The 109,053-nt window shown below is 42.8% G+C and overlaps 2 protein-coding genes across 2 annotated transcripts; one reads left to right on the top strand and one right to left on the bottom strand.

The window, feature by feature from the left end:
• The first annotated feature begins 18,701 nt into the window (after positions 1-18,701).
• LOC113423870 (TNF receptor-associated factor 1-like) lies at positions 18,702-34,996 on the top strand. The gene is made up of 6 exons (XM_026685437.2): positions 18,702-18,805; positions 26,433-26,502; positions 28,131-28,409; positions 29,716-29,893; positions 32,009-32,157; positions 34,305-34,996. The coding sequence occupies exons 1-6, from the start codon at positions 18,801-18,803 to the stop codon at positions 34,521-34,523; spliced, it is 900 nt and encodes a 299-aa protein (XP_026541222.1). The 5' UTR covers positions 18,702-18,800; the 3' UTR covers positions 34,524-34,996.
• A 4,121-nt stretch (positions 34,997-39,117) lies between these two features.
• DDAH2 (DDAH family member 2, ADMA-independent) lies at positions 39,118-89,935 on the bottom strand. The gene is made up of 7 exons (XM_026685438.2): positions 89,604-89,935; positions 65,903-66,211; positions 55,084-55,183; positions 53,737-53,810; positions 50,505-50,624; positions 45,886-46,029; positions 39,118-40,894 (listed from the first exon to the last, which is right to left on the bottom strand). The coding sequence occupies exons 2-7, from the start codon at positions 66,206-66,208 to the stop codon at positions 40,778-40,780; spliced, it is 861 nt and encodes a 286-aa protein (XP_026541223.1). The 5' UTR covers positions 66,209-66,211; positions 89,604-89,935; the 3' UTR covers positions 39,118-40,777.
• Between the last annotated feature and the right edge of the window lie 19,118 nt (positions 89,936-109,053).

The following is a 109,053-nucleotide window of genomic DNA, read 5'->3' as shown; positions in this document are numbered from 1 at the left end:
AGAGTAGTAGAGTAGAGTAGAGTAGAGTAGAGTAGAGTAGAGTAGAATAGAATAGAATAGAATAGAATAGAATAGAATAGAATAGAATAGAATAGAATAAATAGAATAGAATTCTTTATTGGCCAAGTGTGATTGGACACACAAGGAATTTGTCTTGGTGCAAATGCTCTCAGTGCACATAAAAGAAGAGAAGAATCAAGAATCATAAGATAGAATAGAATAGAACAGAACAGAATAGAATTTAGAATAGAATAGAATAGAATAGAATAGAATAGAATAGAATAGAATAGAATAGAATAGAATAGAATAGAATAGAATAGAATAGAATAGAATAGAATAGAATAGAATTCTTTGTTGGCCAAGTGTGATTGGACACACAAGGAATTTGTCTTTGGTGCATATGCTCTCAGTGTACATAAACAAAAAATAAAATACATTCATCAAGAATCATAAGATACAACACTTAGTGACAGTAATAGGTTACTCATAAGTTCAAAATCATGCTAGGAAATAAATAAAACAACATGAATTCTAAAGATACAAGCACCACAGATATAATCATAAGTGGGAAGAGATAGGTAATAGGAAGTATGAGAAGAATAATAGTAATACAATCTTACTAAATAGTTTGACTATTGTGGGAATTAGTTGTTTAGCAGAGTGATGGCTTTCGGGGGAAAAACTGTCCTTGTGTCTGGTTGTTCTGGTGTGCAGTGCTCTATAGGGTCAGATTTGACTATCATCCCCCCCTTGTCCTTTATAGCCCCCCCAAAATAGGAAGTCTCCCTTTTAAAGCCCCGTTTGAGCTTTTTGACTCACCAACTATGCAGCTGCAGGCTATGCAGTCTGTTATCTAACTGTACCCTAGGCCAGTGGTCGCCAACCAGTGGGCCAGGGACCACTGGTGGTCCGCGAGAAAATTTTGGTGGTCCACAGAGAAATGTCACCCCCAAAGCACCCCCCCCAAAGCAATTAATCCAGGCTGCATGGGAACACAAGGCTGCGCTGCCCACATGGCCCGTTCCGAACTAAGCAACTCGTTAGTTTGCAATTCTAATAGTTTTCCTTCCACGACAGGCTCGTAAACCTGCACTTCTGATTGGCCCGCTAATGGCGGATCGTGATTGGTCATTTTTGGCTGATCTGATTGGCTGTTGGCGGGTCGCCACTGATTGGACGCTCCCAGTGCGGCAAACTCAAATCATTGGGTGTTTTGACAGCAGCCAGCTCTATAAAAGGAGCTGCTGCTGCCCAAGTATTCCGCTCTGTTCTGAAGTCACTAATAAAGAGTTGGAGTCACTATTCGATGCCTCGTCTCCGTTCTTCGCGCCCACTCTCCCAGAAATAACACGTGGGAACACAAGGCTTGCATTGCTTGCATTGTGAACAACACAAGGTAGTGAGGGGAGGGGGGGAAGGGGGGGAACTTGCCCCACTTGCCTCATGTGCCTCGCCTGGCCACCACTTCTTTCTGCTTCTTTCTTCTGCTTTTGGCTGCATGCAAGGAAAGCAGCAAAAGTCTTTCTTTCTCTCCCCCAAACTCCACCAGAAATGAATCTTTGGGACCCTGCAAGGCATCCTGCTCCAAGAGGCTGTGCCGGCATGAGAAGTCTCACAAAGACTCATTTCTGGCGGAGTTTGGGGGAGAGAAAGAAAGACTTCTGCTGCTTCTGCTGCTTTCCTTGCATGAAGCCAAAAGTGTCTCTCTCTCTCTCTCTCTCCCTCTCCCTCTCCTTCTCCCCCCCTCTCTCTCCCTCCCTCCCTCTCCTTGTGAATAAAATACCTGAATTTCTCCTCTTACTAAATATGGCTAAATTCGACATTATATTTGTCTGTGAAACATGGCTCAATGCCTCTCTCCCTGACTCCATTACCACAGTAAGAGACTATCATGTTTACCTATCAGATTGTGAAATCCGTAGAGGAGGTGGTGTTGCTATCTTCTATAAAAAGTCCTTATATCTAAAAAAACATCCAAATTACCCAAGAGCTTGCTCTTCCTGAGACCATCATCTGTGAACTGTCCTTAAATATCACACTTCGATTCTTACTACATTACAGAGCACCTGATTATGACATCGAACATGTAAACAAGCTAAATTCACTACTAACATGGGCAAAATCCTGCCCGCACGCTTTTATCTTTCTTGGTGACTTCAATCTACCTCATATTGACTGGACCCTAAATGAATGTACAACTGAACCCATACACGCAACCTTCTACAATGCTGTTACAAATCTGGGACTGGAACAACTAGTAACCAACAATACTAGACTAAACAACTGCCTCGATCTCATTTTCTGCAATAGTTTGAATTTAATTTATGGAAGACAAACTAAAGAACCCTTTTCCAACAGTGACCACAATATGATTGACTTTTGTCTCAACATACGCCCACACAAAAATCATCACAATGATGTAATCCCCAATTATAGCTTCAAAAAAGGCAACTATGATCTTATAAACAACGATCTCTCATCCCTTGATTGGCAATCTCTATTCACTGGATGCAATACTGTTAAAGACCATTACAACATATTTTTATTTGAAGTCAAAAGAGTCATCAAACTATATGTACCAACAACAACTCCCAAAACAAAGAAAAAAAAACAGATTACCCATAACAATAAGGAAACTTCAATCCAAAAAGAGATCACTCTGGCGGAAAAACAAATCTGGTCATGTTGCCAATTTCAAAAGCTGATACCAAAATTTATGCCACCAGATAAAGACTGAATGCACCAATTATCACATTAAACAAGAGGAAAACCTTCTACGCACCAATACCACCCGCACTTTTTACAATTTTGTAAACAACAAACTAAAAGACTCAAGGTCCATCCCACCCCTGATAGGACCTAATGGTAAAGACTGCAATGACGACACCATTAAAGCCAATCTCTTTAGCACAATCTTTGGCTCAGTATTTGTAAACAGCAATGGATCATGTCCAGTATTTCCTAGCCGAACCACAGAAAACTACAATGATCTAATACATATCAATTTTACAGAAGACAATGTTGAAAAAGCACTGCGTAATCTAAAACCATCTCTATCTATTGGACCGGACAGAATATGTGCCTACTTCTTAAAAAAGCTATCCACTGCCATAGCCAAACCTCTAAGCATAATCTTTGAAAAATCTTTCAGGACCAGCTCCTTGCCTAACCTATGGTCACAAGCCACGGTCATCCCCATCTTCAAAAAGGGAGACCCCAGCCTACTTGAAAATTACAGACCAATCTCCTTATGCTGCGTCACCTGTAAAGTCATGGAATCAATTATTAACCAATCCATTATCCTCCACTTAGAGACAAACAACCTACTCTCCAACAGCAATTTGGTTTCAGAAAAAAACTATCCTGTAATCTGCAACTCTTACACTGCAAAAACATATGGACTACACAACTTGATCAGGGCAAAGCAATAGACGCAATCTACATAGACTTCTGTAAAGCCTTTGATTCAGTGGTACACAACAAACTACTCCTAAAACTAAAATCTTACGGTATCTCTGGACAACTGCATAACTGTATAGAAGCATTCCTGTCAAACAAATGGTCAAAACTGGGAGTGTCCTATCAAATTCTGTACCTGTCAATAGTGGTGTCCTCCAAGGCAGTGTTCTAGGACCAACTCTCTTCATACTCTACATAAATGACCTCTGTGATCATATTAAGAGCAACTGCATTCTCTTCGCTGATGATGTAAAGTTGTTCAATACCACAGACAATACTGCTACCCTTCAAATAGATCTTGATTATGTATCAGAATGGTCAAACAAATGGCAACTTCAAATCTCAAAAAATAAAAGCTTTGTCTTACATATTGGCAAAAAAAAAACCAGAAAATAAAATACAAGCTGAATAGTCAAGACCTTGTTGATGATCCAAGCTCTGTCAAGGACCTTGGAATACTCATCTCTAATGATCTAAGTGCTTAGAGCCCACTGTAACTCCATAGCCAAAAAGGCATTAAGAGTTGTTAACCTAATCCTACGTAGCTTTTTCTCTGATAATATCACACTACTAACTAGAGCATACAAAACATTTGCTAGACCAATACTCAAATACAGCTCATCAGTCTGGAACCCACATTACGTATCTGATATTAGCACAGTTGAGAAAGTCCCAAAATATTTCACAAGAAGAGTTCTCCACTCCTCTACTCGTTGGAGAATACCTTATGCCACCAGACTTGAAATTCTAGACCTAGAAAACCTTGAATTACGCCGTCTTCAGTCTGATCTAAGTATGGTATATTAAATCATACATTGCAATGACTTACCTGTCAATGAATACTTCAGCTTCAACCATAACAACACAAGAGCACACAATAGATACAAACTCAAGGTTAACCGCACCAAACTTGATTGCAGGAAACACGACTTCAGCAACAGAGTGGTCAATGTCTGGAATACTCTACCTGACTCTGTGGTTTCTTCCCCAAACCCCATAAACTTTAACCTTAGACTGTCTAATATTGACTTCACCCCTTTCCTAAGAGGTCTGTAGGGGGCGTGCATAAGCGCACCAATCGTGCCTACCGTCCCTGCCCTGTTGTTTCTTTTATTTTTCTTATATGTACCCATTTCATGCATTCATAACTATGTATATACTTATACCTATTATCTTGTAAGCGATTGACAAATAAAATAAAATAAAAAATAAAATAGAATAGAATGGAGCTGGAGACGGTATCCTGCGATCCCAAATAAAGAATGATCAATTGGTAGGAAAACGGGGTGGAGAATTTTCCTGCAGACTTTTTTTGGGATTTTCTCAGGGTCTCTGGTCCGCGGGATTTAAAATTATGAGTTTGGCCATCCCTGAGGTCCAAAAGGTTGGCAACCCCTGTCTTAGGCAACATCTCTTCATCCTGACTCCCAAGGCCTTTCGCACATACCATTTCAGGATCAGGATATCTCTCTCCTTGCCAGATTGAATCTCCCAGCCTGGAAATCTAGTACAGAGGGTTCATTGGTGACCCCAAATTTAAAGGAATGTCATCTTCAGGATCCCTCTGCTGAAACCCTTTCAGTGATGGTCTCTACCTCCAGGACAACTTACCTTCAGAATTTGTCCACCCTTCCCTATTACAATATTTTCCATGTACTGTAATATTACAAATCTTGCTATATTGAATCATATCATATATAATCCTATGCATTTGGGGGAGTTATTTAAAATTCACTTGAAATGTTATTTAGAACTGAATCCCAGGCATTGCCCAACTTCATCATTTATTGCAGCATTGAAGGCCATGTGCTTTTCAAAACTCAACTTCCCAGAGAGCATCTGATTTCTGAAAACTCTAAAGATCAGTGTTTCTCAGACTCAACAATCTTTAAGATGTGTGGACTTCAATTCAGCATGGCCGGCTGGGGGATTCTGGGAGTTGAAGTCCACCAAGTTGCTGAGTTTGAGAATCACTAATCTAGATATTATAGTTTCAACACCTCTGGAGAATCCATGTTGCAAACGGGTTTTAAAATGAAAAGATACTAAGAGTCGTAATCATGATGCAACTTTACATGGTAGTGGGGAGAAGGAAAGTTCCTTTTTGAATACCTCAGGGTTTTACTAATATTATGAAACAGTTTTTAAAAGAACATACACAATAAAAACTCAACTTAAACTTTTACTTTAGCATGATAGATTTGAGTCAGCTGCCAGCATCCTCCATCTCTCTGATTAAGGACTGGTTTGGTCAAGTCAGGCATTTCTGTCCTCAAGTATTTCATAAATATAGTTTTTATTTCAATAGTAATCACCACTGACTGGTAATACTGCTATAACACTCTATCAGGGTTCCTCAGAAGTTTTTTTAAAACTCTTTCCCACTTTTAAAAATTATGGGCCCCAAAAGAGCTTTTTGCTTGTATGGATTATATTTATCAATATTGTCATATTAAACATTAAAACTGATACATTTGTAGAATATTTATTGAATTATGTAAAAATCAATATTAAATCCATTAGATATTAACATAAATAAAATACTTTGGGAAGAAAACCTTGTATTGATAGTAATGAATTACATTGGTTTAATTTTTTGCAAATATCTTCCATACCTGACAAATAATTTTGATTTTGTGGACCTCTGAGAGAGTCTTATGGGATCTCCAGGGATTCTTAGACCCTACTTTAAAAAACACTTGTCTAGATGAAAAAAATGTGTAGATTATAAACATCTTGCTTTTTTTTTCAGTAGAGCATTCTGCAACTTCATATCTCAGTATTCTCTTAGCCTTCTGCTTATGTTCAGGAGCTAACCTACTCACAAAGGTTCCTGTTCAGTTCAAACCTGCAACAATATTATGCACCAGAGACAAATTCCTTGTGTGTCCAATCACACTTGGCCAATAAAGAATTTGCTATTCTATTCTATTCTATTCTATTCTATTCTATTCTATTCTATTCTATTCTATTCTATTCTATTCCATTCTATTCCATTCTATTCCATTCCATTCTATTTTCTTTTGCCACAGATAGAACTAAGTATGTGTGTGTTTATTTTGACAAATCCGGGGAATTTGTGAATAGTGGGGAATTCCATTGGTCAACAAACAACTAGTGTAATGTCAAAGCTAGTAAGACACACCAGACATCCGCACATTTTTCTTGCTTCCTTTTTCTGCATCTGCCTCTTGTACTGACTCTCTTGCTTCCTTTTAACCCCTTAAATTATTGGAAAGTGAAAACGAAGGACAGCTGCAGCTCTCCTTACAACATCTTTGAGCTTCCCAAAGACCCTTGACTGGCTGTGTGGTGTGGTGGAGAATGCTGGATTAGACAGGCCTCAGACCAGATCCAGTGGGGCTTCTGAAGTTCTGGTGATTGTTTAGTTTTAGACCTTAAATGCAGCAGTTTTTGCAAATCCAGCCACAAAATAAGTTTAATATCAATAGCCATTCCATTGTTTTAATGTAGCAGACACTGTCCATGTTCTTTTGGAGTGGTGTAAGAGGTGGGCCTTTAACGATCCCTCAGAAACTTTCCCTGGTTCAAAATACAGCTGCATGAATTGCCACTGGCACAGGCCTTAGGACATCCCTCCTTCAACCTTCCTGGCCTTGGAAGACTGGAAGAAAGAGCTGCTAACAAGGCAGTGATCAGAAAATAGGGGTCTGAGTCCTGGGTAAGAATGTAATGTGAGTAAACTTTTCATAGAAGCCCCTTCTTTAGTTCTGATAAAGGAGCCCCAGTGGCACAGTGGTTCGAATACAGTATTGCAGGCTAACTCTGCCCACAGCCAGGAGTTCAATCCTGACCAGCTCAAGGTTGACTCAGCTTTCCATCCTTCTGAAGTTGGTAAAATAAGGACTCTGATTGTTAGGGGCAATAGGCTGACTCTGTAAACCACTTAGGGAGTGCTGTAAAGCATCATGGAGTGGTATATAACCCTTAAGTGCTATTGCTATTGCTATTGCTAAAAGGAAGGGATGGGAGAAGCGTACTTAGAGTTATAAGATTCTGTCACTATAGAAACTGTGAGTTCTAATCCCACCTTAGCTATGAAAGCCAGTTGGGTAACTTTGATCCAGTCACTCTCTTTCAATCCACAGAGTGGTTGTTGTGGGGAAAATAGTAGGAAGAAGGATTATTAGATATGGTCACCGCCTTAAGTGGTTTATTAAAAATAAAAATAAAAGCGGGATCTAAACATAAACGATAGCTTTAAAATCAAACTAGTACTGACCTAAAGGATATGGATTTCCTAGACTGATTTACTTTGAAGAACTGACACAACCTGCATTGCTTCCCTGCCTGCCCTATAAAATCTGGCAGGGCAAAATGTCTGTAGAGATTCTCAGTCATCCAGGTCATAATTGTCCCAAAGGTGCTTTTTTTTTTTTTTTCAGGAGCCAACTGGACGTTCTTGTTTTTTCTTTTGAAGATGTTTCGCTTCTCATCCAAGAAGCTTCTTCAGCTCTGACAGGACAATGGAGAATGGAAAGATTTGTATTTCCCCACTGTCCTGCCAGAGCTGAAGAAGCTTCTTGGATGAGAAGCGAAACATCTTCAAAAGAAAAAAACAAGAAAATCCAGTTTGCCTCCTGAAAAACACCCTTGGGGCATCTGGCAGGGCAAGCCTGTGATGTCCTATCAGCTACACAGTGCCCTCTTGTGGCAATTGACTGATGTGCCTTCCTTACTGCTGCCCTGCAATCCTATCCTACTTCATTTGACCTCAGTCTAGCTCAGTGGTGGCTAACGTTTTGGGGATCCTGTGCCAAATATTGTGTGAGCGCCAGCGCACACACACTCTCATGCCAGCACCCAGAATGCAATGCGTCCTCCATGCCCCGCGCATGAACGTGCAATCCCCCCGGCACCCACTTACCTGCACTGTGCCTCACAGCTAATTTTTCGATTGGTTTCAGGCCTGTTTCAGCCTCCCAGAGGCATGGAAAAAGCCTCTGCAAGGCTTTTCAGGACGAATTATAGGCCCATTTCATCACTTCCGGTATGACAGGAAGTGACGAAACAGGCCTATAATTCATCCTAAAAAGCCTTGCAGAGGCTTTTTCCATGCCTCTGGGAGGCTGAAAAAAAGGCCTCAAACTAACCGAAAAAAATAGGCTGTGAGGTGTGTGCATGCGCAGTGAGGTAAGTTTGCCTGCGGCTCGTGTGCCAGCACAAATGGTTCTGTGTGCCACTTGTGGCACGTGTGCCATAGGTTTGCCATCATGGGTCTAGCTTTCCAAACAAACTAATGAGTGCTCTTGACTGACGATGAGTGGTTTCCATACGGTATTTCCCTCAATGTCCTAGTTTTTCTGTACTGAGTATTTCTTAAAGAGTTTTTAAAAACTCCATACAATTCCTTGAGTCTTTTGATTTGTTGGCTATTAAATCTAAATAACCTTAACCACAGTATTTCAGAAGAAGGCCTTACTGTAATAAGAAACTTGCCTCCTCCTTCTTGTAATTTACTTACTTTTCTATTTTTATCCAGGCCTTTCTCAATGTTGCGTTGTTGTCTAGGTTGCTGTCTAGGATTTGATTGGAGGGTTAGATTTTATTACAGGTAATCCTCGACTGATAACCTTTCTGTCAACTCATAAAACATTTTCTATGCCCGTTTTCTAGTTGCCAACAGAAAGGGTGGGGGGAGAAGGAGTTTGAAAGATCAGTGCAGCAGTTTGGAATCGAAAGTGCATTCCCTTCATACCTTGCAAAGATTATACTAACCGACTGGAGTGTTTCTGCCGTGCAAACCTCTAACTGGAGGACATGATTGATGACTCCTGACTATGGACGTGTTTAGTTGGAGAATATGAATTATGACACATCCAGAGTGGTAGGGGAAACCCAGGGTCAAGGGTGACAGTGAATTACGTGTCTCAGAGTCAGCTACACACAGGTCATGATGTCATTTTAGCTCCTAATAAATCTCTTATAAGTTTTGAAGCTTGGCTCGAAGCTCATGATTGAATTAGGGTACTGCAGGAATCCTGATGCTTTCATTTAGTGACTCTTCAAAGTTACAACGCTACAGACAAAAGTGACTTATTGCCGCTTTTTACATGACCATTGCAGCATCCCTGTGGTCATGTGATCGAAGTTCAGATGCTTGGTAACTGGCATGCAGTGTCCTGGGGTCACGTGATCTGTTTTTTTATTTTATTTATTTATTTTATTTTGTCAAGTGCATTGCATTTTGGGGGTGTGCATGCTTGCGCTTTGGGCACTCGATGCCACAAAGATTAGCTATCACTGACCTGGACTGCAACTGACATGCTTCTGATGGATTAGATGCCATCAAGTCAATGTTGACTTTTATCAACCACATGGATAGATTTTTTCTCCATAATTATTTCCCCTGGTGTTTTAGCTCTTCCAAGGGTGCCCCCATCGCCACTGTAGCTGAGGCCATCCATCTTGCTGTGGTTGACCTTTTCTTCTCTGGTCCTTCCATCATCTACAGCATCAGTGCCTTCTCCAGAGAGCTAGTCTTTGCAAATTTTTAAGAATGTCACCTCGAACACCATGTCTTGCACGATTCTGATCGCTGGAGGGAATATGCTGAAACTAATTTGCAGGAATTAGCCATTTATAGCTTTTCAAGGCTCGGATGTATACATTTAGCAGCTGCTAGTGGAGAAAAATCTATGCGGTTGCCAAGAACCGAACAATGATTTGATGGCAAGTAATCCATCAAGTAAAAACTAGCAAGCAAATTGGCTATCCAAGATATATAGGCAGGATAGGTCCCCAGAGCTGGTCCTTACTGAATGTGGAAAGCAAAACATTTCAGTAACCTTTGTTCACAGGGATAATTGTATTTGCTCTACTTCATGTTCATTCCAATTTGAATTTCTAGCTTTTCTGCTTAATAGTTAATATTAATAGCTTAATAGCTCAACAGTAATAACTGTGGGAGGGATCTCAGAGTCCTAGTGGACAACCATTTAACTATGAGCCAGCAGTGTGCAGCAGCTGCCAAAAAGCCAACACAGTTCTAGGCCACATAAACAGAAGGATAGAATCAAGATCACGTGAAGTATTAATAATACCACTTTATAAGGCCTTGGTAAGGCCATACTTGAATACGGCATCCAGTTTTTGTTGCCACGATGTAAAACAGATGTTGAGACTCTAGAAAGAGTGCAGAGAAGACCAACAAAGATGATTAGGGGACAGGAGGCTAAAACATATGAAGAACGGTTGCAGGAACTGGGTATGTCTAGTCTGATGAAAAGAAGGACTAGGGGAGACAGGATAGCAGTCTTCCAATATCTCAGGGGCTTCCACAAAGAAGAGGGAGTCAAGCTATTCTCAAAGCCCCTGAGGGCAGGACAAGAAGCAATCGGTGGAAACCAATCAAGGAGAGAAGCAACTTAGAATTAAGGAGAAATTTCCTGACAATCAGAGCAATTAATCCATGGAACAACTTGCTTTCAAAAGTTACAGGTGCTCCATCACTTGAAGTTTTTAAAGAAGATATTGGATAACCATTTGTCTGAAGCGGTGTAGGGTTTCCTGCCTAGGCAGGGGGTTGGACTAGAAGACCTCCAAGGTCCCTTCCAACTCTGTTATTCTATTCTAAATATGTAGCCTTTCTTTTTTTATATCACTTTTATTAAAACTTCTGTGAATAGGGAATTCCTTTATTACAGAATTTGTTTAATTTCTGAATTAAAAGAAATATAAGAAAAAGATAGAAACTAGAATGGTTATTGAGTAGCTGCAATTTTATTCTTTCCCCTCCCTCTTTTTTTTAATTCCCGAAATCCATAAATTAACAATTCAAGTCTTTTCTTCTTTAAACCAAAGTCCATGTAAGATTTTCAGTCTTTCAAAAAAAAACAAAGTTTCTTTTTTTTTTTCCCTTGGCCACCTTTCTGATGGTCCATTCTGCTCCATCTTATGGCCAGAAACTGTATATGACAGGAATTGCCAAAGCATTGCTTTAAGGATTACCTGTATTCCATTTATACACTGCCCAACTCCCAAAGGAAACAGTGTGTCTAAATTCATGGATTCATAGGCAGGTGTATTAGAATGAGGATTCATTTCTTATTTTCCTTTCAAAATTTAACTTCTGGGCCACTGCAGCCGTGACAGGAAATGACTTTAATGCTGATATGGGGGATGCTTTACATAAAATGAATTTTAAACCGTTCCAAAATAGCAAAGGAAGAGCAAGCACTGTTGTTACTTAGACAGAACAGCCATTAATTCAGGCAGATGCAGGAATCGATAGGATGCCAAGCAGAATTGTGGACGGTGTCACAAGCTCGTATCTACCACACTACATCATGGTATTTTATGCCCTGGAACTCTCTATTACTCCTGAGGAATGGCCAGCCATATTTCCCCGCTCACAATAATCACCTTGATGCGGTTGTGGATAAAAGGAGTGAGCTTCTGATTGCGTCCCGGATAGTTCAGCATCTATGAATAATCTCTGGTCAATCGAAGTCTTGATTTGGTCAAAACTATGTATAAGCAGGGGGGTGGGCTGCTGGGGGTTCGGGAGAACCCCAAGCTAAGATTCTGTGCAGTTTGGAGAACCCCCAAATCCCACTCCTGGGTGGCCCCGCCCACCCCTCTCCTCCCAGGAGTCCCCACACGGCCCCTTTTGGATGCAGATAAGTGCAGGGTGTGACAGAGGCTCAGGGAGGGGGCCTCCAGGAAGTTCAGAAAGGCTGGAAATGGGCCCGTTTTCCGGCTTCCAGAGAGATCTCCGAAGCCTGGGGAGGCCATTTTCCTCCTCCCAGAGGCTCGATGAAAGCCTGTGGAGCCCGGGGCGGGTAAAACCAGCCCCCTCAAAGCCGTGGTGCAGGAGGCCAAGTAGGCCATGCCCATCATGGCCACGCCCACTCAGCAACCGGGCCGTTGCTACAATTTTTGAAGCCCACCCCTGTGTATAAGCCAGCCTTTTTCAAGTTGCTCCTCATTAGAAGTGGTGAACTTAAAATTCTCACTGTGTATAAGATATAAAGCAGCCATATTCAAAATACAAACAGTAAAACACAAAGGGTTGGGAGAAAAAAAAAATCACAAGCCAAGCGAATACATCTAATGCTGCAACATACATTGCTGTGTATTACAATCAAGTAACAACTTATGTGCACATTAACAGCGAATTTCAAGTGTGAATTTCAGTGAACAGTGAATTTCAGAATACCAAATCATCATCATCTCCTTCTCCTCCTCCTCCTCCTCCTCCTCCTCCTTTTTGTAACCTTTAATCTACCACCCACTCCAGTGAGTGTTAGATCGGGTATGAAAGAGATGCGAGACCAGTGAACTTCAAGCTCTTTATTTCCATGTATAGATCTGTAGAAGATCTTGGAGCCGCGGCAGCCCTTCATATAGGGATTGCTCGCGGCTTGCCGGCCAATGACAGGGCTTTGAATCTCCCGCGATCGGCTCGGCCAATCGTGGTTGATTCTTAGCGGACCAATCACAGCCGTTCAGTGGGTCAATCACAATGTAGTTTGTGTGGACCAATCAGAAGTTAGCATTTGGAGTATGTTAATACAGAACAGTGAGTATATTAGAATGACTATAGTGGCATGTTTTCTCTTGACTATGGTAATATGCCTTGATGGATTCCCCAGGTCAAAATTCATTTGTATAATTATTCCATTGGGGGGAACCCCATCTTATCTTCATCCTGTGAGGGAGGTCCCCCAAATCAGATTCAATAGGAATTGAATCTGGATCTCCATGATCCAATCCAATAGTCCAGCTGCTAGCCTAATGCAGTCTATGCGTGTGTTGGAAGTTAAAACCCACCCCTCGCCTAGAGAAATGAAATATTTTGGGATATACTAAAAAGGTAGAATATTTCCCCTAAAAGAGAAGTAAAAACTCAGAGAGGCAGAAACTCAGCATCCCCCACACCTTTGTCAATGGGCCATTAAAGGCCTCAGGCAGTCTATTCTACATAACAAAGTTCTACCTCCTCCAGGCAGACCGATAATAGGAATTTCCCAAAGCCCTTTTCAATGCAGCATCATCCAGCAAGGCTCCACCAAGCCTGGAACTCAGGACAGCCTACAGAGTTGCCCCTGCATGGCCCCATGGGAGTCTGACAACCAATCAGAACACAAGCTCAAATTCAAATCCCAACAGAGGGCATAAAACCCAGGGACTCCCTGCATCTCTCTTCCCTTTTCTTTGCCCAAGAGCTCTAAGGCATGTGGTCCTGTCCACCATTAAACCATCTTTCCAAACAGCCTCCATGTTTCCGGTGTCTTTTCCCCCCACTTGGAACTGAACCCAGAAGGATATTTATTTCCAACACCACTATTGTCAATAGTAGTGGATAGGATAAGGAGACAACAAATCTCCTCAGATTTGTTAGATTTCCTCAGCAAATCTAACATCTGAAGGCTTTGTATGACCTTCAAGTAACCTTTGGCTGACTCATGGTGAATGTGATGATAGCAGTGTTCCAATATCTGAGGGGTTGCCACATAGAAGAAGGAGTCAATCTATTCTCCAAAGCCCCTGAGGGCAGGACAAGAAGCAGAGGATGGAAACTGATCAAGGAGAGAAGCAACTTAGAACTCAGGAGAAATTTCCTGACAGTTGGAACAATTGATCAGTGGAACAATTTGCCTCCAGAAGTTGTGGATGCTCCAACACTGGAAGTTTTTAAGAAGATATTGGACAACCATTTGTCTGAAGTGGTGTAGGGTTTCCTGCCTAGGCAGGGGGTTGGACTAGAAGACCTCCAAGCTCCTTTCCAACTGTATTATTCTGTTCTGTTCTGATGAGTGTGGATCCCTGATCATCTCAGGGCTGAGAAAAGCCCAAAAGATCTACCACATCTATTTTTTCTTCTTTTACCTGTGCAATTTTTCAAAAGAATGCACTCCCAATATCGGGGAACTTGCAATTCTACCTATTGGAAGAAGCAGCTAGAAGTTCTAAGTCAATAAGAACTGGCAGGTTACAAATTCTCCACTCTTGCTTTCTGTAATGATTAGACATTCTCTTCCTTCTAATAGACGAAGTCACAAATCCTGCAGATGAAGTCACAAATTCTGCAGCTCAGCGTCTCCTTTCACTCACAGCTCTGCTCATTGGAAAATACCTCGGAGAGCACATTCCCCAGCATGCTTATTCAGAACTTAAATCCCAGTGTTCCCAGAGCAAACAATTCCCATTGTTCTTGTAACGCTAGGAGCAGCAAAAATCCCCTTTCTTCCATGCTGGACAGAAAGGAAATGAAGTAAGTGCTTGGGGGCCCCATCTCTGCCCAAATTTTCAATGTACTGATTATGCTGGTCTATATAAATAAATATATGATAAATTTAGGATAGATAAACAGAGCATTCCCCCTAGGGAGATAAAAAGACAGGCAAACAATTATATTGTCTACCTGCCTGCCTATCATCTATCTCTATTTATGTACGAATGTATGTACCTACTTACCTACCTACCTACCTACCTATTACAGCAGCAGTAGTTAACATGCACTTATAACTAATTGCAGGACATAGATTCAGGGGTGGGTTTCTACCGGTTCTGTCCACCTCTGTAGAACCGGTAGCTCTGAAGAGCAGCAGACATAGAACCGGTTCTATGTCTGCTGATGATTTTGCCCATCCGCCTGCCCAGGCTCTTACCTGATCTTTATTTCCTGATTTTTCAACTTCAGCTGCCGAACAAGGCACAGCTGCAGTTAGAAAAGCAAGAAAAGAGGGCTGTTTCAAAGGCTGCTTCTCTGCAGGCAGCTGCTGATGATGATTTACAGGTGCGTGGCTCGCAGCCTGCAGGGAGGCTCGTAAATCCCGAACCGGTAGTTAACTGTGGGAATAAAACTTTGGATTGGGTTTGGGTAATGATTAATCTAATACTTTGTACATACATGCTTGTTTAAAGGTCACTGAGATAGTGCAAGGAAATTAAAAACAAACACTAGAAACAATCAAGCAGCTCAGACAACTGTAAACAAGTCTGTACTATATCTAATTATTGTAATCCACAATGTGATTATGCTTGCTATGTTTACCATGTACTAAAATCTCAATAAAAGGGAGCACTGGAATTTGCTCTGGGCTCTCATCCCGAGAACACTTACCTGTGTCTCATTTTTCCATGAGAGACCACCACAGTTAACCCTGTCGCATCCCACCCCTGCATAGATTAGAACAACATGTTACAATAAATCAGAGAGCAACCCTAACTCTAACCACTGTACTCAGTTCTAAACGGTTCTAAACATCCGGGGGTGGGTGGGGGTGGGGATGTGTCTGCCTACCGAGATGAGGTGGACCGGTTGCTTTAATGGTGTGGAGACAATAACTTGGTCCTCAACAACAATAAGACCAAGGAGGTTATAGTGGACTATAGTAGGAACAGATCAGACAACCCAGCCCTTACTTATCAATAGAGACCAAGTGGAGCAAGTGACCAGTTTTAAGTTTTTGGGTGTTACCCTAAAAGAGGACCTGACCTGGGGGTGCTCACATTGCAGCTCTAGTCAAAAGGGCCCAGCAGAGATTATACTACCTGAGACTTCCCAGAAAATAACAACTGAATGAAAAACTGCTGGTGACCTTCTACCGCTGCACCATAGAGAGTATCTTAACTTACTGCACCTCTGTATGGTTTGCCAATTGCACAGGGGCAGATAGGAAAGCATTCCAGCGGGTTAATGTCATTGCCCAGAAGATCATTGGTTGCCCTCTCCCCTCTTTGGAAGAGCTTTATAGCTCCCGCTGCCTTAAGAAAGCTCAAAACAATCTCAAAGATCCATCTCATCCTGGGAACCCTTTTTTTGAACTATTACCATCTGGCAGACGGTACAGGATAATAAAAACAAGGACAAATAGGCTGAAAAACAGCTTCTATCCCAGGGCAGTAGCACTTTTGAATTCTATTGTATAGTGCAGTGTTGGTGTGGTGTTGGGGGTTTTCGGTTCAATGTGTAGAGGGTGAAGGATGTGTGTTTGTGTTTATTTTCATGCTCATGATGTGCACTGAGGATGGTGTTTGATTTCGTTGTATGAGGTGCAATAACAATAAAGTAAAGTAAAGTAAAGTAAAGTAAAGTAAAGTAAAGTAAAGTAAAGTAAAGTAAAGTAAAGTAAAGTAAAGTAAAGTAAAGTAAAGTAAAGTAAGTAAAGTAAAGTAGAGTAAAGTAAAGTAAAGTAAACCAAAGGCATACTTTTTAAAAGCTAGTATTCTTTGATAAAGAGAAAAGGACAGGATTTTTTTTAAAAAAATCCAGGCACTTCCTGCTTTGCTCCAGGGTTTCTGCTCCTCTTCTAAAGGGAAATTCTTGTCAGTTTCACCAATGCTAGATCAAGCCACCTTTTCCCCCTTTAAAGGATGTGCCGGACTAGTGTTTTTCAAGCTTGATGACTTAAAGCTGGGTGACAAAAGCTGGGAAATATACATGTCCCAGGATAATGTTGCAGGATCCCATTTGAATTGGTCGCTGGGACCAGAAGTTTTGGTCTTCCGAGCTTTCAGACTCATGCTGGAACTCATCCTCTCTCACAGAACAGTTTTCTCTCCCTCACCAGAATGGTGAGAGAGAAATTCCCTGAAGATGGGCTCCAGCACGAGTCCCAAAACTTGGAAGGCTAAACGTCCTGGTCCCGGTAACCAACCCAGACTGAATTCTACAGATGTGTGAACTTCAACTCCCAGAATTCCCCAGACAGCATGTCAAGAGCCCCCCCCCACCCCAAAGAAAAACCTGAGGGAATGGGGAAACAGGCTGATCCCACACAAAGCAGGCTATGTAGATCTCTCTTTTCTTCTTCTTTCTTTTTCCACTCTCTAGTTTTCTCTCTTCCTCCTCTTCTTTCCTTCCTTCCTTCCCTCCCTCTCTCCCTTGTCCCTTGCTCCATTTTCTGCTTCTCTTGCTTTGTCTTTCTCTCTCTCCCTCCTTCGCTCCCCCCCCCAACTCTGTCTCTGTCTCTGTCTTTTCCCACACCCTTTCTGGCTTTAGATTGCAGAGTTAAACTGTAAAGTAAGTCAACACCAAATTCAGCCAACATCATGAGATCACAGGAGTCACAACGGCTTTTGAACTCAAAGAGTTCTTATGCAGCAATGCCCCCAAATTCCTCGTTATTTCCAGCCCTATCTTTCCTCTGTTGTTTTCTTCTTATGCCACTTCAGGCCAGGGAATCTCTGTTCTCTGGAAGGCTGGAAAGCACCTTCCTTTTAGAGCTCATGACCCTTGGTGACAGACCAGACATTTTAAAAAAAAGAAGTATAAGGGTTGGATTAAATCCCAAAGTTAAAGAATAAATCTGAAAATGTATTTTAACAATCACATGTGTTGGAAGAAAATATCCTTCTGGGTCCTGTACCAAGTGGGGAAAAAGACACTGGAAACATGGAGGCTGTTTGGAAAGATGGTTTAATGGGGGACAGGATGACCAGCCTGGAGCTCTTGGGTGAAGAAAAAGGCGAAGAGATGCTGAGAGTCCCTGGGTTTTATGCCCTCTGTTGAGATTTGAATTTGAGCTTGTATTCTGATTGGTTGTCAGACTCCCATGGGGCCATGCAGGGGCAACTCTGTAGGCTGTGCTGAGTCTCAGGCTTGGTGGAGTCTTGCTGGATGATGATGTAATGAAAGGGCTTTGGACAATTCCTATTATGGGTCTGCCTGGAAGAGGTAGATCTTTGTTATGTAGAATAGACTGGCCCAGGCCTGACTAATAACCCATTGACAAAGGTGGCGGGGAGGCTGAGTTTCTGCCTCTCTGAGTTTCTCCTTCTCTTTTGAGGGAAATATTCTGCCTTTTTAGTATATCCCAAAATATTTCATTTTTCTAGGAAAGGGGTGGGTTTTAACTTCCAACACACGCATAGACTGCATTAGGCTAGCAGCTGGACTATTGGATTGGATCATGGAGATCCAGATTCAATTCTTATTGAATCTGATTTGGGGGACCTCCCTCACAGGATGAAGAACCAGAAATATTTTTAAAAATAAAATAAAATTGGGACAATAGAGAGGCTTCCTGTATGTCACTATTATTCCTGTCCATATTAGGAAAGTGTGACCTCCAACATGAAAGCTATGTGGTCTGGCAATAGCTGAACAAATGTTCCACCTGAATGAGCTTTTATTTTCAGTTTTGAGTTTAAAGAGTTTTATCATTTGGAAACTGACTTCCTCTGCCCCGCAGTTGGGATTCCCCCACCCATTGAAGCTTCCACTGGCAGGCAGTCTTATCCTCCCACTTTTTTTTATTCTGACTGCATCTTTTTTTAAGAGAGGAAAAGGTTAGTCTTGACTTTGCCTGGAAACTTATAAAACTTCAGAAAGAGAGATGTGGAACAATTGAAGGCCTGAGCAGCCAAAAATGAGGTATGTATCTGGGATGGTCAAAATGATTTTTTGGAATGTGATGGGGGGGGGGAGTAGAATAAGATTTATATTAAAGATGTAACAAAAGGAACAGAGTGGATATCAGCGGTTCTAGGAACAGGAATATTTAGTCCCAGAATCTGTTACATTACTGGGACTCGGTCTAGAAGAGGAGTCTCCAAATTTGGCAACTTTAAGATGTATGGACTTCAACTCCTAGAATTCTGGGTGGTGAAGTACAGAAGTTTTAAAGTTGCCAAACCTTGGCTGAGATAAATGATATCTGTGCACCTGCAGAATCCTTTCCTTCTTTCTCTCTGTTCTACTCACAAGTGATGAGCATATTTTTGAGACTAGAGAAGGTACTGAACCAGAATGAATTGAAAGTGGTGCCTCGTAGTAATGCATTTTGAGCTGCAGATTTTTTTTCTTAAAAAATGTGAGCAAATATTATAATTAGGTACCTTCACTGAAACACAAGTGTGCTTTTACTTCCTAAGAAAAAGGAGACAGTAAAAGTCATTGTGGCACATTAAACACTAACAAGACGGTTTTTATGTTGTTTTAATTCTTGATTGGAAGCAGCCCAGAGCTTGGGATGGGTGGTTATATAGATGATGATAGATGATGATAGATAGATAGATAGATAGATAGATAGATAGATAGATAGATATAGATAGATAGATAGATAGATAGATAGATAGATAGATAGATAGATAGATAGATAGATAGATAGATAGATAGATAGATAGATAGATAGATAGATAGATAGATAGATAGATAGATAGATAGATAGATAGATAGATAGATAGATAGATAGATAGATAGATGAGAGGGAGACAAACAAACAGACAGACAGACAGACAGAGACAGACAGAGACTGATAGACAGACAGACAGAGACAGACAGACAGAGACAGAGACAGACAGACAGATAGAAGATAAATAGATATAGAATTAGTAGATGGAGCTTTTATTTTAGAGATGTTCTCTAATTTATTGCATGTAATATGTGGTTTTAATCTATGTCCTGTTATAAGTGCATATTAACTACTGCTGTTGTAATTACATCTATATATAAATTATACATGTGGGGTTATAGATAGTAAAGAAACCAGGAAATAGAATAAAATAAAAACAAAAAATGAAAATTGCCTTGACAATAGTAGCCATTCACAAAAGAATTGTTTGTTTCTCGTGACCCAGATGTTCCTGCAGTGGTGAACTAATTGAAGCACAGGGTAGAATGAAAAGCTTTTGTTTCCTGCTCAAGCCACAGGAGATGCAGACAGATTGAATTAAAATCTCTTTAGGATGGGGTTTTTTGTTTTTTGTTTTGCTTTCGTATATGTAAATAATTTGAAACTCTTGCCATTTTTGTTTGCAAAGATCAGAGATCAGTAAATTAGAGTCTTCTACTGTTAAAAAAAAAAAAAAAAAAGCTAACTGCATGCAGCATGTTAATCTGGAACATCTCCGTGAATATTATATCTCAGAGGCCTTGAGGCACGTTACCATAGTTTATGCATATTAAAAGGGTTTCCAGTTTACATTAAGTTTGGGAAATTTTACTGAAACTAATTCAGCTTCAGGATGAACTCAACTTGGATGGTTTTTGTGCTTTGTTTATTTAGATTTAGATCATTCATATCCTGCCTATATTACTTTTACAAATAACTCAAGATGGCAAACCTATCCAATGCACCTTCCTCTGGCTGTTTTCCCCATCACCCTGGACTGAAAAAGAGGAACTGGCCTAAGGTTACCCAGCTGGTTTTCATGTCAAAGTGGGACCGTCTTTTGCTTTCCAGCCAGGTGCCTTAACCTAATTACCCTGCTGGTGTGTGTGTGAGGGGGTGTAAGTGTCTGTATCTGTGAGTGAGTGAGTGAAAGTGAGTGAGTGAATGAGAGTAAGATAGAACAACAGAGTTGGAGGGACCTTGGAGATCTTTTAGTCCAGGGGTCACCAACCTTTTGGACCTCAGGGACCCCCAAACTCATAATTTTAACTCCCGTGAACCAGAGACCCTGGGGAAATCCCCAAAAAACTGCAGGAAAATTCCCCACCCCGGTTTCCTACCGATCAATCATTCTTTATTTGGGATCGCAGGAAAGCATCTCCAGCTCCATTCTCAGGGGGAGAGAGAAAGAGAGAGACTTTTGGCTTCATGCAAGAAAAGCAGCAGAAGCAGCAGAAGTCTTTCTTTCTCTCCTACAAACTCCACTAGAAATGAGTCTTTGCCTGCGCAGCCTCTTGGAGCAGGATGCCTTGCAGGGTCCCAAAGACTCATTTCTGGCAGAGTTTGGGGGAGAGAAAGAAAGACTTTCACTGTTTTCCTTCTGTGCAGCCAAAAGCAGAAGAAGAAAGAAGCAGAAAGAAGCAGCCCAGTGGCCAGGCAAGGCATGTTGGGGTGAGTGGGGCAAGTTCGCCCCCTCCGCCCTTTCCCCCCTCCCCTCACTACCTCGTGTTGTTTGCAATGCAAGCGATGCAAGCCTTGTGTTCCCATGAGCCATGTGGGCGGTGCAGCCTTGTGTTCCTGCGCAGCCTGGATTAATTGCTTTGGGGGTGACATTTCTCTGTGGACCACCAAAAATTTCTCGCGGACCACCAGTGGTCCTCAGCCCACTGGTTGGCAACCACTGTTCTACTCCAACTCCCTGCTTAGGCAGGAAACCCTATACCATTCCCGACAAATGATTATCCAATCTCTTCTTAAAAATTTCCAGTGTTGGAGCATTCACAACTTCTGGAGGAAAGTGGTTCCACTGATTAATTGTTCTAACTATCAGGAAATGTCTCCTTAGTTCTAAGTTGCTTCTCTCCTTGATTAGTTTCCACCCATGGCTTCTTGTTCTGACCTCAGGTGCTTTGGAGAGAATAGCTTGACTCCCTCTTCTTTGTGGCAGCCCCTGAGATATTGGAACACTGCTATCATGTCTCCCCTAATCCTTCTTTTCATCGAACTAGACATACCCAATTCCAGCAAACATTCTGAGTGAGTGAGTGAGTTGGCAAGAATGCAGAAATGGTCTGCCACATCATTCTCCTTCTGTGATGGTTTTCTGGAATGAGCCTCAAGTTCTGGGATTTCCTGAATTCTTCCACCTCAAATACCAAGCAGATACAACACAACTCTAATTCAATCTCCTCCAAACCTGTCTAATGTCTTGAGACCAGAGCCCTCAAAATGTCCTGCCACTTTTCATCCACTTCCCCACTACCAAGTGGAGGATGCTCAACTCAGGCTGGGATTTAGGGACAATCAGCTCTATCCTCTTAACATCTTCTAGCAGAACAAAGAAAACTGGAGGACAAAGTCAAAAGTGGAAGTGAATAATTCCCCCCTTTCCCCCCCCTAAACTGAACCCTCCAGGAACCTCAAAAATGCAGCATAATTGTTCTTAGGCAGGCTTCAGCCCAAATGGAGGGATGTTGTGTGGATTGGGGAGATGTTACAATTGGTTTTGTGAAGTCTTCAGTTGCTCCTAAAACCTCTAGAAATGATTCACTTTTGCCCTGGCCTCTGAGAAGAGACCCTGTGGATCACCTTGTCCCAAATGTGCTTTTTTTTTTTCCAAAAGGCAACTGGAGTTTCTTGGGTTTTTTTCTTTGAAAACATTTCACTTCTCATTCAAGAAGTTTCTTCACTTTAGAAGTGAAACATTTTCAAGGGGAAAAAAAAATCAAAAAATTCCAGTTGCCCTTTGAAAAAAAAAAAAGCACTGGGACAACCATGACCTGAAGGGTTGAGAATCTCCATAAAGCCCTGGGCCACCTTGTGTATCAGATAATTCTTCCTTCCAAAATCCAGAAACACTCCACTAATATCATTTTAAGAGCTCACCACACATTTCACCCCTGGGGTTTCCCTCAGAAGTCTTGTTCTGACTGCTGAAAAATTTCCCCTCACCCCGAAATGTGATATCATCTGGTGATCTAACCGAGTGGAAAAAAAAATGTCTGAGAGTCATCAGGGGAGGGAGAAGAAAAGGCCCTGTGATTGTGTGATAGGCAGAAACCTGGGGAAAATCCAGAGGGCTGGGGCTGTTATCTTAATAAATAAAAGAAAATTTATCTCATTCAAGGAGAGAGTCAGAGCTGTGGAGTACTGCTGAGGTGACCCTTTTAAAGGTATTAATGAAATTATTGGGTCTGTATGGGTAGTCCCAATACTTGAGATCCCAACTGGGGCCAGAACGTCTGTTGCTAAGCACGGTGGTTGTTTTATTTATTTTTATTTATTTATTAAATTCATATTGCCCAATTTGCAGTTGAGAATTAGTAGAAAAAGGCTGTTGCAGGGAGGGAGGGAGGGAGGGAGGGAAGAAGAAAGAAAGAAAGAAAGAAAGAAAGAAAGAAAGAAAGAAAGAAAGAAAGAAAGAAAGAAAGAAAGAAAGAAAGAAAGAAAGAAAGAAAGAAAGAAGAAAGAAAGAGGCAGGCAGGAAAAAAGAAAGGAAGACAGATGAAAGAAAAAAGAAAAAGAAAGGGAGGGAGGGAGGGGGAGGGAAGAAGGAAGAAAGGAAGGAAATTATTTCATAAAATTTAGGTACTTCCCATGTCACTTTTGTGATGACTTGGAAATTTAAGAAAAAATTTATGGGGAATGTTCGGAGCATGTTTTCACAGAAAACGCAATTACCAATTAATGAGCGAGGATTCAGGTTATATCCTCAAACTTAAAGATAAAGGTTCCCCTCGCACATACTTGCTAGCTGTTACCTTCCCACCAAAGGTGGTCCCTATTTTTCTACTTGCATTTTTACATGCTTTCGAACTGCTAGGTTGGCAGAAGTTGGGACAAGCAACGGGGGCTCCCTCCATTATGAGGTGCTAGGGATTCGAACTGCCAAACTGCCAAACAGCCGACCTTTCTGATCGACAAAGCTCAGCGTCTTAGCCACTGAGGCACCGCATCTCTACATCATCAAACTTAGCTGTTGTCTATTATTAAATATTGTTATTCCACATTTGATATTAATTTTCCGATTTAGGCAACTTTAGTATATCCATAAATAGCACCTTTGGCTAAATGGACAGTATTAAGACCTAAATACAATAGAACTGTAGTATCTCTGGAAACAATTATATCAGTTACAAAACTATGGAATGGAACGTCTAATAAAAACCGATGCAATCCATTTTCCTATGCTAAATTGGCTTTATGGAGAAATCCAGCATTGAAACTTGGGGGAAAAAATGTGATATAGAAAAAATGGATGAAAGCAATGTCTACCACATACATGGATTCTGTCCTTAATCTGGTCTTTCAGTGATTGCCCCCATTGGCACTGTAACTCACTCCTTCCCCCTTATGGTTGGTTATCCTTTTCTTCACTTTCCTTCCATTGTTTGCAGCAACAGAGACTTCTCCAAAAAAATTGGGTCTTTGTATCATGAGTCCAAAATAGAATCATTTGAGCCTGGTCATTTTTGCTTTAAGAGAAAACTCTGAGTTGATTTGTTTAATGATCCACTGGTTTCTTTGTTCATTTAGGCTGTCCATAGTTATTTATTTATTTATTTGTTTGTTTGTTTATGTTGTCCAAGGTGTGTGTGTATTTATCATCTATCTATCTATCTATCTATCTATCTATCTATCTATCTATTTATTTATTTTATTTATTTATTTATTTGATTTGCCAATTGTTTACAAGATCATAAGTATAAGCGTATACATAGTTGTGAATACATGAAATGGGTACATATAAGAAAAATAAAAGAAGAATAAGAGAAACAATAGGACAGGGACGGTAGGCACGTTGGTGCGCTTATGCACGCCCCTACAGGCCTCTTAGGAAAGGGGTGAGGTCAATAGTAGACAGTCTAAGGTTAAAGTTTTTGGGGTTTGGGGAAGAAACTACAGAGTCGGGTAGAGTATTCCAGACATTGACCACTCTATTGCTGAAGTCGTATTTCCTGCAATCAAGTTTGGTGCGGTTTACTTTGAGTTTGTATCTATTGTGTGCTCTTGTGTTGTTATGGTTGAAGCTGAAGTATTCATTGACAGGTAGGACATTGCAATGTATGATTTTATATACCATGCTTAAGTCAGACCGAAGACGGCGTAATTCAAGGTTTTCAAGTTCTAGAATTTCAAGTCTGGTGGCATAAGGTATTCTACAACGAGTAGAGGAGTGGAGAACTCTTCTTGTGAAATATTTCTGGACTTTCTCAATTGTGCTAATATCAGATACGTAATGTGGGTTCCAGACTGATGAACTGTATTCGAGTATTGGTCTAGCAAATGTTTTGTATGCTCTAGTTAGTAGTGTGATATTACCAGAGAAAAAGCTACGTAGGATTAGGTTAACAACTCTTAATGCCTTTTTGGCTATGTAGTTGCAGTGGGCTCTAGCACTTAGATCATTAGAGGTGAGTATTCCAAGGTCCTTTACAGAGCTTGGGTCATCAACAAGATCTTGACTATTCAGCTTGTATTTTATTTTCTGATTTTTTTTTGCCAATATGTAAGACAGAGCATTTATTTGTTGAGATTTGAAGTTGCCATTTGTTTGACCATTCTGATACATAGTCAAGATCTTTTTGTAGGGTAGCAGTATTGTCTGTGGTATTGAACAGCTTTACATCATCAGCGAAGAGAACGCAATTGCTCTTAATATGATCACAGAGGTCGTTTATGTAGAGTATGAAGAGAGTTGGTCCTAGAACACTGCCTACCTACCTACCTACCTACCTACCTATCTACCTACCTATCTACCTACCTATCTATCTACCTACCTACCTACCTATCTATCTACCTATCTATCATCTATCCTGTCCAAGGTATGTATGTATGTGTGTGTATGTGTATTTATTTATTTATTTATTTATTTATTTATTTAGCCGTCTTCTCCAGTGCAGGTAGTCCTCAATTTACAACAGTTCACTTACTGACCATTAGAAGCTACAACGGCACTGAAAAAAGCGACTTATGACTTTTTTTTCACACTAATGACTGTCATGGCATCCCCAGGGTCACCTGATTTACATTTGGATGATTGACAACTGACTCCCATTTATGATGGTTGCAGTGTCGTGGAGTCACGTGATCTCTTTTTGCGACCTTCTGCCCAAGCAAAGTCAATGGGAAAACCAGATTCACTTAGCAACTGGGTTACTAATTTAAGAACTGCAGTGATTCGGTTAACAAATGGGCTGAGAAAGCTCGTAAAACGAGGCAAAATTCACTTACCAAATTTCTCACATAGCAATATAAATTTGGAGCTCAATTAGCAATAGCGCTTAGACTTATATATCGCTTTACAGTGCTTTACAGCCCTCTCTAAGCGGTTTACAGATTCAGCCTATTGCCCCCAACAGTCTGGGTCCTCATTTTACCCACCTCAGAAGGGATGGAAGGCTGAGTCAACCTTGAGCCTGGTGAGATTTGAACTGCCAAAATGCAGGCAGTTGGCAGTCAGCAGAAGTAGCCTGCAGTACTGCATTCTAACCACTGCGCCACCATCAATTGTGGTCGTAAGTTAAGGACTACCTGTACCAAAGTTCAGAGCAGTCCATATTCTTCCCATCCTGCTTCTTTCACTTTTAGGGAGTGTCCCAGAGAATACCATGACTTGGATGTTTGGATCTTGGTAGGTTATCTGACACAATTTGTTTTGCTTCCCAGCTGTAGCAGAAACACCTCTTTTGAATATCTGAAAGAGGAGGAAATTGAGCCACTCATCCATTTTGACAAGGTGGGTTGTACGTTTTCATGGTTTATAATTATTGTGGTGCATGTGAGTATATGTGTGTGTCAGAGTGTGTGTGTGTGTGTATGTGTAAGTCCTTGACTTACAACAATTCATTTAGTGACTGTTCAAAGTTACAACAGCACTGAAAAATGTTACTTATGACCATGGTCAACCATCAAGGTTGACACAGACTTCCATCTTTCCAAGATGGGTAAAATGAGGACCTAGATTGTTTGGGGGCAAATATGCTGACTCTGTAAACCACTTAGAGAGGGCTATAAAGCACTGTGAAGAGGTATACAAGTCTAAGTGCTATTTGCTAAGTGTCAAGTGGTCATGTGATTTACATTCGGATGCTTGACAACTGGTTCATACTTATGACGGTTGCAGTGTCCTGGGGTCATGTGATCCCTTTTTTTGCAGCTTTGTGACATGCAAATTCTAGGGGGAAGCCAGATTCACTTAACAACGGTGTTACTAATTTAACAACTGCAGAGCTTCGCTTAACAACTGTTGCAAGAAAAGTTGTAAAATGGGACAAAACTCGCTTAACAAATTTCTCACTTGGCAACATAGATTTTGGGCTCAACTGTGGTTGTAAGTCAAGTACTACCTGTATGAGTGTATGGATGCATGTATGTATATGTATGTGTTTCTGTGTCTGTGTCTGTGTGTATTTAAAAGACTACCAAAAACACAGCAAGGAAGAGAAAATAAGCAATAAAATAGAGTAGAATAGAACAGAGTAGAGTAGAAAATAGAAAATAGAATAGAAGCAAAGCTATAAATAACAGTATGCTGAAAGAATATTGTAAACATTATGTAGATTCTATGTTAAATTAAAATATAAACCCAAGAGACAAAATTTGCAATTCCATGTATAAAACTATAGTCCAGAAATGGTTTCCAAGTAAGACTGAATTCTAGATTAGATTTAGTTGGCAAAGTGAGATTCACTTAACAAACATGTTGAGAAAAGTCACAAAATGGGGCAAAACTCACTTAACAAATTTCTCACTTAGTTGCAACATAAATGTTGGGCTCAGTTGTGGTTGTAAGTTGAAGGCCACCTGTATCTCACTTAGCAGCAGAGGTTTTGGGCTCAATTGCGGTCATAAGTCAAGGGTTACCTGTACTAACTTATTAAGGGGGCATGAACAGGCTGGTACCCAAGGGCTGGGCCAACTCTAGATGCAGGGGTGGGCTGCTGGGGGTTCGGGAGCCCCTTTAGCTAAAATTCTGCATCCCAAATCCCGCTCCTGGCTGGCCCCACCCACCCTGCCCGACTCTCCCAGGAGTCCCCACCTGGTCCATTTTGGATGCAGGTAAGTGCAGGGTGTGCTCAGAGGCTCAGGGGAGGTGAAAAATAGGCCTCCCGTAAGTTCAGGAAGGCCGGAAATGGGCCCGTTTCTGAGTTCCAGAGAGCCTCCGGAGCCCGGGGGGGCTGTTTTTGCCTTCCTGGGGGCTCAAAAACGCCCCTCCCCAAGCCGTGGTGCAAGGGGACAACTAGGCCACACCCACCATGGCCACGTCCACCCAGCACCCGGGCAGAGAACCCGTTGCTAAAAATTTTTGAAGCCCACCCCTGTCTAGATGATTCATGCCTGTTGGTTGACTTCCATTTTTAACAGATGCCCGGTGGACAAGTGGAAGGAATCGTGCCATCCCAGCATCCTCTGCTTCCTAACACCCTGCACCAGTTTGTGGGCCTGGACTTCCCCCTGGACCATCTCCTGGAGCAGCTGAGGCCTGGCCTGAAAATCAGGCAGCAGGTGGCTGAGCTGGAAACCCGCCAGAAGACCTTGGAGAACATTGTCTCGGTTCTGAGCCGGGAGCTGGGCAGAAAAGAAGAGGCCCCTGACGTCAGGGTTGGAGAAGCTCTGGCCAGGATCCTCTACCTGGAGGAGAGAGTAAGAGGCGCCTTTTGGAATGATTGATGCCTTTGAAATCAAAGGTCTCCAATGAGAACTTATACTGTAGATCGGAAGTGGGGAAGGATGGGCCCTTTATAACTTGTGGACTTCAACTCCCAGAATTCCTGAGCCAGCCGTGCCTATCTCAGGAATTCTGGGAGTTGAAGTCCACAACTTATAAAAGGGCCCATCCTTCCTCACCCCTGTTATAGATTGACCGCAACTTACAACTCAATTTACTTAGTGACCGTTTGAAGTTAAAATGCCACTGGAAAAGTTGGTTATAACTGATCATCACTATTTCAGCATCGCTGTAGTCACGATGACAATATGGACATTTTGCAAGGAGCCTGTATTTATGATATTTGCAGCATCTCTAGATCAAAGTCGTGGGATTGCCGCTTGTGACCTTCCCAGCCAGCTTCTAACAAGCAGGATAACTTGGTTAACATTGAAGCTGGTTTCATTCTTTCTTTGTGCTAAGGCAGGAGTGGGCAACTGTGGCCCCTTTCAAGTTTGAACCATTGGTGGCTCAGTGGTTAGAATCCAGTATTGCAAGCTAACTCACTACTCACAGCCAGGCGTTCTGACTGGCTCAAGGTTGATTCAAGCCTTCCACCCTTCTGAGGTCAGCAAAGTTGCCTAGATTGTTGGGGGCCATAGGCTGACTCTGTAAACTGCTCAGAGAGAGGGCTGTAAAGCACTGTGAAGCAGTATATAATTCTAAGTGGCATTGTGACTAAATGGAGACTAAAACACATGAAGAACGGTTACAGGAAATGGGCATGGCTAGTCTAGTGAAGAGAAGGACCAGGGGATACAGGGTAGCAGTCTTCCAATATTTGAGGGGTTGCCACACAGACAGGAAGGGGTCAAGCTATTTTCCAAAGCACCTGCAGGCCAGACAAGGAACAGTGGATGGAAACTGAACAAGGAGAGATTTAACCTGGAAATAAGGAGAAACTTTCTGACAGTGAGAACAATCAACCAATGGAACAGAAGTTGCCTTCGGAAGTTGTGGGAGCTTCATCACTGGAAGCTTTCAAGAAGAGACTGGACTGCCATTTGTCAGAAATGGTGTAGGTCTCCTGCTTGGGTGGGGTGGGGGGTTGGACTAGATGATCTACAAGATCCCTTTTAACTCTGTTAATCTGTATCTGCTATTGGTATTATGCTTTATAGGTTTTCTCTCCCATAGCTATTATAGTTCACTTGTCTCTGTGAAGTAATTCAATGTCAGTTTACTGAATTTAATTGAAGGTATCAGTATTTCTCTTTCATGTATTCCATGTATTCCTTCCAGATAGAACAGCAAGATTCACTCTTGGCTCTGAAAGATGTGATGATCAGCGGCTTGGTGTCCCGGATCCAGGCCCTGGAACATACCAGCTATGATGGCTGTTTGCTCTGGAAGGTCCGCAGAGTGGGGCTTCAAATGCGGGAAGCTCAAACCGGCAAACGGACTGCTCTTTATTCCCCCCGTGAGTGACCAAATCGGGACATGAACCAAAAGGGGGAAATTGGTTTGGTAGAACAAAAGTCCCTGCTTGGTGGCCGTGGAGATTCTCAGTCATCCAGGTCGTAGATGTCTCAAAGGTGCTTTTTTTTTTTCTTGAAAAGTCAGCTGGGTTGGGGTTTTTTTTCCCCTTGTGGAAAAAGAAGAAGACGTCATCCAAGAAGCTTCATCAGTTCTGAGGGAAGGGGGATGGAAGGATAGGTACCAACCCTTGAGACTGGATCGCAGAGGGACAGAAGGATAATTCTGATAGGATTGTGGAGTGGAGGGAAATGGAAAGATTGTCTTTTCTTTGCAATACTATTCCTTCCACCACCCCTTCATCCTATCAGAAGCAGAGGGCAAGACAAGAAACCATGGATGGAAACTAGTCAAGGAGAGAAGCAACCTGGAATTAAGGACAAACTTCCTAAAGTGGAAAACATTTCACCAATGGATCAGCTTGCCTTCAGAAGTTGTGGGTGCTTCATCACTGGAGGTTTTTAACAAGAGCAGAGGTCTCCAAACCGGGCAACTTTAAGACTTGTGGACTTCAACTCCCAGAATTCCTCAGCCAGCCATGCTGGCTGGGGAATTCTGACAACTGACGTCCACAAGTCTCAAAGTTGCCAAGTTTGGAGAGCCCTGAACAAGACTGAACAGTCCCTTGTCTGAAATAGTATAGGATCTCCTGCTTGAGCAGGGGTCTGGAGTAGGATAGAATAGAATAGGATAGGATAGCATAGCATAGCATAGCATAGCAAAGCATAGCATAGCATAGCATAGCATAGCATAGCATAGCATAGAATAGAATAGAATAGAATAGAATAGAATAGAATAGAATAGAATAGAATAGAATAGAATAGAATAGAATTCTTCATTGTGATTGGACACACAATTGGTGCATATGCTCTCCGTGTACATAAAGAAAAAATAAAATACATTCATCAAGAATCATAAGATACAACACTTAGTGATAGTCATAGGTTACTCACAAGCAATCGAATCATACTAGGAAACAAATAAAACAAGCAACACGGTTATGGTCATAAGTGGGAACATATAGGTAATAGGAAGGATGAGAAGAGTAATAGTAATACAGTCTTAGTAAATAATATGACAGTGTTGTGGGAATTAGTTGTTTAGCAGAGTGATGGTATTCAGGGGGAAATTGTCCTTGTGTCTAGTTTTTCTGGAAACCAGGCCAAATGAGTCAATTGATGATAGTAGCCTGCATACCCCAGGATTTCAGATACAAAGAGCAGACAAAACCTCTGAGATCCCTTCCAGCTCTATTTTATTCTATCCTTCCATCTCCCCACCATCCAGTCTCCACTGTCAGTACCTATCCTTCCATCTGCCCCACCATCAGAACTGATGAAGCTTTTTGGATGAGAAGCAAAACGTTTTCTTCTTTCTCCTCAAGGAAAAAAAATAGTCCAGTTGCCTTTCAAAGAAAAAAGCCACCTTTGAGATGCCAGCTTGGTGTTTGACTTTCTGACTACAGTATGGTTTCTGTGGGCTTGCACTATGGGGAAACACAGGAAGATCCAGCATGTGCCTCCTGCAGGGACTATAAAAGTTGCAAATGCATGGCCCCATTCAGAAATAGGCATTAAGGGGTGCTCTCAGACACTTTGTGGGTGCCTCCAGGCTTGAAGCGCCTAGGGGAGAAAGAAGGAAGGAAAAGAAAAGATGGAGAAGGGAAGGAAGGTGCCTCCAGGAAGGACTAGGAAGGAAGGGAGGAAGGGCGGGAGAAGGAAGAAGAAGAAAGAAAGAAAAGATGAGAGAAGGGAAGGGAAAGGTGCCTCCAGGCTCGAAGAGACTAGGAAGGAAGGGAGGAAGGGTGGGAGAAGGAAGGAAGAAGGAAGGAAGAGAATGGAGAAGGGAGGAAGGGCCTGGGGACTAGGAAGGAAGGAGGAAGGAAGGAAGGAAAGAAGGAAGGAAGAGAAAAGATGGAGAAGGGAGAATTAGATTCCAATTTCCTTCAGAAAGTTTGTCTGGTTCATCCTGCAATAGAGTTTATCGACGAGACACAAGTCAGTATTATTGTTCTTGCTGCTCTTAGCATCTTGTCTTTTTCTCTTTCATGCTCCTCCAGCATTTTATACCACCCGTTATGGCTACAAGCTTTGCCTGAAGCTTTTCCTGAACGGAGATGGAACCGGTACTGGAACTCACCTTTCACTCTTCCTGGTTGTGATGAAAGGAGAATACGATTTCCAGCTGAAGTGGCCTTTCCAACATAAGGTATGATAAGAGCTTCTGAACTGGTGGTAAGGAGACATGACGTAGGAAGCTCCCTCCCTCAATTCTCCTGGCTGTGGCCGCCACTTGTTCGCCAAACAGCAGCTATAAGTTCAAGAGGATTCCCAAATTGTGTTGTGGCCCGACAGTGGCCAGAGGAGCTGGCGGCAGACTCAGACAGTGAGGAGGTTGGGCGGGAAACATGGGCCAGTCCTGGAGTCTGAGGAAGGCTCTGATGAAAGCCTTGCATCAGAGGCAGAGATGGGGACAGGACCGTCTGACAGTTATCAGCTGCCTTCGGAGTCAGACATCAGTGAGGCAGAAGAACAGCTAGAGCCTGTTCCCAGTGTGCACATGCACAGAGCTGCCAGAAGAAGGGAACAGCTGAGGAACAAGGGTTGACTTGAGAGTAAAACCACAGGTGGATGGTGAATGGGGCTTTGTAGGAGACAATTAGTTCATTCTGGCATGCTTGCCAAGTATTGCGGCATCTGAAAGATATCAGCCACTCTCCAAGCCCGATAAAGGTCTGTAACTGGGAACTATTTTGAAAGACTGTTGGGCGGGACTTTATTGGAAAGGAAATGCCAGGATTCCAGCACTTAACCCCATTTAAATCATGAGTTCTCGGGCCAAACTTCCAAAACTTCAAAAGGATTTATTGGGAATTAAAAGGTCTGGCACTGCCTGAGTGTAGCTGACTCTGAGACACATCATTCATTGTCACCCTTCACCCTGGTTTTCCCGCACTCCCTGGGTGTATCATAATTCATATTCTCCAATGGGACACATCCATAGCCAAGAGTCACCAGTCATGCTCTCCAGTTAGAATTTTGAGAGGCAGAAACTTCAGTCACCTAGTTACTATCTTTGAAAACATTTATGGAATGCAGTTTCGGTTTTGCAGGCTGCCACGCCGCTCCCCGCTCCCTTTCTGTTGGCAACTATAAAAAGACCATAGAAATATTTTATGAGTTGACAGGAAATTCACTGTAAATTAAATGAAAGGGGTTTATCAGGATGAGGATCGACTTCGTGCTGTGGGGAAGCCTATATCAGAATAAATTGCATGCCAACTCTTTTCGAGAGAGTGCCATCCCAGTCAGATGCTAAAGTCCACAGCCGCCCTGCCTTGCTAGAATTAGATTTACATCCAGACCTCCACAGCTCTAAGCACTGGGAACAAATCCTGATAGCATCACTGAAGGAGCCAAGGGAGAGATCTACACTTGTTGTGAGCATATAGGTAATCCTTGACTTTTACAATAGTTCATTGAGGGACCGTTCAAAGTTACAACGGCACTGAAAAAAGTGACTTAGGATCATTTTTCACACTTACAACCATCACAGCATCCTCCGTGGTCCCGAGATTAAAATTCAGACACTTGGCAACTGACTCGTATTTATGACGGTTGCAGTGTCCCAGGGTCATGTGATCCCCTTTGGCGACCTTCAGATAAGCAAAATCAATGGGGAAACCGGATTCACTTAACAATTATGTTAGTAGCTTTTAACTGCAGTGATTCAAGAACTGTGGCAAGAAAAGTTGAGGCCTATCTGTAGTGGTTATGCTTAAGCCCAGGCCAATGGATGGCCTCAGCTGGTAGAAGCTGGTAGAGATTCTCAGTCATCCAGGTCATGGTTTTCCCAAAGGTGCTTTTTCAGGAGGCAACTGGACTTCTTTTGAAGACGTTTCGCTTCTCATCCAAGAAGCTTCTTCAGTCCTGACAGGATATCCTGTCAGAGCTGAAGAAGCTTCTTGGATGAGAAGCGAAACGTCTTCAAAAGAAAAACAACAACGAAGTCCAGTTGCCTCCTGAAAAAGCACATTTGGGACCTCAGCTGGTAGCTTTATGTACCCTAATAAGTGTTACGTGGAAGTAGGAAAAGAGTTGAGCCCTCAGGCACACTGAAATGCTGGGTTCTAGAGCTGACCTCCTCCCCTAAAATCATGCCCCACATTCTTTACCCCCTAACCTAGTCCAGGTTACAATTCATGGTCTTGAAAGACCCAGAAAGTAATCTGGCCTAGAGACAAGGAAATACATGGCTCCAGACCAATGCTATCTCGTTTAGTGCATGTAAATTGGTGCACATAATATAATGTGCAAAATATAGTGCATATAATTTCTCCCTTCTTTAAAATGTAGGTGACCTTCACTTTGTTGGATCAAGTCAACAATCGTCACGTTTCCACCTCCTTCCTTTCCTTGGAGTCCTCGTCTTCATTCCAGCGGCCCATCAGCGAAACCAACCTGGCCAGCGGCCTCCCAGAATTCCACCCCTTGAACTCACTACACGAACCAGGGACTGGCTACATCCATAATGACACATTAGCCATTCAAGCTGTGATCCACACAAAGGCTTAAAACTATTGGGCAACCTTTATCTCAGATGAGGAGACCAAACTAACCACAGTTGCTCCGACATGATGGAAGGCTCCAGAATATCTGTCAAAAGACAGTGCACACAGCTGCATTTATTTTTCCAATCTCTACTCAATAAGGCTGCAATTGAAGAAACTCTTGTGGAGCTTACTCAACCCTTTCCCTATCACCCATACAACAGCCCAGAGGTTGAAGGACTCCCTAAAGTCTGGGTTCCTGATGCAAATTTGAATCCATTAACTTATTCTAAGATCTGCATACCACAACGGGATGGTTATGCAGAATCCAAAATATTCTGTCGAGTGAAAAGGAGATATAAACCTAAGGTTTTCTACTACAAACCCATTTCTAGTGTTTGGAAAGGTAAAACTATTATCTCTTCACATCCTTGCCAGAAGAGTTGGACCTATTGCTATTTTATTGACCGTTAAATATATTTGTCTTATTTCTTATTACGTATTGGTCTTGTTTTTATTTTTATTTTGTTATTACAGGTAGTCCTCAACTTATAACCACTACTGAGCCCAAAATTGATGTTGTTAAGTAAGACATTTGTTATGTGAGCTTTGTTGTCAGGGTTCCAACGGATGCCCTAATTAATTCATGAGCCTCGAGCCAAGTTTCAAAAGAAATCCAATTATTTATTAGGAGCAAATGCCGGCACTTTTCCCAAGTGCAATTGGCTCTGCCCCATGTAATTTACTGCCCACCGACTGTATGGCCCTGTTTCCCCCCCCCTCCTCCCAGGGTGTGTCATAAATCACATTCTCCAACAGAGTGGGCTACAGAAAACACACCTCTCCGGCTTGCTCTAGTAACCTGGGATACAACCTGGAGAAAGATATGCGTGGAATGTGCTTCTGGTCATAGCAACCGAGCTTCTCCCTCCTGCCTATGGCAACTCAAGAGCAGTCCAGGAATGCTTTACGAGTTGACATTTGTCCCGTTTTACGACCTTTCTTGCCACCGTTGTTAAGTGAATCGCTGCAGGTGTTAAGTCAGTAACACGGTGTTAAGTGAATCTGGCTTCCCCATTGATTTTGCTTGTCAGAAAAAGGGACCACCTGACCCCGAAACACTGCAACTGTCATAAATATGAGTCGATTGCCAAGCGTCTGACTTTTAATCACATGACCACGGGGATACTGCAATGGTTGTAAGTGTGGAAAACGGTCTTAAGCCACGTTTTTCACTGCCGTTGTAACCTCAAATAGTCACTAAATGAACATTTGTAAAGTTGAGGACTACCTATGTTTATTATATTATTTTTCTTATTGGTTATTTTCTGATCGCTTTCTTCATGTGCCAACCAGAGCAGAGTCTTGATGCAACCATTAAAATGATTGCTTCCGCTTTTGAAAGCCAATGAAGTCAGATTTTTCTCTTCAAGGGAAACCATGTTCTGAAGACCTGGGGTGGCTTTGGAAACACCTGAACCCATGCTGTTGTGAGACAGATCAATGGTGAAGGGACAATAAGGCAGATCTTGAAGATTCGGACACAAGTTGTGGTGATGTAATGGTTAAAAATCTGTTCGCTTTACCGTATTTCATGTGGAAATACTATAAATATAAGTGTGCAAATGCAAGTACCATATTTTTCAGAGTATAAGATGCTCCAAAGTATAAGACACACCTAGCTTTTGGGGGGGGGAAAATCTGCCCCTGCCTCCTAGCAATTTGCCTCCTTGCAGCAAACAGCAAACAACCTGTTTCAGCTTCAGCACAGCCTGATTAGCACAAGCAGCTGATTGTTGGTTGGATCGGCTTCAGGCTGCAGAGATTGCCACAGCCTATTGCCATAGCCTTGCGCCACATTTTCAGCCTCCACATACGGTTTTCAGCCTCCACGCCCCGTTTTCGTCCTCCCTGTGCCCCATTTTTGGCCCATTCCGGGCAGCGGGGATCGGAACAGGCAGAAAATGGGGTGTGTGGAGGCTGAAAATGGGGCGCACGGAGGCAACGATAGGCAATGGCAATCCTTGCAGCCTGAAACAGCTGATCGTCGGGAGGCCGATCCAACTGATCATCAGCTGTTTGTGCTAATCAGGCTGCGCTGAAGCTGAAACAGGCTGTTTGCTGTTTGCTGCAAGGAGTCAGATTGCTGGGAGGCAAAGGGCAAAGGGTGGGGGCGGCGGGTGGGTGGAACTTCGACAACATTCGTTCCATAAGACACAGACATTTCCACCCACTTTGGAGGTGGAAAAATGTGTGTCTTATACTCTGAAAAATACGGTAGATTAATAGGTACTACTTTGGTGGGAAGGTAAGAGAGTTCCGTGTGTCTTTGGTACATAGCCATTCTGACCACATGACCCTCGGCCAAGAAATGAAGATGAGCACCATTTCATGGAGATGGATATGACCGGACAGGGAAACCTTTACCTTTTTACAGGTAGTCCTCGACCACAATTGGGCCCAAAATTTATGGTGCTGAGCGAGACAGTTGTTATGTGAATGTTGTCCCATTTAACGAACCCGTCTTGCCACAGTTGTGAAACACAGCAGTTGTTAAGTTACTGTTCTGACCAAGGCTTCCTAGACCGTAATTATGCACATGCTTATTTTAAAAACAAGTCTTATTTTATTGCAACGCTGGGAATTGTTTTCATTCCCAGCCGGTAATTAATCTCAAACAGTCTCTCCTGTTTAGCACCCACCTTTCTTTTCTGTGAAGTGCTGCCAATAACAGAAATATCAAATGAACTAGAAAAAAAAACCAACTGAAGTATGAAGAGCTTCAAGAATGACTCTGAACCAATCGAACGACTTTGCTTCCTGCAAAGGTTTCATCATCTTTGCCTGTCCGTTATCCCTTATGGGAGGGGCAATCACCTCCCAGCCTTACTCCTGAGTCACCCCTTTTGTCTCAGCTGCTCTCACCTTCTAGCAGCTCTGGGCACATGCACACTGGGAACAGGCTCCCCGGGGTCCTCTGCCACGCTGCTGCCAGACTCCAAAGGCTCCAGAGGCAGCACCCCACTCCCAGATGGTCCTGGCCCCATCTCTGCACCGGACGCAGGACCATTGTCCGAGTCCTCCTCAGACTCCCGGACTGATCCCCTTTCTTCCCCACTGTCCGATTCCGCTGCTGTCTGCACAGGCCGCTGGTGAACCACAAAAGTTACTGACAAAGTTGTTAACTGAATCTGGCTTTCACACTGACTTTGTCAGAAGGTCGCAAAAGTTGATCACATGATCCTGGGGCACGGCAAGCGTCATAAATATGAATCAATTGCCAAAGCATCTGAATTTTTTATTGTGTGTCCATGGGGATGCTGCAATGGTCATAAGTCAGTTTTTTCCAGTACTGTTGTAACTTCCAATGGTCACTAAAGGAACTGTTGTAAGTTGAGGTCTACTTGTACTTGGAAATGAACTGATGGTTGGCGGAAGGAGTTTTCTTTCCCTTTGTAAAAGAAAGTGGCTGTAGCAATGGAGATATTCCAAGGAAAAACACCAATTCGATTAAACATTTTGATAGTATTGGATCACTGACTCCCATCCAGGGATCCTACAGATGGAAATTTTGATTTCATTACCTACTTGAAATTTTCCTCTAATGTTTACAAAGTGAGTGTCAGGATTCCGGCAGTTACTCCAATTAAATCATGAGCCTCAAGCCACACTCCCAAAGTTAACATTGAAGTTAACATTCTACGTCTGGCACTAACCTGGGCATAGCCAACTCTGAGATACGTAATTTACTGTCACCCTTGATCCTGCTTTTCCCCCCGCCCACCCCTCTGAGTGTATCATCCAATGAAAAACGTCCATAGCCAAGAGTCATCAATCATGCTCTCCAATTAGATTTTTTTCCCCGCAGAAGCTTCAGTCATCTAATCAGTCTTTGAAGAAAACATGAATGGAACGTACTTTTGATTCCACACTGCTGCCTGCTCTTTGAAACTCCTCCCCCCTTCTTTCTGCTGTCAACTATAAACGTGTATACAAAATGTTTAATGAGTTGATAGTGAGAACTTTGTTCTTCCTTCCTACCGAGTACACACAAAAAAGTAGTAGTAGTACATGAAAAGCCAAGTTTGGCAATAAATATTTGATATCATATATCCATGATGGTGAACCTATGGCACAGGTGGCACACAGAGCCATTTGTGTGGGCATGCGAACCCCAGCCAAACTTACCTGCACTGTGCATGCGCGCGCCTCCCACCTGATTTTTGGCCCGTTTGAGGCTATTTTCACCCTCCCGGAGGCTAAGGAAAGCCTCTGCAGCCTCGGGAGGCCGAAAATTGGGCCTTCTGGAAATACCAGAAGTGCCGAAATGGGCCCGTTTTCAACCTCCCAAGGCTCCAGAGGCTACCCTCGAGCCTCCAGGAGGGCAAAAACGGCCTCCCCTGGGCTCCAGAGGCTGAAAACAGGCATTTCCACTTAACCAATGTCTTGCTTAGCAACTGAAATGTTGGGCTCATTTGTGGACACAAGTCAAGGACTACCTGTATAACGAAAAAAAAAAAAAAAAAGAATCCTGTTAAAATGGAAGCTCTTCAGTTGGACGACGGTAGGCTGAACCAAAATCCAAGCATGAGACCAAAGAAGAGAGACCCTTTAAGAAATTGAGTTGTTGGCAGTTTTTTTTATTTATTACTTTTTTTTTAAATGGATTCCACAGAGGGTTAAAAGAGGCAGTGAGTGAATTGTCTAGACTTCTAGAACTGGTCATCAGCAGAATTGTTCTCACGAACATTGTTACAAGTTCTCCTTCATCCACATTACACAAATACATAACGTGGTGCTGCTGAAGGAAAAGTGTCCTCGGTGATGACTTTAGTCTTGTGAGTTTGCAGAGAAGTGGCATTGAGGAAACTGTTGTGAGCTGGGAAAACAGTGGAGAATAACTCTACACTCTCAGAAACCCGAAATTAAAGCACCGTGGTATACAGTATGCTAAGCAGAGATATAAGATACCATTTACAAAGTTGAGGAGTTCTTGCTGCTCTCTGAGCTTGGTTGTTTGCTTGCAGAGGTTTCATTACCCATCTGATGACATAACCTAGTCAGGTAATGAAATGTCTGCAAGAAACAACCAAGCTCAGAGAACACCAAGGATTCCTCAGTTCAACCCTGAGCTGCAGATATTCTCCTCTACTGCTACTTTTGAGAACATTTCAGAGGCATTGAAGGTCATGTGAACCTTCATTACCACTGAGACTTCTGCCAGGACATATAAAGTATTAGATTTCCACCATTACTGGTTATAGAGATGCCTCCTAATCCACAATACCAATGGTATTAGAATTATCCAGTTCTCTAACAATGGAAGATGATCTGTCTGCCAAGCCAGTCAAAGATCATTTGCAATAACAATCGCAAGCCGACCTTGGCTACAAAATACCTCTATTCTCCAAAACTAATATAACGATATAGAAAGAGAGAAAAACAAAGGTCCTATATTGGCCACCATTTTGGATGGTGAAAGCTCCACAATGAGCTTTCACAATGAAAGCTCCTAAGGATCTTTCCAAAAAAAAAAAAGGCTGCCCACAACTATATCTCAGTATCTATTGCAATAATCTTGTCCCAGAAAATCCTCTCTTTGAGGAGGAGGAGGAGGAGGAGGAGGAGGAGGAGGAGGAGGAGGAGGAGGAGGAGGAGGAGGAGGAGGAGGAGGAGGAGGAGGAGAAGAAGAAGAAGAAGAAGAAGAAGAAGAAGAAGAAGAAGAAGAAGAAGAAGAAGAAGAAGAAGAAGAAGAAGAAGAAGAAGAAGAAGAAGAAGAAGAAGAAGAAGAAGAAGAAGAAGAAGAAGAAGAAGAAGAAGAAGAAGAAGAAGAAGAAGAAGAAGAAGAAGAAGTGGTGTTAATCTTAATTCATCCAAGTAGGCTTTAAATTTGGGAACCTTATTAAAATAGAAGTTACTGATGAATTGTTGAAAGGCCAAGCTTCCTGGTGTAGCTTTTATTAAGTTTTGGGAGCAAGAGATATAAACCCTTTTCTATGCCAGAGTAAAAATCTTTCTAAAGGGTAACATAAAAAAAAAAAGGTAAAGAGAGAAAGTAAAGAGAGGTATGACTTGGTGGGAGAGAAGGTCCAATGTAAATTAAAAAAGAAACAGATGCCAAATTTAAATGTGACCTAATCAGCAGGCATGGGAATTAGAGTGGCCCTCTGCTTCATAGGGAAGTGGAGAAAAGAAGAGCTACATTGCTCTGCACGAAGAAAACAAGGAAAGGGCTCCAGGAACTGGGGGAACCTGTATTTTTGTGTGGATCCATAGGCACTAGATCTCCAGCTTCTTGTTGATGAGAAGAGAGCAGGAACTGAGAGTACCACCAAGTTTGGCTACTTCTGTGCACGCCGCAGGGATCAGGGTGTAATCTGGAAGCTTCTGAAAAGGCTAAGAACACAAGCAAACAGAAACATGTTATTTCTCTTTACAAATGCAGCCCCTCCTAACTCGGTTCTTTAAAGCGGGGATAGATCGTGTTTTCAGAACTGGAGCCACACCTGGCATTTTGAGATGTGGCAACCTTAAAACTTTCTCACAACGCACTCACAACGCAATTGATTTCAGAGACCTGCTCGCTCAGAAAATGGCCGCCACCACAGACCCATTAGTCACAAAACATTCAATTATCAAAAAGGTAAATGAGTTTCTGAGATGCTCTTTGCCATCCCAGAAGGATCTTTGGGGGTACAGAGTACAGAATAATAGAGTTGGAAGGGACCTCGGAGGTCTTCTATATATATGGAGGAGACTCTATACCAGGGGTGTCACACTCAACACCCGTGGGCCAGATGTGGCTCACAAGGGAGCTTAGATCTAGCCTGCGGGGCCACCCTGGAAACAGCAAAGGACCAGTCCGTGGTGCCTCTGTCAGCAGAGGGCTAGCAAAACAAACTTTTTTTTAAAAAAAAAACAGAAGGAGAAATATTTCCTCTTTTGCATTTGAGCCTCCAAGAAGGGACAAGAAAGGAGAAAGGGAATAAGGAAAGAAAAAAAAGAAAAGATGGGACAAGAGCAAGGAAGAAAAAATAAGGAAAGGGGAAGGAAGAAGAAAGGAGAATGAAGAGGGAAGGAGAAAGAAGAAAAGGGAGGAAGGGAAGGGAAGAGGAAGGAAGGAAGGAAGGAAGGAAGGAAGGAAGGAAGGAAGGAAGATTATAATGAGAGTGAGGAAGGGTCTGAGGGAAGCCCTGCCTCAGCGCTTGGCCACCACAGGTGCCCCCGACACGAGTGGCATCAAACTGCCCCCGTCCCAGTCCTCCCGAGGTCAAACACAACCCTGATGTGGCCCTCAATGAAATCGAGTTTGACACCCCTGCTCTAAACCATTTCAGATATATGATTGTCCAGTCTCTTCTTAAAAGCCTCCAGTGATGGAGCACCCACAATTTCTGAAGGCAAAGCTGTTCCACTGGTTAATTGTCCTCACTATTAGGAAATTTCTCCTCAGTTCTCAGTTGCTTCTCTCCTTGATTAGTTTCCATCCATTGTGGTAGACAGGCTAATAAAGGAATGGAAGAGTATATATATATGTATATATACATACGATGTTACTTAGTTTGGGTCATGAAACGACTGCAAGAAAACAACCAAGCTCGGGAAGCACTAAGGACCCCTCATTTCAACCCTGAGCTACAGATATTCGCTTCTGTCAGTTGATATATACAACCCAAGGATGGGAGACAAGTTTGCTGGTAAGTTGTCATACATGGCAACTTTCTTCAGGTGGCCAACGATCTGCAAGAAGAAGCTTTTCAATCATTCAGAAAAGAACCACCTTAACTCACTTACCATAAATGAGGCTGGGACGAATACACTTACAATTTCTAAACGTTGCAAGAGGAGAATTGTGATAGGGTATGGTTGCTAAAAATCAGGAGTTTAGTCACGCTTTTTCTAAGTAACATTTTTGTAACGGTGTACATTTTCATTCAGCTGTAGGCCACATCATCAGGTGCATGGTGTGTCTGAAGCGAGGCAGGATTTAAACTGGGATGAGGTGAGGAGGAGAAGGACGAGAAAGATGCTCACACTAGTGATGTTAAATAGATAAATAATAAAATAAAATGATGGTACTTGAGTAAGGAAATGTCTACAAGCAAACCCAGCAAGAACCTCACATTTCAGCCCTGAGGTACAGATAATCTCTTCTATTGAAGACAAGTTAGTAATTCAAATGTGAGGCCGATTCAAAATCGATAATCAACACTTACGATAGGTTAAAAACCCACTTAAATAGGACGTTGAGACTCTAGAAAGAGTGCAGAGAAGAGTAACAAAGATGATTAGGCGACTGGAGGCTAAAACACACAAATAACGGTTGAGGGAATTAGGTAGGGCAGATTATTTTCTTTATCACAATCCCTATGCCTTACATCAGAGAGGAACAATGTTTATATCTTCAATAAGAATGGGTATGCCTAGTTTAATGACAAGGAGGTCTAGGGGTGATATGATAGCAATGTTTCAATATCTAAAGGGACAACACAGCTATTTCCTAAAGTGCCAGACAAGGAATAATGGATGGAAACTGAACAAGGAGAGATTCAACCTGGAAAATAAGGAGAAACTTTCTGACAGTGAGAACAATCAACCAATGGAGCAGCTGGCCCTCAAAAGTTGTGGGAGCACCATCACTTGAGATTGGACTGCCATTTGTCAGGTCTCCCTCTTGGGCAGGGGGTTGGACTAGATGACCTATAAGGTCCCTTCCAACTCTGATTATCTTTTATCTGAAAAAAGAGGGAGACAAGCTATTTTGTAAAACACCTGAAGGCAGGACAAGAAGCAATGGATGGAAACTAATCAAGGAGAGAAGCAACCTAGAACTAAGGAGACATTTCCTGACAGTTATAACAATTGATCAGTGGAGTGACCTGCCTCCATAAGTTATGGGTGCTCCAATACTGGAAGATTTTAAGAAGAGATTTGACAACAATTTGTCTGAAATGGTATAGGGTTTCCTGCTCAACCAGAAGGTTTGACTAGAAGATCTCCAAAATCCCTTCCAACGCTGTTATTTTATTATCCTGGCTACTTGAAACTCCCAGCATTTTGCTTAAACATCAAAATAGATCGAGAGATTGCTGAACTCACTTATATTAAAAAGGTCTCATGTTATCTCACAAAATCTCAAGAAACAGTGGGTTGGATGAGGTGACTTGCAGTTCACGGAAGCCTGTGCCTTTAAATAAACTACAGTATGTCCTTTTTAAATAAAAAAAAACAGACCAAGATTAAGAGACCTTCTAGAGATCTGCACTTCTTGCTTTTTTGATCTTGTCAGACTGCCTGGGGCTTGGCTGCAGGGATCATACCAATGCCTTTAACGCAGGGGTGGGCAAACTTTTTGGCTCGGGGGCCTCATTGACTTTTAAAATTTGACAGACGGGCCAGGTCAGCACAAGATACGATACATATAAAAAACTGCAAAATCTCCTCAAAATCAAGTCACTGCGCCTAATGCGCCACCTGGTGTCGAAATGCCTGTCATCACAAGTCAAAATCAAATGAATGCAATCATTCAATCGTTCATATCAAACCTTAATTCTGTACCAATCTTTGGCGGGCCGGATTAAAAAGACCAACGGGCCGGATGTGGCCCGCGGGCCGTAGTTTGCCCACCCCTGCTTTAACGCATCTCATTTTTCACTACACTGGTTTCCTATTTAAATTTTATTTTATTTTTTTTTTTAAAAAAGTGGAATGGGTTCCAGGGAGCTTTCTCAGTATATACTGGTATTTGCGGATGTGAATAGTATAAGAACCTTTACCTTTCTGATATTTCAAATGTGTCCCAATAGAAGAGAATTATTTGTACCTCAGGGTTGAACTGAGGGGTGCTTGGTGCTCTCTCCATTTGGTTGTTTGCTTGCAGGTGTTTCATTATAACGACTAGGGAACATTTGCTCTCTGCTTAGGTACAGTAGCTTGCCCTGCGAGTGTTGTTGGGGTTATAGTTTTCTCCTTAGTAGTTTCTTGAATAGCATTTTCTCCTTCATTGTTTGTCTGCTTTTAACCCCTGCTTACCTGAATGTTGGTTGCTAGAAAGGATGTGTTCTAGCCCTCTCTCCTCTCCCTCCCTCCCTTCCTCCCTCCTTCTCTCTCTTCTATCCTCATCACATTTCTGAACTGCCTATCTCCTGTCAATGCACAATTTTTGTTCTTTTCTTAGCCTTTTATTGTCTTTTTCGAATAGGGTGTAAATGTGGTTTATCTCTGTGATGGCTGGCATATTCTGAATGCCAGGTTTCCAGGAATTCCCTAGAATATTTGGATTCGGCTTGGTCTAGGGTACTCATAGTTTCCCAGCTGAAACTATAGTTGAACCTGTCCAAGCCTTATGAGATTAAGTGATTTTCATTGTGACAGCTAGTTTATTTTTAGCCTGCCTTTATTATTTTTATAAATAGCTCAAGGCAGAGAGCATTCCTAATACTCTTTCCTCCTCCTGTTACCCACAACAATCCCGTAAGGTGGGTTGGGCCGAAAGAGAGTGACTGGGCCAAAATCACCCAGCTGGTTTTCCTACCTAAGGCAGGACTAGATGAGCTTTCCTTGAGCAAAGGGGTTTTGGGGGGTTGTTGTTGTTTTCTTTTTGTTTTTGAGAAATTGATCAGGCTGTGAAAAGTGAAGGAAAGAAGAGGACCAGCAGCGGTGATGGGTGCACCTTTGAAAGTCCTGAAGGGCCAAATAATTCTGGAGAAGGTCCAGCTCTGTGGTCATTAAGATTCAACACAACTTGGTGGCACATAAACAATCAATCTATATATATATAAAAGCGAAATACCACTCATGCATCATCACAAAATCTCCAGAACCGTAAAGCCTACAAACTTGAAATTTGGCACGTATGTTCCTCTTAGCTTCTAGGTGCTCACTAAGAAAGGATTTTGTCAAAATGACCATCAGAGCATTAGTATTTCGTATATTATTAACATGCTCTGCTACTAAGGAGTTCTACTTCCCTTCCCCACCTGAAAAGAAATCTGTTCTAAGAGGAGTTTCAGTTTCAGTTTTAGTTTCACAGCAGCAATCAGCTTCAGTACAGAACAGTTGAGCTAAGCCACACCCAAGCTCCTTGCTGTCTCCTTGCTCACACAGCAAATACTGTTTCAGTTTCCAAACAGCCCTCAGCTCTCTCACACACTGACAGGATGTTAGCCAGATGAATACCGATGGATGCTGGTAGGCAGAGGCAGATTTCCCCCCACCCCCTTATTTTCCTCCCCCAAAACTAAGCCCAACCACATAGTTTTGTAGCGAAGCACGGGTATCGAACTAGTCAATCATATGCTGCAGATAGAACCCATTGTGTTCCCCCAAAAAACCCACATCAAGCGTCCCCATCCTTCCATGAAACCCAAGTCTCCCCTTCGTCTTACTTGCACGCTGTTCGGATATTCATCTGTGCTGCGATGCAAAAGAACGCTACTCTTCTGGCCCAGACGAGCGTAGATACAATTAGCAGCTGGGTCATCAGGAACTGTCAGCGTTTCGTAGTGGTGATCAGTTAATTGCTCCATGGTCTTCAGAAAAAAAAAAAAGAAGGGGGGGTTTAGAGGAACTCAAGCCATCTACAGCTCTAATGAAGATTAGGTCGAAAACATAATTTTCATTTGCTATCCATCCCCTTTCCACTCTTTCTTGAACGGATTCATTTCCGAATGTCTGTGGAGATTCTCAGTCATCCAGGTCATGGTTGTCCCAAAGGTGCTTTTTTAAAGAGGCAACTGGACTTTCTGGTTTTTAACAGATTTAACAGATAATCAGAGTTGAAAGGGACCTTATAGGTCATCTAGTCCAACCCCCCGCCCAAGCGGGAGACCCTACACCATTTCTGACAAATGGCAGTCCAATCTCTTCTTGAAGGTCTCAAGTGATGGCGCTCACACAACTTCTAAAGGCAAAGCTGTTCCATGGGTTGATTGTTCTCACTGTCAGAAAGTTTCTCCTTATTTCCACGTTGAATCTCTCCTTGTTCAGTTTCCATCCATTATTCCTTGTCTGGCCTTCAAGTGCTTTGGAAAATAGCTTGACCCCTTCCTCTCTGTGGCAGCCCCTCAGATATTGGAAGACTGCTATCATGTATCCCCTGGTCCTTCTCTTCACTAGACCAGCCAGGCCCAGTTCCTGCAACCGTTCTTCATGTGTTTTAGTGTGCAGTCCCCAAATCATCCTGGTTGCTTTTCTTTGAAGACGTTTCACTTCTCATCCAAGAAGCTTCTTCCGCTCTGACTGGATGGTGGGGAATGGTCAGAGTGGAAGGAGCTTCTTGGATGAGAAGCGAAACGTCTTCAAAGAAAAACCAGAAAGTCCAGTTGCATTTTGGGAAAAAATCCCCTTTGGTTCATTTCCGGCTTTTCTTTTTCTTACACAACTTGAATTCTGAGGGCAACTGAAAAAAAACCCCAACCCTGCCTTCCTAAATCAGATCCAGATAGTTCCTCAACTTACAACCGTTCATTTAGTGACCGTGCGAAGTTACAACGGCACTGCAAAAAGTGACTTATGATCGTTTTCCACACAACAGTTGCTGCCTCCCCGTGGTCATGTGATCAAAATTTGGGCGCTTGGCAACAGGCTCGTATTTATGACGGTCGCAGTGTCCCTGGATCACAGGATCCTCTTTGGCGACTTTCGGACAAGCAAAGTCGATGGGGAAGCCAGCGTCACTTGAACAACCGCGTTACTATCTCACAACTGCAGTGACTCGCCCCAAATAACCCTGGCAAAAAAGGTAAAATGGGGCACTTAACAACTATCTCACTTGGCAACGGAAATTTGGGGCTCAGTGATAGTCGTATGTTGAGGATTACTTGCAGGGATGGGATTCAAATTTTCTAACAACCGGTTCTGTGGGAATGGCCATGTGACTGGGTGGGCATGGCTTTTTTGGCAAACACCCCCACCCCGCATTTTTGGGGGCCTTCTGAGCCTTGGGGAAGCCTCCTGGGGGATATTTGCTCCCAGGAAGCTTCCCTGAGGCCCAGGAAGACACAAAATGGAGGGTGGAGGTGTTCTGTATTGCTACATTAGCATTTTTGTAACCCTCCGTCCTGATTGGTCAGGACGCAAAAGAGCTTTAAAAGTCACTGAGTCTCGCGTCTCCTTGGGACCGATCGGTGAACATAACAGGAGGGGTGCTGTGCCTCCCCCTCCATTTTTTGCCTTCCTGGGCCTCAGAGAAGTGAAGCAGTAAGTAAGCGAGGGGAATCCCGGCACAGCTGATCATAGGAACAGCTGATCGTCAGGAGGGGGGGGAAAAAACCCTTAAGGCTGTAATGGCGAACCTATGGCACGTGTGCCACAGATGGCACGCAGAGCCATTTGTGCCAGCACACGAGCCGCAGGCAAACTTACCTCACTGTGCATGTGCGAGCCTCATAGTTGATTTTCAGCCGGTTTGAGGCCTCTTTCGGCCTCCCAGAGGCTTGAAAAAGCCTCTGCAGGCCGAATTGGCCTGTTTTGTCACTTCCTGTTAATACCAGAAGTGACAAAATGGGCCTATTCAGCCTGCAGAGGCTTTTTTCAAGCCTCTGGGAGGCTGAAAATCAGCTGTGAGGCACAGTGCAGGTAAGGGGGGGCAGGGGGATTGCGTGCACCTGTGCAGGGGGCGTGGGGGGCATGCATTGCTTTCTGGGTGCTGGCACACAAGCGCACGAGTGCCAGTGAACACACAATTTTTGGCACAGGAGCCCAAAAAGGTTAGCCACCACTGCCTTATGGAGTGACTGGGCGGGGAAGAATGCTGTCAGCAATGTCGGACATGTGTGCAATGTTGCGCATGCACGATAAGGACTGACTGGGCGGGGAGGGGAGGGGCAGGCAGGGAGGGGCGGGGCCAGCCAGGGGCATGATTTGCCAGTTCTCCGAACTGCACAGAATCATAACAACCAGTTCTATAGAACCGGTCAGAACCAGTAGAATCCCACCTCTGATTACTTATATGTAAAAAAACCAGATCAGTGGTCAATTCGGGCCTGTGAGGACAAGCCAATTTCCCCCTGAAGCAGGATTATTCTGCAGAATGTACCTCAGCAAGATATTTGGAAACTATTATTTATAGAAAGCTTTGGTCTCTGTGTGTGTGTGTTTTTTTTAATCAAACAATAAAACTCAAGGCAGCCTCAGATAGGGAGAGATTCGTGGAGAACGAGGCTGTGAATACTAACTGATTGTGAAAACAAAATTAAATCTTCCTGTCCAAGGCAGCATATCTCTTGAATAATAGGTGCTGGAGATGATTATCACTGACAGCTATTCTAGGAAAGTCATGCTGGTCTGGGTGGGCAGCAATCCACACTTAGCTTTATTTAGCCAACATCCCAAGTGTCCAAGAAACAAGCAAAATGGCTAGTCTGCTGTGTGTTGGAAAATATGCCCATAACTTTGAAAATAGCAATAGCACTTAGACATATACCACTTTATAGAGCTTTACAGCCCTGTCTAAGCAGTTTACAGAGTCAGCCTATGGCTCCCAACAATCTGGATCTTTCTTTCACCCACCTCAGAAGGATGGAAGGTTGAGTCAACCTTGAGCCTGGTGAGATTCGAACTGCCAAATTGCAGGCAGCTGGCTGTCAGCAGAAGTAGCCTGCAGTACTGCACTTTAATCAATGTGCCACCATAGCTCAAATAAACCCATAGAACAAAAAAAAAAACCATTCTTTTTCTTGCCTGTCAAGAGATTGCAGAGAATTTTCTGTGGAGCTTACAGGTAGGCCTCAATTTAGAACCATAATTGTGGCTGGATTTATGGTCATAAGTTGTGCCAGTTATTAAGCGGATCATCACAGAGCCAAGCTGGTTTTAAATTTTTTTGGGAGGAATTGTTAAACAAGACCATTGTCTGCAATGGGGTTTGGTGTTGTTGTTTTTTTGCTGGAAATCAGAAATAAACAACAGTTCCTCACAGAAAAATATCATAAATCGCCATCCTGCGACTGCAGGACACTGCAAATGGCCGTAAATCAGTGGTGGGAATCAAAAATTTTGACTACCGGTTCTGTGGGTGTGGCTTGGTGGGCGTGGCAGGGGAAGGATCCCCATTCCCTCCCCACTCCTGGGGGAAGGATACTGTAAAATCCCCATTCCCTCCCCAACACACTAACCTGCTTTCCAGCTCCGTTCTCCTGTGCAGGGCAACCAAAGAAGACCCAGCCGATCAGCTGGGACTCAGGAGGCAGAGAAGAGATGGGGGCGGGGCCAGTCAGAGGTGGTATCTGCCGGTTCTCTGAACTACTCAAAATTTCCACTACTGGTTCTCCAGAACTGGTCAGAATCTGCTGAATACCCACCTCTGCCATAAATATTTAACTGGTTGCCTAGTACCCAAAATGTGATCATGTGACTTTGGGGAGAGGGATGGCCACCGGAACTTCTAATCTGGGTTGTATCTTTTTTTTGGGGGGTGTTCCGTCGTAACTTCAAACGGTTGCTAAGCAACCGGTCATAAGTCAAGGACTACCTGTACTGCATTTCTTTGGGCATGAAACGGAGCAGCGATCCCTTGGCCAGCCTGCTCTGTTTCCTCTTCTGGAAAGGATGACTTGTCAGCAAGAAATTCCTTGTCCTCTACAACGGCCAGCATTGATGGCTATTGGGCAAGGACATTTTGGGGACTGGGATGAATGGAAGAAGGAGAAGATCGATCCAAGAACTTGAAGGCAGGGGTAGGGTTGTCCCGGTTCGGCCCAGTTCAAGTGAACCGGTAGTTCCGGTGTTCATTTGGCCCTGCCCATCTGCCCCTGGCCCTAGTCTGTCCTTTATTTGTGTTTTGCAGCTTAGCTGATTCACGCAGCACAAATTGCTGTGCCTCAGCTGTTTTACTCACCGGGGCTGCAGTAGAAAAGTAAATATTAGAGCTGAAAATGGGTGGTTTTGAAACACGGCACACGTGCGTAAAGCATGCACTCACCAGAACCGGTTGTTACACGAGTTGAATCCCACCACTGCCTGGAGGCACTTTAAGGAAAAGATCTTGTGGGGATCCAGGAATTACCTTCATGGCTTTCTTGGCCACTTCACTGCTGCCAATGACAACGGTGTCAGGTCCCGCCATGCTGCAGAAGCTGCGGAGATGCAATGTGCCTGAGACAGGAACGGTAGACACAGCAAAATCCTGCAGGAAGAGAACACTGCTTGAGCTGCTGCAGAGCCCCCCGAACCATATGTAAGAACATCTCTTCTCTTTCCTATCTCCTATCAAGGACGTGATTTTACCCTTAACCCAGGGGTCTGCAACCTGCGGCTCTGGAGCCACATGCAGCTCTTTAGGCCCTCTGTTGCGGCTCCCTGTCGGCTGATCCCACCACTGGCTGGCCACTCCCCTCCCCATTACTCCTCGCCTGGCCTGAGAAGGTAAGGGTGATGACAGGGGATGGAGACTCGCTCCATATTCCAGAGCAGGAGGTGACTGGGTGGAAGTGAGTGACGTTGAGTTGGCCACGCCCACCCAATCACACCCGTTGTTAAATTATTGGCTCCCGGTGTTTTCTTTTCTGTGGGAAATGGGTCCAAATGGCTCTTTGAGTGTTTAAGATTGCAGACCCCTGCCTTAACCTCACTAGAACAGTATATATGAATCACGCTTCACTTGAAAAGTATATATAAATCACACTTCACAATTTGAGGCCCGCTGAGAACTATTGGGTTTCAATGCCCATCACCAAATGGCTCACCTTGAAAACCCATGAGATATCGGAATTCCTCCATTTATCATTTTTATTTTTTTATATAAACGACAAAGAAGAAAAGGAGAAAATAGGAAATTAAGGGAGGGAAAGGGAGCGGGGAAAAGGAGGTGTGAGACAGAAGGGGAAAGAGAAAAAGAAAGAAAAGGGAGCATTGACTTCCAACTCTTCTTAGCACTGTACAAGATAAACACATTCCAACCTCAACTTCTTGATTTTACGCATTAGTATATAACTAGCCATCCCTATAACACCAAATATGTCGAATCAACAAAACCAATTTCTTCACAAGCACAAATATCAGAAGTGAGAGATATCTGAATTCAGTTGAACTCAGGTATCTCCTGGTAGGTTCAGGTAGATTCTGAAACAGGAATTAAAGAAGTAAAGAAGTACAAAAACGTTGAATCATTTCAAGCACGGATCACTTTAGGTAAGGTTACTTCCAGGGAACTCTGGACCCACAGCATCTGATTCAGACCAGAAATCCTTCACATGTCAATCATATAGCATACCTCCGATGGGGATGAAGTCCTTGGCTGGCAAGGGAATTCTGGGAGTTGAAGTCCACATATCCTTAAGCCGCCAAGGCCATGAAACACCATTCTAGAGGGGCATTCTGGGAGTTGAAGTCCACAAATCTTTAAGCCACCAAGACTGTGTTCCAGATCTAGAGGGTGAATTGAGAGCCCCCTTCTTTGGGGGATGGAAACATAGACAGAGACGGACATCATCGTTGTCTAGCTATATATGCGCTGGACTGTAATTCCTGAAGTTCTAAAGTGTTCAAAGCTAACAGCAAACACTGAATTTTGCACTCCTCTGTGAGGTATTTGCTACCTGACTGCCATCCATTTTGGACTAGCATCCTTATTATTCTCAATTAACGTGGTTGGGTTAAAGAGCACTGCATTCTGCAATGGGTTATTGGGTTGAGAAAGGCTGCTTAAAACACGTGTCAGAATCCCCTACTGCGGACATTTTAACAGGATCTCTCTGGGAGAAAAAATTCCCCTTAAAGTGAAAAAAAAATCCCAATTTGGAAAAGTAATGTATGGGAGATTCTCAATCATGCCGGTTACGGTTTTCTCAAAGGTGCTTTCCAAAAGGCACAATAAGTTTCTTGTTTGTTTGTTTTTTTAAAATTTCACTTCTCATACAAGAAGCGAATAAGTTTTTGGGATGAGAAGCTAAATGTTTTCAAGGGGAAAAAAAACAAGAAAGTACCTTTCGGGTATCTTTTGAGATATTATGTTCTTACTGTCGTTATTGTTTCTACATCATGCTATTCTCTTGTAAGGCAAAAAAATATATGAATGTACACCTTTGTTTTTAAATAAAGGCCTACTTACTTGCACTATCATGTATAATATATGAAGGGCCTGAAATAAAATCAGTGTTAATCTGGTTGCTGAAATTGTGACCTTTAAGCATGTCAAAATGGTGCTTTGCAATACTGGCAGTTGCTTAGCTTGCAAAATGTTGTAGGCAAAGAGGAAGTGTGCATTTAAAATACTGTACATGTAAAAAAATAACCACGTTGTAACATTTAGGTTGGAGGAATGGACAACTGGCCCTCTTGCTAGGACAAGCTGGCAGAATCCTGAAAGTCATGTGATTTTGTGGTTTTAAGGTATATAACGAAATGTTGAATAATGGGAAGTTGCCAATTGGCCTCAAGCCGTCCCTTTTGACAGCTTGTCCAACTCACCCTCATTGCAATGTGATTAATGTAAGTGGTTTATGTTTAAATTCTAATAAACCTCTGAAACCTAAAAGTGAGAATTTTGTGGTGTGCTGTCTGTTCAATTGTTATTACAGTTTCCCCGAAAATACGACCTATCCTGGAAGTATAAGTCCTAGCTTGATTTTTACATGTGCGCCCAATATAAGCCCTAACCCCCAAATAAGCCCTAATTAAGATCCCGGCAATCCAGAATACACTGGTAAAAATTAAAGTAGGGTGGGGATGAGGGGGGTGGAACTGCCCTATTACCTACCTTTTGACAGTTGTAGCCAGGCTTCACACACCCCGACACCTGCCTTGCCAGCCCATTTCTTCTGCAGCCATCAAGGCTGACAAGGCTTTCGTGAAATCCTCTGTATCTGATAACGAAGCTCTGGATCGATCCAGAGTTCTGTTATCGGCTGCAGAAGCATTGGGGAAAGCCTTGCCAGCTGCAGAAATTCCTAAAGGCCTCTAACAGCAAAAAGGAGGCTGGGGGTGACGCACGCAAATGAGGTTAGTCAGTGGATGGCATCCACGAAAATAAGACCTGGTGCCTTTTTTTGGTGACAAAAAAATATACGACAGGGTCTTATTTTGGGAGGGGGGACACAGTAAGTGCAGCTATGCTCGTAATCAGTTTCTTCCCCTGACAACCTCAAAATTGGCCCTGTTCAATATAGAATATAAATAGAAATAGAATATAAATCTACAGGAGAAGAAAAACCGAGAACAGTATCCAGGGTATACCAGCATCCGTGTATAAATATATCTTTGAGTTAGGCGGATGACCTATTCTATGAAAGTCAACTCACTCTAAAAGCATCAGCTACCATCTCTGCTCCTCTGTGATTGGTCCATTTGGAAATACCCACAAAGAATTCTCTACCTGTGGAAGAGAAAAGGAAGGTGGAGAACAGGATCATCAGCTCTTAAGAAGCTCTCTGCAGATTGAAGAAACCTTCAGGCAGTCCTCGACTTACGACCACAAACTGAGCCCAAAATTTATCTTGCTAAGTGAGACATTTGTTAAGCTACAATCATGGGGATGTTAGGTTGTTAACTACGTAAAACAGCCGTAAGTCACTTTTTTTTCAGTGCCGTTGTAATTTTGGACAGTCACTAAATGAACTGTTGTAAGTTGAGAACTACCTGTACAGCTCAAATCCAACCAAAAACTAAGCATCACATTTCACTGGAAGAAAAATCTTAATAGGTAGGATTATGATATATAATAAAGAGGACTTTATTTGAACAAATGTTCAATCCTCAAGCATGCTGTTGATGCGGGAGGGTTTTTCCTTCTGTTCAATGGCATCTGATTCTTAAGAGGCTGCTAGGACGAGTCCCTGCAGTTTTCTTGGCAAAGTTTTTCAGAAGTGGTTTGGCCTTCTTAGGGTTGAGAGAAAATGAAAGGCCCAAGGTCACCCAGCTGTTAATATTAGGGTGAGTTAATTTGCAGCCTCAGCGTTGCACCTGGCCTCCTCCAGCCCTCTATTTTGTAATCCCTGAAATGCTTTCTTACACTATCAAAATTCAATAGTGTTAGTTCCCATCTTGTTTTAGGAAGGAAGCCCAGAAAAACTAATGTAGTTTTAACATTTTTAAGAACTACCTCTCCAATTTAATAAAAAAAAAACCTGGTCAAGCCAGATCCTATTCATATATGTTATCAAATTTCAATAGTAGAGAATATATATGCAGCTCAGGATTAAACTGCCGGCACTTTGGTGTTCTCTGGTTGTTTTCCTGCAAATGCTTCATTAACATTGCACTGATGTTATCAAACCTGGTAATGAAACACCTGGAAGAAAATTGTCAAGCTCAGAGAACATCAAGAAATCCCAGAAATTACCAGATTAGAATGACTCACTGCATCCTATGAACTTAAATAAAGTTCATCAATTGAATGAATGAATAATGAATAAATTTTCCCCCCAAAACAAAAGGCAACTTCTGCATCTCAAATAATTGTTCACTTCTGCTTTAAAATATCAAGCTATTTTGGGTTCTGCAACATCAGATCTTTCTTCACTGGCTCTCATTTGTCCGGAATGATATAGGGTGAACAGGCGGTTGGACTAGATGATCTCCAAGGACCCTTCCAACTCTTTTATTCTATGTTCTGTCTTCTTATTCTGAAGGATAAAAAGCCAACTCACCTGTAAAGAGCACATCGCTTCCATCCAGGGTGGCTCCCTCATCTGTAACTTCCACCACACGAAGTTTTAGCTCCTCCAAGACCTTTCTGACACAGCTGATCTGTAAAAATGACAGACATGAAATGGGGAAGGAGGCAGAAAGACAGAGACACTTGTTATGGCTGGAGCACTTAACCTTAACTTTCCTTAGGTGTTCTCATTCTTAATACCTCTTCAGACAAATGTCAGGATTCCGTCAGTTACTCCAATTAAATCATGAGCCTCAAGCCACACTCCCAAAACTTCAAAGGATTTATTAGAAGTTAACATGTCGGCATTTGCCTGGGCGTAATACGTAATTCACTGTCACCCTTGATCCTACATTTCCCCCCACGCCTCTGGGTGTATCATCCAATGAAACCCATCCATAGCCAAGAGTCACCAATCATGCTCTCCAATTAGATTTTTGCATGGCAGAAGCTTCAGTCATCTAATCAGTCTCTGAAGAAAATATGAATGGAATGTACTTTTGATTCCACGCAATATTAAACAGAGGCTTCCATCAAATGGCTTCCTGCCCCTTAGTTATTACTAGACAACCAATGGCCCATTGGGTCATCCTTTGAGAGAAAGACAGTGCAGCATGATGGAAGAATTGCAGTGGCAAACGATAATCGATAATTGTTCAAGGGAAGCTGGCAGAGAGTGTCAGAAATCACAATAATGCAAAATAGGACAACTTGCCATAGCCAACTTGCCGCGGCCAACTCACCCACAGCCAACTCGCGATGGCCAACTCGCCATGGCTAACTCACCATGGCTAACTCGCTGCGGGATAACTTGCCACAGCCAACTCGCCATGACTAATTCACCATGGGATAATTCACCACAGCCAACTTGCCATGGGCCAACTCACTACAGCCAATTCTCCATGGCCAACTCACCATAGCTAACTCATTATGGCTAACACGCTGTGGAATAACTCGCCACAGCCAACTCATCACTGCCAACTCGCCATGACTAATTCACCGTGGGATAATTCACCATGGGCCACCACTACAGCCAATTCTCCATGGCCAACTCACCATAGCTAACTCACAGCTAACTGCTGTGGAATAACTCCACAGCCAACTCATCACTGCCAACTCAAATGACTAATTCACATGGGATAATTCACCACAGCCAATTTGCCATGGGCCAACTCACTACCTCGCATGGCCAACTCACCATAGCTAACTGTGGAATAACTCGCCACAGCCAACTCATCACTGCCAACTCAAAATGACTAATTCACCATGGGATAATTCACCACAGCCAATTTGCCATGGGCCAACTCACTACAGCCAATTCGCCATGGCCAACTCACCATAGCTAACTCACCATGGCTAACTCGCTGTGGAATAACTCGCCACAGCCAACTCATCACTGCCAACTCGCCATGACTAATTCACCGTGGGATAACTTGCCACAGCCAACTTGCCATGGGACAATTCACCAGGGGACAATTTAACAATTGAGTGACGTTGAACTGAACATGCCTACCCTGGTCACGCTTACCCTGGCACCCAAGGTCAAGCACAACCCTGATGCAGCCTTAATGAAATTGAGTTCAACACCCCTGTCCTACTGATAGCCCTTCTGATGAAACAGCCTACTGGTGATTCAGACCAGTGGTGGGATTCAATTTTTTTTTTACTACCGGTTCTGTGGTTATGGCTTGGTGGGTGTGGCAGGGGAAGGATCCTGTAAAATCTCCAGTCAGAGGTAGGATTTGCCAGTTCTCTGAACTACTCAAAAATTCTGCTACCGGTTCTCCAGAACTGGTGAGAACCTGCTGAATACCACCTCTGATTCAGACCATTGATGGAGAAGAAGCTTTTCTCCCTCCCTTCCAAATAATATCCCATTCCAGACTGAATCTCGTCCCTGAATAAGGCAAGAATGCTAGAATGTTGTGTGATTTTGGATGCTGTTTTTCTAAGCCCTTCTCTATATATATCTACAGTGCATGAACTTGGACGTTCCAATCCGCCTCTAACAAGAAAAAAAATGCAATCACATGAACGACCTTTAACTTGATCCATTATTCTTTTGTTGCATCCTCATGCCACAGTGATGCTGGGGCTGTTCTAATTTTATCAATGACTCATCTCTTTCTCCCCCACATAAGCACTTTTTAATTTAATTTTCATGGATCGGGTGCGCTTCTGCTTTTGAAAACATCAGTGAGTTTCCTTCATTGCAAATGCGGCCTTCCTTTTGTTTTCTCCGCTTCTATCCTCTATGCTTAACAGTCCAAGAGATTTCAGTTTTGGAGGAATATTTTAAAATGAGTGTTTTAAAATACACACACACACACACCTTTCCAGAGCTGCAAGGAACCCAGAATGGAAGCTTGGACTCACAATAGGTTAGATCCTACAATTCTAGCTCTACAAACACTCCCATGATTCCTATAGTGCAGTATTTCTCAGCCTGGGCAACTTAACATGGGTGGACTTCATCTCCCAGAATCCCACAGTCACCATGGCTAGCTGGGGGAATTCTGGGAGTTGAAGTCCACATGTTTTCAAGTTGCCAAAGGCTGAGAAACACTGTTATGTAGTCCTTGATTTAAAATCCTTTGAAGTTCAAACAGACCTACTGGGGGAGGGGGGTTACTTTGAACCCTGATTCAAAGTTCTCATAGTTGTCTCCCCCCCCCCAACCCACTTCTTCCAGTGCTTGACAAACAGGCGACATTTATTGCCATTTGCAAAAATCAAGATGGCGTTCACAATGAGGTGATCAAAACCTCCTTTCATGTATACATCAATATGGAGGTGGGGTTATGATCACGCAGCTGTAGGCCTCTGGGCATTTTGGATGTCCAATGCAGACCCACTTAAGTGAGAGCATATTGATCACGGCAGACAGAAATCAACTCTGGGACCTACCACCCAAAAGGATAATACATTCTCTGTGGGTATTTCCAATATAGGCCCAGACATGGCACATGCATTTTTCAAGCAAACCTACATATCACTGGTGGGATTCATTATTTTTTTTACTACTGGTTCTGTGGGCGTGGCTTGGTGGGCGTGGCAGGAGAAGGATACTGTAAAATCTCCAGTCAGAGGTGGTGTTTGCCGGTTCTCCGAAATACTCAAAATTTCTGCTACTGGTTCTCCAGATCTGGTCAGAACCTGCTGAATACCACCTCTGGTACATATGCAATCTGGGAAACTAGGTTTGTGAAATCTAAGATGGAGGAAAAATGCCTTCATTGGTCCAACAGCACTGCACTTAAACCAGAGGTGGTATTCAGCATGTTCTGACCAGTTCTAGAGAAACGGTAGTGGAAATTTTGAGTAATTCAGAAAAACCAGCAAATACCACCTCTGACTGGAGATTTTGCAGAATCCTTCCCCTGCTACACCCACCAAGCCATGCCCACAGAACTGGTAGTAAAAAAATTTGAATCCCACCACTGACTTAAACCCATTTCCCTCCTTTGTGTGAGGGACGCAACCAAAGGTGGTATTCAGCAGGTTCTCACCAGTTCTGGAGAATCAGTAGCGGAAATTTTGAGTAGTTTGGAGAACTCTGACTGGAGATTTTACAGTATCCTTCTCCTGCCACACCCACCAAGCCACGCCCACAGAACCGGTAGTAAAAAAAATTGAATCCCACCACTGGGCACGACACTCTACACAATGCTTATGGCAGTGGTGGGATTCAAATATTTTTACTACCAGTTCTGTGGGCGTGGCTTGGTGGGTGTGGCATGGTAGGGGAAGGATACTGCAAAATCCCATTCCCTCCCCAACACACTAACCTGCTTTCCAGCTCCGTTCTCCTGTGCAGGGCAACAAAAGAAAACCCAGCCAATCAGCTGGGACTCGGGAGGCAGAGAATAGATGGGGGCAGGGCCAGTCAGAGGTGGCATTTGCTGGTCCTCTGAACTACTCAAAATTTCCACTACTGGTTCTCCAGAACTGGTCAGAAGTTGCTGAATACCACCTCTGGCTTATGGACACTAATCTAGCAGCTGGCATTCCCCTTGGCATACTGCTGCTTTTAAGGTTATGTAACAATTAAGTGAATCTGAAACCAAAATGGAAAAGGAAGGCTGCCTGCCCAAAGCAAAATCCTCAACCCTGCTGGCCTTTCGAAAAGCTTAAAAAACTTGGCAGTGTACCTGAGTGAGTCCCATTTATTGGCTTTACTGTTAGCTTGTTATTTCTCTTGGCTGCTTGCATTATTTCGGATGTTTTTCACTGTTTTAAATGTTCTTATGGTTTTAAATTGTTTTTATAGGTTTGGAATCCTACCCTAACCACAACCATTGGTTGAGATGGGCAGCTACAGAAATAGCATAAATCATAAATCAAATCAAAATATATCCAAGGAAGTATTCAACCAAGTATCCCATTTTTATTTCCTGAAACGTAACATAAGCAGTTTTAGAAAATAAAAAGGATGGGGGTATAGGGGGTGAAGAAGCCGGGGGGGCGGGGGAGAGAGAAAGAAAAAACTGGGGCAGGGAAGAAAGTCACCACTTGGTTCTCTAAATGGCTCTTTTCCTCCAGCCATGCTTGACTGGCCTCCTATTTGAGAAATGGGCAGGTTTCTCCTGATGGTTATCTACTCAGGACATACTTCCACAATGCCATTCTTCCCAAAATACGGGAGACTTTTAGAGTAGGGACCAGTGGTGGTATTCAGCCGGTTCTGGCCAGTTCTGGAGAACTGGTAGTGGAAATTTTGAGTAGTTCGGAGAACCAGCAAATATTACCTCTGACTGGCCCCGCCCCCATCTCTTCTCTGCCTCCCAAGTCCCAGCTGATTGGCTGGGTTTTCTTTTGTTGCCCTGCACAGGAGAACGGAGCTGGAAAGCAGGTTAGTGTGTTGGGGAGGGAATGGGATTTTGCAGTAACTTTCCCCTTCCACACCCACCAAGCTATGCTCACCAAGCCATGCCCACAGAACCGGTAGTAAAAAAATTTGAACACCACCCCGGGTAGGGACAACACATTTCAAGAGGACTTACTTGCTTCCTATAATCCTGAAATCCCACAGCATTCTGCTTTATATCACTTTGGATGGACAAATGATAACATACACCCATCCTCTTCCTGGGCACGATTGTGTACAGATAGTCCTCAACATATGACCATAATTGAGGCCAACATTTATGTCACTAAGTGAGAAATTTGTCAAGTGGGTTCTGCCCCATTTTATGATTTTTCTCCTCACAGTTGTTAAGTGGATCACTGTAGTTGTTCAATTAGTAACGCGGTTGTTACGTGAATCTGGTTTCCCCATTGACTTTGCTCATCACAAGGTCACCCCAAAATGATAACATGTCCACAAGAACACTGCAACCATCATAAACAAGTCAGTTGTCAAGCATCCAAATGTAAATCACGTGATCATGGGGATGCTTAGGACGGCCCTCAGTGTGAACACTGGTCATAAGTCACTTTTTTCAGTGCCGTTGTGACTTTGAACAGTCACTAAACTGACTGTTGTAAGTTCAGGACTACCTGTAGTATGCATAAAGTGGCCAATGTAGATCTTCCATTTGGAGTACTGTGTTCAGTTTTGTTTCGCCACGATGTAAAAAAGATGTGGAGACTGTAGAACAGTGGTGGCTAACCTTTCTGGGCTCCTGTGCCAAAAATTGTGCGTGCGCTTGCACGCTCGCATGCGCGTGCCCGCACCCAGAAGGCAATGTGTGCGCCCTCCACACTCCCTATGCATACATGACAATCCCCACCCACCGCCCCCTTACCTGCAGTGCACCTCACAGCTGATTTTCGGCCGGTTTGAGGCCTTTTTCGACCTCCCAGAGGCTTCGGCAGGCTTTGCAGGCCGAAAACTAGCCCCGTTTCATCATTTCCGGTATTTTCGGAAAAATAGGAAGTGACGAAATGGGGCTAGTTTTCGGCCTGCAATGCCTGCCGAAGCCTTCCTCAAGCCTCTGGGAGGTCAAAAAAGGCCTCAAACTGGCCGAAAATCAGCTGTGAGACACGCACATGCGCAGTGAGGTAAGTTTGCCTGCAGCTTGCGTGCCGACACAAATGGCTCTGTATGCCACCTGTTTCACGCGTGCCATAGGTTCATCACGACTCTAGAAAGAGTGCAGAGAAGAGCAAGCAAGATGATTCGGGGGCTGGAGGCTAAAACATATGAAGAACGGTTGCAGGAACTGGTTATGTCTAGCCTGATGAAAAGAAGGACTAGGGGAGACATGACAGCAGTGTTCCAATATCTCAAGGGCTGCCACAAAGAAGAGGGAGTCAAGCTATTCTCCAAAGCCCCTGAGGGCAGGACAAGAAGCAATGGGTGGAAACTAATCAAGGAGAGAAGCAACCTAGAACTAAGGAGACATTTCCTGACAGTTACAACAATTATTCAGTGGAATGAGTTGCCTCCGGAAGTTGTGAATGCTCCAACACTGGAAGTTTTTAAGAAGATGTTGGATATCCATTTGTCTGAAGTGGTGTAGGGTTTCCTGCCTAGGCAGGGGGTTGGACTAGAAGACCTCCAAGGTCCCTTCCAACTCTGTTATTCTATTCTATTCTATTCTATTCTATTCTATTCTATTCTATTCTATTCTATTCTATTCTATTCTAGATGGTAGAATTGATGGAAGCAGTAGATAGCTGGATAGATGTCCCACTTGGTGGCTAGTGAAATCAGTTTCTTAATCTTGGCAATTTGAAGATATGTGGACTTCAATTCCCAGAATTCCCTATGCTGTCTGGGGAATTCTGGGAGTTCAGGTCCACATATCTTAAAAATGGCTAAAGTTGAGAATCACTGAGATATAGAGGGATGGCTTGATTGACAGGAAAACAGATGGTTGGATGGATTGGCAACTGTAATTTTTCTAAAAATGTGCTGATAGAAAGGTCATTTTGACATTTTGGTTTTGACATGAGATTCAGAAGCATTTTCAGGAAATATGTCTTGCCAACAGGGAAGGGCATTTTATTCTGTGCCTGCTTAGGGCTGTTCAGCCCAAAAAGCCATTCAGAAAACAAAGCATCGTGTTTCTCACATGAAGTGGTACCCACTTCAGATCTCTTCACACAGAGCTTCTACTGAAGGAGAAGATGGCATTAAGGTTACCCACTATGTATCTACCGCTGTAAAAATAATTCCTTTTCCTTTTAGACCAAATCAATCCACTCCTCCGGGGCCCTCAGTGTGAAGAGACAAGAATGAGATGCAACTTGTGAAATGTATCTTGGTGGGTTGGGCATCAGCAGTCACCTATAAGGAGGAGGAGGAGGAGGAGGAGGAGGAGGAGGAGGAGGAGGAGGAGGAGGAGGAGGAGGAGGAGGAGGAGGAGGAGGAGGATGGGCCGGGAAGGGAGGGCAAGACAGAATCCCAATTGCCAAGGCAACCAAACTGCACTGCAGAAACACAAGGGTGAAATTAATCCCAGAGCCTTCTACAGCAGAACATATGGGACCTACTTCTGACACCGTCAGCTACATCAACCTTCTCCAGGGTGATTTCCAGCCTACATCTCTCCAAGGCCAAACTAGCAGGATAAAATTATCAGTGGTTACAAGAGCTGTAGTTAGTTGGTAAACACACACACACACACACACACACACACACCAACAACTCTTGGTAATATCCTTGGAGTAGACTAAATCATAGGGCTGAAAGGGACCTCGAAGATCTCCTAGACCAGCCCCATGCTTAGGGCAGGAGCCTTCTACCATTCCCAGTGTTGTTTTTCTGTGTCATATAATATATGTGTGGGCATCGGCATAATTTTGTATTCATTTATTTTGTCATGTTTATGTGGTGCATAGGGACATGGTGGTCCAGTGGCTAAGACGCTGAGCTTGTCGATCAGAAAGGTCGGCAGTATGGCGGTTCGAATCCCTAGCGCCGCGTTACTTGTCCCAGCTTCTGCCAACCTAGCAGTTCAAAAGCTGGCTCTTCGGCTAGTCGTTTCCAGTTCTAGGGGGCGGTGCTCATCTCCATTACAAAGCCGAAGAGCCAGCACTGTCCGAAGACATCTCATGTGGCTGGCATGACTAAATGCCGAAGGAGCACGGAACACTGTTACCTTCCCATCAAAGGTGGTCCCTATTTTTCTATTTGCATTTTTTACATGCTTTCGAACTGCTAGGTTGTCCAGAACTGGGACAAGTAAACGGGAGCTCACTCCATTACACAGCACTAGGGATTCGAACTGCCGAACTGCGGACCTTTCTGATCGGCAAGCTCAGCGTCTTAGCCACTGAGCCACCACGTAATATCCTTGAAGTAGATTAAATCATAGGGCTGAAAGGGAACCTCGAAGGTTTCCTAATCCAACCCACGCTTAGGGCAGGAACCTTCTACCATCCCAGTGTTGTTTCTCAGTGTCATATATGTGGGCATAGGCATAATTTTGTATTCATTTATTTTGTCATGTTTATGTGGTGTATATTAGCGGTGGAGAGCTGTATGCAACAAAAGGGATCACCTTTTGCGACCTTCAATGGGGAAGCCAAATTCCCTTAACAACCATGTTACTAACTTAACAATGGCAATCATTCATTTAATAAGTGTAGCAAGAAAGCTCATAAAAGTGGGGCAAAATTCACTTAACAAATGTTTCGCTCAGCAACAGAAATTTTGGGCTCAATTGTGGTTCTAAGTCAGGGACTACCAGTACCTCAACAGAGCTTACTAGCAAAACAATCCCTGATAAGCTGGAGCAAGTTTTAGTACTGTAGTAAGTTATTACACTAGTAAAACTTGTCCCAGCCTATTAGGGATGTTTCTGCTAGTAACCCAAGTAGCATGATTCACACTGTATATGAGTTGTCTAGTTGAGGACCTGCAAGACATTTTCTATGTACAACTTGTCTTATATGATCCTGTAAACTACAGGATGAAGGAAAACCCATGAAAGAGTCTTGAACAGGTGTAATGGTTCTTTTCACAACAGGTAAGCCTGAATATAGATACATTTGCTCACGATGAAGGTGAACCGAGAAACAATTAAATCAGAGGTGCCTTATCTCCATCTCTCCTGAGATGAAAAAAAATCACAAACTGAATCGCATGGATGTGATAGCCATTTCCTAGGAAACATATTAAAAAGGCAACATCAATAAAGGCAGCCTTGCAAAATATGCACTGTAGTTCCTTTACCAGTGTTTGCTTACTTTGATTTAAAAAGAAAGAAAGAAAAAGTTTACTACAGATTTAAAAAAAATAGTTGGAAGAATTTAATAGGCTAAATCAGGTCTTAGTTTTGCTGACACGTTTTTTTCCCCTGCGTTCCTAAGTTTAGCAACCACAAATTATCCAGCTGTGAGGTTTTTCAAGAACGAAAACTTGCTGGTTTCTATGACAATATTTGCACGAACTAAAGGTTAAAATTGTTAGAAGTAAAAGGAAAGAGTATAAAGTTGACTTATTTGATCAAGGTTAAAACAATTTAAATAAGTAAATTTAATTATAGTTTAAATAATTTAAAAGTTGATATTTTATGCTTATAAAGGATGGGGTGTGAGGTGAAGAGACACCTGTTTCTAACTTTAGGAAGTGTTTATGAGCTTTATGAAGAGTTTACAAACTTAACCATTAAATCTTATTTCTAACCTAATGAAAGTGAAGAATTACTAAAAATTCTGCACCTGTAATAAAGACTGAAAGTCACTTCTTCACATCTTTTTTATATATATTCAAAATATATATTGCTACCAACCTGCCTTCCATTGAGGACCTGCATACTGCATGAGTCAAAAAGAGGGCTGTGAAAATCTCTACAGATCCTTCACATCCTGGACATAAATTGTTTCAACTTCTACCCTCAAAACGATGCTATAAAGCATCGCACACCAGAACAAATAGACACAAGGAAAGTTTCCACCCTCCCATGCCATCATTCTGCTAAACAATCCCCACAACAATCAAACTGTTTAGTAAGGCTGTATTATTATTATTATTCTCACCTTTCCTATTACCTTTTTTCTTTTCTACTCATGACTAAAACTTTGTTGCTTGTATCTTTACACTTTATGTTGTTTTATTTAGTTTCCTAGTATGATTTATGTTGATTGCTTATTTAGTATCCTATGACTACCACTAAGTGTTGTATCATGATTTATGATGAATGTATTTTTATGATGACTATGATCATGGTTTATCACTCACAAATTTATGTACACTGAGAGCTTATGCACCAGAGACAAATTCCTTGTGACTCCAATCACACTTGGCCCATAAAGAATTCTATTCCATTCCATTCCATTCTTTCTTTTTCTTGTTTCTTGCCCTTTTTCTTCTTTCTAATCTCTTCTCTTTATTTAAGTTTAGTTTGTATTAGTCTTTACTACTGCAATCCAAATCCTTAATAGAAGTTATATACAAAATGAATGAAACCTTCCATGGGCAAGAGGTTATTGAATGCCAGCTTCATAAACCTAAGTGAAAAATTTATACACCCAACCAAATTTGTACAAGACCTTTTATTTGGTTGCCAAAGACACTTCACAACGGCCTCTAAGGCAGGATGGAGCAGTGGTTAGAATGCAGTACTGCAGGATACTTCTGCTGACTGCCGGCTGTCTGCAATTTGGCAGTTCGAATCTCACTAGGCTCAAGGTTGAGACTCAGCCTTTCATCCTTCCGAGGTCAGTAAAATGGGGACCCAGATTGTTGGGGACAATATGCCGTTTCTGTAAGCCACTTAGAGAGGGCTGTAAAAGCACTGTGAAGCAGTATATAAGCAGTGCAATTGCTAGTGTTAGTGCTATTCTGGAAAACAAACTTCCCCTCACCAATGTATTTGCAAGAGAACCAACATCCCTGACAGATTTAAATTTGACATTACCTCGTCTCGCCGCGTGGGCATCCATGGCCGAGTGAGGAGCACAGTATCTCCCTGGATGACTGCCAGATCCCCCACCAGTGTGGCATAGGGGAAGCCCTCGTCTGCCGCCAGTTCAATGACTTGCAGCCCTAGCTTCTGGCGCAGTATGCCAGTGTAGACCCCGTACTGTCGGTGAGCCTTGGCTAGGTCCACCGGATCAGCCCCACTGTCAGATCCATCCGCTGTGGTCTCCGCTGTGGCAAAGGAGGAAGGAATGCAGCGGACGATGGCGTGGGTGTACTTGCCAAAGGAGGAGACACTGGCCATGTTCTGCAGGAAGACAGAAGAGACACAACCGTTAGGATGAAATGGGCCTCATTTTTCAGTCAAATATGAGTCCCGCATCAACAGATCTTCTGCAGTGGGCAGCAATGACTAATTCTGCACCTAAAACAGTAGGAAGGTCTATTGTTGGCCACAAAGAGTTTAATTTTGGTCGAGTCAAGTGGAAAAATTGCAAGATTAATGCAAGATTTCACAGTTGACTCACACCAGCGGACAGCCTAAGTCTACCAGGAAGGAAACTATATTTTATAGATGCAAGAATATTCCCTCGGTAATATTTTGAGAAATACTAATGGACAGAGCTGAAGCAAACAATAGGTGGAGCCACTCTTTCTAAAAATAAGTTTAAAAACCTACTTTCTTTCCCTCTGTCTTTTTTATTATTTGCTATAGCTAGTCCTCAACTTACAACCCTTCATTTGCAAACTTCTGACCAGCAAAGTCAATGGGGGAAACCAGATTCACTTAACAACCATGTTTCTAACTTAACAACTGCAGTGATTCCCTTAACAACCGTGGTAACAAAGGTCATGAAATGAGGCTAAACTCACTTAATAACTCGCTTAGCAACTGAAATTTTGGGCTCAATGGTGCTCATAAATCAGGAATTATCTGTATTCTGATAAGCAACAGAAATCCAGTGTCTGAAGCAACGGCCTTTCAATCCTAAACCATATGCTCAAGATATTTTGCTTCAAGTTTAGGACCTTACATTTCTCAAGATTTCCCAAGAACTGAGGTTTCCCAAGAACTGAGTCTCAGCATCTTCCTACTTGAGTTATGTGACAACACTAATATATTTTCAAGGTTCTGTCTTAGGCCCGGTACTGTTCAATATCTTCATTAACGACTTAGATGAGGGAATAGAAGGGGAACTTACCAAATTTGCAGATGATACTAAGCTGGCAGGAATAGCTAACACCCAAGAAGATAGGCTCAAGATCCAGATGGATCTTGACAGACTAGAACACTGGGCCGTATGATCTAACAAAATGAAATTCAATATAGAGAAAAGTAAAGTCCTACACAGGCAAGAAAAACCAAAAGTACACATATAGACTAGGTAAAACCAGGCTCAATAGCAGTAACTGTGAGAGGGATCTTGGAGTCTTAGTGGACAGCCAGCTAAATATGAGCCAGCAGTGTGCAGCAGCAGCCAAAAAAGCTAATGCAATCCTAAATTGCATTAACAGAGGGATACAATCAAAATCAAGGGAGGTACTAATACCACTCTATAAAGCCTTAGTAAGACCACACCTAGAGTACTGCATCCAGTTTTGTTCACCACATTATAAAAAAGATGTTGAGACTCTAGAAAGAGTACAGAGAAGAGCAACCAGGATGATTTGGGGACTGGAGACTAAAACATACAACGAACGGTTGCAGGAACTGGGCTTGGCTAGTCTAGGGAAGAGAAGGACCAGGGGAGACAGGATAGCAGTCTTCCAATATTTGAGGGGCTGCCACAGAGAGGAAAGGGCTCAATCTATTTTCTAAAGCACCCAAAGGCCAGACAAGGAATAATGGATGGAAACTGAACAAGGAGAGATTCAACCTGGAAATAAGGAGAAATTTTCTGACAGTGAGAACAATCAACCGATGGAACAGCTTGCCCTCGGAAGTTGTGGGAGTGTCAACACTTGAGACTTTCAAGAAGAGATTGGACTGCCATTTGTCAGAAATGGTGTAGGGTCTCCCACTTGGGCGGGGGGTTGGACTAGATAACCTACAAGTCCCTTCCACCTCTGATTATCTGTTATTTTCGGCGAAATGGACTACTTGGCCCATTCTCTAGGAGCTAGGAAATTTCTCAAGAGCTGGGAGCGATGCATTCATCACCCACCTGGCAAAGGGTGTGGGATAGCAAAGTTGAGGAGAATGCAATTGCGTTCCCCATCTCCTTCAGCAGATGTCTTCAGGAAGGGGGAAGTTTAGAGCTCATTTCAGCTCCAGATTAATAATCTCACCAGTTACCAACTTCCTGAGAGGTTCCTTCAAAAGGCCAATCAATAATACCAGAAGATTGCACCTATCGAACCAATTAGATTCCTATTTGCAAAAGAAGCCAATGAAGGATCAATGACCTGCCCAGGGAAGAGACTGCCAACTTATAGACATCATCCAATTGATCAGAAAGAAAGCTAGCTCAGGGTTTCTCCCAACAACCTCAGCCACCTTAGTATGTGTGGACTTCATGTGTGGACCTTAGGATGTTGTTGTTGTTGGTCGCGAAGTCGTGTCCAACCCATCGCAACCCCATGGACAACGTTCCTCCAGGCCTTCCTGTCCTCTACCATCTTCTGGAGTCCATTTAAGCTCATTCCTACTGCCTCAGTGACTCCATCCAGCCACCTCATTCTCTGTCGCCCCCTTCTTCTTTTGCCCTCAATCATTCCCAGCATTAGGCTCTACTCCAGGAAGTCCTTCCTTCTCATTAGGTGGCCAAAGTCTTTGAGTTTCATCTTCAGGATCTGGCCTTCTAAAGAGCAGTCAGGGTGGATCTCCTCTAGGACTGACCGGTTTGATTGCCTTGCTTCTTCTGCAGCACCATAGTTCAAAGGCCTCAATGGGACTTCAACTCCATGCTGGCTGGCTAATTCTGGGAGTTGAAGACTGTTGAGGTAATTCCCCGTTAGGAGAATGAGTGCATACAGGGAGACGTATTTGAGAGAAGTGTTTGAATAATACACACACAGTACACAGATACACTGTACAGTAAATGTAGGTTTTTACTTCCAGAAAGGTTTAAGCAAAGTCCAAAATAAGCAGTCCAAAAGTCATTCACAGATAAATCAGTCAGTTTTTCAATCCAGGGATAATCCAAATATCAAATTCCAGTGTCAAAAACAGTTCAGTATCAGACTTACATTAAATCCAGTAATATCAGTCAATTAGAAGAAATGGAGTAACGGCAATACTTTCCAACAGAAGGAAACAGAGATACTCACTCAGACACACTCTCTTCTGAGACTAAGACTAAACAACCCAGGTTGCTGGCTCCATCTTATGGCTGTTTGAGAAACCACACCGAATTGCATGCTCTTGCATTTCCTTAAAGATATAGTACTAAAATGTTTATCCTGGTTTATATATTTCTAACCCAAATACCTGTTAGGTGACTTATATTCCTAACAAAGTCTACGCATTTTAAAAGTTGCTAAGATTTGAGAAGACCTCAGCTACAGAGCTGGCATCAGGCCTTAATTATTCCACTGTTGGAGAAACTCAGAGTTTGCTTCCAAAGACAAAAAATGTCAGCCAAATATCCCATCCATTATTTTTTAAAAAAATGACAACTTAGGAGAACACATTCCAAGACACAGCAGGCAGGCAGTGCCAGGCAACCTTGAGAGGCTCAGTACAAAACTCAGCGAGTCAACACGCACGACTTCCACAACCCAAAAATACTCGTCATCCTCTGAGGATGTTCTAATGCAGGATGTTCTAATCCTTGTACGATTAGAACAATTTATGCAGATTATTTCAAACCTGGTCTGATGAATGTTACAACAGTAGATACACTGCAAAGGTCTGAGTCTCCTTGGGACAGAGCTCCATACTCTTTGTTGCAGGAAGCTAATTACAGCTGTTGAAAATTTCGCCTTATTTGTCCCAAAGGTGTTTTTTCAAGAGGGAACTGGACTTTCTGGTTTTTCTTTGAAGACGTTTCACTTCTCATCCAAGAAGCTTCTTCAATCTCTTGAAAAAGCACCTTTGGGACAACCACAACCTGGATGACGGAGAATCTCCATAAACAATTAGTTTTGCCTTATTTGTTTACAGGTAATCCTCCACTTGTGACCATGTATATCTATGTCATATACGTGGGGGGGGGGAGGTATATGCATAATGGACATCTTTTGAAAGCTGAATGCAACGAATTTTCATTTTAATGTATGCTGATTATTCTACTTTTAAAGTGACAATAAAGTTTTAGTCTATTCCAGTGATGGTGAACCTTTTTGTTGTGGTGTGCCAAAAGAGCATGCGCCAGCACCCACAATGCAATGTGCCTGCCCCCCTGCGCATGTGCACAACACCCCCGCCTGCCCCCTTACCTGCACTGCGCCTCCCAGCTGATTTTTGGCCCGTTTGAGGCTGTTTTTGGCCTCCCGGAGGCTCAAGGGAAGCCTCTGCAGCCTTGGGAGGCCGAAAAACAGGCCTTCCAGAAATAGCGGAAGTGCCCATTATCAGCCTCCGGAGGGCCTCTGCAGCCTTGGGAGGCTGAAAATGGGCCCGTTTTGGCACTTCCGGTATTTCCAGAAGGCCTGTTTTTCAGCCTCCCGAGACTGCAGAGGATTCCCTCGAGCCTCCGGGAGGCCGAAAACTGTCTCAAACGGGCCAAAAAAATCAGCTATGAGGAGCGCACATGTGCAGTGCAGGTAAGTTTGGTTGGGACTCGTGTGCCCGCACAAATGGCTTTGCGTGCCACCTGTGGCATGCGTGCCATAGGTTCGCCATCATGGTTCTATTCTATTCATCGGATGACCATTTGAAGTTAACCACAGCCTGAAAAAAAGTGACTTTATGACCATTTTCCACAATTACAAGCAAATCCATGGTCACATGATCAAAATTTGGATCCTTGGCAACCAGCATGTACTTATGACGATTGCAGCGTCCCGGAGTTATGGGATCTCCTTTTGTGACCTTCTGACAAGCCAAGTCAATGGGGAAGCCGGATTCACTTAACAACCGTGTTACTAACAGAACAACCTCGAGGATTTGTTTAACAACTGCAGCAAGAAAGGCTGCAGAATTGGGCAAAAGACACTTAACAACTGTCTTCTTTAGCAACAGAAATTCAGCAACAGGACAGGGGTGGGGGAGATGCTAGGAGGATGGTCAACAGTGTAAGTTTTCAAGCCTACTTCTCAGTGATTAAACTCTTCTTCTGTTTATTATGAAGGAAAGTAAAATACAGAATGAATAAGAGTTGGAAGAGAACTTGGAAGTCTACTAGTCCAATCCCCTGCTCTAACAAGAGGTCCTTAACCCTGTCAAACACATGGTTGCCCAATCTCTTCTGAAAAACCCAGAGAGAAGGTGCACCCACAACTTCTAGAGGCAAGCTGTTCCACTGATTAGTTGTTCCCATTGTCATGAAATTTTTCCTTATTTCTAGATTGGATCTCTCTTTTATAAGCTTCTACCCATTACTTCTTGTTCTGCCCTCAAGTGTTCTAAAGAGTAGGTTGAGCCCGTCTTCTCTATGACAGCAACTCAAATACTCATATCATTCATATCATGATATCAAGGACAGTTTTCCATCCCATGCCATCACTCTGCTAAACAACTAATTCCCACAATACTGTGAAACTATTTACTAAGACTGTATTACTATTATTTTTCTCATCCTTCCTATAACCTATTTCCTTTTCTACTTAGGACTATAACCTTGTTGCTTGTATCTTTACGATTTATATTGTTTTCTTTAGTTTCCTAGTATGATTTTGATTGCTTATTGAGTATTCTATGACTATCACTAATGTTGTATCTCATGATTCACAATGAATATATTTATGACAACTATGATCATGATTTATCACTTATATCTTTTATGTACACTGTGAGCTTATGATTTTTTCCCGAACGCCATCACTCTGCTAAACAAATAATTCCAACCATTTACAAAGTCTGCACTACTATTACTGTTAATTTTCTCATCACTCCTTATCACCCCTCCCCTCCCACTTGTGACTGTATGACTGTAACTTTGTCGCTTGTATCCTTACGATTTATATTGACTGTTTCCTAGTATGATTTGATTGCTTATTGTACCCTATTATTATTATTACTATTATTAAGTGTTGTACCTTATGATTCTTGACTCTTGACGAATGTATCTTTTCTTTTATGTACACTGAGAGCATTTGCACCAAGACAAATTCCTTGTGTATCCAATCACACTTGGCCAATAAAGAATTCTATTCTATTCTATTCTATTCTATTCTATTCTATTCTATTCTATTCTATTCTGCACCGGACAAATTTCAATCACACTTGGCCAATAAAGAATTATATTCTATTCTATGTCACCCCAATCCTTCTCTTAGTTAAACTAGACATACCAAGTTCCTTCAACCATTCATTATGTTAGTGTCCAGTCCTCTAAACTTCTGTTGCTGTTCTTTGCACGTTTTCTAGAGTCTCAACATCTTTTTGGTATCATGGTGACCCTAGCTGCAGGGAATCAGCACAAATAACCAGCCAACCCCTCCCCCAGCCCTCCAGGAAAAGAAAGCCTCACCTGGGGAGGACTTAATTAGCTCATCTAGGATGAGCTTTCTATGGCAACTGCCCACTCGAGTGCACTAACAAGATCACAAGCAACCAATCAATCAAGATGTCCCAGTAATGTATTCATAGACCACTTCCACCCTCCACCCACAAAAAACCCAACTGTATTGCTCTCTTCTCTAAATATCCTGATCACGAAATATTCATTTTGTATAAGACCACATGATGAGTTGTGTTCATTTCTGTAGTTTTCATTCATTCATTCATTCATTCATTCATTCTTTCATTCATTCATTCTCATTTATTTGCGGGACAGCCTAGAGTGCCATTCAACCATGTTATTTTATATCTATCCTGATTCTACAGCCATTTCAGCATAAATCAAGGCCATATAGTAAGTATTTCAAGAAATGGGAAGGGGTAGCTACAGTTTAATTACACGCTCGCATTTACACAAATCCCACCCGTATAATCCTGCAATTATACATTCTCTCCAGCCTCTCGAACCAAAGGAAATTCATTTGAACACTGGGCAAAAAAGAATTACCCAGTTTACTTCATGTTCACCCATATTTTTGAATGAATTTCTTATTCCTGAGAGCACTTTCTCCTCACTAATTTTCTCTGGCAAGTTCATCCATTGAAGATACAACTCAAGTTGGCTAATTCCTTCCCGGTTTCCCTGAGTTAATCAATGGATTAAGTTAATTGCTTCTCTGTGTCAACCGTCCAATTAACAAACACACTCTTTTAATCCCTATATTCCCGAGCTGTCTGAAAGTTAATGAAAATTAATTTTTAAACAAGATAGGGAATGAAAGGGCCTATTGCAGTGATAGATTGGAGCCTTGAATTTAGCTGGATTAAAATCTCCTTGTTCTATTTTGCTCGAATAGAAAAAAAAGGGGGACAGATTGTCTTCAATATTAGCACTTCTCAACACTGTCCAATCAGAAATTCATCTGATGCAGAACCTGTTTTTTTTTTAACTTTCTCCTTGCAATTTCATTAACATGCAGTCCTAAAAGCATAGTTTCTAGCTTACATGTTCCTCCTCTTTTCTTTTATTCAGCCAACCAAGAAAACACTGGAAACTCTTGATTCAATTCTTTGTTCTTGGCAAACTATGAGCTAGGAGTAAAACACAAAAGCCAGCCTGTAAGGAAGGGGGCAAGAGGTGAGCCCTCAACCCTCAAATCCTTCCACAGCCAGAGAATTTCCATTACTGGGCATTTGCTGTCATTGAAATGAGGAGTGGGGAGGGCAGAGGGAAGATGTGGGACCAAAACAAGCACCCTGGAACAGACAGTTCCAAGTGGTCTATATAGCAAATAAACTTCAGAGAATTTCAACCTTGCTTGGAAATACCATATCTAAAAACAGTCAAAACAGCTTTGATCAATGAATGTCAGGTACACTTTATTACCAGAATCGGATTCATTTGAGGTGGAAATGGTGGTAGTGTGAAAGTACCTTGTGGAATTTTTGCTAAATGTCTATGGAGATTCTCAGTCATCCAAGTCATGGTTGTCCCAAAAAGTGCTTTTTCAAGAGGCAACTGGACTTTCTGGTTTTTTTCTTTGAAGAAGTTTCACTTCTCATCCAAGAAGCTTCTTCAGTTCTGACTACCAGAGTTGAAGAAGCTTCTTGGATGAGAAGCGAAATGTCTTCAAAGAAAAAACCCAGAAAGTCCAGTTGCCTCTTGAAAAAGCACTATTTTGGACCATCTCGTGGAAGACGAGTTGAAGTCACAGCTGCTGGGAATTTCTCCTTCAACTTTCCATGTGTGAAAGGCAACAGATGATCAAATTTCCAAGTTTGAAGTAACTACAGACTGGAAAAAAAATCACCCCCATGGGCACTTGATCAACTGGCTCCTATTTAGGAGAGTTGCAGTGTCCCAGGGGTCATGTCATCACTATGACAAGCAAAGTCAGTGGGGAAGCCAGATTCATTTAACAACTGTGTTACTGACTTAACAACTGCAGTGATTCACTTAACAACAGTGGCAAGAAAGGTCATAAAATGGGGTAAAACTCACTTAGCAACAGAACCTTTAGGCTCAATTGTGGTTGTAAATCAAGAAATACCTGTATGCAAATTGCTGCACCTCAGGTTGTCCCAAGGGTGCTTTTTCAAGAGGCAACTGGACTTCCTTGTTTTTTTCTTTGAAGACGTTTCGCTTCTCATCCAAGAAGCTTCTTCAGCCTTGACTGGATGGTAGTGAATAGCACGATCCTTCCGTTCCCCACGATCCTTCCGTTCCTCAGTCAGAGCTGAAGAAGCTTCTTGGATAAAAAGCGAAATATCTTCAAGGAAAAACAAAGGAAGTCCAGTTGCCTCCTGAAAAAGCACCTTTGGGACAACCATGGCCTGGATGACTGAGAATCTCCATTGACTTTTTACCTCAGGCTTGTTTTTTTCTTCCGTTCAATGCTGTCCGATTCTCGGAGGCTACCTGGACAGGTTTTCTTGGCAAAGTTTTTCAGAAGTTTGTTTGCCATTGCCTCCTTCCAGGGGCTGAGTGAAAGTGGCTGGCCCAAGGTTCATCCTACTGCAGGAGTATCAATCTCAGAGGTGACATTCAGCAGGTTCTGACCAGTTCTGGAGAACCGGTAGCGGAAATTTTGAGTAGTTCGGACAACCAGCAAATCCCACCTCTGACTGGCCCCGCTCCCATCTGTTCTCTGCCTCCCATTGAGTCCCAGCTGATTGGCTGGGTCTTGTTTGGTTTCCCTGCACAGGAGAACGGAGCTGGAAAGCAGGTTAGTGGGGTGGGGAGAGAATGGGGATTTTGCAGTATCCTTCCCCTGCCATGCCCACCAAGCCAAGCCATGCCCACTAAGCCACAGAACCGATAGTAAAAAAATTTGAATCCCACCACTGGTCAAACTCATGGCCCACAGGTCAGATGTGTTGTGCTGGCTACGCCCAACTCCGGCTTAACAAAGGGGGGGATTCGCGGCATGTCACATGACGACGAAGCGAGTTTGACATCTCTGCCCTACGGTCTTTGTGCCAAAGGAGGGATTAGAACTCAGGGCCTCTCCGTTTCTAGCGTAATTGCTCAGTGAAGAAAGGCCTTGTTGCTGGCCTAACATTCCAAAGCACAAGCATATTTGACACCCACGGCATATTTGGCCAAGCAAAAGGACAAGGATCAGCCATAAATTCTCCGATTTGCTGTGTTAGGGTTAGGTCAACAACGGAAAAATAAATAAGTCTTTGCCAGTATTAATGCTAACTGGGAACTGCAAGAAGGAACAGCTTCTCAGCCTTCAGTAGGACAAGCTCTCTTTTGTTCAACCCCTCAGAGACCAGAATGCTTTGTTAGCAGGCAAAATATGTAGTGGTTCCTATGAGGCGTGGCGTCTGCGGGCAGACAGCTCTCCCCCTCACCCCACCCCACCCCCAAATGAGGGAAAGCTGTGAAAATTTTCCCTCAAACGCAGCAGCGTTTCACTTAGAATGCTACACTTGCAAAATGCTTTTATAAAGCTGGTCATGAGTCAAATTCAGACAATCATTCCAGGTTTAAAAAACAACAACAGCTTTTTACCCATTTAAAAGAGACCTATTCAAAAGAGGCACCTTGATTATTATTTTTCCTGTCCCTGTAAAAATAAAATAACTAGAAGCATGTCCGTTTCTAAATCGTTGTAGAAAGAAGCGAGCAGGCATGCCCATTTTTTAAGTGACAAGATTTGCTTCTTTCAAAAGAACGATGGATGCTTTATCCATCTGAACTTTTATGCAGCGAGATTAATTGAATGATTAACACCTAGTTAAAATAAAGGTTTGGTGTTTTTTTTACTGTTTCCAGTGAAGCAACAGCCTCGACTTTTATTTTATTTTATTCATTGGGACCTAAAATCCTCCCTGTGCTGGTCATCACTGCAGCAAGCCATGGTTGGCATAATCTTTGTGAGCAAAATAGACTATAATCGGCAGGATTTTCACTAAGCCTGGTTTAACAAACCATAGTTGGTGTATTCACACAGCTCCTTTGGCGGGAAGATGCAACCGTCTATTTCAGAGGCAGGGATAAAAATGCTGAGAAAGCCATGGTCCTGTTATAGCTGCGGCCCCCAATTTTTGGGCACCCAGGGACCAATCCAGAGGTGGTATTCAGCAGGTTCTGACCAGTTCTGGAGAACCAGTAGCGGAAATTTTGAGTGGTTCAGAGAACTAGCAAATCCCGCCTCTGACTGGCCCCGCCCCCATCTATTCTCTGCCTCCCGAGTCCCAGCTGATTGGCTGGGTCTTCTTTGGTTGCCCTGCACAGGAGAACGGAGCTGGAAAGCAGGTTAGTGGGGTGAGGAGGGAATGGGGATTTTACAGTATCCTTCCCCCAGGAGTGGGGAGGGGATGGAGATTTTACAGTACCCATCCCCTGCCACACCCACCAACCCATGCCACGCCCACCAAGCTATGCCCACAAAACTGGTAGTAAAAAAAAATTGAATCCCACCACTGTGCAACACTCAGTTGAATCTTTGCATGTTTCTGTTCAGCAGGAACTCTGCTTTATAGTGCAGAGCAGAAATTCCACGTTTACATGCTGATCCCGGTGGAGGGGCTCTGTACACAGAAATTCATTCCAAGGTAGTTGCACCCATTTTCAGCCAGAGCCAACCACTGTAATGCTATAAGCATGCCTCCTTCACTATCTAGTTCAGGCAGTCCTCAGTTACGACTGTAATGAAGCCTGGTCCTATGGACACATGGTAAGTGGGTCATCACGTGGCTAAACTAATCTTGCAAACTTTTTTTAGTGGTCATAAACATCAATTTGTGAGTTCGATCCTAAGTAGAGGCAGATATTTCTCTCTCTGGGCACAATGAGAATATATCTGCTGAACAAAACTCCACATTGGTGACAGGAAGGGTGTTAGGGATAACATTGTTTACCCTAACTGGTTTGGGTAAAAATAATAAATATGGTATCATGGTTTGTTAGTTAAAGTGTGTGTAACTTTAACAGCAAGAATGTAATTAAGGGTGTGGTTGTAAAAGCACTATATAAGAAGCGAGGCAAATGCAGCTCTCTCTCTCTCTCTGGCTTACTGATCTCTAATTACTGAATGGATTGATGACTGCGTTCTTGCTGAAAAGGGGAGAGAAGAAGGAGTGTTGATTTTTCTCAACGGAGAGATAGTAAAAAGATTGGACTGATTTAATGTAAGTGAACTGACATTGGCTATTCAACACGGACTTTGCAAATAGAGTATCCCCGACAAGACTTGACTGAAATTGATATATGACTAATGGATCGTTTATTTTGACTATACTATAATTCTTAAATGGAATAAACTATATTTTTGATAGCACAAGCGTATCTGTATTTTTACTGCGTGTTAACTAGAAAACTTATCTCACACATTTACCTGTCTTCCTATCTGACTTCGCTGTACATTCTGTTTAGTTTGTTTTCCTTAACACCCGTTGGGGAATCCAGGCTTAACAAAGGGCATCCGGCCATTAAACACTCTGCTAGCTCCATTCAGTTGCCCAGATTCCACCTGCAAGGGTTGTTAAATGATGGTGATAAACATCGATTTTCTGCAAAAACATCATAAATCATAGTCATGGTCAACATCATAAACCATGGTCATGTGACCACAGGTTGTGCAAGCTGTCTTAAATGTGGTCTGGTTTCTGTTGTGGTTAGCCGGCAGCAGGTGCAGATGGCTGAGGAGAGCGAGGACTCTGATGAGGGGCCAGGACCATCAGGGAGTGGACTGCTGCCTTCAGAGATTGTGGGGGCTGGCAGCAGTGACGAGGAGGTTCCCGAGGAGCCTGTGCCAAGTGTGCGTGCACGCAGGATTGCTCGGAGGAAAGAGCAGTTACAGCAGCACAGGCAACTCGGGACTAAGGCTGCAAGGTAATGGCCCTTCCCTCAAGAGGATAAAAGCCAGGTTTGGAAAAGCATTCTTTGCAGACAGCAAAGAAGCTCTGAAGCTAAACTGGTGGACATCTTATTTCTTGTTTGGAGAATCTTGTAAATTAGTTCTTATCTTTGGGGTTTTGGCAACCTTGACAAACAACTTGGCAAGGCTCTTTCTTGTCAGAGCTAATTGTTGGAAAGCAGCCTTTTATCTGTAAAAGGAACGGAATTGTGATTAAACCTTAAAAGGTGGGGGCTACTGCCTTTGTCTGTGTTTGCTCTCTGGGAACCCAGTTGGGTCAGAACAGTTTCTGAGCATCTGAAATGCAATCAGAACTTTGGAACCAGTTCATAACTGGGGGGGATCCATGGTAACTTTGAACAATCATTAAGTGATCGGTCGTAAGTCAAGGACTACCTGGAAACCGATCAAGTAATGGATCAAAGAGAAGGGCAGAAGAAAATACGTATTGCTCAGGGTTGAACTGTGCAATCCTTAATGCAAGCAAACAACCAAGCTCAGAGAGAGCCAAGGACTCCACTAGAAAATTCCTATTGAAAAAAAAAAAAAACAAGAACTGTTAAATTGAGTTTAAGAAACAAGCTAGGGATTAGCTTGTAACAATGGTGGGGGAATGGAAGGATTTATATTCCTTGCAGACAGCTGGTCATTTGCATTCTTTTTAGAGAGTCACTGAGGCCACTTGGGGGTTTGTCTAGGTCCTCAGGGTCACCCAAGTAGTGCAAATTTGTACTACTTGGTCACCGTGACCCTGTGGACACAGGCAAACCTGGTTCAGTATTTGGTGGATTAACCTGTTGCACAAATGCAGCCCATTTCAACAATTCATGATACAGCAGAGGTGTGGGCAACTCTGACTACTTTACAACCTGTGGACTTCAACTCCCAGAATTCCTGAGTCAGCCCTGTCTAGGGCACCAGGGTAGAGTTAAACAGCAGCTCCAGAAGACCCAAGAGATGAGTAGCATTGCTGAAAAGATGTGATTGCTTCATGCTCGCTTCTGGGCCAGGGGAAGCATTGCATTGGAGTCTTAGTATTGGAAGCAATCTTTTCTTTTTTTTTCAACTAAAGACTGAAAAAGTGCAAACTTCATTTGACCTCCATTATGCTTTTGGGTGCAATACAACCTGCTATTTGTCACCTTTAAAGTCATTCACGACATCGAGCCAGGTTATTTGTGGGATCACCCTCGTCCGTTTCCACTCATCCCATTAGATCAACCTTGGCAACTTTAAGATGTGTGGACTTCAATTCTCAGAATTCATGCTGGTTGGGCAAAAGTTGTCAAGATTGAGAAATGAAATAGGGTAGGGTAGGGTAGGGTAGAGTAGAATACTATAGAATAGAATAGAATAGAATAGAATAGAATAGAATAGAATAGAATAGAATAGAATAGAATAGAATAGAATAGAATAGAATAGCTTTATTGGCCAAGTGTGATTGCCGTTCCTCCTGTCTCCCAAGGTTATTCTCACAGCCCATTACAATCCCCAACGGTGGGCACTGCAGAAGCATTAGATCCAATCAAAGAGGCACGTTCATCAGGGAATGTCATCTGATTAGGACCTTTCTGTAGATCAGGGGTGTCAAACTTGTGGCGTCATGGCAGCGTCACGTGACATATCGGTACCTTTCCCCCTTCACTAAACTGGGCATGTGATGCATCCAGCCCGCGGGCTGTGAGTTTGACACCCATGGTGTAGATGCCTGCTCTCTGGAATGCCATTGACGAATGTATCTTTTCTTTTATGTATACTGAGAGCATTTCTACCAAGACAAATTCCTTGTGCATCCAATCACACTTAGCCAATAAAAAAGAATTCTAATTCTAATTCATATGCCCCTGGAATCTGGTTGGCTTCAACCTTGCTGGCTTTTCATAAAGTCTTCAAAGTGTGGCTGTTTCCCCAAATTTGGGGAGTCACAGGATGCTAATGGGGCCTGCAAGATGGATACGTTATTTAGGAGACCTCCGCTGACTTAGCTACCCTGAGACCTATGCTTAGTAGTTGTTTCATGGCACTTGAGTTTTTAACCCTGTAGCAGCTGCCCAGAGTCCCTGTTGCAATGGGGGAAGCCGTACAAATTGACATAAAGAAATAAATCAGGAGTGACAAGCTTAGCAGTGAAATAAGACCAAAAAGAAAAAGAAAAAAATGCCTGCAGCCACATAAGTCTTAAAGTTAGAAAAAAAAATTCATTGATATACAGATAGGTTTTTCTTTTTAAAGAAGTATGTTTTCAGTTAACGTAGATTAGAGGAGGAATCAGCCTCCTAAGGCTAATGGCCCTTATCTCAGTCCCGTGAGCCCCTTCCAGACATAATAGCCACAAAAAGAGCTTGCTTTGCAATTCGGCTGTTTTGGCAAAAGAACCGATTCATTGCAAAAGGCAAAAAAAACCTTTCAGCCCAGGAATCTGGACTTCTCCACAGGCCTGCACACCGCCCACACTTTCACGCACGCACATTTTTCTTCCCGCAAGCTGAACTATGGAAGACACCAGCGGAGGTCAGCAGGGGTCACTATGGGTGGTTACTGTACATCTGGACTGTTTAGAAAAGGAAGCTGGGCCTCATGGAGCAGAAAGAACTCTGGCTAAAGGGAGCAGCCAGGATGTACTAAAGCAGGGAAAAAAATGTGATGTATATTTCTCTTTCAAAGTTTATTGTGGGGCGGGGGGAGATGGAGAAAACCCAGAAGGAAAGAAAAAGGAAGACCATGAGACGAGCAAACTCGAACTACCCGTCCACGACGGCCTCTGTAGAATATAAGAAAAAAACATGGGTGTTTGGGAACAAGAGACGCTCAGATATGGCTACGTATCTCTCAGAGAATCTCATTTAGGAAAAAAGTCTGTGACAAGAGAACGGGAGGCAAGTGCCGAGAATGTTAAACGCTCTTGTGGTTTATAAAGGAGGCAGAAGGTGAAGGAGAAACTTCCTCCCACTGAGTTTATCCAGCTGTTATCCATTCAACCAAGATTGGGGAAAGAAGCCGTAACTCATAGAACACAGAATCATGGAGCTGAAAAGGAATCTGAGTCTTCTAACCTTCTAGTTCAACCACCTGCTAAAGGCTGGAGAACCTTATACCAGGTGTCTCCAAACTTGGCGACTTTTAAGACTTGTGGACTTCAACTCCCAGAATTCTCCAGCCAGCTTCGCTAGACTTCAACTGTATGCCTGCTTACTCTCTTGTAATCCCTTCCTCTGCAATCTCTCCAGTCTAGGGAGTAGGGGGGGGGGACCCAACAGGCATGGTTGAATGGGGAATTCTGGAAGTTGAAGTCCACAAGTCTTAAAGTGGCCAAGTTTTGGGACCCCTGCCTTATACCACCCCAGTGACATGCCTATGTCCAGCCTATTTTTGAAAACCTCCAGGGATGGAGTTACCCACAACTCCAGGAGATAAGCTATTCCATCAATTAATTGTTCTCAATGTCAGAAAAAGGTCTCTAGGTTGGATACGCAGATGACCCAGGTTCGAGGTTTAACCCCCCAATGGCAAGAATAAGATCCCTGGTCAGGATTTTTAAGCTGAGTCATCTTGATGCCGGGAGAATATTAGACTCAGCTCTGCTCAGCCCTGACTTTTCTCTCCTTTATGGGATTCCAAGTTTTATACACAACACGGGAACAGAAAAACACCCCCTGTGGCAAGAATTGTCTTCCATGCTTGTCTGCGGATTAGAAATCAACTTTAAGGCTCCCTCTCCAGTGCCAGCAATTAAGATGGTATCATTATTATGGACTTTGGAGCGGTTCGGTGGCCTAGAGGAGGAGCTCTCGCCTCACAATCAGGAGGCTGTGAATTCGAGCCTAGGGAGAGGTAGGTATTTTCTCTCTCTCTCTCTCTCTCTCTCTCTCTCTCTCTCGGCACACTTAGAATATATCTGCTGAACAAAACTCCACACTGGCGACAGGAAGGGCATCCGGCCATTAAAACACTCTGCTATCTCCACTCAGTTGCCCGGACTCCATCCCGCGAGGGATTGTGGGATCGTTAAAAGAAGATATTATGGGCTTTGCAGGGTTTTCTCCGTGGTGGCCCCATTGTCTTTGCAACTCTAAAATTTAGGAGATCCTTAAACACTCTTCCTTTCAAGACTCCCTTCCACTGATCCTCCGTTTAGCAGAAATGCTTCTTACTTCCAAGGCATTTGTTGAGATATGAAATGAATACACTTCTTGGTCACTTCTTCCCTATCTCCTTTTGGGAAAACACAGCCCCCTCCTCTCCCCAAAAGTGCAAAATATTTAAAATCAAGGATTTTCAACCCTTGTACTTCGAATTTACATTTAACCCCCGTGTAACATAGATTTTAAGTCTCCTGCTTAGGGGCTTCTCTGAATCTGCATTGTTCAAAATACTCTGCCACTCTTGATAGTAGGGGACTCATAGGATAGATTTGGACAGAGATACAATTCTGTATCCAAAATCTCATTTGGGAACCACTCTTTATTAACTAGCATATTTATACATATTTACTGATTTATTTTGCCAAAGCCTACAAAAACCTTCCTGGTGCCAAATAAACTCTTCCCAGTTATCCGGGTAACCACTGTGATTGTCCCATTCATTGTTTCAGTGTCACACAGGTATAAAGACGTAGGTTAATACGTTTCTTTAAGCTGTGGGTTACTTAATTTATGGTTGGCTGAGCAAGCCAGTCTCCTGGTTCACACCTAATGCTATGGCCTAAACCAGGGGGTCTTCAAACTTGACAGCTTTAAGACTTGTGGACTTCAACTCCCAGAATTCCTCCTCCAGCCATGTTAGCTCAGGAATTCTGGGAGTTGAAGTCCACAAGTCTGAAACTTGCCAAGTTTGAAGACCCTTGCCCTAAACCATGGCTTACTTCTTAGTGGCTAGTTCCCTACATTATTTTAGGCCAAATATATAATACTATACTTTTAACACAATATTGTAAGGTAACATTGAGCTGTGGTGGTGCAGTGGTTAGAATGCAGTGTTGCAGAATAACACTGCTCACTGTCAGCAGTTCGATCCTGACCAGCTGAAGGTTGTCTCAGCCTTCCATCCTGCCGAGGTTGGTAAAATGAGGACCCAGATTGTTGGGGGCAATATGTAAACCGCTTAGAGAAGGCTGGAAAGTACTATGAAATGGTATATAAATCTCAGTGCTACTGCTATAATCTGGAGGGGTCTGGGCCATAACTGAGTGACAGAATACCATTTTTTTGTATGCAGAATGTTCCCGGTTAATGCCCAGCATCTCCAAATAACCCAGATAAAGATTCCCAGTTCAAACCCAGCAAGATATGTAATATCAGATACTTGTTTGTTGGTGCTGTGTTTTCTTAAAGCTAAACATACCCTAATACAGAAACTTCTTCTTGGTTTCTAGGCCCTTCTCCATCTTCGCAGCCTTCTCCCAGATATAAGAGCTGTGGTGGCGCCGTGGTTAGAGTGCAGTACTGCAGGCTACTTCTGCTGACTGCTGGCCGCCTGCAATTTGGCAAATCGAATCTCACCAGGCTCAAGGTTGACTCAGCCTTCTATCCTTCCGAGGTCGATAAAATGAGGAGCCAGATTGTTGGGGGACAATAGGCTGACTCTGTAAAAACTGCTTAGGGAGGGATATAAAGCACTGTGAAGCGGTACATAAGTCTAAATGCTATTGCTATATCCCAGTTTGTCAAGTGGCACATACTTCCTGCCACTTATGGATAATCACTGGAGCTCACTTCTCAATACTAACGCTATTGGAAAGCTCAACCCTTAAACCCTCTTCTTCAAATTTCTCACACGGGCGTGTAAAACAGGGATGGGAAAACGATGGCCCTTTTATGACTTTCGGACTTCAACTCCCAGAATTCCTGAGCCAACCAAGCTGGCTCAGGAATTCTGGGAGTTGAAGTCCGCAAGGTCATAAAGGAGCGCCATCGTTTTCCCATCTCGGGCACAGAAGAAAGTGAACTGCAAGCCCAAAGGACTTGCTGGTAGACAGACTCTTAGTCTTCTCTCTGTTGATAAGGAACATAAGAAGGCAAGTCAGTGACCCAGCAAGAGCATATGAGCTTTGTCTTACCCATAAGCCTCTTTTAGTCCAAACCACTTTGAGTGGGAAAGAGCTCAGGGCATGCTCTCACTTCCCATGTAAATCACCCATTTAACCTTCATGCTCCAGAGATACCACTAGGCGGGTTGGCATTATTTACTGCTGATGTTACAATTGGACTCTTTATCACCAAATGCGAACAGTCAGGTAAGTTTATCAAGAAGCAGTTTTGCTAATCAACCATGAGGTGACTCCAGGCCAGCCACGCTGGACATACAAATGAACATTCACTTACCCCAACAGGAATCGTAAAACACAGATGCAATCAAGAGGAGCAAACGGCTACAGAGCTGAAATGAGGAAAAGTCCTCTAGGCAAAACACAAACCTTGTCAAGGAAAGAAATATATATTGTTTCTTTCTTTTACTGCAGAAGCTCCCTCCCCACCCCTAATTCTTCTCTGGACCAGTTACTTTTCCATATTGTTTTCAATCCACAGCAAATTTTCTTCCTCTCTGCAGAGAAAAAAAACGATGAAATTCATAGCCAGGGAATTCTTTCCTTCCTTTCGGTCTGGTTCGGTCATGGAAAAGGAAGCCAATTGGGCGTGTGGGATCAGAAATCATAAACTTTGGGTGTTTGCATGTTTAAGAAGGAAGGAAGGAAGGAAGGAAGGAAGGAAGGAAGGAAGGAAGGAAGGAAGGAAGAGAAGGAAAAGGGATAGAAGAGAAAGAAAGAAAGAAGAGAAAGAAAGAAAGAAAGAAAGAAAGAAAGAAAGAAAGAAAGAAAGAAAGAAAGAAAGAAAGAAAGAAAAAAAAAGGAAGGAAGAACAAGAAAGAAAGAAAGAAAGAAAGAAAGAAAGAAAGAAAGAAAGAAAGAAAGAAAGAAAGAAAGAAAGAAAGAAAGAAAGAAAGAAAGAAAGAAAGAAAAGGAAGGAAGAACAAGAAAAAAAGAAAGAAAGAAAGAAAGAAAGAAAGAAAGAAAGAAAGAAAGAAAGAAAGAAAGAAAGAAAGAAAGAAAGAAAGAAAGAAAGAAAAGAAAAGAAAGGAGGGAAGGAGGGAGAAAGGAAGGAAAAGGAAGAGGGAGGGAGAGAGGGAGGAAAAGAAAGAAAGAAAGAAAGAAAGAAAGAAAAGGAAGAAAGAAAAGGAAGAATGAGAAAGAGAAAGAAAGAAAGAGGGAGGATTGGAGGGAAGGAGAGAGAGAGAAAGAAAGAAAGAAAAAGAATGAAAGAGAAAAAAGGAGGGAGGGAGGAATTGCATCCAAGACAAAATATAACATCTTTTTGCATATAAAAGATGCATCTACTTTGGCATTTTAATTTAACAATCAAGACTTCATTGTAGAGGCCAACTTCAAAGGTTCCATTGAACCCCAAACCAAGGCACTCATTTATGGCGTATTTATTCTTCATCTTCTTTGTGGGTTTTCCCACCCCACATTATGAATGTATGAGATACAGTGAACTGAGAGAGATCCCTTCAAAGCCCCATCCAGTGAGTTTCTATGCTGAGTTGGGGCTAAAATCTGGATCCATCCATGACCCCTTTTATCTCCAGACAATAGGATTACCAACTTGCTGACTCAAGTGGTCAGAGTTACAGTTGGATGCTACTAGATTGGCACCAGGTTTTTTTTGGGGGGGGGTGGGGGGGGACAGAGTAGTTCTCTCAGTGACAATTCAGTTTTGCACAGAGCAATTCAGGTTCATCTTAATATTTGCCTCCCACTTTTTCTTCCAACTCTGAACACCAAAGCAACTAATGCAACCATGCCAAAATAACAACGGCAGCGATATTAATTCCCTAAAACTAAATCCCACAACAGACTACTAGTGAAATTTCAAAGGCCTCTCTATTACCATTAAACCAGATGCCCCACTACCACCGTCCAAAAACCCTTCTGTAAGAAGGATGTGGCTTACATTATAGAAACTCCATCATAGTACCAAATGCATGGGAAATTAAAATCAACTTCATACCATTCCGCTACTCCAGTAAATAGTACAGAAACAAAAGATGAAGCACATACTATAATCAAGAACAGACTGCCTTAATGCGTTCCGCTCCAGAAAGCAGCCTCTGTAGCGAAGATGACAGGATACACCCTTGAAGTGAAAAAGTTCATCCTTGCAGCCAAGAAAAGAAACACTGGAAACTACAATCAACATTATACAAGGCAAGCTTCGCCCTTTTACAATGGTTTGTCCGGCTTCGTCTTGGCGGATGTGTGAATCTGGCCACTAACTTTTCTTGCTCTTGCAGATGAAGACGGAGATTAAATCTGGGTCCCTCTGCAGAGCATTAAGCCTCTTAAACACTCCTTAGCCATCAAGCTAACTTTGGACCTTCTCATCAAGTATGTTTGCTCTTTTTACCTGGACATACCCATGATTTGTTCCACTTTGCTAACTTCTTTAGGGATTAACCACAATCTGTTGCCCATCTCAGCTACATCTCCTCCCTTTTAAAAAAAAATAATTTTATTGAATAAACATTAAAAACAATTGAACACAGTGTGACTTTCTTGGCCATCATTTTGGCCATACAAGCTAAACGGTTAATTTCCTTTTCCCCTTATGTTATTAGTATAGTGCTAGCTGCATATTATTTCTATTTACATTTATATACAATTATATACATATTTACAACCATCTTTTATACTCATACATTCGTATCATCTCGTATTTGTCCATTATATTCCATTCTCTTTGGTTTACAAAACTTTAACTTCCATTTCTATAAAGCGTCAACCCTTTCTTTTTTTTTGACTCTAGCCATTGATACATTTTACTCCAGACCTCATCTTACTGTCTCACCCTTATCTTTGATTTATAAAGTTAGTCTGTCCATCTCTGCACAGACTAATATTTTCCTTATTATTTCACTTTCTGTGGGGGCATCTTTGTTCTTCCAGTCTTGGGCATACGCCAATCTTGCAGCTGTTATTATATGTATAATTATATTGTTCCTTTACTGTATTTCTCATTAGCTACTATCTCCTCCCTTTGTCCACTCCTTGGTTGGAAATTCAAGAGACCCACCACAATTCTGGGACACCCTCATGCCCAGCAAATGAATCTCCAAGTTCTTCCTTCCTCCCTCAAAGAAATCCAGCAAGTCCTTCCCCAAATTATAACACCGGCTTTGTGCTTGGGCAATTTCAGAGTCCTCGTGGATTGAGGGTTGGATGGCTAACTGCTAGAACAGCTCTTCCTTGGATGACACACTTCAAAGATGCTGAACCACAATTTTTATCGCCTCCAACCTTGGCTGGGAAAATGACAGCTGACATCTAAGGTATCTGGAGAACACTGGTGGAGAAGGCCTAGTTAGGAGTGGAAGAGAAATGTGGCCAAAGAGCCAGCACCCTAATCTGTGAATTGGGCATGTCTAGTTTAATTAAAAGGACTAGGAGTGACATGATAGCAGTATTCCAATACCTATGGGGCTGCCACAAAGAAGAGGGAGTCAAGCTATTTTCCAAAGCCCCTGAGGGAAGGACAAGAAGCAATGGGTGGAAACTAACCAAGGAGAGAAGCAACCAAAAACTAAGGAGACATTTCCTGACAGTTAGAGCAATTAATCAGTGGAACAACTTGCCTCCAGAAGTTGTCAATGCTCCACCACTGGAAGTTTTTAAGAAGAGATTGGACAACCATTTGTCTGAAATGGTATAGGGTTTCCTGCCTAAGCAGGGGTTGGACTAGAAGACCTCCAAGGTCCCTTCCAACTCTATTATTCTGTTATTACCCCTGAACATCTGTTGGGCTCCTTCTGATGCATCCCGCATGACAAAGACATACACACACTGTCCCCCTTGAGCGGTCCTTTCCAATAGTGGGATTCAATTTTTTTTACTACCCGTTCTGTGGGCGTGGCTTGGTGGGCGTGGCAGGGGAAGCATACTGCAAAATCCCCATTTCCTCCCCACCCCACTAACCTGCTTTCCAGCTCCGTTCTCCTGTGGCAGGACAACAAAAGAAGACCCAGCTGATCAGCTGGGACTCGGAAGCAGAGAATAGATGGGGGCAGAGCCAGTCAGAGGTGGCATTTGCCGATTCTCCGAACTACTCAAAATTTCTGCTACCGGTTCTCCAGAACTGGTCAGAACCTGCTGAATACCCACCTCTGGTGCTTTCCCATCCATACCACTCAGCTCAATCTCCCATATTCTGCCCCCCAAAAATACACTCTTTTCAGGCAAGGAGACCTAATAAGACCTTCCAGAGCCCAAAGCAGCTTCAGGGCAACCTGTAACCTCCAGCCCACTCCCTTTTCTTAAAACCAATCAATCAATCAGAATAGAGCTGGAGGGGACCTTGTAGGTCATCTAGTCCAACCCCCTGCCCTGCTCAAGCAGGAGAGACCTTATACCATTTCAAACAGGTGGCTTGTCCAATCTCTTCTTAAAAACCTCCAGCGATGAAGCACCTCACAATTTCTGAAGGCAAAGCTGTTCCACCCGGTTAATTGTCCTAGGAAGTTTTTCCTGAATTCCAGGTTGCTTCTCTCCTTGAACAGTTTCCTTCCACTGCTTCTTGTGTTGCTTTCTGGTGCTTTGGAAAATAAGTTGACTCCCTCTCTTCTTTGTGGCATCACCTCAAATGCTGGAAGACTGCTATAGTGTCACTCCCTAGCCCTTCTTTTCTCTAGATTAGCCACACACAGTTCCTGCAACCGGTCTTCAGGTAGGTTTTAGTCTCCAGGCTTATCCTAGTTGCTCTTCTCCGGCTCTTTTTTTTTTTTTCCAAAGTCTCAACATCTTTTATTTATTTATTCTTGGTAATGTGGTGACCCCCCAAACTGGAAGCAGGATTCCAGGTGTGGTTCTTATAGTAAGGCTTTGTAAAGGGGTAGTCACTCCTGCTTCGCGGGAGGTTTTGATTCTATGCCTCTATTTACGCAACCAAGGGCTGTTTGTGGAAATTCCTCCTTCCCCGAGGTGAAGTAACACCCCCGCCCCACTCTCTTAAAGCCATTACGAGGCTCGCCCCAAATCTCTTCCCAGGAAGATCACCCCGCTCTCCTGAGAATCTGGGGAAGGCAGCCGACCTGCTCGCCGGGGTGGGGGAGAAAGAGCCGCGGAGTCGGGGATCCCTGCCCCACCCACGGGCTCCACTCCCACTCCTTGCACCGTCCTTCCCCGGCTGCTCTCCCTTCCCCCCGCAGGAACCCCGGCCAGCCCCGCCACTCCCCCTCTTTACCGCTCCTTCGGCGAGTCCATTCACTGTGGAAAAGTCCCGTCTCCACTCCTTTTTTTGCTTCTTCTCCTCCTCGCTGGGCGACTCCCAGAGAAAAGGACTGAAGAGAGTAAGGAAGGTGTGGGTGGGGAGGGGGCGGGAGTGTTTCCCGCGAGGAGCTCCTCGTATCTTTCTTTCCCCTCCGGACCGGAGCGCCTTTCTCTTTCGCCCGCGCCGTCCGTCCGCCTCCCCTCTTCCGCAGCTTGACGGACGCTTGGGCAGCGGGGAAGGGCCGGCCCGGGGGCGGGATCGACCCACAGACGCTCAGCCGCCCCCCACACACACACCTCCCCGCGCACTCCTCCTCTTTCCTAAAGCAGCCGCTCGTATACCGTGGGGGAGGCGGGGCGCGCGCCGGCTTCGGCTCGGACGCCTCTGGACGCGCGCGGGAGGGAGAGGTGGGGGGCTGGTGGGGCGGGAGCGCATTGTCTGGAGGCTGCGGGGTGGGTGGGTGGGAGAGGGAGGGGCTCCGGCAAGCCCCTCCCCCTCAGGGCTGGTTGCAAAGCAAAACACCCGCCCTCCTCCCTCCCTCCCCCCACCCAGTCCTCCCACTCCCACTTCCAGGCGTCGGTCCAAGAATGGACGCCTCTCGCGACGTGGGAAAGCGAGGAAGGCGTTTTCCCTTCGCGGAAGGGAGAGATCGGATTCAACACGAAGGAATCTTGTTTGGCGTTTGAGGGAAAGGCGTGGGGGGCGTGGGGGGGGGAATCTTCCTCATGTGGGGATGCAAGGTTCGGTACCTGCTAGGAAGCGGAGCCGGCGAAAGACGGTTCTTTAAAAAAATTAAAATAAAAAAGTTTCTAGCCCTCATCGGGGCTAAAAAAAAAAAAAAAAGGCCGTCCGAACGAAGGGATACAATCGAACCGGGAGCTCTTTCAGGGAGATCCTTTGAGAAACGGAGAAAGAGCGAGTTGATTTGGACCTAGAATAACTTCATTGTGACTTTAAATGTACACTCATCGGCCTGCATTAAAAATGAAATTTTGTGGCATACCATTCTCTAAAGGGTCACCACCTCCAATATGCACTACGTAAACATGACAAGGTAAATTAATTAATTTTAAAAATATGTATGTACCCATATGTATATTTTGGTAAACACTGTATGTGTGTGATATATGTGTGTATTATGTGTTTGTGGATAGATAGGATCAGATACACACACACACACACACACATTAATTTGCAAGATTCGTTTTTCTCACACACACACACACATATATATGGTACATATATATGGTATTGAGCTCGGCAGAATCTTACCATACATGTAAGTACCCACGAAAACTTAAGAAAACGTATATATATATATATATATAAACGTCACTACAGCTGTGCTTCCAAAGTTGCAGCAATGCCTCGGCAGAATCTTATTTGCCATCATCAGATTCTATATATTTCCCCAAGGCTTTGCTTAAGGTTGGAGTTCAGACAAAAGGGGAAGGTTATGAAGTCTGAAGAATGAAAAAAGAAATAAAAGTCACTGTATGAGATGGGTGGCCATATAAATCTATTCAATAAATATATAGATAAATGAATAAACAAAGACATACAGAAGCCTTAAGGTTTAGCGCACCTCACTTATGTAATCTCAGAATACAAAGCACAATTTTTCCCCCTTTCCTTATGGCCCTCCTTGAACATTTTATTTAGGCAGACATAACGTAGATAGATTCACTTACCAACCATGTGATTTGCTTCGTGACTGAGTTGACTCCCTGTAAAAGCAGTTGTAAAATCAAGTCGGATCAGGCGGTGCCTAGACTTTAAGACCACAATAATTTACAATCAAAATTCTGAGCTCCATTGAAGACTACAGGTAGTCCTCAACTTACAGCAGTTCATTTAGTGACCGTACAAAGTTACAACAGCGCTGAAAAATGTGACAGGACCATTTCTCACAGTTACAACCTTTGCAGCATCCACATGATCACATGACCAATATTCAAATGCTTGGCAACTGATTCATTTATGACGGCTGCAGTGTCACGGGGTCATGTAATCCCCTTTTGCGACCTTCTGACATGGGGAAGCCAGATTCACTTAACAACCAGGCTACTAATGTATCAATTGCAAGGATTCACTTAACAAAGTTGGCAAGAAAAGTCCTAAAATGGGGCAAAACTCACCATAAATGTCTAACAACAGAAATTTTGACCACCGTTGTGGTTGTAAGTCAAGGACTACCTCTTTTTGCCTTAAAGACAATCAATGATACTGATGCAGATGATACAGGTAATCCTTAATTTACGATTACAGTTGAGCCCAAAATTTCTGTTGCTAAGTTGTTAAGTGAATTGTACCAAACGCCTTTAGCAGAGTCCTGAGCACAAGATACCAGGTGCAAAAATGAACATTTCTTCCTGGGATAGACAATTCTCGTTGCTGACGCTGCATACTGATTGTCGTCGTGGAGAAAATAAAAGGAGGAAGATTTTACGGCTTTTTCTTGCCTCAGTTGTTAAGTGAATCACTGCAATTGATAAGTTGGTAACCCAATTGTTAAGTGAATCGCGCTTCCCCATTGATTTTTCCTGTCAGAAGGTCACAAAAGTTGATCACATAACTTCCGGGTACTGCAACCATCATGAATATCTGTTTCCCTGAAAATAAGACTGGGTCTCAGATTAATTTTTGCCCCAAAAGACGTATTAGAGGGCTTATTTTCCAGTTAGGTTTTATTTTGTGGGAAATGCAGTAACTACATGTGTCCATCTGTCTGATTATCTTATTTTGGGATAGGGCTTACATTACAAGCTTATTTTCTAGTTGGGGTTTATTTTCAGGAAAACACAGTATGAGTTAGACAGTGGTAGGATTCAAAAATTTTTACTACAGTTCTGTGGGCGTGGCTTGGTGGGCATGGCTTGATAGGCCTGGCAGGGGAAGGATACTGCAAAATCTCCATTCCCACTCCACTAACCTGCTTTCCAGCTCTGTTCTCCTGTGCAGGGCAACAAAAGAAGACCCAGCCGATCAGCTGGGACTCAGGAGGCAGAGAATAGATGGGGGCGGGGCAAGTCAGAGGTGGGATTCTGAACTACTCAAAATTTCCATTAGTGGTTCTCCAAACTACTCAAAATTTCGCTACCGGTTCTCCAGAACTGGTTAGAACCTGCCGAATACCACCTCTGGAGCTAGGTGCCAAGCCTCCCTATTTTAACCTCCCACATAACCATGGGGATGCTGCAAAGTCATAAGTGTGAAAAATGGTCACAAGTCAGATTTTTTTCAGTGCCATTGCAACTTTGAACAGTCACTAAATGAATGGTTGTAAGTCCAGGACTACTTACATTCTCACAAGTTTCTCGTGTGTGCTGAGTAACAAGCCAAATACCTCAAGTTAACATTTCATTTCTGTATATGTAACCGATGGAAATTAAATGCTCTGTTTTAAATGGGCACAGAGAGTAATGGACATCTGTTCCCACAGATAATCTGTTTCACCTGGAGTCAGTCTCTGAATGTAATTTATTTCTAGGCTACAGGCAACCACACATATAACTTGGCTGCTCGGGCTCTGTTTACATGAGAGCAGATGGGATCTGCTACACAGGGACATACATAAGGGAATTCACCTGTGACAGATGTTAACAGCGTGTAGCTACCATCACAACCATCATCTGGATTTTCACTTCTACCCACTGATGCCAGAGACCAGCGGCCTGCAACCTTTTGGGCACCTTCTCTTCTGTGGAGATTTTTCCGCAGACTGGAGGGGCTGTGGTTTCATATGTTTACTGCATCCGCGGATGGGGCTTTTCTTGTTTGTGGGGCCCGGTTTCTGGCATGCCCTGGCCTTGTACTGGTCCATGGACGGGACTAGGCCATAAACCAACCTTTATTTAAGAGCACAGTTTCTAGCACATATTTTGGGGGTGAGCATGTTCAAACTAGGGCGCTGCTGAATTCTGTGGCAGGATTCATGCAATACATTATGCTAAGGCTTAAAGTTTGTTTTGTGGAGTTTGAGTTGAATATAATGTGTGATTCATATACTCAGATTAACAGAGTTGGAAGGGGTCTTGTAGGTCATCCAGTCCAACCTCTGCCCAAGCAGGAGACATTACACCATTTCTGACAAATGGCAGTCCAATCTCTTCTTGAAAGTCTCAAGTGATGACGCTCCCACAACTTCCGAAGGCAAAGCTGTTCCATTGGTTGATTGTTCTCACTGTCAGAAAGTTTCTCCTTATTTCCAGGTTAAATCTCTCTTCGTTCAGTTTCCATCCATTATTCCTTGTCTGGCCTACAGGTGCTTTAGAAAATAGCTTGACCCCTTCCTCCCTGTGGCAGCCCCTCAAATATTGGAAGACTGCTTTCCTGTCTCCCCTGGTCCTTCTCTTCACTAGACTAGCCAGGCCCAGTTCCTGTAACCGTTCTTCATATGTTATAGCCTCCAGTCCCCTAATCATCCTGGTTGCTCTTTGTTAAGTTCAGCAGGTCGGACTCATGGAGACGAGAGACTCAGATTAAGTGAACAACAGCTCTTTATTTAACAGGCTAGTTCTGAGTAAAAAGCAGCGCTCGCGGCGGCTCTTATAGAGCTAGCCGCGGCTAGGCGGCCAATGACATCGCTTTGAGTTTCCCGCGATTGGTTTCATCCAATCGCGGTAGACTCCTAGCAAACCAATCACAGCTGTCCTGACTGTCCAATCACGTAGCGGTCTTTGTGGACCAATAGGAATGCAGGGTTTCAAGCCTGCTAATATGGAACACTCTTCGTAATAATTCAGATGAGAAGCAGCATTCACATACGCAGTATGGAACTTCACACCAATGAAGTTTAAATATTCAGCCCTGTCATTCTTTATTCGATATACCCCGCTGCCTCATCTGTTGGAGTGAATTTTAATTTTTTTTCATTATTTATTTATTTATTTATTTATTTATTTATTTATTTATTTATTTGATTTGACAATTGTTTACAAGATAATAAGTATAAGTGTATACATGAAATGGGTACATATAAGAAAAATAAAAGAAGAATAAGAGAAACAATAGGACAGGGACGGTAGGCACGTTGGTGCGCTTATGCACGCCCCTACAGACCTCTTAGGAAAGGGGTGAGGTCAATAGTAGACAGTCTAAGGTTAAAGTTTTTGGGGTTTGGGGAAGAAACTACAGAGTCGGGTAGAGTATTCCAGACATTGACCACTCTATTGCTGAAGTCGTATTTCCTGCAATCAAGTTTGGTGCGGTTAACTTTGAGTTTGTATCTATTGTGTGCTCTTGTGTTGTTATGGTTGAAGCTGAAGTATTCATTGACAGGTAGGACATTGCAATGTATGATTTTATATACCATGCTTAAATCAGACCGAAGACGGCGTAATTCAAGGTTTTCTAGTTCTAGAATTTCAAGTCTGGTGGCATAAGGTATTCTACAACGAGTAGAGGAGTGGAGAACTCTTCTTGTGAAATATTTCTGGACTTTCTCAATTGTGCTAATATCAGATATGTAATGTGGGTTCCAGACTGATGAACTGTATTCGAGTATTGGTCTAGCAAATGTTTTGTATGCTCTGGTTAGTAGTGTGATATTACCAGAGAAAAAGCTACGTGAGGATTAGGTTAACAACTCTTAATGCCTTTTGGCTATGTAGTTGCAGTGGGCTCTAGCACTTAGATCATTAGAGGTGAGTATTCCAAGGTCCTTTACAGAGCTTGGGTCATCAACAAGATCTTGACTATTCAGCTTGTATTTTATTTTCTGATTTTTTTGCCAATATGTAAGACAGAGCATTTATTTGTTGAGATTTGAAGTTGCCATTTGTTTGACCATTCTGATACATAGTCAAGATCTTTTTGTAGGGTAGCAGTATTGTCTGTGGTATTGAACAGCTTTACATCATCAGCGAGAAGAACGCAATTGCTCTTAATATGATCACAGAGGTCATTTATGTAGAGTATGAAGAGAGTTGGTCCTAGAACACTGCCTTGGGGGACACCACTATTGACAGGTACAGAATTTGATAGGACGCTCCCAATTTTGACCATTTGTTGTCTGTTTGCCAGGAATGCTTCTATCCAGTTATTCAGTTGTCTAGAGATACCATAGGATTTTATTTTTAGGAGTAGTTTTTCGTGTACCACTGAATCAAAGGCTTTACAGAAGTCTATGTAGATTGCGTCTATTGCTTTGCCCTGGTCGAGTTGTGTCGTCCATATGTTTTTGCAGTGTAAGAGTTGCAGATTACAGGATAGTTTTTTTCTGAAACCAAATTGTTTATTGGAGAGTAGGTTGTTTGTCTCTAAGTGGAGGATGATGGATTGGTTAATAATTGATTCCATGACTTTACAGGTGACGCAGCATAAGGAGATTGGCCTGTAATTTTCAACTAGGCTTGGGTCTCCCTTTTGAAGATGGGGATGACTGTGGCTTGTGACCATAGGTTAGGCAAGGAGCTGGTCCTGAAAGATTTTTCAAAGATTATGCTTAGAGGTTTGGCTATGGCAGTGGATAGCTTTCTTAAGAAGTAGGCACACATAGACATGGAGGACTGGAAAGTCTTTTTTAACAACAGCATGGAGTGTTTGTTCCTCTAATGTTTGGTGAGCTTAGTAAGATCACACCTGGAGTCCTGCATCCAGTTTTGGTCACCACATTACAAAAAAGATGTTGAGACTTTGGGGAGGGGAAAGTGCAAAGAAGAGCAACTAGGATGATTAAAGGCCTGCAGACTAAAACGTATGAAGAAAAGTTGCTGGAATTGAATATGGCCAATCTGGAGAAAAAACTAGGGATGACATGATAGCAGAGTTCCAATATTTGAAGGGCTGCCACAGAGAAGAGGGGGTTCAACTTATTATACAAAGCACCATCCAAAGGTGCTTTTTCAAGAGGCTGCTGAACTTTCTGGTTTTTCTTTGAAGATGTTTTGCTTCTCATCCAAGAAGCTTCAGAAGTTTCTTGGATGAGAGAAGCAAAACGTCTTCAAAGAAAACCAAAAAAAAGTCCAGTTGCCTCCTGAAAAAGCACCTTTGGGACAACCATGATCTGGATGACTGAGAATCTCCATAGACATTCCACCCATTACCTTTTCAGTGACTGTGAAAAACAGTAAAAAAACAAACAAACCCTCAGCAAAAATTTTGCAACGCGCTCTACATGGGGCTGCCCTTGAAGAGCATCCGGAGGCTCCAGTTGATGCAAAATGCAGCGGCCCGCATGGTTTTATGCAGACCCCGGTGTGCACATGTATCGCCTCTCCTGCAGGAGCTGCATTGGCTACCAATTTGCTTCCGGGTGCAATTCAAGGTGCTGGTTGGCACCTTTAAAGCCCTTCATGGCTTGAGTCCGGGTTATCTGAGAAAACACCTCTTGCCAGTGACATCAACCTGATCCATTGGAGCGAGGAGGCATGGAATGCTGCAGGGTCCCACTCCTGAGGGAGATATACCTGGTGGGACCTAGAAGAAGGGCCTTCTCTGTGGTGACTCCATCTCTCTGGAACATTCCCTCAGAGATTAAAATGGCCCCCTCATTAATACTATTCCAAAAGGTAATGAAGACCTGGTTTTGCCAGCGGGCCTGGGGAACCCAGAGAGGGATGGAACCCATCAAATGGCTAGTGTGATCTGCTGTCGTCGGGGTGGGGGGGGGTGGGAGTTGTTTTTTGTTTTTGTTTTGTTTTCCCAAATTTTGTTCTATTGTACTTTACTAATGTAGTTGATTCTTTTTGTTAGTTCTTATTGTCTTTATTTTTATTTTTTGTTTTAAATATGATTTTTACATTGTGTAAGTCGCCTCGGGTAACCATGGGCGAATAGGCATCAATATAAATCCAATAAATAAAATAAAAGTCTGGATTGAAAGTAACCATGCAGGCATTTTGCATGCAATGAATCTAGGGCTAAACTAGGGAAGGGATTTACTGTATAAAGAGCTCTAGAGTATACCATCTTCCCTTTGGGCTGTGTGGCTTCACAGATCTCTGTACTTACCAAGCTTTCCACATTCAGAAAACCTGGTATGTGGTGTTTTTGTGTTTTTTTTAATCTTCCAAACCACAAAGGGCTTTTGTCACATCTGGGGCTCAAGCTATGAAGGAAGAGGGAGGGGGGAGGAAACCCAGCTTGTCAATAAAATTGAATCTGTCAACCCAGGTAAAAACAGCAGGGACATTTGAACCCTTGGGAAATCAAATTTTGAAGACCCAATTGCGGGGTGGGGGGAATATTTCCTTCTTCGCTAGGCTTAAAAAAAACAGGGCTTTTCACATTTGGCTTCTTGTCTTTGTTCCCATTGGGCACAACAAGGAGAAGCCCTAAGCCATGAAATCCAAGCTGGGAATTATATAGCAAACTAGGGACCAATGGGGTATAATTTTTGATTTATTTTATAGACTATATGATCTGAGCTGTTGGGAGTTTTTCTATCAGCGGAGATGCATTCTCGGTGTCTTCTGAGAACAGCTAGCTAAAGTCAGCCTCTTCAGAAATAATTCTTCCATTCATCTTTCTTTATCTTCTCTCCCTGTTCAGCTGTCTTTTAGTTCTTTGACCTTGATGTACATAATAAGGCTTGGAATTTTTAATTAATCAGTGACACTCATTCTGGTAGGGGTCTTAACAAAAGACCCCTTGGGCTGTCAGCTATTAGAGGGGGGTGGGGAAAGGCAGAAGGATTGGGATTTGCCTCCTCATGAATAAACTGTGGCACAGAAATGATTTCTCTGGAATAAAGGGGCTGGTGGCGATACCTTCAAATAGCCTGTGGCCAGGAATTGTGAAACAATATAGGTAGGTAGTTCGGGTGGGAGGGGGTTAGAATTCTTTATTGGCCAAGTGTGATTGGACACCCAAGGAATTTGTCTTGGTGCAAAGGCTCAGTATACATAAAAGAAAAGATACATTCGTCAAGAGTCAAGAATCATAAGGTATAACACTTAATTATAGTCATAGGGTACAATAAGCAATCAAATCATACTAGGAAACAGTCAATATAAATCGTAAGGATGCAAGCGACAAAGTTACAGTCATACAGTTACAAGTGGGAGGGGATGGGTGATAAAGAGTGATGAGAAGATTAACAGTAATAGTAGTGCAGACTTCGTAAATAGTTGGATAGTGTTGAGGGAATTATTTGTTTAGCAGAGTGATGGTGTTTGGAAAAAAAACTGTCCTTGTGTCTAGTTGTTCTGCTGTGCAATGCTCTATAGCGTCGTTTTGAGGGTAGGAGTTGAAACAGTTTATGTCCAGGATGTGAAGGGTCTGTAAATATTTTCACAACCCTCTTTCTGACTCGTGCAGTCCTCGAGTTACAATCATAACGAAGCCTCGCCTCCCCATCATAGCTGTCACTTGTGATGGTTGTAAATATTGGATCGGTCATGTGACCGATCCAATGTTATGACCTTTTTTTGCAGTGGTTGTTAAAACAACTTGCTGCAGTTATTAAGCAAATCCATGATCCACTCTGGACGCAGGCTTTCCTTTTCAGGATTAATCTGCTGGTTTCTTCAGCACTCTGTCCATCTTTATTCTCTGAGCTCTAGAAAACAAAATTACTTGTTGTTTCCACTTGTTCATTGACAAGCTCCTGTTCTGATTTCAACTTTTCCAAGCTTGGGGTATGGCTCCCCCCCCCACATCGCTGTCAGAATATATCCTGCATTGTTGGAGCATTATAAGAAATCAGAAAGTGCAGACAAGATGATGAAGGACTTGGAAATTAAAACATATGAAGAACAGTTACAGGAATTGGATATGGCTAGTCTAGAGAAAAGAAGGACTTGGGGTGACGTGATAGCAGTATTCCAATATTTGAGGGGCTGCCATAAAGAAGAGGGGGTCAACTTATTTTCCAAAGAACCAGAAGGCAAGACAAGAAACAATGGATGGAAAGTAATCAAGGACAGAAGGAACCTGGAATTCAGGAGAAACTTCCTAACAGTGAGGACAATTAACCAGTGGAACCGTTTGCCTTCAGAAGTTGTGGGAGCTCCATCACTGGAGGTTTTTAAGAAGAGACTGGACAGGTATAGGGCCGTGATGGTGAACCTATGGCACAAGTTTGGAAGAAGGTCACAAAAGTTGATCCCATCACCCCGGGACAATGGAAATAAATACATGCCTGAATTTCAATCACATGACCAGAGAGATGGTGCAAGATCTTAAGTGTGAAAAACAGTCAAAAGTCACTTTTTCATTGCCGTTGTACTTTGAACAGTCACTAAATGAATGGTTGTAAGTCCAGAACTACCTGGATTTTCTTGTATCTTAGGGTGTTTCTGTGTTATGACCTGCAGTTTCAACAAAAAAAAAACCTATTTACGTTTCTCCCCATCATGGCAGTGCTCTACTGCTGAAGACCGTTAGATTTCAGGGCATTATCTACATTTATCTCATCCGTTTTCCTACTCTGAGCTATTCTGTTTCTCCCAGCTCAGTTCTTGCAATAGCTTTTGTGTTCATTCTTACAGACTCTTCAGACATCCATTAACCTTAACATATTCCAGATTCTTGACATGATCTTCACAATCAGTGCCTTTGCCATAATCAGCAAAGCAACAATAAATCTTCTTGCCACCTAGAGATAGTCCTCGACTTACGACCACAATTGAGACCAGCATTTCCATAGTTACGCAAGGCATTTGTTAAATGAACCACACCCAACTTTATGACCTTTTATGCTCAGATTGTTAAGTGAATCACTTGCAGTTGTTAATAACACGGCCGTTAAGCAAATCACTTCTCACCCAAGAAGCTTCTTCAGTTCTGGCTGAATGGTGGGAGATGGAAGGTTTTATATTCTTTGTCATCATCTGATCATTAGTTCTCTTTCTGAGAGTCATTGAGGCCACTTGGAGGTTTATCTGTGCCCTCAGGGCCACCTGAATAGTGCCAATGGCTGTGGAATCTTCTTGGAACTGCTGAAAGGACTGTGTTGTAAACAAGAAATAGGTAAAGGTTTAATTTGCACATACTTGCTAGTCGTTTTCGGCTCTAGGGGGCAGTGCTTATCTCCGTTACAAAGCCGAAGATCCAGCGCTGTCCGAAGACGTCTGCGCGGTCATGTGGCTGGCATGACAAAATGCCAAAGGCACACGGAACGCTGTTACCTTCCCACCAAAATGGTCCCTATTTTTCTACTTGCTTTTTTACATACTTTTGAACTGCTAGGTTGGCAGAAGCTGGGACAAGTAATGGGAGCTCACTCCGTTACGCGGCGCTAGAGATTCGAACCACCGAACTGCCAACCTTTCTGATCGACACACTCAGCGTCTTAGCCACTGAGCCACTGCATCCCTTAAACAGGAGACAGATGGTGTCATATCCCTCTGTTGAAAGAAGGCTGTTCAATCTTAATGTAGATGGCCTCTTTGACCCCTCTTTCAAACCAGTGGTCTTCTCTGTCCAGAATGTGGACTTTGTTGTCTTCAAAAGAATGACCTATAAATTAGGGCTAGCCAGGAATCCAGACTATCTTTTCCTGACTCAACTCGGCAGCTGCAAAATAAACTGTTCATTTAAGGAGATGCTATCTGATGTACGTCCCCATGGTCCCTATGGAAAGGGAGGTGGTATGATGGACTAACAGTTTCCCAGATGGGGGGAGCACATTCTAAGGACGGGGGAGCGAGGCAAGAGATAGCACAACCCAGAACTGGATAAGAGACAGGAAGAGATTTAGGATAGCCACTGCCTAGAATCTCCCAGGTTATAGGGAGTAATAAGGGTATAGTCTGACAAGATTCTGTCTACCACATATAAGCAAATAAAGAACTGAAAATTTGGCTGGATTGTTCTATGTCATTCTTGGGTTGGATTTGTTCCAAATCACCTTTTCCTGTTTAAATCCCTATCGCTGCATAAACCTTTTTCCAATCTCTGTACCTCATAGTTTTGTTCTGTAATTGTTGGCAAGGAACGGTTAGCACTTTAATTGCCTCTTCTTCTGCAGCTTTAAATTGTTCATCTGTCCCAGTGCTCTCTTATTTCCTGATTATTTTTTCCCTCTAAAAATGTCCCTACCATTTTATAACTTTATTTAATCTCATATGTCTCTTGCAGGGAGGTCTCTACTTTTATTCTTCTTGCATATCCTTTCCTAAGTTGTAAATTTTCCTCTGATTTCTCTGATCTACAAGCAGCTCTCACTTTCTCTTTTCTTGTCATTTTCTTTGATCGGTTGTCATGTTGACTGAGATCTTTCCTTCTCCTTTCTTGCTCGGTATTGAAATTCAATAACTGAATTTTCTTTTTGCTGCCCAAGACTTTCATTCGCCGTCTTTCTTTGTCTATCAGAGTGGTATCTGAATGCCACTTCATCTTTTTCCTCTTTGAAATTTTGGGACCATTTCTACAACTTTAGCTTTCATGACGTCTCTTATCTCTTTCTCTAGTTCTTGCATAAATTAAATGTCATTATCTGTGCCTTACACTGATTTATACTCTGACTGCATGTTCTTTAAGTCAGATCTCCCTGGTATATCTGCTCCCTTTAATTTTTTTAAAAAGTCTAATTCATACGTGTGATACTTAAAATTCAAGCTGGGATCCACTGCCTTCATCTGGAAGTTTCATCATTGATTAGATTGTATTTCTTAACAGAATAACAGAATTGGAAGGCACCTTGGAGGTCTTCTAATCCAACCCGGTAAACATTCATCTTCTATGCCTCATTATGTGGTCAAGCTCAGAGGTGGTATTCAGCAGGTTCTGACCAGTTCTGGAGAACCAGTAGTGGATTTTTATTTTTTTTTGTAAAAATGTTTATTTGGGTTTTCACAAAACTTAATACAAATAAAGTATCTTTTTTTGAGAATAAAATGATCCCAGATTATCACTTCTCCATACAGACACAAACTCAATTTCATATTCATCTTTGTATTCTATTCTAAAAGGTAAAAAAGTAAGGTTTCATTGCACATACATGTGCTAGTTGTTTCCGCCTCTAGGGGGCAGTGCTCATCTCCGCACAGCCGAAGAGTCAGCGCTGTCCGAAGACGTCTCCGTGGGTCATGTGGCTGGCATGACTAAATGCTGAAGGCGCACGGAGTGCTGTTGCCTTTCCCACCAAAGTGGTCCCTATTTTTCTACTTGCAGTTTTACATGCTTTCAAGCTGCTAGGTTGGCAGAAGCTGGGACAGCTAATCAAAGTCACTCTGCTATGTATGCTTAGGGATCTGGTTTCAACTGCCAAAACTGCCGACCTTTCTGATTAAACAAGTTCAGCATCTGGCCACTGAGCCAGCGTCCTGCAGATTTTCGCTATAACCCAACAAATGGAAGGATTATATCTATCAGAATTAGAGGATAGCAATAGCAGATGGCACTTAGCTTATATACTGCTTCACACTACTTTTACAGCCTCTAAGCGGTTTACAGAGTCAGCCCCCCAACAATCTGGGTTCTCACTTACCAACCTCAGAAAGATGGAAAGTTTTAGTCAACCTTGAGCCGGTCAGGATTGAACTGCTGGCAGTGAGCAGTGGGTTAGCCTGCAATACTGCACTCAAACCACTGCGCCACCACGGCGCAGGAAATAGCAATGTTGAACAGTAAGATTTGATTTAGAAGGCAGGATATCCATTCAAGATTAATTTCTATTAAACGAGAAAGGGATATTATGCACTGACATGCAGTAAGGTATGTAAAATGGATGAGGCTTGTCAGGATACATTTGTCAAGCAGGGGCTTTACCTGGTCCTTGGGATAAGGGCTGTTATTGCTTGAAATTAAGATTTGTCTACTATTTCCCAAAACCCTGAATTGAGCTTCATCAAATTGCTGTACAGATGTGCAAGCCACCCAAAGATGTAATGAAAAATTCTGGGAGAATAGAATAGAATAGAATAGAATAACAGAGTTGGAAGGGACCTTGAAGGTCTTCTAGTCCAACCCCTGCCTACGCAGGAAACCCTACACCACTTCAGACAAATGATTGTCCAACATCTTCTTAAAACTTCCAGTGTTGGAGCATTCACAACTTCTGGAGGCAAGTTGTTCCATTGATTAATTGTTCTAACTATCCGGAAATTTCTCCTTAGTTCTAAGTTGCTTCTCTCCTTGATTAGTTTCCCCCCATTGCTTCTTGTCCTGCCCTCAGGTGTTCCTGCAACTGTTCTTCATGTTTTCTAAATTCATTTCTATTTCTAACATAACAATGCTATCTTAGGTACCCTTGCAGAATCCTCTCTTTCAATTAAATTTTCACCCATTATCTCTATGTCTTCTAAATAGGCTTATACCTTTAATGCTTGTATGTTTTCCCTGTTTCTCCATATCCTGATTCTGTCCTTTATAACTTCTTTTCCTTTCCTTCTTCCCCCTCTTCCTCTCCCTCCCCTTTTTGACCCCTTGTCTCTCTAATTCTAATTCTCTCTTCTGTAATCCTCTCTTCTGTTTCTTCCTAATATTGTAATTGCTTTTCAAACTGTTCTTTTTTTGGTTGTTTTTTCAAATCTTAAATTTTTCACTCTCTTTCCCCCCCTTTCCTCCCCCCCCCAAATAGAATTACTTGATCATTAAAGATGGCTTCTTCTTTGTCCCGCCCTTCTTGTTCTTCAAGCATTTCTTGTTGTTTCTCATAGTTCAAGATCTCCATTCCTAAAAATTGAAATACAAAGCCAAAAAACCCTCTTCCTTCTTGTGCATCTTCTTTCTGTTTTTTAAGTTCCATTTTCAGTTCTTCCAAGGGTGATGCCATTTTAAACACTTTTAAACAACCACCCGATTAATTTTAGTCATTTAAATCCAATAACCAAAAATCCAAAAATCACCAAGTAATCCAAATAATCCGAGGCTGTTTCTTCTTGTTTCTTTTTTCCAGTAGTGGAAATTTTGAGTAGTTCAGAGAACTGGCAAATACTACCTCTGACTGGCTTTGCCCCCATCTATTCTTTGCCTCCTGAGTCCCAGCTGATTGGCTGGGTTTTCTTTTGTTGCCCTGCACAGGAGAACAGAGCTGGAAAGCAGGTTAGTGAGGTGGGGAGGGAATGGGGATTTTACAGTAACCTTCCCCCGGGAGTGGGATGGGAATGGAAATTTTGCAGTATCCTTCCCCTGCCACGCCACCAAGCCACACTCACAGAACCAGTAATTAAAAAAAATGAATCCCACCACTACTTTGAGGTCTTCTTAGTCCAACCCCTGTAAACATTTCATCTTCTATGTCTTATTATGTGGTCAAGTTGTCCATTCTACAATATCCATCCATAGATTCTTCATTTAAATTGCTTGAAGATGAATCAATAAGCGAAGAATGATCTTTACAAACTCTTTAGCGCACTGCCTGAATTATTGAATTTATCCAATTTCCTGTGATTCTACCTTGCTCCATTTTTCCAGTATATGCATTTTGATCATTGGTTAGTTCTATGACATGGTTTCTTCATGTTCTGTTTCATATCTGTTTCAGTTTCAAACAAAGGTGATTAGGCTAAAACATGAAGAACAGTTGCAGGAACTGGGTATGTCTAGTCTGATGAAAAGAAGGACTAGGGGAGACATGACAGCAGTGTTCCAATATCTCAGGGGCTGCCACAAAGAAGAGGGAGTCAAGCTATTCTCCAAAGCACCTGAGGGCAGGACAAGAAGCAATGGGGGGAAACTAATCAAGGAGAGAAGCGACTTAGAACTAAGGAGAAATTTCCTGATAGTTGGAATAATTAATCAGTGGAACAACTTGCCTCCAGAAGTTGTGAATGCTCCAACACTGGAAGTTTTAAAGAAGATGTTGGACAATCATTTGTCTGAAGTGGTGTAGGGTTTCCTGCGTAGGCAGGGGGTTGGACTAGAAGACCTTCAAGGTCCCTTCCAACTCTGTTATTCTATTCTATTCTATTCTATTCTCCCAGAATTTTTCATTACATCTTTGGGTGGCTTGCACATCTGTACAGCAATTTGATGAAGCTCAATTCAGGGTTTTGGGAAATAGTAGACAAATCTTAATTTCAAGCAATAACAGCCCTTATCCCAAGGACCAGGTAAAGCCCCCTGCTTGACAAATGTATCCTGACAAGCCTCATCCATTTTACATACCTTACTGCATGTCAGTGCATAATATCCCTTTCTCGTTTAATAGAAATTAATCTTGAATGGATATCCTGCCTTCTAAATCAAATCTTACTGTTCAACATTGCTATTTCCTGCGCCGTGGTGGCGCAGTGGTTTGAGTGCAGTATTGCAGGCTAACCCACTGCTCACTGCCAGCAGTTCAATCCTGACCGGCTCAAGGTTGACTCGGCTTTCCATCTTTCTGAGGTTGGTAAAGTGAGAACCCAGATTGTTGGGGGGCTGACTCTGTAAACCGCTTAGAGAGGGCTGTAAAAGTAGTGTGAAGCAGTATATAAGCCTAAGTGCCATTGCTATTGCTATCCTCTAATTCTGATAGATATAATCCTTCCATTTGTTGGGTTATAGCCGCTGTGGCTCAGTGGCTAAGATGCTGAACTTGTCAATCAGAAAGGTCGGCAGTTTGGCAGTTTGAATCCCTAGTGCCGCATAACGAAGTGAGCTTTGATTAGCTGTCCCAGCTTCTGCCAACCTAGCAGCTTGAAAGCGTGTAAAACTGCAAGTAGAAAAATAGGGACCACTTTGGTGGGAAGGTAACAGCACTCCGTGCGCCTTCAGCATTTAGTCATGCCAGCCACATGACCACGGAGACGTCTTCGGACAACGCTGGCTCTTCGGCTGTGTAACGGAGATGAGCACTGCCCCCTAGAGGCGGAAACAACTAGCACATATGTGCAAGGGAAACCTTTACTTTTACCTTTTAGCCAAAAATCTACTTAGCAATGTTCGTTTTCAGTATCATGGTCTCTTCATTCCGTCATGTACTCTCATGTGCTGGAAAATCATGTGATCATTTGATTTAAAGTGACCCATTCGGTTCACTTAAGTTCATGTATTCTTGAAGCATCCAATTTAGTACACACCATTTCTGATTTCATCATGTCAAGTTTCCTTTGGATCATGCTTCTCTTGTTCCATGTTCCTTTTAAAATAAGGACTCCTTTTCCAATACAGGTAGTTCTCAACTGATAACCATGCATTTAGTGACCATTCAAAGTTACAACAGCACTGGAAAAAGTGACTTACAACCATTTTTCACCTTTATGACCCTTGCAGCATCCCCAGGGTCAAAATTCGAACGCTTGAAAACTGGGTTATACTTATGATGGTTGCAATGTCCCAGTGTTACATGACATGGTAGCAGTCTTCCAATATTTGAGGGGCTGAATATTGAAGAGGTCAATCTATTTTTTTAAAGCGCCTGTAGGCCAAACAAAGAATAGACCAGACAAAGATACAGGTATGGTAACATTTGCCAGTGATTCTTCCCAGATATGTTTGCTGAGAAGTTTAAACCATAGCTAATTTACAGCCCCAATTTGGAGGAAGCTTGAATAATAATAAAAAAACAAACCTATTGAGATTTTTCTGACAGGCCTCAAAAATGTGCAGAGTCATGTCTCAGAAGTTCCCTTTATTATTCCTCGCCTATAGACAGAAATCTTGCCAAAGTAAATACTTGCATCGTTAAAGATATATTCTGAGGGAGGAGTTGCCTCCACTCTTTTTCTCTCATCTATCTAAACTTTAATACTATCTTAAACTTCACTGTCTTTTTGGTCCTCCTCTGGAATACAGCCCCTCCTTCCTGGGAATCCAGGTTACATTCCATTGCACTTCTAAATAAATGCCTATAGGTTTGTATCCTAAATCTAGATTCAGATATCTCTCTCTCTCTCTCTCCGACCAGCTAAACTTGAAGAAGGGGTTAAACACGTCATCAGTCTCGAGTCCTTTTGGTCCCAAAAGAGATCTAAGTGTAGCCCACCTTGAATTTTTCTCGCTCTTATCTACCATCTATTTTCCTTGACCGTTAGTAGTTCAGATTCTTGTAGAGAGCATAAGCTTGTAATAAACCTTTATACTCATTTAAATTGCCTGGACTCCTGATTTCCTGTACTTGACATTCTCTCTCTCTCTCTCTCTCTCTCTCTCTCTCTCCCTCTCCCTCTCCCTCTCCCTCTCCCTCTCTCTCCCTCTCTCCCTCCCTCTCTGTCTCTCTGTCTCTCTGTCTCTCTGTCTCTGTCTCTCTCTCTCTCTCTCTCACACACACACACACACACTCTACAGTATTTTAATTGTCTCTATGGAACTCTTACATCTCTCTGTTTTTATTGTTGGAAGAACACAGCATTCCAATAAAGTAACACAATCTTACCTACTTTGCCAAGTGAGTCTCTGTGGAAACCAGAGAATAGACATACAATGGTGGGTGTTCCTGGTTGACTTCCCAGAGTTTTATAGATCGGAGTCTGTTTAGGCTCCAAGGAAGGAGGGAGAGTATTTATCTGTCAGTTTGTATTTTCATGTTTATACTGACAAAATATCTGTTCGAGCCATCTGTATGCGTCTATATTTCTTTTCACTCCCTCCCCTTTCTGTAGGTGTGATGTGACTTCTTCAAATCTATTTGTTGTCTCTAGGGGCCATGTTCCTCCAAAACGTTGGACTGTTATCTCCTGCCTTTGTAACACATTCCTAGTCTCTATTTGCACTTTGTAACCATAATTGCCTTGTGCTGTATAGGTATGGGCGAGTGGATGTGGAGTAGGGTGCAATGCAAAATTGTTGTGCTCAGTCGGATTGATTAGGTGTCCTTGTTTGTTTGAAGTTTGGCAATCCAAAGTTGATCTGTTTAATTGCTTGCCCATAATCTGAGATTGGAATCTCAGACAGGGAAAGAACTAAGCATGCGTAACATTAATGCCTACTGAGTTGACATTGCCAATGAAGCAAGCCACTGCTGAGTTAAAACAGACTTGCCTTTTCAGACGCAGAATATCTGTAGTAAGTGGTGTACAACTGGTGTGGTGGCGAAGGCATCAGGCTAGAAACTGTGTCACTGTGAGTTCTAGTCCCATCTTATACAGTACACAAAGCCTGCTTTGGGCCCATCCTTCTTCTTCCTCAGCCTTGGAAAGGAGGTGATAGCCCACCACTTCTGGAATCTTTCCAAGAAACTGCAGGGTTCAGTCCAGCAGTCATCAGGAGTCAATCCTGACTTGAAGGAGATGATAGATGAGAGAGAGAGAGAGGGAGAGAAAACAGAGAGTGAGACAGAAAGAGAAGGAGAGACAGAAGATGAAAGAGACGGAGAGAAAGAGAGGAGAAAGAGAGAGAGAGATGTGTGTGTGAGAGAAAGAGAGAGTCAGAGAGACGAGAGAAACAGAGAGAAAGAGATATGTGTGAGACAGAGGGGGGAAGAGATGAGAGAGAGTGTGTGTAAATAGAGGCAGAGAGGAAGATGAGAGATGGAGAGAAAGAGAATAGAGTTCTGAGATAAAGATAGGAGAGAGAAAGAGAGAGAGAGATGAGAGAGAGAAAGACAGGAGAGAGAGAGATGAGAGAGACGGAGAGAGAGAGAGAGAGAGAGAGAGAGAGAGGAGAGAATAGA

This window comes from Notechis scutatus, chromosome 2 (genome assembly GCF_049901735.1).
Source record: "Notechis scutatus isolate UNSWTSFEM ecotype Mainland chromosome 2, rNotScu1.2, whole genome shotgun sequence".
Lineage (NCBI taxonomy): Eukaryota > Metazoa > Chordata > Lepidosauria > Squamata > Elapidae > Notechis > Notechis scutatus.
Note: the sequence above shows the minus strand (reverse complement) of the source record. Positions and strands in the feature narration are given on the sequence as shown.

Excerpts from the sequence above, each read along its gene's own strand:
- LOC113423870 (XM_026685437.2), top strand. Across the intron at positions 26,503-28,130 it reads CACTCATCCATTTTGACAAG|ATGCCCGGTGGACAAGTGGA; the intron begins GTGGGTTGTACG and ends CATTTTTAACAG. Across the intron at positions 28,410-29,715 it reads TCCTCTACCTGGAGGAGAGA|ATAGAACAGCAAGATTCACT; the intron begins GTAAGAGGCGCC and ends TATTCCTTCCAG.
- DDAH2 (XM_026685438.2), bottom strand. The coding sequence starts at position 66,208 with ATGGCCAGTGTCTCCTCCTTTGGCAAGTACACCCACGCCATCGTCCGC. Across the intron at positions 50,625-53,736 it reads TGGTAGCTGATGCTTTTAGA|GATTTTGCTGTGTCTACCGT; the intron begins GTGAGTTGACTT and ends CTCTTCCTGCAG. Across the intron at positions 46,030-50,504 it reads TGGCCAAGAAAGCCATGAAG|ACCATGGAGCAATTAACTGA; the intron begins GTAATTCCTGGA and ends TTTTTTCTGAAG.